Consider the following 144,179-nt stretch of genomic DNA (forward strand, 5'->3'; position numbering starts at 1 on the left):
AAATTTAAAATGCTTTTTTCTTTATATATATTTCTTTTTCGTGATAGGGTTTTTGGCGGTTTAAAGAGTGTTAAAGTTCGAGGCTCATTATTTTTTCTTGGATAATTCTTTTTCCGACTTCGTATTTGTTGACGGGTTTCTTTTCCGGCCAACATTTGATCTTTCAAACAATTAAGATATCATATCATATATAAACGCAAAACACTTATGACACACCGAGATTCTTTCAAACAATTGAAATACTTGTGTATACTTCTTTTTCTTCTGTCTTTCTTGATAGGGTCCACACGTTGCTAGATATGTTGTGTCCCCAAAATGTGGTTCGAGACGCATTATTCTTCCTTGGCTAATTCTTTTCCTGGCCTCGTATTGTTGTTGGGTTTCTTTTCTGGCCATCATTTGATCTTTAAAACAGTTAAGAGATCGTGTCAAATCTAATACAAAACATTTATGATACACCAATATCCTCTCAAGTAATTCCAGTATTATGTAAAATATAAAATAAGTGTTATACCGTGACTCTCCCAAACAATTGAAATGTCATGTAAAATTTAATGTAAAACAATCATGATACGCCAGGATTCTCACGAAAACTATTGAACATTGTGTAAAATCTGTTATAAAAGAAAATCATGATGTACCGGGTTTTCTCAAACAATTAAATATTATTTAAAATTTAATATCGTGATTCTCTCAAACAAGAATATCATGCCAAGTCTAATGTAAAACAAGCGTGATATATCGCAATAAAATAATATTTCGAAATAAAATTGTATTAATCCATATGAATAACGACTGTCTCAATTGAATACTGCTTAGGAAAAAAATTGTAACTCATGTAAGCAGTCATTCATTTAATGCTCTCAGTTGTACGTAAGCTTATCTACACTGTTCAGATTAAAAATGATGTAATTAACGCTTCCGAATCGAGCTTCGGCCGAATAGCGATAAGAATTTTACAGACTAAGCAAACGAATAATTGAAGATGAAGTTCAAAAATCTTAACCAAGTATTCATACGGTGCAATCTGCAAACGACAAATACCTCAATTATGTCAAAAATATTACCACCGCAACAACAAAAAAGGATGAAAAAATCACACAAGAAGATAATGGATTATTCAGAGCACTCCGCGAAGGTGAAAAAGCATGAAATGAAGAAGCAATTATGACATTAACCATGTACAGGAACGAAGCTGACCATGGAATAATGCGTCTCTCACAAAAATTATCTCAAAAAAAGAAGCCGTCAAGGCCCACGTCCCATCTCGCAGTCAATCTTTCCTAATTTTCATTATTCACTTTTAGTGGAAACCCTAGACAGTGGCGAAAGTTTTGGAGACAATTTTTTTACAAACAACCTCGGAAATTTAAAAGTTGAATTGCCTGTATTCGTGTTTATTGAGAAACGCGTTGCAGGTAGGAAGAGGTTATGTATGATATAGCGGCAGAAAACTATAAAGTTATAAAAAAATATTAAGAGATAAATATGGCGAGTGTTCGACTGTAATAAAACTGTTGTAGAACGAATTTCAATTTATCAAGAAAAATGAAAAAAGAATGGGTTGGAACAATAGAAACTATGGAATGAGTATTACACTAACTAGAACTTTAGGAGAAAGCCTGGACACTTCAGCATTGAAACTTCAATGGAGAATAAATTGTCACATTGGATACTAGATAAAGTCTAAGAAAATAATAGACATACCTTGGTGAGCTATATCTATTATTTCGAAGCTTAGAAGCTTCTCGTCAAACTCAGTCAACATGAATGAATAGGTTAGGAAACACCCACTTTTCATTTACATATGTTGTTAGTAAACCAACAATGCATAAGCCTGGATAAGACTACCGAAGCAATTTTGGAGAAGATTCAGCAACAATTCGTAGCGATGAAAAATCTCCTAAGATTAAAGAAAAAAAAAAAGCAAACAAGAAAAAAGGCCATGCATCTTTTGGACTTGAAATCATTGGGACAACCGATCCGACATCTATCCCATCAGGAATGCTCTCGAATGAATCGTCTCAGAGTACTGGAAAAATGTGTTTTGTTTCAGAGAAATGACACAAACCTTCAAACAATATAGCACATTTAAACAGAATTCAAGAGATTAAAGAAACTGAGCACATTAATGAATGAGAATATTCGACATCTATTTACAATTCAATTGTAACTCAAACGAACTCAGTGAGGGAAAGACAAGAAAAAAAAAAAAAAAAACTTCTCTTCCTTACTACATCGACAACGACAAGAAAAGGCCTTAGCAATAATTGATATAGGATGACAATTGTTTTTTATCTCTAAGGAATTATCGCACTGATTAAAATTAACTGAAAGAGCAAAAATTGAAACTATGTTTGATATACTAATTTATACCATGAAACAATTAAGGATTAATTACAACCAGGTATAATTGAAGTATATCCAAAGAATGAGATTTATAAACTATTTGCCACAACGCAAAGTACTGACTCAGAGTAAGACTAAAATCAAATTAAGGATTGTTTATGATGATGCTTTAGTGCATCTCAGAGGATTTAAGTGGTTAAGCGAAGTACTGTATTGAGGTCCAGTAATGCTATCAGATCTAGTAGAAGTACTAATACATTTTTGCATGATGAGAGTAGTGATAATACCTAATATCAAGAAGGGATTCTTGCAACAATTGGGACTATACTCTGAAAAAAGAAACTGCACTATCATGATGACTAAATGACACAAATGATGAAAATATTATCGTTTCAGAAAAGTTTCCTTTGGAGTGATATAGTCATCAGAATGCTATCTCAGAACTATCATCTGGAGTTATGACATTATGTAGATGACATCATATCTGCTAATGAAACAGAAAAACCCCGATATAAGTACAGAAAATGACGAGTATTTTTGAAGAAACTTCAACGTATTTCTTTCTAACGAGAATAATTTAATGAGAGTATACTTGCTTATGATCGAAACAAAACGAACAAAGAAATTTTCTCAGTCTCAAATGGATTCATGATATAAATATATCGTTCATATAACATTGAAACCATGGGTTGAAAATTATTATTTTGGGAGAGATTGCTGGTCTCGGAGAGCTTTATTGAATGTAAATGTAAATATGTAGAGTAACACAGGAATTACTTCTTTTTTCAACAGAAGCAACAATTTAATAAAATTTATAAGAAATCGGGTTCTCAGACACCAAATAATCTTGTCATAAAATAGGGTGTGAATCGAGGAGATTGTAGAACCAAATAAGAAGAAATGGTTTATGAAAAAGACAATGCTTGATCAATTTTTATTTTATTGAGGTAAAGATTACTGTTGATCAAAGTTGTTGAACAATATTAGAAAGTTTGAAGAGTGAATGCCAGATTGCTATCCAGAAAACCTAATAACTTATAACAAAACACATTATTTACAATGTTGCAAAAAAGATCAGCTAAACAAAGCGATGTTAACAACGTCAATAATCAGATCTGAGTACTGAGCTGATAAGCCGCAAAGGAGGTCAGCTAAACGAAGAACTGCTGACCATGTCAATTTTTAATATAATTTACAGTTAGTAAGGAAGCGACAAGCAATAAAAGAGGTCAACTAAATAAGGAACTGTTAATTATAAATAGTCTGATTGGACAAATTCCAACATATATATTTTGTTAACAAAACTGTCACAATGCAAATAAGCTTAGCTATATGAAAGATGAATATTGGCTAAACGATTTCTTATATGGAATTAAAATTTGTCTAACGAATGTTCAAAGATAATCCTTAGTTCTGTGAATTTAACACAGTTTTATTCTACATATTATAATTCGGTTCTTTGGATATTCCCAACAAAAGGAGACAAAAATCTTCAAGAGATGCATTAGTTTGAGTTCATAATTTTAGTTGGTAGAGCGACAGATTCTTCTTGCTGATTGATTTCCCAAATTGATTAGTTGAATTGTTGAATTTTCTTCATCGTCGACTTCCAGGATGTACAGTGTATTCACTGATGAGTTTAGGAGTCTTTCATGTGGTAATCCTATTGAGGCATTTCTTACTTCTCCGTCTCTTCCTTTTTTAATTTCCATATACATTGGGCAACTTCTGGTTCGCTGACTTATACAATTTCCTCTTTATGAAGTGTTCTTGTAAAAAAGAGTGTTCTGCTTTGGTTCGTTCTTGAAGGCTGGTTAAATTCTCATTTCTTACTTTTCCATCTCTTTTGGGTCTTGAAGGTGTTTGACCAATACTTGTTAAGCTTTTTTTTTATAATTTCTGGGGAGAAAATTCTTCCTGATCACTGTCGTTACCATGAAGGTTTCATAAGGTACGAATGAAGCATTATGCGAGATGAAACCAATTGGCCGTATGATTACGCAATCTTCAAAATTTACGGAAGTCAGTGGCCGGATATTTAATATACTTTCTATTTCTACTATTAGTATTGTTAATTCCCTTCTTCCCTTTCCCATAATAACTTCCTGCCAATGTCTCTACTCTTTTCATTGCCCACTTGATTATCCTAGTTATTCTCTTGTAATCCCTCTACTCCGTAGGGCTCTTAGTATGATATTCTTCTAGATCATTCTTTATTTGCCAGGAAGTTTGTTTATTGTGTATTTCGTTTCGTAATGGCCTAGAAAAATAGTTGCAATTGGCTAGCATTATCACTTAAAGCTAATTTAGGATAATCTCACCGGGCAATGAATCTGCTTAATATGTATTTTAGATATGTGTTTTAGAGAACTTTCAGAAGATAAACCTTCTACCGGCTCGAAATGCATTGCTCTTGTTGTGAAGCATGTGAAGAGAGTTACCCCATCTTTTAACTATGCCGATATCAGTTTTAATAAAAGGGAATCCATACAATCCAATCCAACGTATGTAAATGTTCGAGAGTGCACGATTCGAGCTTCTGAAAATTTAAGCATGACCGAGTTTTGTATTCTATCTTTTACAAAACATGCATTCTATCTTTTGGTATCTAGAATTCTGTTCTCAATTTTGAAAATGTATGAACAATTCCGTGTGCTGCCGTTGTGTGAAAAGTACAGATATGGGATTATGTCATGGAAAATAAGTAAATTATATGTAAACTGCCTTCATTCAATTCGGAATTTTCAATCGACTTTTGGATTTCCACTAGCAATTTTATTTATCGTTCTATGGATTCCATTTATTTATTTCTTCAGTTATTCATTCTGATTGCGTTTACCTACCTTCATTGCTAATTTGCAATCAGTGCAATCAATGTTGCAAGTTGATCGTTTATCGTTGATAAGATTGTAACTATGGTATTTGTCTTCGTGCTGTAATTTTATGAATTTAAGAGTTCATCATGCAATAGTCCTTATTTTAACACTGAATAACGCATCTGTAAGTTTAAAACTTTTTATAATTTCCTATGTGACCTTTGCTATTAGAGTCACTTTCTTCTTCACTTCAAAAATCACCATCGAAGTTATATTCCCATGTGACAAGTTGGTTTCCTCCTTTTCCAGCCATGATAGTCCGGTCCTTTTCACCATACTTCATAATTTCCAAATTTTGTTGGAGAAAATCCCCTTTTTTTTTGCAATATCAACTGAATTATACATGCTTGGAATGTAATGAAAAAAGAATTTTGCTTTTCTTATTTCTTCTCGATTTTCTGCAAAATTTGTTAGTGGTCGGAAACAGCGATCCAGTGTACTGCACACTTAAAATTAGATCATAAAGTTATCAACGCATTTTCAAGTTCCAACCGATTTATTACAAAATGAGCTGCTCATTCTCCAACAAATACTGCTAATAACTCCAATCGGGATATAGTGATATCTTTACTTGGTGTAATTCGGGATTTAGTGAGTTTCAAGGACATTTTAATTCTTTGAAATGCAGAATATATCACACTTGATGCGTTAAATGTATCTGTGATGACATGAACTTACATTTGCTTTGAAGTGTGTTTTACAAGTCGTCGTATTTGTTGGCCATTCATTTATTAGAGATTTCCACGTTCTTTATCCTCTTTACTTATAAATTAATTCCAAGCGTTATTTTTCTCCCATAAATTTTGAAAAAATTTAAATTGTATCATACTTAGACTGAGAACACTCAAACTCTTCAATCCCTTTGAATGTGATGACGCATCACAAACAATTTGAAGTTAGATTGTAGTTTTACCTGAAGTTATAATTTCATGATGAGGGAGATAATGACACTTACCTGATCCATTTCTGCACATACTCTTTCGGTGATGTTAGCATTGTAACTAATCGTAAAACTGATTTCACCGTACTTGAGAAGTAAGTGTGCTTTATTCTGAAGTAGTTTAATCAAGGAATTTAAGCAACCAAAACACAAACCAAAGTTATCATTTAACTTAATTCTTGATTCTTTCCATAACTGATCTCCCATTGGTTTTAGCGTAGCGATGTTTTCATTGAATCTTTCTAACACTTGTTCGTCATCATTTAACTTAGGCTATTCTTATATGTTCCTATGAACTCTAATTTCTAGAACCGGTCTATTTTGAAATATCAAAAAAAAATAGTTGTGTTCTGCTCCTCATTCTAAACTCCTCTTTCTATATATTTACGATACACCGAGATTGAAATTTCATATTAGAATTATTATAAAGCCTTCATGGTATCCCGGGATTAAATGTCATATAAAATGTAATGTAAAAAAAAAAAAAATCATGATGCACCGCGACTATCTTAAACAAAAAAAAAAAAAAATATGGGAAAATCAATATAAAACATGATGACATACAATCCTAATGCATCGTGACTATTTTATAGTGAATTTTACTATCATGACCATTTTATAATAAATTTTACAAGACATTTCAATTGTTTAAGAGAGTCGCGATTAAAAATATTATGTGAAACCTGATATAATACAATCATGATACATTGAGATTCTCACAAACTAATGTGATGTAAAATGTAATGCAAAAAAAGAAAGCATGGTATACTGCAATTTTTACAAACGGTTGAAATATTATGTGAAATCTAACGTATACCATGTACTATTTAATATGAAATATGTATATTCACTCGAACAATTGAAATGCCATATAAAATACCATATGAAATAAGCCATGATGTACCGGATTCTCTCAAACGATTGAAATGTGATGTAAAATCTACTAAAAAAAAAAAAAAAAAAAAAAAAAAAAAACATTATATAATATGATTTTAAACATTTTTCGCTGTACATGATTATGGCCACGATGTTTTACGAAAACATGTATTGCGATTGTTGTTGATTATTGAGCGAGATGTGAAGTGTATTGTGGAAAATGATTACGTTTACAACCAGTATGAAATTCTGGATCCGTATTTTATAATTTGTTTTTGTAAATTACCCAAAACCTGTTTAAAAGATTTTTAGGATAACATATACTCGCAATACCGCTGAGACCCTTCTGCTGTGATATCATTTCGATGCTATATTATATACCATCAATAATGCTTGATATTAAAATTGTTTATAGTAGCAAAAATTTTGACCCCAGAGATCAGTTATGAGTATTCCAGCGATTTGTTGTCGTTACTATATCGAAATAGTGCCTACTTAACTACGATTTCACTTATCTGGAGGCTATATTATTACCTTGTTTTACCACTTTATTACCTTGTTATTCTTAACTTGAAATATCTTTCGTTATCTTGACTCGATTACTTACTAGGAGTATACATTCCAATCATAAAAAATGAATTGTTTTTTAATTCAGTTTGAAAATTTGGTAGTGTTTCACGTTCCGTCTCACTAACAATTTGAAGCAACTGTTTAAGAATTACTTTGAATATTAACGGTCACCTATAATGACTTTAGGAATCCACATTCAAAACTTACTGCTAAATTTAGTCAATCCAGTCATCCTTTTAGCTTGTATTGTTTCATCTCATTGCTTTTTAGTATTAAAAAATTAAAAAAAAAAAAAAAAAAAAACAAAACAACCTCGATTACAAATTTTACGAAAGAAACAAAAGAAGAACAAAAGTTCATCGCCTCTTAAAATGGTTTAATTAATATTAATCGTTGTGTTTTTATCTTCCCGCAAAAACACAACATTTACTTCCTACTCCTTTTAACTACACTTAAAAGTGATGGTAATCTTCATAATGGAAATTTGCTGTGATCCAGTTTGAATTGAAAATCTTTATGAATAACGGTTACATAAAACATCACACTACCTTCTTGATGAGATCATTTCGTAACCCCTTCGATATCTGATTAATCAAATAACTTTACCGTCCTAACAGAATTGAGGCCAGAACTTTCAAAAATCATTGTAATTTCCAAGGGAAATTTGAAAGATTGTTCAGTGTCGCATACCGAATTGAACCATCCCAGCCTACCACTGATGTGACGGTAAGTAGTAACACAAGTGAAAGTTTTGGAAATTAAGTTATGAATAAAACACAAAAATAAAAGAAAATCACCGAAGGAGCACACCTGAGATTAAATGACAGAGCAATCGACAATTCAAAACCATTTAGCTCCAACTAAAACTACAAGTTGTCATGAATACAAGGGAGAATACAGTAGCAAAAAATGTCATTTCACGGATTTGCACTTATTTACATATCAAGCCAATGAGTGCTTGGGTAAACTGATATGTTACAAATATACAAAAAGCAAGTAAAAACATCTTCGAGATTTCCAAACGAAAAGTCTTAAAAAATTTTTTTTCTATCATTTTCAATATTTTAAACTCTAGCACTAGTTACCTTCTTTCAGCAAGCACATCTTAATTTAAATGCAACAAAATCAGAAGTGGATTTTTTTCCCTGTAAATTAAAATTGTTTAAAATATTTCATACTTTCTCTGCTTATCGCTTGATCTTTTAAAACTACGGACAGTTTCGATCATTCTCAACTACTACCACCTACTGATAGACAATTTGCAGTAACATAGAGGAAAACATAACTTACAAATACACGCACCATACGCACACGCACAGAACTTTCATCTAAATTACTCAGATGCAAATATGAGAGTGCATCACGGCATAATATCTACTTCTCCTCCTTGCTTTATAAATATATTACAACAAATTCCATATTTCCTTAAATTGAAAACAAGAAACTTAAACCTCAAATCATCACCCTCTACAATAATTTAGCATAGTTATTAACCTTATTGAGTGGTACGCATTGGACCGATTGGTTCCTATTTCCTACAGTTATTAACACTGCAGTAACAACTACATCGAAAGACTTGTAAAACTGTCCCAAATAAACCTAGAAAGGAGGAGGTAAGAAGAGGAAGGCAGAGAAAAATAACGGATCGGAGGACAAGGAGGATGGAGGTAGAAATAAGTGTTTATAAATCTGCGCTCTACTCAGTAACTAATATTACGATCAACACAACTCCAAGACGAAACATAACTCTAATAATTCCATAGAAAGTTAACTTCTATTATAAAAGCTTTAATGAAATCCTCATCTATTTAAAGCTTCCTGGAACTCTGCAGTTCCCATCCTTTGCTCAAAGATTCACAAAGTTATCTTTTGGAAAGAAGAATTGAACAAGCCTTTTTAAACTCTAAGAAAATATCAACAAGTATTCATCTCAATCCTTCTCCAAAGATCAGCATATTCATTGACAACCTGAAAACGAAAAACAAATAGGGAGAAAGACAGAGAGAGAGAGATCACTTACCACCTATCAACAAACAAGTTGTGGTAATAAAAAAAAAAACTTGAATGACTTACTGAACGTAGCCATACTATATCGTTCATACAGGTCTCCACTATGAACTCTGATGAAATATCCCTGTTTCCAGCACTAACTTTCTCTAGCTGTAAAAAACAATGATGAGCATATATGCAGGACATGAACTGCGCATAATCATCGACAAGCAGTGCTATTGTTTTATATTCTGACCTTATCTTCGCAGTTCTTTAACAGCATATACCGCATATGATGCAATTTGTGGTAAATTCTCGACAACTTCGCACAAGACCAACAAACCAAATATTCCTAAAGAAAGCTTAAAATACTATTAAAATTACAATATAAAGATAACGGTTATAAAGCAAACATCCAAGATCGATCGTGTTCCAGAGAATGATGAGAGAAGCTGTAATTAAACTCTTACCACCGCATGCAGTGGAGATCCAGACCCTGTATAACAGACTTCTTCAGCTTCCAGAGTATCATAATCGTAACCTTCATTACAAAACAACTGCACAACTTTCTCAACACCAGAAATGCCACAAGCCTAAAACAGCTATTTGAGACTGATTGAAGATTTATCTTAAAGAGTTTTTCCTAAATATAAAAAGTTTCGTAGCAATGTGCAAACTTTTTAAAGCGCATATTAATTTTAAATTCACAATGTTCTGAAGTTCTTAAACATAGATTTACTCTTAAAATTTTATTCAGTTGATCAGAATAATATGTAACATTGAAGATTCGCAAATGCAAAAAACTGCAGTATATACGGCTGACTTCTATAAAGCCAAAAGAAGTGGAAAAAAAAAATGAAGTAGGAATACCTGACAACTTAAGCCACTGCCCTCTGAATCGCATACCACACATGACGAATAAAAATGCAGCAAATCCAAGTATCGCTGAATCCATTTCACTCGTAGCTGTACTTTCTCTTTTCTTTCTTGGTTTAATTTATCGATACCATTTAAAGCACATAAATAATTCCAATCTGTAATTGGATATAGTGAAAGTAAAACAATAAATTGATATATTAACTGGTAATATTTGCTGCCAATAGCAACACCGTCTCCGGAAGAATTAATAGAAAAACCTCAAAATTAACAGAAAAACGAATTATGAAAATTCAAATTCAATTGGCATAAAACCAATCATGCTTCGGCGTAATTTTGATCTAAATCTCTTTCTTTTGCATTAACAGAATCTTAATACAACTCTAGTATCTCATCTACTGCTATCTATTCATTTATCACAAACAATAATGCATTTGTCAAGTGAGTTATGTTGAATAACACATATAAAAATCTCCTAACCGTTCTTTTGCCTTACTGTCTGGAGGAATGTCATATCAAGCGCATGATTAAGCATCGCTTTTACATATACAGACATTTGCTTTCGGATTGGATCATCTGTGAAGAGATCTTTCTGTTCTGATGCGATACTTGAGTTGGCTAAAATAATTCTTATAATTTATTGAAGAAATGGTATTTATGTTTAAAACTACTGAAATAAGCAACCACTTCCGCATTTAATTAATAATGAACAGAAAGGTAATATTAGAGAACGGGAAAAAATAATGTCAAACTATAAACAGCATAAATTTTTACCCATGAAAGTGAAAGTGACTGGCTCCGACTATGCATGTGTGAAGTTTTGCATACCTAATTTCAAGTAAATCAAAAGGTTTGGAGACAGACTTTGGTAGATAGGACACGGTAATATACGATGTGGTGTGACTACCAGGAAACATACAGAATAACAATATTATGAATATTAAATTGCTTAATAAGTGAAAAATTACCAGATGGTCGCTCTTCATATTCAATGCTTATTGCTGGAAACATATCTAATAACGGCATTTCTGGCTCGACTATGGACTCCGAACGACTGTGTTTGATGAAACGCACTCGCACAACAATATAACTGTCAGCGATTTGATCACACCAACCGGAATACTGGAACAAATTTCTCGGTTATACAGCATTATCAATCTTGAAAACAAATCTTTCAAAATTACAGGAAAGATTTTTTGCGAACTTTAAGGTAACACTAGTCATGCAACAATAAAAAAAAAAAAACAGTTGTCGTTTGAGCAAACAAAAAATTTTCAAAAGTTTGCAAACCGTAGAGCTGTTCCTGTAAGTTATTTTGCCATCAAGCCTGAAAGGCGGATACTTCTGTAGCAAGTTCTGATTATCAACTCTCCAGAGAGGACAGTCTTCTTTCAAGATATCAGCTTTGCAGACTACGAATGTCCCTTTCTGGAAAAAATGGGATTAACTAAATGAAATTTAATACAAATCTGTTTAACACTAAAACAAATTTGCGTCGGCAAAAACCACTAATATATAGGCCATCTTGAAGTACAATCAGATCAATTGACAATATGAAGCTCAAATTTAAATGATATAAATAACAATGTATGAAAAAAGACTGCCCACCGCTAAATGTCCATCTACTGGATGAAACTTCGATAAAACGCTGTGCTCTGAGGATTCCGGATGCGTATTGTGGTGTCCTTTATTATTCCCCAATGGCAAAGAAGAGTTTCGGTCACGGCAATACTCTGTAATAATGATACAATTATCAAAACACATTCAGGAATGATATTAAAAGCAATATGAAATATAACAAACCTGAATCTACACGACTTCCCTCTCTTTCATTCCAATGCATTATGAGGCGTCTTTTCTTACTAAAAACGGTCGCTTCTTTGTTTATACTCTCAGATGTGCTCCACTGCTCACTCTGCTTGTTCATAAGTTCTTCTTCGAAGCTTGAAAAACCAATATTATATAAAATGCAAACAACTGAAAGACAACCACTCCGAAAAATGAATCCCCATGAATGAATATTTCGACAATCATTATTTTGGCAATCTGTCTACGCGTAAAACATTCCTATGAGAGGCTAGTTTGTATGCTTTAAGTAAACGCCGTAATTAATTCATCATAAAACTCTTATCTATGTAAATAAACCACCAAAATATGTCAATAATAAAATACTTCAACTTACTCTGATGCATGCCTTTTCTTTTTTTTGTGGTGATGCTTATGTTTATGTTTTTTCTTCCTTTTGCCTTTTGAGTCAGGGCCTACCCATTCATAGTCACTGTCTCTTTTCTTTTTCTTCTTTTTCTTCTTCTTTGGTTTCTCATATTCTACCATATTCTCATCGAATGATCTTCGGGGCAATCTGATCAGTAACTTCGGAAGAGGTTGCTCCGACTGAGCACTAGAAAAAATTAATGAGTTCAAAGGTATAATAAATCATGCCACAAGTCAGTATGCAATATTATAACTAATTAAAATGCCTCCTAAAAGACAACATAGTGAAGGAGTGGAAAGAATAAACTGAAAAGAGAAAGGAAGGAAAATGAAGAAAAAACGAAAGCTTAGTCATTAGTATGGAAGAAGGCTATGATGTTGAAAGTAACAATAAAGAGATCCTTAGCTTCAAATGCTTTAAAAATAATAACAATTAAGAACAACACAGAATTATTTATATCTTGATTTGAGTTGAACTTTACTTCCTATTAAAATATATCTGAAAAAACGGACCCATTTTCGGCATCACAACCGGTTTTCGGTTCCATCTTAATCGTAATCACTGATGGTCCTATTTGTTGCTCATTTTTGGCAGTTTCTTTATCGCCAAGGGATTTCGTCTTTAAGAAACCAAATGATGAGCGATGTTGTTTACGGCGCAACAACAAGTCGACTATTGTTTGAGGTTCCGCTACTTTCTGACCTATAAAATCAAGAATGAAAAGCCTTGAAAATTTTTACCACAATTACCAAGAACAAGAAAAAAGCTTACTTGACGAATTTTCTGCGCGATGTTCATTGACAGCAGCAGGTGGCAATAAAGGAGTCGAAGGCACAGACGGTCTTTCTGATGCGGCTGAATGACGTTTTTTTGGTACAACGTGTCTCCATAAATCCTGAAATTCGCCGATGGGATATACAATCCTGAATAACGGAAATCCATCTCTCCTTCCGAAACTCGTACTGTACAGAATTATAATAATGAGAAACTATAAGATTTCAATAAACTATCTGTATAAATATTACCTGCTGATATTGTGGTTCATCGTTTCCAGTTTTTGTTTTAAGCTCTGGATGGGCACTGTTTATTCGTGCGAGTCTCTGTGCAACTTCTGCCTCTAGTCTTTGCTCTCGCAGCTGGGTCTCAGATACGGTTGCACCGGATGGTAATGGTTTACTTTCCTCCTCATCATCCTTGAAATTGTATGCGTCATCTGAAGCTACAATCATTGCTTGTAAAATATGAAAAGCCAATATTTGAGGGATGAAAGAATTCTCCCATATATGTAGCTTTCTTTAAGATTTTTGCAATCATCTGTTTCAAATCAAAACTGCAGTGAAGGTTTCCATGCCAAATTCCTAAAAGCTCTCTATGTAGGCTTCAGTTTCAGAGGCGCTTTGAAAACGGAGAAATGGCAATTAATTTGAAGTCTGAAACAAAAAATTCTACTTTACAATCCTGCGTTATTACCAAACATTGCTTCAAAAATAAGGTTCATAGATCACAACCAATTCCAAAGTGAGTAATAACCTTGAACTTAACAGTCTGATTGTAAGTCACAGTTTAGTATCTTGATGGTTGATTTATACTTAAAAGCAAAATAATTTTTTAATTTTGTCACTAAATTTAAACAGACTTCCATTGTATTGCTTTCGCTATAGAAAGGGGTGATTTTAAAATAACCTTATAAAATCATTCAACAAAAACTTGTTAAAACAAAATTATAAATAGGTTTACCGTGTTCCTCAGTCTTGTGCACAGGCTGCAAGAATGTTTTTGCTTTCTGCTTATATACTGGGACTTTGTTCGATTTGTTTTTCTTTTCCGTTGCTGGCATGAATAGGAAACGTGTTTTTTCTGAAGGAACATCGTTACGTGTGGATCGGGGACGGGTAGCGGCAGTATTAGTGGAAGTGTTGGATGAGGGAAAGAAGAAATTGCATAATGATGATGAAACACCGCCTGACGTGGATGCTGTGGGTGAATCTGGAGGCGTGAACTGCAAATAAAATACTGAGAAGATATGAAACAAAAGCACTAAACAATTTTAAAAAAATTTTTTCTGATGCTTACATCACAACAACTACCACAAACTTTTTAACTCATCAGAATTTTATATAATTGCAGAATTTCAAAATAACTTTGATTTGATACTAACAAAAAACCTTACTTGGACAGGGCTCAAACTGATTTTGTGGTCATCAGAAGTATCTGATTTCATCATCAATACTGGGTCAAGAATCTGAAGCGGCTTTAGAACCTTAGACATAGGTGTCGATATAGCGTCTTTTTTGGCAACAAGTGAAAGAAGTCTGTCCAACTCTTTATCTGCATCAGCTAATTCTTTTTCTCTTTTCAGTTTAATCTTTTCTCGAATTTTCGGTGTTACAAGTTGCGAGACACTGAAAAAAATTTTTCGAAATCTGAAATTAAATTCTATTTCAATAGCTGTCAAAAATAACTCACTTTCTGCAGACTTTTCTGATTGCGACTATATAAGAAGCCCACCCAACTCATTTTTTGAATCGATCAGCTTCTTTTTCTCGCCTTACTCTTATTTACATTCCCGCTACAGGCAGAATATACTGTCCGGCAAAAGTATAAATGATAGCGTCATACTTCATCTGCTTACATAATGTCAAATATTTTTAATATTCCAAATGCCATGATTTTCCGCTATGTGATTGTGGAATAGCTTATAGATCATCAAATATTAATTGACGAAAATCCTTAAAACTTACTTTACAGGCAGTTTAGTTGCACTAGAACCTGTGGATGGTTCATTTAGCAAAAGTCGATGCATCACAGTAGGATCCATTTCATCCAGAACGGAGTGCATGACATCTTTTTCAGCGACAGATGATCCGCTAAACAAGTCAATGTCAGCCAGATCTATACTGGACCATGGCAAGTCTTCCAAATTATTATTGTCTGCTCCGTTTTCATGAGGTGTGCCCTACAAAACATAAGTGCAGTACTCGAAAACTTGAGATACCTTGAAATTTTATCAATGAGAATGTATGAAAATGATGCGATAACTCTTAGCCTTTTCACTCAATTACTTACCGATGTTTGTTGAACTGTAGATGAAGAGTTTTGGCTAACTTCTGAAGTTCCAACTGGAGTGGCATTTCGTACGTTAGAAGATACAGTACGCAATTCTGTAGGACGATTTGCAACGTCTTGATCGAAAGGTTTTTGTTGTGCAGCTGAATTACGTGAACCGACCGACATGGCAGCGATCTGTAAAGTAAATAGCATAATGTACAAATTCTAATGCCCATTTAAATAATCAACAAGAAACTAAATCAGTATGCAAATTTTCTCGCCACTTTTAAACAATCAATAAAGCAAATACCTGCACAGGAGAATGAGCGTTGGATGAGTCGTTTCCGCGCGACATGACGTAATTGGAGCTACTTTGCTGTGAACACGGTCGTATGGTATTGACGGTTTCCGGCACTGGTGCTCTCCCTACAGAGCCCGGCAAATGATCAATTGAACCAACGCTTGAATGGTTGGGAACGGAAGATGGACCCATGGAAGACGTCGAACAAGGTCTCATTTCATTTGAGCAATGGCTTTGGATGGAACCTGGTTGTCTGTCAATTACAAGCATTGCACTGGCAGGAGAAGACTGTGTTGAACCCATAGCGGTATTCGGTTGTTGACTTCGTTGTTGCGGGGTTGAGGGTTGTGAGCTTAGGTTATGCACATTACTATTCTCCACTTTACAAGGAAAAACATCTGAAATAATAAGGTTTTTGTAAATATGTCTACCTACAGTAAAATACTGGAACTTTGGAATTTTAAATCAATTTATTTCACTCAGTTAAAAATTTGGTTCTAGATGTGGCCAAATTTTAAACTGAATTAACATGAAAAACAACCAAAATCTAAATCAAGCAATATCTAAAATACCTGCATTAACCGGCATAGCAGAAGATGAGATAAGAGCGCTGCTGGCTGCAATACTGTTCTGAACTGTGAGCTCAATTTCACCTGGATTGAGATTTGTTGCATCGCTGAAATATCCAAATTTTATATGCAGCAAATAAGAAACATTGTTTCATAGCAATTAGCACAGTCAATTTTCTTCTGATAAATGCACAAAATATCCACGAGCCGTTTCTAGATAACTCGAATATCCACTACAATTAGAATCTCACTGTAATCTTCATGTAGTTGTGGAAAAGAAAATTACTGCTGCTAAGTCCAAAAAAAAGCGTCAAAGATTGTAGCCTTGACATAAACCTTTATATGTATCATATACATCCTCATAAAAAGATAAAACTTGCTTTGTTTTTAAAGGTCCGGCGGAGAAAACTGTATACATTGGCAAAATGGCAGCAACTTTAGCCTAGAAAATCGTAGAATCTATCGAAAAAAAGTAAATATTTTTGAAGGGGATCAAAACTTCTTCAGAAATTTGTAAGAATGAATGTGTAAATTTCAACTTCATGATTCAAAATAAAAATTGAATTTCAAAAAGAAAATGATTCAACCAGGAGTGAAACATATTTAATGTCGTATCTAATAGTGAAACTGATGGAATGTGCAAAAATAAAGGAGGATAAAATGGCGCAAAACCTGTTCAAGCCAAGCAGTATTCGCATTTGGGGCAGCAGGCCAGCTAACTGCTGCAATATTATTCAATTCGGCTGCAAACTGACTACCCAGAGTTAACTGCGAACTGTTTGGTAATAAGCCAGCAGCACCTTGAGCTGCCGAAAATTCTTGGAGATGATGAAGTGTTGAAGCCAGCAACGGATTACTAACATTTCCAGCGGCTGGTGCTATACCTGGACAACAAGGGTGTAGAAAGTAATGGTTTACTTGCTTCAACAATTAATTAGATGTTCATTTTTCTATAAACAAATGAAAATCAACTTTACCATTCTGTAGTAGGTATCGATTCTTAAACAAAAAAAAAAACTAACGAGTTAGTAAGTTAAACGAAAAAAAAAAAAAAAAAAAAAAAAAAAAAAAAAAAAACGTTATTCGTGAATTTCTTAATCCTAATATTTCATTAATAATGTTTGTATACTTTATTCCTTCGAAATTAAAGAAGTAATAAGTGCTTGTTCTATTGCTTAAAAATGTATCGCATTGTATTTTCACGGTAAATAAGCTCGAGTAACAGCACTTACTTTTACACTTACTGATATATGCTATACTTAGAAGGATAGATACTAAACACTTAAGAAGGAAGAGACTGACAAACTAGAAGATATGATACTAGAAACGTCTATTCAAATCTAGGTCACAAGTAACCCACAAAAACGTATGATCGATCTATTTTATACGTAGAAAAAGTCACACCTGAAAAAGTGGATGCAAATGATGGATTGGTAAATCCAGGAGGTAAAAGCGGGTGAGAAGATGTATTCTGCTGTTCCATTCATGCACACCTCTTCAAACACCCGGAAAATAACCCCAACATATCCGGGAACACTTATACAACAATTAACAACACCCGTTTACGAAATTCTGAAACACGCAAGTTTTACTCATTCATATTTATCCACTTTCTTCCTTAGCCTTAGCATTTAAACACAATAATACAATAGGCTTTTTATAAGTTCAGTGAAATTTGAATGTTTCCCAGAATCATATTCACTTTATCTGTAATTCTTCCAGTTACAAAAGCTTGTACCAAATAAAGGAAATTCATTATAGAAAAAAAAAAAATGCAAAAACAACAGGAAACTAAAAAGTAAGTTTTTTGAAACTGTAGTTACTGATATATATTTTGTAACTGTTACAGCTACTGAATTTTGTGAGCTCATTATTATTAATGATCATTTCAAAAATTTGACAAAAATGACAATATGCCCAAATATATGCATTATAAGCTCATTTTTTTAAAGGAAAACACAAATTTACACAAATTTTACATCTCTACCTAAATTTAAGTTCCATCGTTAAAACCGATTTAAAAAGAAAAGCGAAGTCGATACAACAAAAAAGCTATGAATACGAGAGCTGAGAATTTCTTGGATGTGTGATTCTGCAAATTTTCCTGCAAAAAATCTCATTTATTCTAAAATCTAGGTAAAACATAGGCCATCAACAGGTAGAAAAGATTGTAAAAAACACAAAAAAAATGAGCGACAAATTCATGACCTTGTTAAGGATGCTATTATTTCAACTGACAGTTTTAGGTATCTTGAATGAAGTTGCTAAATAAATTTTTGAAATTGGACAGAAGACTGCTAATGAAAGGTGAGACATGTGACCCCTCAAAGGACAAAAGTGATGGAAATTGCAAAGAACAGAAATAAAAGTTGGAAAATTTTAAATACCCCAATAATTATTAAGTTATACTGGATGAAAGACATTCGAACAAAGGAAAAAGCTTTAAGCAATAAATATGATGTCAGTCTAGCAAAATCTAATGAGTACTAATGACCAATGAATAATTTAAGAATATACTCGAAAAAGGCTCGGAATTACTGGAAATCATTTAAACATACAATTATATTAATTAAATTAATTAAGACAACTATATCGATTATCTGATTAGTGTCCAATGAAAATCAAAATGAAGTTAATTCTTGCTGCCGCTTTTTTTCTACTTTTGCTAGCCATTCTGTGACTTTAAACAGATCAGAATCCTCTCTTAATTCTAAACTAATTAATATCATTATCTGAACAAATCTATAAAAATAAGAAAAAAAGGACGATGAAAATGCATCTATTTTTGTTCTGAAAAAATGTAAACTATTCATTAAACAATTTATTACTACGAACAGTAATACTAACATACAATAAACAAGCAAGATGATTTAACTGATAACAAAAGGCTAAAGAAAAAAAAAAAAAAAAAAAAAAAAACGAAAAACCTAAAATTTGTCAAAAAGCGAAAAGATAAACGAACAAATTATTGTTATTTACAGAGAAAACATATTCATATTCAAATATTTAACCAACAAATCCAATGTCTAATTTTTTTTTTGGTCAAATTATTGACTATTTCTATCCATACAACAATTTAATGATTAACGTCACAATGTTATTGTTCAAATAAATAAATCTCTCTTTCCCTCCCTCTCTCTTTCTCTCTCTCTCTCTCCACTCCCCGCTTGTCCCTCTTCTCTGCTTTTCCCCTGAATAAAATCCGAACATAAAAAAATAAAATAAAAAAAAAAAATATAAAGTCCCGAGAAAATGGGATATCCCCGACGGATCAGTAAGCATTCGCAGAATAACAAAGAACGTTCCCTCCCCCATCTTCCCACCATCTTCCTCTCCCAGCCGCAGCACGCAGGCCTCGTCGCTCGCGCTTCTTGCCCCTCCCTCCTCTCTAGCCCTCTCTATCAGTCATACTCTTTTATGGGTTTCTTTCGTTGCTTTTCCACGATTTATCTTTGTAAAATCAATATCTCGTATTGTCGTATACTAGTTTGTTTGAGACACAAATAGTGGTTGTATATTACTACTTAGAAGGTATACACGTACGTGTACATATATCTTTTAGAAAGTATAGGAATACATATATATATACGTAACAAATATATTGAGCTTTCATTGATATCATTTATTTCATGTGACCGTTGCATATTACTTTTGTATCACGTTAGGAACAATCATATGCGACCAGCATGCAAGCAAGTTATCAGCATTTGTTATCATATAGTCGTTAACTATGTTATCATTTAGTTATCATACAAATAAATTAACAGTTCAGTATTTTCTTTGCTCTTATTTGTCCCCCATATTAGATGATACATTTTCTTATTTGCTTATCAACAGAACACACGGACACACACGACACATACATACACATTTGCGCCTTTTCTGGTCATATAGGTATAATGCAATACTTTTCCAATTACTATGTTGGAAGTAATCATATGTACGTAAACTTTTTATGCGAGATGCTTAATGTCAATTATCAAATTATTCCATTTAATGATGTTATTGATAATTGGGATTATTTTATTAATCGTTTGTCTTCTTTTGAAGAACTATGATGTGGCCATTTGGCAGTGTGTAAATGAGCTGGAAATGGTGTCAAAAGTTGAGTGAAAGACAAGTATGAAACGACATAAAATAGACAAAAAATAAATGAAATGTACTTATTTTATATTTCTACATTCGTTGCATTTGCTGTCGTATAGTGACCGTGTACCGCGTAATATCACGAACAGATAAATCAATCACAGGTGAACACCATACTGCAAGTGCATGATGCAAACCTATTATTTGTAAAAAAAATTGAGTGCTTTCCGGCATTTAATTTCAAGGGGATGTGTTGCAAGTGACTACATTTTTATCATTTTGGATCAGAAATTGGACTTTGTAAATTTCATTTTTTCATTTTGGATAAAAGTTTTGTTGCTATGGAAATAATCATAATGTATATTTCGTAATTTCTCTAAAATTATCTGTATTTGGATCATATCCTGTGATGCGCTTTTCTCGACTTTTCCTTGTATATCAGTGCTGCTCTTATAAAAACATATGTATAGTACCATTTCAGATGGATTATATTTCAGGGTCGAGTTTCGCAGCCAAAAGGATTGAACAGCTGATTCTGTTTTATTGCCAAAGGTTTTTGAACAACTCGATGAAGGAAAAAAATTCGATTTTGAATTATTTTGAGAAAAAAAAACAGCATTTACTAATGGGCATTGATAAGGTAGAAATAGTTTCGGGACCTTTCCATGGTCAGGTTTGACAAAGTGAAATTTTCTAAAAATTGCCTACATCACTGTAACTTAAAATTGGTAAGGTTTGAAATTTCGGACTTACCTAACAAAGTGATAGTTTTCAAATTTCTCGGGAAATTTACTAATTTTTAGGTGATTTTTAATGTTTTTTACCTGTCTCCTTTAAAAGGGTACTTTTTCTTCCAAAAATTTCGAGATGTAATTTCATCAATTAGAAAGTTCTAGATGTTCCAGTTAGCACACATTAGTGGTATTGATGTCTAAGGTCAATAATGATATGCAGTGAAATAACTGATCAAATCAAAATGTGGGAGTAGCAACTGATGCAGATAATTTTTTTTTTTCGCCCAATTATTCTTGAAATGAAAAATTCTTAAAATAAAGCAGGCATTCAGTTAACCAAAATCTGCAAATAGATTAATATTTATGGAAATTCTGAAATTTCAGTATTTTTCATTATTAGTGTCAAAGGTTTCTGAAAAATAGTTACACATAAGCAGTTACTTGTTCTATTTATGATCGTTGTCTGCCGGCGATATTTGTACAAATTTCTGTGCTTCCATTTTATTACAAAAATTTTTAAACTGCTCCCTTAAAGAACTGAAGAATGTGTGAGAGTGGACTATTAATTTAATATTACATATGATAATACGCAATGGTAGACAATTTTACATGAACAACGCAATAATCTTAACTTGTTTTAGAATATGATTGCAATCTATGTAAAAGATCAGTAAAATTACATGAATTTATTATTAATATTATCATTTCATTTTGCATTCATAATTTTTGAACTTTTTTCATTCCTGAATTACGTTTGAAATGATAATTTGCAAATTTATGCAACTGAAAAAATATAAACGAGCACTACTACAGTGAGTGCAAGTCATTGAATGATTTAACAAATGAAAGGAAAAAAAAAAAGGAAAATAGAGGCAAACATGTACTTTTGCTAGATTTTTTTTTCTGGTTAAATAAAACGCTTTATTATAAATGATCCAATTTTATAAACGATATGTGCAATTTTTCAATTTTTCACCACCAAAACTGAGATCCTACCTAAACTTGATACTTTGAAACAATGTAACAGACTGTTAATATATGCTTTTGCTTCCAATATTTCATTTTGATTGAAATTGAAAAATAGTAACAAGCATTTCGTTTTCATTTATTACAAACAGCAAACTGTGATATATAAGTCATTTTTGTTCAGTGTCGTTAGCTTATAATGCGTAACAATTTTAAGATGGACAGGTGATGGTAATAAGCATACATAGTCAAATAAAATAGTACATTAATTGTTGTGTGTCAGTATGTCATGATTTTGACACAAATTTGAGATTAAATCACTTTTTTTTTTTTACTTTTTCATGTATTAAACCAATTTTTCTACCTATTCGTTTACTCGTTTAAATATTTTGCATTGTGAATTACACGCAACAACAACTTTGCATCTTGTTTGGAAATTCCGGAAATATTTAGTGCTCTGTTTCTAACAACAATTGCCATTAAATATCTTCATGTCATGAGGACATCTTTTACGTCACCAGAAATTTCCGAATATGCAGCGAGAGATATTCTGAATATTATAAAATATCGAAATTTTGTTCGTTATAAATACACGGGTGTAATGAGGAGATTAATAATTGAAATAAGAAAAGGTAATTGATAAATCAAGCTAACCATGATAAAGAACAACAGAAAAAAAAGAATGATGATAGTAATAAATCATATAAACATTCTACGGTCATTCAATTAGCATAGTTTTTTTGGGAATTATCTGTAAATTCAGAAAGTTTTAAAAACTTCTTTTGTAACGTTTTCAGGAATGCTCCTGATTTCGTCATAAATAATAAAAATTGATTTCCATTTAAAAAATGAATTTGCATATAAAAGGACAATATATTAAGGTAATTACTGATGCAGTGCTTTAAATGCACTTTAATAGTTTCTTCGTATAAAAAACAGGATGATCGTGGTAGTCAATATAGTAATAGTAATACTGGTGTTATCATTAGTAGTGCTAATAACAAATAGAAATAGTAATAATTGACGAGAATAATAAATGGATTGGTAATAATAGTAATTGATAATAATAACAATAATAATAATAATATTAATAATAACAATAATAATAATAAATAATAATAACAATAATAATAATAGCAATAATAATAATAATAACAATAATAATAATAATAATAATAATAATAACAATAATAATAATAATAATAATAATAATAATAATAAATAATACATATAAACAATAATTAATGGCAAATAATAATAGTAATGGTAACAGTCATAACAAAACAATTCTCCCTCCCTTTACCTTTTCAAAATTTAATGGATTACTTTAAGATATTTTGCTCATTTAAGTAGTAGTTGTTATTTCGGGATCGTTTCACACGAAAAGCACATGGCAACGCGTCCCACAAGAGCATACTTTCAATTACTTCGTCTTTTCAAAATTGCTTCTTATTCATTAAACGGATTCGTTTAGCTTTTATCAGTGCGTTATCATTCATTCTTTTGTAATATTTGTTATTCTTTCATCGTTCTTTTTTTTTTTGTTTTGATTTTTAAAAAATTTCATCCTACTTAGTTGGTGTTTTTTAACAACATAAGTTTTACTACCAATATTACTACTATTGCTGCTACTAATAATAATATTACTACAACAACAAGTATTCCTACCACTGCTAATTTTGTTGATAGTAGTGTTTCATTTCTGTATTAGTATCATCCATTTGTTTAATTAATAAGTCGGATTTTTTTTTTCTTAATGCTATTTATTGAGTAAGTTTTAGAGTAAGCAAAAAAGCATAACGTGATTAAAAAATTTTTATTATTTGTTGCTACGACAACAACATATTTTTCTCTCATTCTATAACACTTGATAAATTGTTATGTTCTTTTAAGACAAAAATAAGTCTCATTTATCATTTCCATGAAATAATTTTCATTTCTATATCATTTTATTTCTGTCCGTTAGTCATTTCATCACATATGCACTCATTTAAACTTTTAGTCACCCTTTCTTAACTAATGAGATATGAAAATAACAAATTTCTTCTTTTCTTTTTTTCCTTACTGCCATTTGTTGAGTAGGTTTTAGAAAATTTTTGGAATGATTTATCGTTAAATGGAAATCAATGCTTTTCTTTCCTTAATTCATTTCAAATCTTAGCCATCTGACTGATTATTTTTAGTGGAAAAAAAAAAGTGTATTATCCAATTTCAATATTCATTTATGCTATTTATCCTTTTCTATACTTTTGAAGTTATTGAATTATAAGATATTATGTATTTATCATTGTTATAAAAATTATTAAATATCATACATGGTTATTGTATAAATACAAAAAAAAAAAAAACACCTTAAAATATCAGCTTACAAATCCATATTTAATTTCCATTTCAATTTGAATTTTCTTTTCCTAGTTTAAATGAATGTTACTAAAATTGAACTAAACAATATGATAAGTGATAAGAATTACTTTCACCCAATCATAAATTAATTTAAATACATCTTCACTTTTATGCATCATCCATATTTTTGCTTATTTCAATTATCTATTTATGCTGTACTATTATTACAAATTAAAATTCTAATTATCTATTAATTTTCGAAAATTTACTTATAATTTCAATTTTTAATTTATTTCTAAAATAAAATATTCCATAACAATAACAATTTTTTTTACTGGTACTACTAAATTATGGATACATCTGCCAAATCATTATTGCAACATTTGCTCATTTTGTAATTTGAAAAAAAAAGTTTTTTTTTTTACTTTTGTAAAATGCAAACAGTATAAGAAATAAAAAATTAAAAAGAACAAATAAATGAACGATGAATTTTGTGATATGTGCAGTAATTTATTTTAAAAAAGATTAATTGCAATCTAATTCAATTGAAAATTTTTCTCTAAAAAAAAAAAAAAAAACTAATAAATCAAATTTCTCTATTATTAACAACGATAATAATATGTGTTAAGCAAATTGTGTATAAGCGATTCAAGCAGAATAATCCACTAATAACAACAATTATTATTTTTTTTTTGAAAAAATTCTGAAAATTCTTCATGTGTAGTACATTTGTAAAAATTATAAAAACTTGAAAGATTGAAAAAATTAAAGTTGCTTAAACATAAATTTCAAATTCTAAAACTAAATCCAATACTACTGCTTTATTCAAAGATCACTGATTAAATTTAATATGTCTAAGTTAAGAATATTGAAATTTTGATATTAAATATCTATCACTAGATGTGATTTCGTATTTCTCAGTTTTAACATGCAAGTTATAAATGTTATTTGCAAATTGGGCATGAAACAAAAAAAAAGAAATTTTTACTATAAATTAATAAATTTTACAATGTTGATATTGATATTTTTTATAACAATAATAATGCATTAATAAGTATAGAAATTCCAATTTTGATCAGCAAAAAAAAGAAGTAGGAGAAAGAATTCTTTATCAAAAAGTTTAACTGTTAAAGGTGGATTAAAATAAGTGAAGAATAAATGATTGTCATTTTTAGAAACTGATTCATTTTGTAAACTTATCCCTAATGCTAATATTGCAAAAAAATATTAATAACAATAAGCAAATTAAATTCGATCCAATGCTTGGAAAATATTTAATTTCACATCAATTTATTGCTTAGTTGTAAAGTTTTTTTTTTTTTTTTTATTCTTTATTAATTTGCCTTTTATATTAATTTATTTACTTTTATTATTATTATTTATGTCATATTTTAATCTATTAGAATGCAATACAATGTAATACAAACATTTAATCAGTCATAAATAGTGCAAAATAAGTTTATCTACAACTTTCTTTCAAATATATCATTCAAAAGCACTTGTAATGGTTAATCGAATATGAGTATTGATAATAATTAAAATTATTAAAAGGATTTCAGTAAATTGCTCGTTATATCTAAGCCTATTCAATTATAATTTCTTTTATTTTTTTTTTTTCCACTTTTTTCCATTTTTCTTTCCTTTCTATTGATATTATATGATTATGCAAAAAAAAAAAGAAGAGAAGCAAAAAATATGTACATATGCCATAGTTTTAATTTTCGTGACAATATTTTCAAGGGTTGAAATTTTATTAATATTATTCCAAAATTAAAAATAAAAATTTTAATTAATTAGATATGAACTCTTTCTCTTTTTTTTTTCGTTCTTTTCCTTTTTGAAACTTATATTTGCTTACTGAATTGATATGATTCAGTTTTAATCTCTTCTTCAAATCATAGCAAGCAAACTTTTCTTCATTTCATTTCATTTATCTTCTATTTAGTTACTATATACATTCTTCAAATGATAATAATTAAATTTTTTTTCTTTTTATCAATTATAATTTTTATCTGAACTAATCTTTTCCAATGAATATTTGTTTAAGTTTTGTCTCGAATAATCTTTTCTAATAGATATTTGTTCAATTATTTCTTCTCATATTCGCTTATTTGTTTGTCAGTTGGTTATTGGTGATAATATTTTTATCATATAATGCCAGCTGATTATCATATCCGCCTATCTCAATATTGTTCAATTTTAAACAATAATATTATTATATCACGTTTGTTTGTTCATATGATTTGATCACATTTCAAATGGCTCAAAATAAAAAACAAAAACGAAAAAAAAAATTTTTTATTTTTATTATTAAAGCTTTTGATAAATGTTTAAGTGCATTACTAAGATCGAAATGTATCAGATTACAGTATGATCGTAAAATTTGTGAAAATAATATCAGTGATGAGAAATAAAAAAAAGAAAATGAAAAAAAAAAAAAAAGATATATATAAAAAAAAACAATACATAAAAAGGTAAAATTATTATAACTTTTTTTTTTTTTTTTTAAACATCTACATTTTGTATTAATATTGTATTAAATCATTTTATATTATATTAATATTTCACACTTTTCAAACTTATATTTTGTATTATTTATTTTTTATTTCATTTTTTAAATATATTTTTATATTGTATGTTCTTATTTTATATTATATATTTGTGTTTTATGCTTTTCTATATTTTTATTTTAGATAATATATCTACATTTATATTTTATGTATTTATATTATGTATTTGTATTTTGATTATATTTTAAAATTATAAGTATATAATTTATATTATGCTTCATTTTTTCTTTCATATTTGCATTTTATATAGTCCATTTACATTTTATGTATTTATATTTGATCATAATTTTAAATTATATATTTACATTTCATATTATATATTTATGCTTCATATTTTTCTATATTTACATTTTATGTATATTTGATCATAATTTTAAATTATATATTTATATATTACATATTTATGCTTTATATTTTTTTAGTACTTCCTTTTCACATGGTATATTTATATATTTATATTTAATTATATTTTTAAATTATGTATTTGCATTTTATATTACATATTTATGTTTTATGTTTTCCAATATTTGCATTTTGTATAATACATCTATACTTATATTTTCTATATTTTTATCATACATTTATATTTGATTACAAATTTTAAATTATTTATATATATATGTATGTATATGTATATTTTGTATTATGTATTTATATTTTATATTGTATTTATATTTGATGTATTTCTATCTAATTCATATCAAATCTATCAGATAAACAAACACAAACATACAACACTCTTAGACACGATAGAGTGCGAAATGATTTTTGTTGATTGTTACACGCCTCCAGTAACTATTGTATGTTTTAAGCAAACGTTTATACTGATGGGAAAAGGATGGGTAGAAAGAAAGATACCCGAGAAAGTGGATGGGTAACATAGAACATTCACCGACACATGCATATAGAGGGAGACATACAGAAACACACACTGTCATCATTTTATGTTCAGTGTTTGTGCAAAGACATGAAGCAATAAGCTTATAAATCAATTTTAAGCTTAGAATTTGTCTATTTCATTCTCATATTTGTCAATTTGAATAGGAAGCAGAAAAAAAAAGGAAAAAAAAAAAGGAGAAAAGAATGGAAAGTTTATTAGTAATTGTTAAATTTTTATGTTAATGAATAAAATATTCATTTTAATTGCTAATTCTAATTGATTATCAGTAGTGATTAGAAAGAGAATATATTCGTTTACTTAATTAATTAATAATAATTTGAAAATAATTAGCATGATTAAATAAGTATTCTCTTCAATAGCAAATACATTTTACTCTCATCTCTCTCCTCTTCCTCTTAACTGATCTCTTTATTAATATGTTTTATTATAAAATAATAATTTTTATTAACTTTGCTAAGATAATTTTATAATAACTTCAGTTTAACTTTTATCAAATTACAATTAACTTATGTATTATGGGTAAAAAAAAAAAAAAAAATGAAACGACAAAGAATTCAAATAAAAATTTTCAAATTTTAATGACTTTGTTATATTGATGGAAAAAAAAAAAGGAAAAAAAAAAACCTGATTTCATTCTATCCCATTGTAATTTATCATCATTTTTCTTTTCCATTGTGAAATGATTTTTTTTTACCCTCAATTTACTTCATTATTTATGGATGTATGTATATTTATTTCATTTATTGCTAATCCTAATTCTACTTTCCCTTCAATTATGACTTTTCATTACACATCAAATTTTATATTTATTATTTCTTAATAATAAACAAAGTTAAAATTAAAAATTTTTAGCAATAAAATTACATTTATTTTCTTTTTTTTTTTTTTGTCACTTTTCTTCCTTACAATTATAGCATTATGTTGTATTTGTTATATGCGTTATTTTTGCTTCTTCATTTCATTTGTTCGCGTTTCTTTTGTACTCTATTTCATCTGCTTTACTTAACAACCGTTTTTTGTAGGTATAATATAATATACCGATAATGAAAGGTACAAGAATACTTATCAGTTACTTTTAAATTTTTGAATCCTTAATTTTTAACTGCTCAATTTTACCGGTGATTTTGTTTTTACGTTTGTTTTCCGTCCTTTATCGCTTCCTCTATTTCTCTTTTGCTTATTAGTTAACAGTTTTCATCTTCTTCGCTCGACATTCAACAAATTCATTGTTATCAAATAATTTGTCGTAGTGTCATGTTGTCCTGTCTTTGCTGTGACTGCGCATTAAAATAGTTCTGAATACTTTCATAGATTCTGTATTGTCTACTAAAATCTAAAATTGCTGCATTTTTATTGATTATTTAACTGGAATTTTTGCACATTTGCAAATATTTCAATTCGTTTTCGTTAAAGATAATGAATTTAGCAAGAATAATTAACAAGTTAAATAAATAATTAGTAAAAATTAGATAAATGTGCAAAAATCTTTTCCTCCAAATTTAATTTAAATAATTGTATAAATATCTGTTATTATTGCAAAAATGGGTAGTGAAAAGCAATGTTAATGTTATCATATTTGAATATACGGTTTGAAATAATATAAATATTAATAAAAAGCAGAAAAAATTTAATGAATTTTAAATAAATCTCTAAACGTCATTAAAAAAAAAAGAAATGACAGATCTTGAAAACCATTCATGCAGATTTTTTAATTACAAAACTTTTTACTATGTCCTTTTTTTCCGTTAATTTTCAATTTCATTCTTTTATATCCCTTAATTACATGAAATTTTTTTTCTTTTGCTCCTAGCTTTTAAATCTTGTGTAGTCCATTTCTAAGATTGATTACTACATATTTTTTCTTTGATCACTTATCAATTACTTATCAATAATTGAACTGCATGCGGTATTTAATTATAGATGTGAAGCATTTTAAAATAATTTAGCACTTTGCTGAGTTATAAATCTCAAATCTGTCTATGCAAAAGTAATTTAATTAAATTGACCATATTTGTTTATCATTTCGTATAAAAGTGTCAACAGTCTTTACTTCATGATTCTTTTTAATCTCCTATTTTGTTCATATTTTTCTTTTTTTTTTTTTGAAAAAAAAAATGATTTTTGTTTTTATATTTTATTTTAATTTCCCTTTCGTTTTACGAATTACTGTATTAATTGACTTTTTTTTTTCACTTTTGTTTTCCAGTGTGTTTAATCAAGAAGTGAAGTGATTGACACGTGGTTGGCGGGCGGGTTGGCAGACGACAAAATTGCTGTCAATTCGGTACCATCATATTATTAACTACGACAAACGGTAATGCTATACACTAGTTGCTTTATCATTAATTTATTGATTTTGTAAACAAAACTTTTTTTGACAAATTTCTAGCAAATTCTTTATTTTTTTTTTAATTCGAATTTAATGTAGTTAATTAATGAATTAATTAATTCACTATTTTACAGCAATTATCTATGGTAGTATTTGAAAGTTTTCTAAATTATTAAATTATTTATTCCACATTTCATTTTCCTATCCAATATATATAAATAATTCGTTTAAAATTTTCATTTTCCTTCTTTTTTTCGCATTTTAGAATGCAAGGAGCAACGTGGATATTGTTATTGTTGTTGTTGTTATTGTTGGAACCAGTGTTAGTGATAGCACTGATTATGATGAGCGACAATTCAGAGTATCTGTCGAAGAAACAGCCAAACATAACAGTAAAATCGTCCAGTGGATCGTTTTTAAACAGCTGGTTGATGTCTTTAACCAAATTATTCACATGCCGTAGTTCAGCAAATTCAGGAAGAAAACATGATCAAAGAGGAAGTAATCAATTTACGACACCTGTTACGGAACGTATTTTACGAGCAAATGATCGTGAATTTAATGAACAATTCAAATATGCTGTTAGAATTTACTCTATGTTTTTTCTTTTTTTTTTTAAAGGATTTATAAGAAATTTTTATTTTTACTTTTTTTTTTTCTCATTAAAAAATTTGTATTAAAAAAAAAAAAAAAAAAAAAAAAAAAAAACACACTGATAAATTTATCAGTGCGTTTTTTTTTTCTGATGTTGTTATATTTTTTTTTTCGTTCTGAGATTATTATATTTTTTAGAACTATACTGTTATTATGTATTTTCCGGATTTCTATATTTTCTTTTTTTTTTCTTATTTTTTCAGGATAATTATATTAGAACCTCAAAATACAATCTCATAACATTTGTTCCGCTTAATTTATTGGAACAGTTTCAACGTCTTGCCAATTTTTATTTTTTAATATTAATGATTTTGCAAGTATGTTAATTAACACTTTCAGTTATTTTTCTGTTTTTTTTTTTTATTTCTTTGCTTTTTTTTTTTTACTCCTAATTTTAGTTTTTGCTCATTACACTTAATTTATTAATTATTTTTTTTGGATAATATTATTACTTGATGCAAATCAAAAATGGTAATATACATTAATTAGTTTAATCTTAGCACTGCTAAAAATTTTCATTATAGCTTATACCATGGATTAGCTCAATAGCATGGTACTCAACTGCCATTCCATTATTTTTTGTGCTTATATTCAGTGGTGCCAAAGATGCCTATGATGATATTGTTAGCTATTCAATTTGCAATATATTCCTGATTTTTACTTTAGAAAGGAAAAAAAGAATAAAAAATCAATTATAAAAATAGTTTTTTTGTTATTAGTTATTAATTACTACTTTGTTATTTTTTATTATTATGATCGCTATTGCTATTAAATATTTGTTATTATTACTATTATTAACCATTATCATCATTATCATTGATCTTTTAGCAAAGACATCAAAGCGATAATCAAGTAAATAATCGTATTTCATATGTTGTTCGGAATGGGCAATTAATTGCAGAAAGATGGATGAATGTTAAAGTTGGTGATGTAATACGCATGGAAAATGATCAGTTTGTTGCGGTATATATAGTGTTTCTTTTTTCTTTCATCTTTTTTTTATTTTGATTAAAATAATAAATTAATGGCACTTATTTGTTCAAAAAATAATAAATTATTTGGAAATTAGATTTTTGATATGAATTAATAAAATGAATAAGATCATTTTAAGATAACAAAATTGGAACGATTCCAGTAAGATAAATGTATTTCAGGTTCGTTAGGAATTTTTTTATAAAGTAGATAGATAATAGATGTAATTGTTTCACTTCTTTAAAAAAAAAAAAGTGCAAATTATAAATGCTTCAAAATTTGTTCAGGCTGATTTACTTTTACTATCAACCTCTGAACCTCATGGCTTATGTTATATCGAGACATCAGAACTTGATGGTGAAACGAATTTAAAAGTTCGCCAAGCTTTACCAGAAACATCCATTATGGGAGATAAATTACTGCAAATAAGTGAATTTGAAGGTCAATTTTTTTGATTTTGATAGTTTTTAAAATATAATCTGCTAAGACAAATTTTCACATATTACTAGAATAACTTAACTATTTGGTTAAAATTAGAATAAATATATATATATTTCTTTTAAAATAACTTTTCGTTTCATGGCAATTTCTTTTTAAAATAATATTTGTTCTTTCAGGACAAATTCATTGTGAATTACCAAATAATAAATTGAATCAGTTTGAGGGAAGATTACATTATAATGGCAATATTTTACCACTTGACAATGGGAAAACTTTATTAAGAGGTTGTGTATTACGGAATACTCGCTGGTGCTATGGAGTGGTAATATTTGCAGGTTATTTTCATACAAAATTTGCCCTATTTAATAAATTAATAATAATTAATTTTGGAATGAGAAAAAATTGTAAATATTTTAATTACATGAATATAAGAATTTTATAATTTTTAGGAAAAGATACCAAATTAATGATGAATAGTGGGAAAACAAAATGTAAACGAACAAGTTTGGATCACTTCCTCAATATTTTAATTATGGGTGTAAGTTGATCTTAATAAGATAAATGAAATTATTTGAAGAAATGCATAATCTTTATAAATGCAACAAAATTGTTGCATTTATTTTAAAATAGGATTATTTATCAAATAATTATGTTTTAATCAATTTAGATCAACTATTTTTAGATAGTCGTATTTTTAATAGCAATGTGTCTCATTTGTACAACATTATGTGGAATTCGAGAATGGACTATTGAACGCCATTTTACTATTCATTTAAATTTGGATGGCTCAGTCATTCCAGATCATATGGAACAATCACCAGAACAAACATCCATTTTATCATTTCTCATGTTCTTCTCATATCTTATCTTGCTCAATACTGTTGTGCCTATTTCACTTTATGTAAGGTAAATTTTGCTATTTTTTTTTTTTTTTTTTTTAAATTTATTCTATTTTAGCTATTTTCATTATTCGATGAATTATCCAAAAATTAACAAATTGTAAAAAACAACAGTTTATATACAAAAATTATTGCATACTATTTCGCTTCATTATTTTATTGTTAGTGATTCATTGGATGATTTAATTTATTAACAATCACTATTTTATCTAATTTGATTAATTTATAATGTTTAATATTTAAAAAAAAAAAATTAACTAAATTTGAGAAGCTATCTAATCTTTTGATTTCAAAAATATTGCAGTGTTGAAATAATACGATTTGTTCATTCGATGTGGATTAATTTTGATACTGAAATGTATTACGAAAAGGTATTTTTATTTCTTCTTGTTGAAATGATAGTTTGTAGTTTTTGTTATTTATTAAATATCCAATTATAATTTCAAATTTTTAACATTTTAGTTTCTTTTTTTTTTTCTTTTTTTCAGGGTGATACTGCCGCACGTGCACGTACTACGACATTGAATGAAGAATTAGGTCAAGTTCAATATATATTTAGCGATAAAACAGGAACTCTTACACAAAATACAATGGTATTTAGGAAATGTTCAATTAATGGACATAGCTATGGCGATGTATATGATGCAAATGGTAAAATAATTGATGTAACAGAGGTTTGATTTATGAAATTTACTTTAATTATTTATTATTTATTTATTTGTTCATTTATTCAATTAACTAATTAATTAATCAATTTGGTTATTTAATTATCTATTTATTTACTTCTATTTAATTAAATAGTCTATTTATTTGTTTTATTCACTTGTTATTTATTTGCTTAATTAATTAATTAATTAATTCATTTAATAATCTATTTATTTTCATACATTTAATTAATTAATTAGTTTGTTACTCTTATTATCATTATTATTTTCGTTATTGTTACTATTGTTTTTTTATTAAGTGTTGACTATTAGTCTATTTTAAATTATTTAATAAGGAATCTGAGGTAAAATATTATCACTCATTTTTTTAAATGCACCAGCAAATTTAGATCCAACTTTTTTCCGTCATGTGATGACGAATTTGTATAAATTAAAAAAAAAAAAATCGTTTTTTGTAGAATATTAGAGTGTATTATCAGTAATATAATTATATATATATATATATGATATATGTTTGATTCAAACTTTTTTTTATAAAATTAAATTTTTTTTAAAACAGTTAAAACATTCGTTTGCATGAAGCATTTGCTATTTAAAGAAGACGCCGACGATTGATTTCTCGAAAAACCGTTGGTTTGAACCGAATTTCAAGTTTTATGACCAAAAATTAATGAAAGATACAACCAAAGGACTTCACGAAGTAATAAGTTTTCCTCTTTTTTTTTTTCTTACAATTAAAATTTTTCAAATTATGCGATTTTTTATAGTATGCTTCTTCATAAATTGCTTGGATTAATTTTCCATGAATTATTCTGCCATAATTAACATATTGTTAAGGTGGCAGAATTTTGGCGACTTTTGGCTCTTTGTCATACTTCTATGCCGGAACGGAAGAATGGTCGCTTAGAATATCAGGCACAAAGTCCGGATGAAGCTGCTCTTACATCTGCTGCACGAAATTTTGGATACGTTTTTAAATCTCGTACTGCTCAAACTATTACACTGGAAATAGCCGGTTCGGAAGAGGTCTTTTTCAAAATATTTACGAAATTATTTTCAAAAATTTGCCATATACTACTGCTATTACTACTACTACTAATTAGCATAATTAAAAGGATTTTTTTTTTTTTTTTTTTTTTTTTTTTTTAAGGTATATGATTTATTGGCAATTCTTGATTTCAATAATGTCAGGAAGCGAATGTCAGTAATTGTTCGTAATCCTTTGGGTGAATTAATACTTTATTGCAAAGGAGCAGATACAATTATACTTGACAGGTGTTTAATTCTTAATTATAATTAATTTTTTTATTTCTAATGATTTCAATACTACTAATTTATACTATTAATAATTGATATTAAGTACACTGATATACTGAATTGTTCAGCATTCAGGATATCACATGATACGGCACCGTTACTTAAAAGTGCAACAATTCAACATCTCGATAAATTTGCTGCTGATGGCTTTCGAACATTATGTTTAGCATATAAGAAAATTAGCACTGATGTTTTTAATAAATGGCATGTATGTTTTGTATTTGTATCAATTAATGTTGTTAATTATTTAGGAAATTTCGAAAAATAGTATAGGGATGTTTTTTTTTTTTTCTATAAATAATTATTGTTTTGATTTATATAAGACATTGTTATAATCGTTATTATTGTAGGAGCAGCAAAAAGAAGCAGCAGTTGCATTGACAAATCGTCAAGAACAATTAGATCGAATTTATGATGAACTAGAACAAGAGATGATACTTTTGGGAGCTACAGCAATTGAAGATAAGCTTCAGGATGGTGTTCCGGATACAATAGCGGAACTTGCTCGTGCTAACATCAAAATTTGGATTTTAACGGGTGATAAACAAGTGAGATAATTTTAATCATCATTTTTAAATTAATATTATGAATGCTGGAAAGAAACAAATATTTCTTGATGTATTTCAGGAAACAGCAATCAATATTGGTTATTCATGCAATTTGCTAACTGAAAATCTTCGAGAAGTATTCGTAATCGATGGTGAGACGGAACGTGAAGTTGAAGTTCAGTTGAAAGATGTACGAAGACGAATCGAACAAACGCTTGGCCCGGTAAATATTTCCATTTACACTAATAGTACAATTCCTTCTGTTGATCTTTCAACTTTTGTTTCTTCTTAATCATGAAAATAATGAAAGAATTACAGATGCATGCAATACCACATGAATTAAATTCCGAATAAAAATTTTCTGAGATTATTCTCAGAAATGATTACATTATAAATGAAATAGATAGTATGATCAAAATTATCTCATATGTACCAATTGATTGGTAGTAATGATTTTGCTATTCCATTGGAAGAGAGAGAAAGAAAAAGAAAAGATTCCGGAATAAAAATGGTTTTGTTAAATTTTGAAGCCGTCGACTATGAAAACAAGTGCTGTTATGAAATATATTCAACAAATAATAACCGAAGTGGAAAAGGCTGAAAAGAGTGAATGTAAACAGGATGAGCCCTTTTACAAAACCGATTCTTTGTACGTCAGGAATGATTATGACTGTTCGGTTTATCAAAATGCGCCATTGGAAGAAGTTCTGATAAATGTCAAAGAGGTGCGAGTAGGTAACAAAGCATATATATATATATATATATATATATATATATATATATATATATATATATATGGCAACTCACACATTGCTTTGTCAACCTATTTTGTCATTTATCAATTTCTGCGGATTTAAATCATTTTTAAGCTCACTAATCACTTTACTGATTAACCTGATTATATCTAGCTTTTCGATCATTATTTTTCTTTTTAACAGCTTTTGATTCTATAAAATTAGAAATTGTATTTCATGTCAATTATGCATGCATCCTGCATTTTATTAATTTTGTAATTGACACGGTTCCATCTTTCTCTTTTCCTTACATTCCTTTTCATTTTCTCACATTGATCCGTTTTTATTTCATAAATAATTTATACATATTCTCTTTTAATTATGATTATTAGTAAATCATTGATGCAATAATAATATGATATAATAGATGATTCTAATACAAATGAATAAGCGATTGAATTGTCAGTTTTCATTCACTAAATATAATTTAGCTTAGCAAAAATTTTGACAAAAGCTAGCTCTTAAATAAAGAAAAAAAAGAAAAAGAAATAATTATAAATGAACTCATTATTATAAAAGTTTCAGGAATTAATAACGCAATAAATTATTTTTATTAAAAATATGACTATATATGATTCGTTTTTTTTTTTTTCTTCATCGTTTCCTTAAATTTATGATATTCTTACCATTCATGTTAATTACTGATGGCTTAATTTCTCGCTGGAAAAATGAAAAATAAAGAAAGATGGAGAGAGAGAGAGAGAAGAAAAAAAGGGACGAATTTCAGGAATTCATATACCATTTTCTGTTATCACTTTTCTTTACTGATTTTCCATTTATAATGCCATGCTATTAACCACTAATTTTGCTGCTAAAATCATATTGAATTAAAATTACATTAAGTTCATCAAGTTATAAAAAATTTCAGGATGCCTTATTAGATGATGGTAAACTTACTTCGCAGTACATCAATGATGCTATCACAGCTAATGGTAATCTACAATCTGATGGCACCAAAAATTTAGCTTTCATTCATGGTAAATATTTCCATTAATTTTCGGTAATGTTTATGTTTACAATACATTTTACGTAATAACAATATACACTGATAATATAAGATTGCATAGGAAATGTAAAATGCGCAGTTATAACACATTTGAAACAGATGAAAAAAAATTTTTTTTTTTTGAATAATTTAGATTCATTTCTTTTTGAAATGAATATATGAATTGAGTTATTGTTGCAGAAAGTAATATGGAAATTCAAGATCATCTTAGTGCTAATGAATGGAAAAAATTAGAAGGTTATGCATTGATTGTTAATGGACCATCATTAACATATGCCTTGAAAAGAGAATTAGAAAGGACATTTCTGGATATTGGATGCTTGTGTCGTGTAAGTAGTTCTTAAATTCTTAAGTATTTCATTTCATTCATATTCATTTTATGTCATCTCAAGAAAGTCATGTTTATGTTTATGTTTATGTCATATCTCGTATATATTTATATGTTGAAGAAAGCAAATGTTTGTTAATTTAATAAAAAATAAAAGGTAAAATAAATAAAATAGGTTCTTTTTTTTTCTTTCTTTCTTTTAGGCAGTAGTTTGTTGTCGTGTAACACCGCTTCAAAAAGCAATGGTTGTTGATTTGGTGAAAAGGAACAAAAAAGCGATAACATTAGCTGTTGGTGATGGTGCAAATGATGTGTCAATGATTAAAACGGCACATATTGGAGTTGGAATTTCAGGTATTTTCAAAGCATAACTATAATTTGGTATTTCAAATTAGAATGACAGTATTAATTAATAAATCATATTAAAGTTCAATTTTTCTGTATTTATATAAGCAATTTAATCAAATAAAAAGATATAAAGTAAGGAAATAAATGATTGCTATTTATTGCTTACTTTTTTTTTCTTTTTTTGAGCTAAATTGTAGCATTTTCATGACTGTTTATTGTAAAATGAATTTTGATGAATGTTAATCGTTTTTTTTTTTTTTTTTTTTTTTTTTTTTTTCAATTGATTTATGCTTAAATGTTTAGGACAAGAAGGTATGCAAGCTGTATTAGCATCTGACTATAGCATCGGACAATTTCGTTATTTGAAAAGGCTTCTGCTTGTGCATGGTCGTTGGTCGTATTTTAGGATGACAAAATTCTTGCGATATTTTTTCTACAAAAATTTTGCTTTTACACTTACGCACTTTTGGTACTCTTTTTTTTGTGGATATTCTGCACAGGTAATGTTGAATTCAGTTTAAACTTAAATGATTTGTTTGTTGGAACTTAAATGCAAAATCTAAAGTTTGAACTTATTCATTAGGTTTTTTGAAGAAATTTAAATTATTTGTGGTTAAAGGATTACTATATTCTTATCTTTTATCTGAAGATAAAAGATTTGATAGTAAGAACGATAATATACAGTTCAATTTTATCTTATTCATTCTAACATACTTTTAGTAGTAGTTTAATTCAGATAAAAATTTATTCCAAATTTAGTATTTTAATTTCGAATTTGTTGTCCATCAAGAAATAATTTTTCTTCTCTTTTTCTGTATCATAATTTATATCAGTGCTATTGCATTACTATTATTATTATTATTTTGCAGTCCATTTACAGTCCAGTTTTGATTGCTTGCTATAATTTATTCTTTACATCATTACCTGTACTTGCAATGGGTATATTTGATCAAGATTTGGATGATGTATGTAGCATGAAATATGCTAAACTCTACATACCTGGTCAATATAATTTATTTTTTAATATGCGTATTTTTATATATTCTGTCCTTCATGGTATGATCAGGTATTTAATTTTTTTTTTTTTTCAAAAATTTCTGTGGCATGAATTTGTTTTAATTTTTTCACGATAATTTAGAGTAATGATTGTGAATATTAAAGTAAAATTTCCAAATGAACAAAAATGAATAAAAATTAAAAGTGTATGGGAAAAAAAAAGGAGGAATAAAGATCAAAAATTTCCCATTAACATTCAAAATCTTTTATATTTATCACACATATAGTTTATGTAATATTGTATGTTATTTCAGTCATTTTTTTGGTTCTATGTTCAAAGAAGATTTCTTATAATTTTTAACTTTCAACTTTTATATTTCATTCATTTATAAAAAATTTTCAAGTTTATTTTTGCAATTATTTAATAAGTACAAATTAATGATCAGTGTATTTTGAAGTTATTATACTAGGAAATATATTTGTTCTTAAAAAAAAAGAAAAAAATATTTTTTAAAAAATTTTTCAAGTTTTATACTTTTAATTTAAAAATAATTTTAAGTTCTTTGGTGATATTTTTTGTACCGTACGGAATATTGTACAACGGTGTGGATTCAGCAGGCCGAGATTTTAATGATTATTCATTATTAGCATTTACATGCTTCACATCATTGATAATTGTTGTCACGGGCCAAATAGCATTTGATACAAATTATTGGACAATTTTTAATCATATTGTTATTTGGGGTTCAGTGATATTCTATTTTTGTCTTAGTTATATTTTATATGAAGGTTTGTTATCTTTTGCTATATTTTAGATAATTCAAAAAAAAAAAAAAAAAAAGAAAGGAGGAAATTTCTTTAGTCTAATTTTTTTTTTGTCTTTTTTTTTTAGACATTAGAAGTAAAGACTTCTAAAAATAGTGCTTCTGCTTATTCGAATTTTATTTATTTATATCTTTAATTGAATTCCTAATTTTTTATTTTAATTCATTCAGATTTAAAACTAGCAAATTGCTAAATTATTTTTATCAGTAAGCTAATCATTTCAATATTTTATAGTGGTATTTTTTTTTTTTTAGCTTTACCTATAAAATTGGTTTCAAAATTTGAATCAGCTCAATCATATGGTGTCATGCAACGAGCCTTTATATCACTACAGTTTTGGCTTTCTCTTCTAATGGTATCTGTTATTTTACTCTTACCGGTACTTGTTAATCGATTTTTCTGGTTGGATACACATCCCACCTATGCTGATCGTCTTCGAATGCAGCAGAAACTTCTAACCTCTGAGGAAGACGAAAAGCCACCATCAATAACGACGTATGCTATCTCTTTTTCTCTTTTTGATTTATAAAAAATATAAAATATTAAAAAAAAAAAAAAAGTTTTTCTAAATTTTTATCAGAATCCAGTGATATATTCGTTTCTTAATTTCACTGCTAATAAATTTCATATGACCTTATTTGTCTATTATTTTTTTGCTTTTGTTTTTTTTTTTTTTTTTTTTTTTTTTTTTTTGAAGGACAACATCACATTCGACAACTGGTCGAGGTCGTCGAACTTCGTTACGTTCAGGATATGCATTTTCTCATCAGCAAGGTTTTGGTGATTTAATTATTAAAGGAGAATTGTTCAAACAAGTGGAACAACTTATAAATACCGGAAGGTTTGTTATGATTTAATTTATTTTTTAAACTAATATAAATTTGCACTAATTTACACTAATGAAATTTATACAAGTTCAGTTTATTTTTTTCTTTCCTTTAAATCTAAAATTCCAGTTCACCACAAAAGATTGTTTCACCTTTCCGACAATTAGCAGAGAAGGGAACAACTACTGTGCTCACACCAAAAACACTTTTGTCACAAAGAAATAACAAAGTTCGTATGTTCATTTAAAATTTTTGTTAAATTTCATTGCTTTTGTTTATTCTAAAATGTTGTCCAACAGTTCAGAACAATTAAGCAGGATTTTAACTGAACTGGAGAAAATTTTTCAAAATTCTAATCTAAATTAGAATTAATTAATGAAGAGAATGAAAGAACTAAATTCGAAAAAAAAAATGAAGCTTAAAAAAATTTGAACTTAAAAAAGAAAAAAAATTATGTTAATTGGATATTTTAGATAGCACCTCTAGAACAAGCTAAAAACGAGTCCAAATATATAAATCATATTGAATCTGGGCCAGAACAGTTGACTAAAATTTCTAAAGAGCAAAATGCATGCAGTACTAACAACAGCAGTGATGGAGGCATTGATATGATGAAGTCATCACAATTTTTGCACAAAATTATCGTTAACGATGATGAAGTTCCATTTAAGCATAGTGTAAGTAATGTTTATCCAATTACTTATATAATTTAGGTTACGTAAAATTTAAATGATATGAATTGCTAGTTATGTTTTATATTTTATGGATTCATTTATAAATATTACTTTAGGTAATGCTAATATTTCTACAATTTTAATGCTACTAATTCTAAGTGTAGAAATTTTTGAAAATTTTTAAGTAAATTATGGAATTGCAAATACAAAAAAAAAAAAAAAAAAAGGAAACAAGACTAACTGCTAATATGCTATTTTAACAGCAAAAACAGCAATAACAATCCCAAGTTAAAATTTTTCAGGATGATAAAACTTACAATAAAAAAATTTCACGAAAACAACAAAAACGATCAGCTAGTCTTATTTTGGGATCAATAAATCGAACTACATTAACTTCTCATCCATCCTACACTAATGTCAAACGTGACACGTTTCCGCAATCTTTCCAATCTGCAACATATCCTAATTCGCTCAATTCTGAATCAACTTTAAATTCGTTAAATGCTTGTGTTGATATTATAGGAACTAAATCAACCGCATACAAAACCTTAGACGAAACAAAACTATAAATTTTTCAAAGTCAATAAATTTTTTAAAAAAGTTGATTAGTCTATGTGCATCACTGGGTATTTTTGTCATCTAGTCTTTTTTTATCTCATGCTGTAATGTCCTGTAGATATTCCATTCTCTTCTTGCTCTTTGTTTTTATTTCTCATTCTGAGATCTGTGTGTTTTTGACATCTCTTAATCGAAATCTACCAATTTAACTCCTTCATTTTATGTTCCATCACACGTTCACCTTGAAAACAGTCATCTGTTTCGGGAAATCAAATTTATAGTTTCCAAGATGATGATGCACCTTGGAAAAGCTTAACTACTACTTTTTGTTGCTACCAATCTCAAGAACTGGTTTTTTTGATTTATTCATTAGGAAAGAATATTAAGTGATGTCATTCCTTCAATTTTGTTTCTTCTTGTAAGATTCATTGGAACTGTAACTTCTGCTCGTAAAAATCTGGTCTACAATAAATGTATAAAATTAAGAAAACACTTATATGCTATTAGAAACTAACATTCCCACCAAATAGTATGACCAAGAATTCAACAGAATGCCGTGCACATTTCAAGCGGTATACTTAAGTAATCTGTACGGATGGCTAAATGTCATCACTTTGTCTAGTGTGCTTCGAGAAGTAAAACAATACATTTTACTATCTAAAAATACATGAGATACAAAAATTGACACAATTGGTTCACAAGTGCTAACTAGTACAATAAGTTATATACGCGTAATTCCGTATGTGCTAAGATCACCGGGATCAATATCATCGTGAAACAGAAAGTTTTATACTCATACATGCATTATCTATGATAAGGTAAACAATATAACTAGTAAGAAAATATAATTTAAATTCATTAATCTTGGAATAACATTTGAAATAATGTACTGCATGATCTGGAAAATCTCGAAATACCTATCGATGAAACAGCACAAATAGGCAGTGTCTACTGACCTCGAAGAGAACACAAATAATTCCAAAGAAGTACTATATCAGTCTGTTTGAAACTGTTGATCCAAATATCCGTTTAACTGATATCGAATTTTAGCATCCATTAGAACAATCAGTTCATGGATGCGCAAATTCACGTGTGCCTGGAGATTAGCCGACCAAAAACAAAACTCACCCTTACTTCGCAAATTCTATGCTATTACAATATTTTTTTTTTCTAATTAATAATTTCTTATTTCAACATCTAATCATCTAAAACTGCCTGGAAATCACTGGACTCGAATATCTAAAATTTTAAAAATGTTGAAAATAACCAAGAAAATACTAATGAATTAATAAGTTGTACAGAAAGAGGATATTCATACAATCAAATAAATTGTATTACAACTACATGAGCGAAAACATATGAATACGAATAAGTGACATAGTTTGAACTTGGAAATTTCTGAATCAGAAAAACATAAATCGGAGAAATTTTAGAAACATTCATCAGTAGGAAGTATTTGATCTTATCCATGGAAACCGAAAAGCAAAAAAGTGCTGAAAGTGTACTGAAATTACATGATTTGAAGTACTAAATTTACACTTCATTTTTTATAACATTAGATGGCTGCACAGTCAAACTTCCGATTCTGACCAAAAATTTTGTGTTTATTAATAACTTAAGCAAGGAAAAATCATCTGCAGCCTGATTCCTTCCGCGGTGGTACGGGTGGCGGAGCGCATACAGTTATGCTAACTTCAATAGGCTCTGGAAGTGATACTGATGGTGCTGATTGCTGTGCTGATTGAACATTTACATTTGCAATATGGTCATTTGTTGAAGGATACATTTGCATATCATTTAATAAAGGTGATGATGCCGACCTGGGAGCCACATTCGGCAAATTAAGTTGACAGAGATCTATTTCACTGCGATCCACTGGAGAATTACATCTTAGTTTAGACATTCGATCACTCGATCCACCTTTCATTGACAAATCGTCCTCATCTGAACAATTTAACAATTTGAATGAGATTCCGTTAAAAATAGAGAACTCAGCTGACTTTATTCCAATATTTTATTTAACACAATTTTTAGTCGATTAACAAGTTAGGAACCAATTAACATAAGTTTGAAATTTAAAAATTACCATTAATCTCGAAATTATCCGCATTTCTTAGTTCAATACATTCCATGTTCATATCTTCGTTTACATTTCGCAACACATTATTCATTTCGGCATATTCCAGTTCAGCCCAATTCGGAGTTAACAACTGAACACTTAAGACAGAATTTCCTATCTTTACTCCATCCAAACTCAAGGCTGCCAAGGCTATATCAGAACTATTGAAAATTAACCACAGTATACCAGTCTCGATTCTAAAAGTAATTTGAATTACAAGTTCTAAAAACTTTTCAGTTTCATTATAAGAAACAAACTTATAAATTTATTTTATGACTGCAAGGTATTATTTAAATCGGAGTTAAGAAAAGTAGTAAAACGAGCTTGCTAATGGAAGGCGATATTCCGAGTTGATCAAGTTTTCCGATAACAGGAAGACGCAGTTCCACAGGGAAACTATCATGATTGCACATTGATACAAGCACGGTTCCATCCAGAGGACCCATTGAACTACAAAAATTATTTACACAGAATCCCAAACAGAAAAGTTACTAACAAATGTCAAAAGATAAACATTCTTTACAATTTCGTAGCTATAAATTTGTCTTTAGATGTTAAAAGATAAAGAAGTAACATAAAATAAATTCATTTAAAATCATTTAAGGAAGACATGAATATATTTAAAATCACTTAAGAACAACACATCAATTTTGAAATCGCGAAAGCACACCTGATCACGTCTCTGAAAACCAATTCAAACCGTGAAAGGTTGATTTTAAAGGTGTCGACACGAAATAAAGCACAAACCGGTCTATGATCCGAAGTCTTCAGTTCTATCCGATCATAACTAAAATAAGTTTTACTATTTTGACAAAATCAACACACGCTCTGGTGAGAAAAAAATCATAACAGAATATTTCAGCAAATTAAAAAAACTCAAAAAATGTAATACTTTAACAAATGCACAATCTTTTCTCCGTTTGTTTCGCTCCAAAGAATTCGATCTGTCCAGGCAGGAACACGACATTTTTCTGATGTGTCATAATCGTCAGTAAAGGTGTCGTATTTATAGGTTGGGGCAAAAGTTAACGGTCCCTCCTTGAAATCTTTGAAAATCTGTAAAAGTAATCCCAATCACAAATTATTAATTTATAAATACATTTATAAATAATGTCAAAATTTTAGAAATATTCAAAATCTGACTACAAACAAGCAATACTAAATACATACCTCGCCCAAGGCTTTTTGCTGAGAAAGCTGATCATAACGAGACAATTCCGTTATATTTCCAGATTTTATTGCTGCTTCAGCTTCATTACGTGACAACACTAATCGGTAATTGAAATCGCCTAGCCAGAATACAACAATATGTGACAAAATGCTACGACCCTAAAATTCCAACATAAAATAAGCATGCTCAGACATTGACTGCTAATATGAGATATCTCCGACTACCTTTTCTAACTTGAATCCATTATAAATCAAGATAAGGTGCTAGTAGTTTGTTCGGTTATAATTTCCAGGATGGCAAAAAGCTTATTTGTCAACGATTGAGCGATTTTTATTTAAGCTAAGCCGTCATTAAATCTGACAACACGTTAATATCTGCAACATATACAATAAATGCCTCGCCATATTTCTGCACCACTTAACTTTTGTCATTCTTCCATCCTGATATCCAAAATCACAAAAATACACTTTTACCAATGAAAAGCCAAAAAATTAACTACCTGAGAAAATTTAATTTTTCTAAGTGTGTTCATATAGTCCTCATTACGATCACGAATTTCATTTTGGCCAGCAGCGAAATGTGAACAGACAAAACAAAATGTCGTGGAATATATGGTTAAACTCATTGCCACCGAACCTTTATTCCCTGTTGCACCGCCCATACCTATGAAAAAAATAAAATTTGTAAAATTCATCGCTCAATTTGACAATTAAATGTAGAAACATGCATGTCACGTAAGTTTCTTTCTGGTCTACAAAACTGGCATTTCATATCAATTCCAAGTGAAACTTTAGCTTACATTAGTTTTTAAATCATTTACAAGGAATGAACGGAATATTGCAGCGAAAAAAGCGAAAAAACAAGCAAACCTGTTTTAACACTATTTATAGACATATCACGCACCGCAGTAGCAAGTGAAGGTTTGATAAATACAAAAATGCATACACCAACAAGTTGTTCACATCCTAACAATATATATTTGTTCCGTTTTGATAATGCTTCACGCAAACCAAGCGCCCATGCACGCTGATTTGTTGTACTAAAAAATAACTCGTACAATAAGAATCAACAACAGATTTTAAATGAATTATAAGTTAATGAAATGATGATTACATCAACACCATAATAATAGTTAACAACTAAATTACTAGATAGAACCAGAAATTAATCATCATAGCAAATATCATCTTTCTACATGGGTAACCTCTTGTGATAAGAAAAAAAAAAAAAGGAACAACTTGCCTAGCACTGACTATATTTGAAGCATTCAAATCTATGATTTCTTCCAAGCCAATAACATATATATCTGGCGTAGTAGAATTATCCCCGCTTAATCCTAAAGGTTAAATTACAAGTGATAGGTAAACTGGACAAAAAAAAAAAACAACTCAATACTGTAAAATTTAATAGTGAGAGTGAATAAATAAGTCCTTGTATTATCCCATCCATCCATCGATCCAGAATATCGATATAATCTCACAACTATATTCTTTCTAGAATAAAATTCAATGGCAGTGAGAATCTTTTATTCTTCAAAAATATTCATAAATTCATGTACCAGGAAAATGTTGTGGAAATAACCAATCTGCCAAATTTGTTTGATTACGAAAAGCAATATCAGAGAAATTTTTGCCACCATTTACGTTCCAAGTCCCTACCCAAATGGTCAATGGAACGTTTTCAACCATTTCCATCTTTCGCTCCACTAAATCTTTCACTACTGATGGACATTCTAAAATATATTAATTGCATATAAACAAACATTCTCAAATTACATGCTTTTTATACATACAAAATAGTAAACAAAAAACATGTTTTTTTTCTTTTCACTTCTTTTCAAGACTTACCTAATAGAATATCACGTGGCACAGTACGGATCAGTTCGCTATAAGAATTATCACAAATAAATGTTCCATGAAGAAGAAATTCGAATGCTTCTTGCTTCGATGCATCCAAAAAATTGTTTTGAATTGCTCTTACCAATGTTCTTTTTGCATCTTTCATCTATATACGGAATTTTTTGCATTTAATTTTTGCAACATTCACAAATTACCATAATTAAACAAATCATGTAACTTTTTTTTTTAAAAGAATAACGTCAATACTGAAAATCACTTACTTTACTTAACGTCAATACTGAAAATCACTTACTTTACTTTTCCCTTCCAATGCACCGGTTCCAGCATAAATCACACTACATGAATCACCATTGCGCTGCCATATATCTTTTAAATGTTCTTCAAAGCGCGAAAAATATTTTTTGTCAACTTCAAGACTTTCCAACTGCAGAACTAACACCTGAAATTTTTATTCCTGTTACAATCTCGATAGCAGTAAAGCTATGAAAAGTGAAAGAAGATTTCGAATTACCTGGAATCCTATAAGAGTCTGGATCGCATTAGTTCTATCCAAACAATCGAGGCAATTTACTCGAATGACACCATTTTGGTTACTAAATGTGAATTTATGGGATTAATTACAACAAAGGAATGAATAACTGTCTCATTCAACTTCATTTTCCAAAAAAATAATAGGAAAGCAGTAGACTTGCAGTTTGTTATTTTGACCAACAGATTAAAATACATAGCATCCGTATCACAACTGATAGGAAGAATCATAATTGCTCTACATGACAACATCTTTAGTTAATGAACCAATAGTCAAGAACGAAAATGAATTTTAGTTGTCTCCGACAAAATTTACGTTCGTAGTAAAACATTAATGAAACAGAAAGCCAAAAAAAGAACATAAAGAAGTTAACGAACATTAGTTAGTTTTACTAAACAAATAACAGAAATTAAAACAAACCATAAAACATTTCCGTCTCGCTGTCTGTAAAACATGCACTCTAGAATTTTTGGTTTCAGTTTATCCATTAATTTCATACAGTTCCTTTTTTCTTCATGATAATCAAAAGTAATGTAACCAGCAACACAATGTGAATTCTTATAATGCGCCTGAAAATATAGTAGTAGAAACAAAATATAAAAAGCAGTTTACAACATCATTTATTTTGGATTTCTTAATTTAGTAGTTAGATAAAGCATAGTGCTTTCATTCTATGAATTTTTATAATTTTTTACAACAATATATTTTTTGTAGTGCAGTGTAAGCTACGGAAAAAACAAAAATTACTAGTAACTATATATCACAATAAAACAAACTTCATATGCCTTTGACAATAACATTTCGCCTTCTTTTGAACCGAGAAGATTTACAGCAGTTACTTCACCATACTCTTCCTTCAGTGCACGAAAATGTCTGAAAAATGAATAATGGAAGTCTCGAAATTCTGAGATCTGAATCCAATAATTATCTATTATGTTTTCCTACATAACGAACCTGTTAAATGCGGGAGAAGAAGCTTCAAAAGCTCTTAGTTTTACTTTATGTGAACCAACATTAATACCCGGTTGTTCCCAAAACAGAGGAACAGATCCTCTTATTTGAACAAATGAGATCTCCTCGGTACCCAAAGTAATAATCTGTAAGAAAAAAGAAACCATAAAACTCTATACCAAAAACAAAAATTTCAGTTAATATGAAATAGCTATCCAACCAGAACACTCATAAATTTCAGAAATACCTGCTCAGTTTCAACAAAATTAGCCACGTGACCATCATCATCTACACCACGTACGTTGAAACGTGTTCCAACTCGTTCACAACTTAAACGAGAAATTAATGCGACAGTAGCTCTTTGCTGACCCACATATACTTGACATATGACGACCGCTCCACAAATTATCCGAAATAGCCATTCATTTGTATCAATCTTGTATCGTTTCAACGGGTAATGTAGATGTTTATTCCTGAATAGCTAATTCTCGTGATTGCAGAAATGATTATTATTTAAGTAACAAGTTATGATCTAAGACTAACCAAAAGAAACGGTTGTCACCGTCCGAAGAGTTTGAGCACTTATGAGATCTGACGGTTAAATCAATACACCGACTGGCGTCGTCCTGAGAAGCGTAATAAAAACTGCCCGATGAAAACAGACGCAAGACCTGTAATGAATTAAAGTCCAGATATAAAGAGAATACAAACTTTATACCGTAACTTTAGGACGGCCGAGAGCGGAGTAAAAAAGAAAATAACCTAATACTACCCGTCATTCTGAAAATTAAAACAATTTTTCGGATAGCAGTCATAGCTGCTTCAAAATTCAGATGATGATCTTTAAATCTTAATCTACCATAGCTGACTCTAAAAAACTGAAATGATTTCAACTGGCTGCAATTAAAACTAATTTTATAGCTTACATCATTTATACGTGGATCCGTTGGATATGATGTAGTAGGTCGTTTGAGTGATATCGCATTTACACCCCAAATTCGATAAATTTTACAGTTGCGCAATTCACCAACACTTTCATCTTCAGTAACTGCTAACAGGTGAGCATCATCTGAAGCTTTATCTTTGCTACAGAAGCTCATACTCATATGACACTACACTACTTAGATTTCAGTTGAAATGTTGAGTAAATTTCCGGAAACAGCCAAATCCAACACAGTTTTAAGATGAAGTAAGAAAGAACAGAAAAGGAACCTTGACCTGTTCGTAGCACACCCAGCAAACCTCTGGCATCCATAAGTTTCGTATAGTTCTTCCTTAATTCTGACACTGACTCAACATTTGCTAGAAACATCAGATTAGAATATGAATTTCGAAAAAGCTGAGAGCTTTTAAAGAATTACTGCTTTAAAAGCCTCTTACTCTTTTTGTATCCAAATCCAAGGATTTAGAAAAAAAAAAAAGAAAGATTGGGAAATAACAAATACCAAGAACCAGGAGAGTTCAATTTCAATTGTTTTCTATCAGGCTATTGTACTATTGCTTCTGTTAATAAAGGAATTATTATAATCCTCTGTTACCCCATATATTTACTCGCTGCGATCAACAATCTCCTCCAAAATAATAAATTAAATTATCAAATCTTTCACGACAAAGGAAGAGAGGATAACTCAACTTTTGGAAGTTTTAATAATTTACTGAGTTCACATATTTTTACAATTATCGACAAACCTACTGTTTGCTGAAATCAACTTTAATATAAAATTTTCAAAATATGGAAGGCCATACAGATTGTCGCAACCGCCGAAGATTGAAACAATAACATTTTTCTCGTCTTTTGAGATTCCACGGTGACGCTGTACGGTTCCGAAGCGACATCTCGATGAGCGATTCGTATTGCAAAACGATGTGACATCTTTAAATTATTTGAAGCAAAGAAGAAAAATAGATAACGAATTTCTATCCAATAAATAAATAAGAGTTGTGGTAGATAACAGCCAAATCGGATGCTTCAGGCATATATGCAATATAACCATTCCGAAACTGATACAGGAAAATCCTCACTTTGCTCTGACGAAGAGCAATTATTAAACTGTTATTTCTGAAAACATCCTTTACTTATTAGATTATACTAATTAGTTCACGATTCACAACTTCAAATTTCAATTCAATTTATTTATTCACCAGAAAAAAAAAAAAACTTATCCCTTTTTCGTTTTTTTCGATGCATATTTCAAATAAAAAAATTCCCAGTTTAAAGCAATTATACTAGAATATAAATAACAATTAGAGCATTAAAATTAATGAAAACATAGTCATATTTTCATTAATTTCTTTAATAATAATAAAATTTAAGATGATTAGCATTATTTCGTTAGCAATTGAAAAGATTCATATGAATACTATTATTTTATAATAATAACATTAATAATACATGTATATCAATAGAAAAAAGTACTACCATTTTTAGACGAATTGAGAAGTGATAAGATTAAGCGATATGATAAGGATGACAATGATGAAACTAACAATCACACATACACATAATTACAACGAATGATATTAATAATAAACAACGCAAAAGTCTCTTGGTGTAGGTTTGGAGGCATATTGCGAATGCGTTATTTTTTTTTCTAATTTTTCATTTTATAATACTTTAATTGACTTTAAGTAATGTTGGAAATTTAGAATGCTAATGAAAATAAGGAGAGAAAAATAATAATTTTACAACTAATTTTATTTTTTTACACCATGCAAAATGATTGTAATGATAATTTGGAATTTTATTTTATTTTTTTATAATTTTTAGTTTTAATGTTATAATTTTTTTCATATACATTAAATACATAAGGCATGTAACATATATTTTCAAAATTTTTCAATGTTTTGTAAGAAGAAACGAAGGCAACCATTTATTTTCAATGATTTCAAAAAATTTTCATCAACAATATATCTTTTTTTTTTTTTAATGTGTATGTCTGTGTCTGTCTCTGTGTATGTGTATGTGTGTGTATTTGTAATAACAAACAACAGGCGTAATTTTACTTTGTAATTTCAAATCTCATTTATTATTTTATTTAAAATACTTGTTCGTATTTCACGAATACGTATTTTAAAGAAGAGCAAAAAAAAAAAGCTACTTTAGGAGGTAACGAAACTTCAAAAAAAAGCTACTTTAAGTGGTAATAAAACATCAAAAAAAAGCAGCAAAATAATTCAAATAAAACTAAAGAAAAAGTTTTTACCACTAATTATTTTTAGTAAAGTAACGAATGACATAATATTGGTACTAAAATCATATTAATTTATCTAAAGAAAAATCTAAACTCATCTAAAAAAATCTAAACTCATTTGAGACTAACAGTATTTTAGTAATCAAAGGAAGAGGAAAATGAAGCATATTAAATGTGAAAAAAAAAAAAAAAAATTTTTTTTTTTTTTGAAATATGAGTTGGAATGAAAAAGGTTTAATTTTGATACTTATAGGCTTACTATATATGAGCCTAAGTCTAAATGTAAGCCTAAGCCATATATTTCCTTTCTTTTTTCCTTGTTTGTCCAATTTTACTATGCTTCTTTTTAAATTTCACATTTCTATTCTCTCTCCTTTTTGAATCTACTCTTACACACTATCGATTTATTTTTATTGGTAATTTGTTGTGTATCGACAAAAAAAAAAAGAAAGAAAAGAAAAGAAAAGAAAAAGATATTAAAATTGAAAAAAGAGGGGAAAAAATTATTGTTTCTTCATTTTATTCTCATACTTAATAATTTAATAATTCTAACATTATCACTTTTTTTATAAAAATAAAAAAGTAGGTGGAGAGAAAGAAAGAAAGAAGAAGAATAAAAGAATAAATAATTTCACAATTGATAATCATTTAATGAAAGAAGAACAAAGATAAATTCGAAATAATAAAAATGATTGAAATTTTTTTTTACATTTGAAATAACAGCTTTACTCTCTCTTTTTCTTTTTTCTCTTCTTTCCTTCTCTTTCTCTCTCTATCAATTTGTTTTGTGGCAAATAAATATCAAAGGTATAATGGTTCGTCGTAATAAACCCGGAAATGTTTATACATAAAAATATATGTAAATGGAATATTTTTTTTATCCATGACTAAATTGAATTGAAATTTTAATGCAAATTTATAATAGGTGATATTTTATAGGGAAAGAAGCGCAAAAATTCAATTATTCCATTGGAAATGATTCATTTATTTATTTGTATTATATTATGTGATGATATTCTATGCACATTTAGCTAAAATTATTGTTGTTTTTATCACTTATAATTTCATTTGTAATTTTTTCAACAAAAAAATTAAGATAAAAAGAAGACTAAAAAAGACACTCTTGCTTTGTTTTAATATAGACCGAATAATTCATATTAATCAATTAATTAATTAGTTTTACCTTGCTATAATTTAAATAACGTATTGGTTTTTTGTAATAAATTTTTTATAAATATAATGATGAGTAAAGCTTTAAATTTTTTTCTTTTTAATTTTAAAATAATAAAATGCGATCATTTCTTACACCAAGTAAAAATTATCCTTCTTCTATAATATCATTGATTTAATGGAAGAATGCATGCATAAATGTATAACATTTTTTGCAATAACTATGCATTAATTTTCCTTTTCATCATCATTCATTTATACCGAGAATTTAGAAATTCATGCAATTAGAAATGCTTGCAGTGCATGCGGTCATGCATTTCTAACTTACAATTTCGTACCTAGTATAGCTATAACAAATTGTGTGTGCATGTGTGTGTGTGTGTTGTTTGTTTGTATGTGTTGTGTTATGTTTGCGTATGTATATAGGAGCGCAATTATTTATGTCAGTCAAGAGTGTACGAGTGAAAATATATGCGCCATCATGTGATCAGTATAATCGTTGTGGCGTTATTGTCTAATGACGTTAGCGATTTTATCCGTTCATTTTGAACTTTGATTTAAAATTAATGGAAGATTTTGTTCAAAGATGTTAGATATGATGCTGTTTGATATCATTCCCCATCCTATGTTCTCTTCGTTTCTTCAATTTGTTATCGTCGAAATTTCATCTCATTTATCCGTTGTGTTATTTCATCCTTTAATCTTTAATCTTTTTATGTGTTAATTTTTAACTTAAATTTGAAGTTAATTTAAATTAATAATGTAGATATGAAATGTATTTTTGGATTTCTTATTTAAGAAAATTTTCGTGTTATATTTTATGGTATAATAAACGATTCTTTATTTGATCCTCTCAAATGATATTTATAATTGAAATATTGGAAACTTTTCATCTTCCAAATAGTTCCCAAAAATCATTCATAAAACGAACAAACGGAGAGGAATTGGATTATGTTGAATAAATAAAAAGATATTATATGGTTAAAAATTTTAGCTTACAAAATTTTAGCTCTTTTCCGAACAATTATGGATTATATCTTACTTACGGTTTGGAATATGGTAATCCTGATTGCATCAGTTATTATTTATACCGGATGTCGACGATCCTATTCCATCTATTTTTTTGAGGTTCAAAATTTTAATCCTTATCTTGCATTAAATATGTATGTTTTTAGAATTCTAGTAAGATTTTTAAATCGGATTTGAAAATTTTAATTTCTGATTTTAAAATTTATTTCAGCGTGATGCAAAAAGAATCATATTCCTGGAAGATGCAGGTGCAGTTGCTGTCCCAGTAGTATTGTCAGTTTTATTAATTATCTTACATTATAGTTTAAAACTGTCTGGTAAGAATGATATGGAAGAAAGAACGGAGCAAAAACTGCCTCAAGTAAGTTTTTCATTGATTCATTTTAAATGTACTGGTTTTCTTTTTTTCTTTTTTTTTTTTTTCAATCTTATTTTTATTCAAATTACCACTTAGGTATTGATTGTAAGCAACAGTGATTTCAGTCACGAACATCAAGTGTATCACGTCAGTTAACAAGAAAAATGCCTATAAAATTGGATAGTATTTCAGAATCAGTTGTTGCAGGCAGTAAATTTTTTCTCTCTTTTATGAAACATTAAGCATTAAAGTTATTTTTTTATTGTTGGATTCGATAAATTTTACAAAGTTTTAATTTTATTAACAGGAAAGTTGATAAAGAGTGTTTCTTCAATACTGAGATTTAACTTAATATAGTATGAATTTCGGTGTTTTTTATATTGAATTTATTGTTTACATTGAACTGAGTGTGATAATGATTACAGAAATTTGTTACATGATTCCCATTATTTTATTGCATGTAGTAACAGTGACTTTTTTTATTGATGGAAATGAGAAAGAGATGAAGACAAAACAAAGTGAAGATTTGCCGAAAAAGATGGAAAGTGTGGATGGTTCAAATTCAGAAGAATATTTGATTAGTGATGAAATTCTTTCAACCTCTTCACTTAAGAATATTTCGAAGCAGTTAATTCAAGGTTAGTGATTTTTTTACTTTATTTTTTATTTTGATTTTTTTTTCTTTTTTTTCTCTTAATTTTATTATTTTTCTTTTTACTTTCTGTTTTAAAGAAAGCAAAGAAGTAAGTGAAAATATTGCTGAAACAGAATCTACTGGTAGAATTGATCAAGAAAATCCATCTAATCGGACAGCATCATTGCAAAGGAAATCTTCTATCTTAAGCGATCATGAACTGGATGTTGAACGTAAGCGATCTCAAATATACAAAAAGATGGGCAAGGTTTGTTTGTGAAATTTATCGGATGAATTATTGAATGAAATTTTAAATGAAAAATTTTCAACGTTCTATCGACATTCTGTTCAGGTCACTTCCTTGCCAGCAATGAATGAGATGGTAACAGTTATGCATTTTTCATCAATTAACATATCAAAGCGATCCGTTTTGAACATATTTGGTCAGCTTATTTCTATCCATATACCAATCTGGTTCGGTGTTATTGCTGTACAAATCACAGTGGTTGAAATATTCGATAATAAATTCTGTGAGTTCTAGCACTGATTTAATATACATTTAAGAGTTTAATTCTCTAATCAATAAGTTTTACATTGAAGCAGAATGCGGTTATCCTTAATTCCATATTTTATTTCTATACCGTAAATAAGACATAATAAATAGGATGTAAATTGTCCTGTTGTTAAAGAGTATATGTCTTACTTTTGTTGTTTTTTTTTTTTTTAAATCTTTCTATCCTTGGTTTTGTTTGCATCTTCATTTCGAAGATATAAATGTAGGATAGATAAACTTGAATAGTTCTGCGGATTCAGAATAAAACCACATCTTCAAAATATTTTTAACTTTGCATTCGTAATGAATGCTATAATGTGGAATTCCGTTGAGTCTTAAAATTTTTTGATATTTCATGTTCCAAAATCTGGAGAAAAATGAATCTTGAAGAATTCTTATAAACTTAAGGGGCATTTTATCTTTTGTTTTTTGTTTTGAAGACTTTTGTCAAATTTTTTTTATACGGATTATATCAAAAAAAAAAAAGAAATGAAAGTGCAAAATTTTAAATTTTGTTTCAAGCGATTGTTGCTGAAAAGATTGAGCATTTAGTAAGATCCATCTTTTAATGAATGAATATAAGATTTATGATAACGAGTGAATGTATGATTTGTTTTTCATTCTGATAGCGATCTAATGTTGTATTTTTTCTTTAAATGTCAAATGTTGCCAAAATATTTCCTTTGTTACCAATAATCCTTCTTGTTTTTTTCCCTTTTTTTAACTTTAATTTTAAATTGGATTATAGTTTAAATTTGAAAATTTCTTGACACATTTTAGTTCAAATAAATAATTTACAGATCAGTTATTTTACTACCATCATCCTAGAATGAAGCAACTAGCAATGGTCATCGCTGTATTATTAGGACTTTTTCATGAGGTGAAGTGGACATGGGTTGTTAATGATATGTTGGGTATTGCAACATCTTATGTTATCATTGCACGTATTGAAGTAAGTTCAAATAATTTAAAAAAAGAAAAAAGAAGTTGTGTAAGATATGAAGTGATGTTTTTGTGAGATCTAGGTTTATGATATAAATATTTAATAAATGTGATACTGTTTGAAAAAGTTATACTTTAACATTTAGCATAATGTTATATTACAAAAACTTGATGATCTTTCAGAATTCTTGAAAATTGAATGAAATCTTATTTTCTTATGGTAATTCATAAAATTTTCATTAAATAACCTTTTTTTTTTTTTTTTTTCGATGCACAAATATCGACATTATTTTCAGACAGCAAGTTATTTCGCTGGTTTCTTGTTTCTCCTTGGAATGATTTTGTTTGATATATTTTGGTTCTACTGTTTCGATCTTTTCTGTTGGTTTTTTCTTGTAATCAAGGCTTGAAGTTGTTATTGTGCTTTAACATCGCTCAAATTTTCAGAACAAAACCTATGAGAAAATCTAATTTATGATTTGAAAATTTTGTTTTCTAATTCCAGCAGTGGTGACGAAACATTCTCGTTCACCGCTTATGTTAATCATTCCATTGGGGAAAAGTCAAAGACCGGCTAGCATTTCAGTTCTTGATATTATAGTTCCAGGTGAATTTTTAGCTTCTTTCTGAACTTTAAGGTTTTGATTGAGCTAATTTAAAACCAATTTTTACCTCTCAAATTCTTTTTTTTTTGGCTATTCCGAAATAGTTTCATGCAACTATTATGACTTCACACCATATATGTATGTTCAAATGTGTTGTTGATGAAATCTATAATAATAAATAGATGGTTGTAATTTATTCTTTAAACGAAATTGTAAGGATATCATATACTAAAGAAGTAACAAAGAGTGAATATTGTAACTGATTATGATTGCAATATTTTGCAGGGATTTTCCTAAATATTTTATTGAAATTTGCGGAAATGTACGATAGTGAAGTATTCGTCTTATCTTTTTACGCATGTATTTTTGGTCTCTTGATTACTGAATTGATAACATTATTGCAAAGAAAATCAACACCGGCAATAGTTCTTCCTGGAATTTTTGCTCTATCAGCTTCGATGCTTAGCGTTGAAAATCCATCTGATTTATGGCGATTTGGAATTAAACATTAAATACTTTCAACCATCGATCAGCAGAACATATCTTTTCTTTGATGTTCATACCCGTCTCGATTATTTGATACAAGACACGAAAATATACATACTTCTTAGAACTTTTACTGTTGCTTTTATCTGATTACTGCTTTTATATGTTCTGAGGAATAAGTTTTGCATTTATACGTTTGTACTGGTGCTTTATGACAATTAATAGTTACTATAGTGCATTAGGTTATTGATATATGTTGTATTTAATCCAAAGTATCCGTGTTTATATCAATTTTTTCTTCAGCCTTTGAAGTTGCTGAGTGGAAATCCTATGCAAATTCCTATGTATTGGATTTTTTTTCTTTTATTTATTTATTTTTTTATTTATTATTATTTTTTTTTGAAGCATTTTACTGGACATCCATTCATGTTTGGCACATGTGACCTCTTGAAAATGAGCTCTTAATTGGCAATTCCTTCAAAACACTAGAGTGACTTCACTGCACTATGGCATTTTAGAAATTAAAATTCAGAAGTACGTGCCTTCGACGATACTTTTGTATATTTTGCAGACTTGTAGCATGATTTTTGATAGTTTTTATCAAGTCTCAAATAATTTTGGATTACTGTTATGTAGGACGTATTACGAAAATTAAAATTTTTTTTTCATGCTTCTGCGAAATGCTTTATAAAAAATTCCTGGATATTTTTAACCATCACATAAGTTTTCACTATTGGGACATGTAATCTTGCTTACCGAGTCGGCAATACTTCTCAGTTGATCTAAAATTAATTTATATCCTGTCCAGTAACTATCCACTAAGTACGGGAGGTTGTTCATTTCGCAGTATTTTTTGACTTTCACTGATACTCGAGGTAAATTTGCACGGGATATTGTAGGAAACAAGTGGTGCTCAATCTGAAATATTTAAACATATAATATTTTTTATCAAATTTTGAGAAATATTTCTCGAAATGTAGGAATGTTTACCAGAATGCATGCTAAAATTCTTTGGTAATAATACTAACTATTTTAGGCAAACGTATATTAAAAAGAAAAGGAATTTACAGTTAAATGTCACCTGATAATTTATTATTTTAGGCAAAACATAGAAAAGAATTCACAGTCAAAAGTCACCTGGTAATTGAGGCCACCCCAAAACCAATCAACGATCGGAGATGGTAACATATTGCGAGTTGTCAGTATATGAAGGCACGGGAAATTATTCAATAAACGACTTTGATCTGAAATAGAAATAACTGAAAACATTTTATCTCTTGTGAATGATGATAGCATTAATTTGATAAAATGAGCAGTTAAATGATAACAACTAACCAATTATTATTTTCATTTATATCAATGACTTCGCACATATAATAATTACATTTCCATATTTAATTACAGATATTTCTTTATTCATTACATTTACTATATTATTTCAGTTTAAATAGACATAAATGATGTATTTTATAAACTTACAAGGAAATTTTGTAACAGAATTGTGACTGTAAGTAACAACATGAGCGATAAAAAATCCAGCGCCCAATTGGCTAATTGCAAAATATAAAATTCTTATTGATCCTGTAGGAAGAAGCCATAATTGAAGGAAAACCCATGACCAGTGTAATAAGATGCAAACCTGGATAATTACAAACAATTATTTAAATTTGAATAACTACAAAAAAAAAAAAATTGTTCGTGGTCAGAGGAACAAAGAATGGGTTAGTAGATTTACAAAATGAAAAAAAAATTTTTTTTCCTTTCATTTGGAATATGTTTGCATATGACTCATTACTTTGCTTCCTTTTTCCTTTAAAATAAATCTTTGGCTATTTCATTTAAAATGACCACCTGTTCAGCAGGAGCATTAATGACATGTTGCTTGTACTGATTGTATGGTGCACTAATGACAAACAGTATAGATTGTATTGTCCAGGAAAATCGTAGGAAAGGTAGCATAAATGTGAAATATAAATGTTGGTAAGGAATTACCTGAAATGAACAAAAACAAACTTTAGTAAATTATTAGTAGTAAAATGCAACAAAAAGAAAAGAAAGTCTGATTTGCAAAGATTAATACTAAAAACGAAAAAAAAGAGTGAACAGAATGATTTAAAAGAAAAAATGTATGAAATTTTATTTGTTTAACCTTTGAGATGATTTGTTCAAATAAACTTTTGTACTTTTTTAGATCATCTGGAACAAATGCTAACAAAGGAGCTAAATCAATATCACCATCCTGAAATTCAAAAAAAAAAAAAAAAAGATTCTTTTTACATTTATCAAAATATCATTAAGAAGATTTAAGCTATTTAAAAAAAAAAAAAAAAAAAAGGAACAAATTATGAATAAATAAACTAACTAACTTGTCCAACAATATTTGTTGCTGCATGATGAGTATTGTGCTTTTCTTTCCACCAATCACGCGAAAATCCTTGTACAATATTACCAAAAATTAAAGATAACAAATCATTATTTTGACGATTTTTGCTTGGCTGTTGATGACAAAAATCATGTGTTAACCAGCCAAATTGTTGCCAACAAAGTGCTAAAACTATTGCTGATGTCAAGTACCTAAAAACAAAAAAAAAAAAAAAAAAAGAAAATTTATCATTTCTTTCTTCCCTTTTTTCCTTTTCCTTTTCCTTTAGCTAATTTTTATTATGATTAGATATAAATGATCATCACTCGTACTGTTTTATTTTTAATAAGAAAATCAAAAATGATTGATATGATAGAAATTAAAGAAAAAGAAGAAAAACAAAAAAAAAAAAAAAAAAAAAAAAAAACAAAATTTAATCACCATGTAAAATATTGTAGAATAAAAGCAAATAATAATAAGCCAAATGCTTCCGCAGATTTATAGATGTAATAAGTTGAATTTACATCAAATAAACCTTCAGCTATAAGTTCTTCTCGTAAGGCAATAAAATTCTTCACTATTTGCTTTTCCTAAACAAAAAAAAAAAAAAAACAATTATATTAAGAATAATTTTTAACTTTTTTTTCGCCGAAAAAAAACCATTTTATTTTTAAGAAATTATGTGGTAATGAAAATTCTTCATTTTTTCATTTGCTAATTTTGATACCTTTGTTTCTGATAGATTATAGGATGATACATTTATTTCATCGATGCATTTATCATCTGAAATTATTATTGAAATTTAGAATCATACATGAGTTATATGTAAAATGTAATAAAAATTCTAACTCTTAGTATTATTAAAAAAAAATATCTAAATTTTACCATTTAGTAATGATTTTGCGTTAATTAATAACAATATAATAATAATTATTATTATTAACAATAATAATAATAAACAATTCTAACCATCGTTGGTATTAAACCTATTCATATTATCAATACAATTTCGTTTTTTAAGCAATTCCAACTGCTTATAAGCACTTTTGCTTCCTTCATGAAAAGCATGAAAAACTTGTGTTGCATCAGCATCCCTGAAATTTTGCAGAAAATTAAAAATTGACATATTTTAATATTATTTTTTCACCATTAATGTAATTTAATTAATAATATCAATGATTCAAAGTTTTTTTTCAAATCGAACTTCAATATTGTCGATATAAAAATCCATATAGTTTAATAAAAATGATGGATTTATTTGCTAGCAAAATGATGGGTATTAATTGATGACACTTTATTATGGATGAATAACCAATAAATAATTTGTATATAATTTTTCAAAATAAAATTAATTACTAACAAATTTATTTGAAAATAAACCTGTAATGAATGATAACACTTCCACCTGGATGTCTCTTTTGGAAATCCCTTGTTATTAATAGCCATTTTCCATCAATCTTTAACCGAAAGTCGGTACCATCTTCATCCATTATTTTCTATATAAGGAAATTTTTGAAAAAAAAAAAAAAAAAGAAAAAAAAGACGACTAATTATCAATAAATAACAATAAGTAATATAAGTAACATTTCAATAAATATTCAGAAATAACAGGAAAACAAAACAAAGTAGATTAACATTTAAATATTATAAGTGAAAATTCAAAGCACAAAATAGTTTCAGTTATCATTTAAATTATTCCAAAAATTATAACAGTGCTAGGAGAAAGTAATGAATGACATTTTAAATATAAAAATATGAGCAATGATATTTTCAAGCAAAAAAAGAAAAAAAAGAAAAGAATTGAAAAAAAAAATGCACTGATAATATTTCATTTTATCTTTTAAATACACTGATCAACGGATTTTTTTCCGTTTTTTATTTTTTTTATATTTGAATATTTGATTTTCCGCTAGTGCTGCTGAAATTTTTGAAAGCATTTGGAAAATAGCCAAAAAAAAAGAGATTTTTCAAATTTTGGGTTAAAAATTTTAAATGTTGTACGAAGGTGTTTCAATTCTTGGACTTTAATTTCATTCATTACTATAACTGTTATAATTTGGAAATGACATTTTAAATATAAAAATCAATAATTTGGAAAAAAAAAAGCTAAAAAAAAAAATTAGTACAAATTTTTTGAACTGAAATTTGGAGTGTCGCATATTAATATTTCAATTTTAAACATTATAATTTCATATTTACTAATCATTCCAAAATTTAGGAGTAAATTTAAATTAGAGAAATGCTTAAATTAGAAAAAACAAAACTATACGACATTAAATAATGCATAAAATATGTATGATAAATGGAAAATGATATTATAATGAAGATGCAAAAATAATGAATGTGATACAGAAAGAAAGAGATCAAAAAAAACGAAAGTGAAAAAAGAAAAAAAAGAAAAAGGTGAAATAAAAAAGAACGAAGTAGAAATTATTCATATAATTTATAAATAATATAATTAATTCTTCTAATGAAATTAATGAAAAATTTTTTAGAAATTTCACAATCATCAATTGAGAAATGTTTGATTGAAAAATTTTGATGAAATAAAATAGACGGAAAGTCAAAAGAAAGAGAATGAAGCACATTTCGACAAAAAAAGAGGAGGGATGATAGGGTAAAAGATGATATCAATGATGACAATGACGACGATAATGATAATAATAATAATAATGATAGTGATAGTAATGATGATGCTGATGATGATGATGATGATAGTGATGATTATGATGACGGTGATAATGATAGTAATGATGGTGATGACAGAGAATGCTGGTAGTATATGGAGGGCTGATTTTCAAAAATTGGTCTTCGAACTGTCTTGTAATTTCTATAGCAAAATTTTCTTCAATCGGTCAATTAATTGTTTTACATATCAATCAATATGGTCAGTATACTTTGTTGCTCCATTGTGAATAGTTTTCAAATTTTAAAATTTTTGTAAATTTTTATTGAAATGATTAATTATTTTTAATATTTTTTTTTATATTTTTTCTTTTCTTTTCTTTCTAATAAAAAAAAAGAAAAAAAAATTCTTAATTAAAATTTAAAAATTACAAAAATTCATGAAGCAAAAAAAGATTGAAAATGCAATTAGTTCGATGTGTAATTGCATTCATGATATTTAAACAAAAAAATTTCATAACAAATATTTGTTTCAGCAAAATGTTGTAATATCAATAAATATGTGTTGGTAAATTTTTGAAATGAGTATGGAAATTTTTGTAAACAGATTTATTTAACACACTAATACATCAAAAGTTGCATATAAAAAATTTATGATAACAAAATTATTTGTCAAAACATTTTTTATGATCACAATTTATTACCATAACATATGTCAATTTTTACATTACAAAAATTTATTTCTTCTTTATTTCCTTTCTTCTTTTTCTTTCTTTTTTTTTTTTTTTTTGTTTTGTATTTTTAATTTTTCATTTCTCATATGTTTTAATTTCGATAACAAATTTGTTGAGCTAATTTTGCAACAGCAGCCATTTGTTGAATTTCCATTAGCCATCCTTCAAAATATCCATTTACCATATAAGGTAAATTATTTTCCATGCAAAATTCTTTCACTAATGGCATTACCTAAAATTGAAAAAAAGAAATTTTTTTTTTTTTGTATAATTTGAATTATTTTTTAATACTTTTTACTAATATAGCACCTAATCAGCTATCCAATGAATCTTAAAATAAAACAAAAAAAAAAAAAAAAAAAAGAACGAACAGGAAAGAAAAAAGAGAAAAAAAAATTGGCTAACCATTTTTAAATTGTGTCTTGGCATAGATGGAAATAAATGATGTTCAATTTGATAATTTAATCCACCCCATAACCAATCAATTAAAATTCCTGGTCGCATATTTCTGGTGGTATAAAGTTGCAAACAGACGTAACTTTTTAAAATTTGATCATCATCTGTAAATATGCTATAATAAACTTTCAAGTCATTGATTGCTAAAATAGCATCACTTTATTTATTAATAATTTGCTTACTTCTAAATTTTGGTGTGGAATAATGATTGTAAGTAACAACGTGAGCCAAGAGAAATCCCGCAAATAATTGTGATATGAAAAAATAAATTAATCGTATTTGAAATGTTGGTAAGTAATAAAGTTGAGTGAAAACCATGCACCAATGTAGCAGCAGAGCTAAACGTTCAACTGTTGCCCTTTCTCTATGAATCTGCAATAACAATGATAATGATAACAATAGTAATAATAATAATAATAATAATAATAATAATAATAGTAATGTGTTGATATGGTATAATAATAATGATAATAATTTGCTTAAATCTTTTTTTTTTTTAAATTTTAATTCATATATTAACATTTTTAAATAAACAATAACTAACCTCAAAAGGACTATTTGGCATATTTGCAACAAAAATGATTGATTGCAAAAGCCATGAAATTCGTAAAAATGGGAAAGCAATCGTCCAATAAATGTGCTGATATGGTATAATTTTTAATATCCAACTTCCTTGCATTTGCTAAAAACAAATGAACAAATTACAAAGAAATAATTTGAGCATATCAATATGTAATTTTTCAGACTAAATTAAAAATGATGCTATTTTAGAGTGAATATTATAAAAATCAATTTTGAAATATTATGCAATATTGTAAAGTATACTTACTTGTAGATCTGATGGTACAATAGCCCAAAATGGTAATAAGTCAATGTCACCATCACGTCCAATAACATTTGTTGCTGCATGATGCATATTATGTTGCTCTTTCCAACCACCACTTGAGAAACCTTGTAGTAAATTTCCAACAATATATGATATTAAATCATTCCAATAATGACTCTACAAATTTTCATACAATTATAAGATTAATAAAATATATCGTCATGATATATTATAAATAATTTAAAGTTAGTTAAAAATTGCAGTTTTTTTCTTTTTTCATTTTGGGAATTTATGTATTTTTTATTTTTTAAACTTTATGACGAATTGAATGACTGAAATGATTGGACAAAATATGGATAACCCTGAAATGTTGATGATGGGCATATTCATGAATCAACCATCCTAACTGTTGCCAAGCAAGTCCCAAGATCAGTGCTGATAAAATGAATCGTTGTTGCAGTTGGAAAAATATTGCTAATGATAGCAAACCAATTGCTTCACATATTTTACGAACATAGAAAGCATTACTTGCTTCGAAAAATCCCAATTTTTGCATCTGAAGTTTGCAAAATTTCTGCAATAAAAACTAAAAAGTAACAATAATATAATAACACTAATAATTAATAATAACATAAATGCTAATATTATTAATTATACTAATACTAATTACTATTCTTAATGCTAGTATCACAACTATTATTATACTACTACTTGTAATAATAATAATAAAATAAGTAAACAATAATAATAACAACAACAAAAGTAATAATAATCATAAAAAAAAATACGAACTGATTTTCAAACTTTTTTAAGAATCACACGATTTTTCATGCACAGATAACCTTCAACGTAAATATATTTACTTTAAAAATGATAATTTAATAAACAAATAATTGCCTCTTTATTTCTAAATCCTTCAGTTAATTGTAATACCAAATACTAGTAACATTAAACTTTTACTTAATGCAAAATGTGAATGGAATAATTTTGAAATTGAAAGATAAAATGAAAAAGCAAAATGTTTGTCTTTTCAATAAAATTGTGAAAAATCAAGTAATGATTTATCATTTTAATTTCAATAAGTGTCATAAACAAAAATTAGTAACCTTGATTCTGAAACGATTAAAATTCTGATTAATCGTTTCGATACGTTGCTCATCCAAATTCCAATTGCCAACAACTTCATCACTTAACACTGATAATGTTTTCGACACTTCCTTTTTGAAAATTTTGAATTATCGATTAATTTGAAATGTTAAAAACTCCATGATGATAACAGTTTGTCGATGATCTACTACGATTATTTGTTTCGATCAGCAATAATCAATGATCGAAACTGATAAGCGATAAGAACTAATGATCATTGGACCTGTTCCTTTGTTGGTTCATAGTCGACATTATTTGCTGATATTTCCGTTATCATTTGATATGCCAATTTAGAACCAGAATGAAATATATGAAATGCTGTAGTTGCGTCAGTTTCACGATAAGCTGTCATTGCAATACCACCTGGATGCTTCGCCAATGTTTCTTGATCGATATACAACCATTTACCATTGATTTTGATATGGAATGGTTCTGTTATCACTTGACGTATTACCATATCTACAATTCCGGAAATGATTCCTGATTAACGTTGTACTTTAGATTGTACATTTGTACTTTCAAAACGTCTTATTTCAAGTTGATGAAATAGAATCCTGGAAAAGATTTCTTGATGAAACAGCCATCATAGGTGAAATGATAGTCTCTTTTCAACAAGCTTAGAAGGACTCTTATCATATCCAATGATAACATCACATCATCATTAATATTAGTTGCTATTATTATCATTACGACAACTGTCATTAGTCATTTCAAATAACAAAATATGTAAATCCAATGACAAATATGTGCAGCAATTTGATAATAAGACTGAACAAATTTAATGTATGAAATAGATAAATATTGTAGACGGATGTAAAAAACAATCAAATATGCAGGGATATGATCAAAGTTAGGAATGTTACAAATTATTTCAAATATAACTTTTTATTTTTCTGCTATAATTCAAAAAAAAAAAACAACATGAGGTTGAATGTAAACTTTAATGTAACAAATTTTTACAATCAAAAAAAAAAAGAAGAAGAAAGAAGACTGCATTATTTTAACTTATTATTGTTAAGGTAATGTGATATAATTGAAAGTAATTATAATTAGAATAATGCGATATATTTGATAGTGATAACAATGATAACTTCATCTACATTACCTACAATTATTGAAATTTGCTTCTTCTCTTTTTCTCTTCTTGCAATCTTTAAGCTCTTTTTTTTTTTTTTTTATTAAAATATTTATATAATTTTAATATATAAAATTGCCTCCAATTAATGATTAACAATTGAAATAAGTCTCCTTCATTAATTATTAATGCAATTAGAAAATACGGAGGGAAAAAAGAAAAAAAAAAAGAATGAGAAATTTGATAAGAATTGCATCCTTTAACAAAATCAAATGTGACAGTGGGATGATTCAGTGGTTCTAGAAACCTGTTACTCTTTGATGTAGTGAAATAAACAAAACGTTACACCCCTCTCTTCCTCTCCTATCGATTATTATTATTAAACTAAAATAAATTTAACAATGAAAAAAAAAATTCTTTTTTTAGTAAATAGTAGCATAATCGATACAAATGTACGAATAGCAATAATAATGATTATTAGTTTTGAATTAAAAAAAAAAAAATGTATTTATTTATGATATTACTATTTTATAATGATGAAAGTTATGTAAATTTTCAAAGTTATTAATTTTTATAATAATAGTAGTTGCTATTGTTGTTGTTGTTGTTATATATAGCAGTGTCGATAAAGGTGATGAAATTGTTAACATCATTAGTTTAAAATGAAAAATTTAATTTATTCATTTTTTTTTAAGGAAAATTTAATAAATATTTCAAAATTGAAATGATTACTTATAAAAAGAAATATTATACATTTTTTTTCTGATAATATTACTTTTTCTTGTCACCTTTTTTTTTTTTTTTTTTGTTTGTAAAAAATTAGCAAATATAGATTAAAACATCGTTAAGTGGTATATTTGCAAAATCGCGTTATGAATAAAACCTCATTTAATTTGAAACAATAACATCTAAGGACAAGAAGGAAATATAACTTTATTATTATCATTTTATTACATCTTTGATAGCATTAATACATTGAAAATGAGTAATTTCAATCTTTTGAGATAATGACAGTAATATGGATAAGATGATGAAGTAATGTGATGCAATTGTTAAAGTTATTAATTTAAAATCAAAAGTTTTTGAACAAATTTAATTTTTCTAAAAATTTCAGTAATTGAAATATTTCATATTGAGAAAAAATCTTTAACATCACCCATCACAATGAAATATGTCTTTCATAGTTTCACTTATCACTAAAATATACCAACTAGCATAACGTATCACATTGAAATATATCCTTCAACTTCATTTATCACATCGAAATATCCTCTTCAACACCACATATCACATTAAAAAATATTTCCTAAAAAATTTTTCGACAAATTTTGAGAATTATTGAATAAAAAAATTTGTTTTAAATTTTATAATTTAAAAAAAAAAAAAAAAAAAGGTGAAACATTATGTTCATGTTTATATATAGAACAAAAGAGGAAATTTTTTTATTGTTTTTTACATATCAAAATCACAAATTTATTCTGTAAATCTTACAACATTTTTATTATCTTCAAATTTTATTAAGTTAATGTTTTTTTTATCATAAAATACTTTTACCTTCATTAACAATATCAGTTTGCGGTGTATTAATTCTTTTTTTTTTTTCCTTTACTGTTCTATTGCGCTGGTTATTCGTCCGTTTCATCTTGATCAAATCATTAATTTTATAGTAATACTAAATTTTTTAAATTCAAAAAAAAAATAATTGAAAGATTGAAAGTTAAGAAATTTAATTTGTAGCAAATTAAAATTCATTTTTTAAAGGAGGTTAAAAATTTGTTTTATTGACCCAAAAACATATAAGTACTCATTATCATGCCACTTAGTACTTTCACTTTCCTCACTTGTTTTTTTCTTTCATTTTTTTTTTGCTGCACTATTAATACTTTTGTCCCTAAAATCCATAAATTTAAAAAACTATTATTCTTGACAATGTACTTCGTAAAGTGAAGAAGCCCTTTTCTCGTTTCGTTTGCTTAACATTTTAATAAATTACTGTTAAATAAATAGAGAAACTTTGATGTTTTAAATAAAGTTTCTATTATATGTTGTGATCAAAATTAAATTTAAGATGTTATCCATGACATATTGACTTAAACATTTCGAAAATTTTACAATTTCAATGATAGCAAAGTAATTTATTGTTTGGATATTAACAAACATTCGCAAATATCTATTGTTCATGAAAAAAAAAAAAAAAAAAAATCAATGTTTATTGTATTTTTTTTTTTTTTGTTATTTTTAGAAAATAAAGAAATTTATTTGCAAAATAAATGCAAAAATCTAACAATAAATGGATGAAGTTTATTGACTAAGTTTTGTTAATTTTCATTAAAATTTCTCGATTGACAGTATTTTTCTGACAAGATAGCATAATTATCAATTTATTTCGATGTTTATACCTTATGATATTTGCGAAAAAAGAAAAAAAAGCGGAAGGTTTTTAATTCTGAATAGGAAACTTGCATTTTTTTTTTTAAAAAATCATTATGAAAATGAAGTTTGTTCACTCTAAAAAAAAAAAAAAAAAATGGTTCAATAGATGTTGAAGTAAAATCAATATGAGCAAAAACTGATTGATATTTTTAAATTATTCAAAATTTTAAACATTTAAAAATTTCAACAACCATTTTGATTCAGTGGTTTTATGTACAATTTTTTTGGAAAATTGCTTCAAATAGAAGCAACAAAATAGGAGAAATGGAATTATTTGTCAAATTTTGACTGATTAGTTATGTCAACTTGTAAGAAAAGTTTGACAAACTTTTTCTTTTTTCTTTTCTTCTATGGAAATACTTGATGATATGTACTATCAAATCAAACGAATTTGATTTTATCATTTGCATCAAACTTTATTGTTGGTTAACTGTAATATGTCAAATTTTTAAAGTTTTAAATCAATTTTATTATTTATATTAATATTTTGTTTATATTACATAGTTTCTGTTCACATTGATTGATTACAAAAAAAGTAAATAACAGCAATTGAAGTATGATTGAACTTCAACTCAAATTTTTCAATAAATAAATATTATAAATTTAATTAGTAAATATTCATCGATGAAAATGTTTCAATTAAATTTCATGCAAAATACTGATAATTTGAATTGTTGCGTTAAAGAACAATTCTAATGAAATGCTAAGTTTGTTTGTTTGTTTTTATTGTGGCATAAACTGCTGATAATTGAACTATTGCAAATTTGAAATTAATAAATAAGCTTAAAAAAAAAAAAAAAACAGTAACAACTAAATGATATGAATCTAATTTTTTTTTTTTTTAAAAAAAAAGGCTGAAGCTAACTTTAATTAGTTCAATAATAATATCACCAAGATTCAGAACTTTTTTTTTTTTGGCATTTAAGAGTTTTTTCTGTTCTATAATTAAGCTATGCAGAATGTCATAATTACGAAGAACGACTGCTATTGATGTTTGATGAAGCACCAAATTACTGCTAATAGCTAATATATTTGAATGCATTTATAAATCATCAATGGTTAATTATAAATTTCTCTTTCATCAAATTTTTGAACATAGAATTTGTTACTTTTATTTTGTTTTGTTTTCGATTTTTGTTTTTTGTCTTCCTTTTTTTTTCTTATTTAAATGGCTCAACGCTTCGATGTTAACTGCCTAATTCATCATTTGAAAAAATAGATTTCATCTAAATTAATCCACTTTTTTCGTTCGAATAAATGCATAATTCATTTTCCAGATTTTCTCGATTGATGATAATCAGATGGTGCATTAAAATTTTTGTGATTAATTCATTGATTTCTCAAATTTTTTACCAATCAATTCCCATTATTATTGCTAATAATTTATTACCATTATCATTATTGCTAATATATTATTATTATTTTTTTTTTTTTACTATTGCTATCAAATTTTGATCTCACAAAAATTTTGCATTAATGTGAATGAATTAAAAATACTAAGAAATATTATGATTATTAAATGTAAAATTTATAATACCATTTATGCAATATTTCTGATAATAAACAAGAACAAATGAATTAATTTGTAATTATTTATGTATGAATGAAGCAAACAAGTTAATTGTTAAATATTTACAATTATTTTTCACGCATGAGATATTCAATAATTAATTGGCTTGCGCTTTTTTTTTTTTCTTTTCATTTCAAAAATGTATTGTCATTATTTATGTTTCACTTTTTTTTCTCGTTTTTTACCTCTCTTCTTCTCTCCCTCTCTCTCTCTCTCTCTCTCTGTTCGTTTTTCCTCTTTCCCTCTATTAAATTGTATAACATTTGCATGTTTAACAAGAACTATAGTGAGAAACTATTATTGCTTGCAATACGGTTTGATATTTTTGATGAAAGAATTTTAACATATTAATTTTTAACTTATTAATAGTACGAATATAAAATGCAATATGAATGAAAATATAACTTAAAAGAGAAAATAATCAAATTCATTTCATTTAAACATGACAGATCAAATTCATTTCATTTAAACATGACAAAAATTTTATCAAATTATTTTCGTAAATTTATTTCATCGACAAAAAAAAAAAAAAAAAAAAAAATTGCCAACATTTGATAAATTTACTTATTATTATCATTTGTTAATTTATTGCACAAAATACTTCAGTATATAAAATATATTTAAAAAAACACTGAGATAATTGAATTTATTATGTTATATATTACATATACATAAATACGCATTGTTTATTCTTAATTGAATAAGTTAATTTATTAATTTTAAAGTAGTTTAAAGTTAGTTCATTTCATCCTTTCAGTATTCAATAAAAATATATTATTATTAATATTTTTTTTTTAATACAACTGCTTGTATCAAATTTCATTTATTGAAAAGCTTATATTAGTGAAAATTTTTAATTGCATGGTAAAAAAAAAAAAGTGGAGCAAATTTTTCATACTTTTTGGTCCAAAAAAAAAAAAAAAAAATTACTCAATTTCATTTTTTCACATCGTAGAGAGAAAGAGAAAGAAAGAGAGAGAGAGAGAGAGGAAGAAAATAGGGGTTGAATAACTTTTTGTTTGAATACTTTTTTCTTCTTTATTTTGGATTAATTTTATTCCATTTTTTTTTCTCACAAAAATTATCATAGAATTTTATGTGTTGAAATGAAAAAGAATAATTTTAATGAATTAATTACAAACTAATATTGTAAAAAATTTACTTAATAAATTAATTTATAGTGGAAACAATTAATGTGACAAACACATAGTAACTATTCCATTTAATATATATTTATCCATCTCGTACACTACTATTTGACCGATGTACGTTTTCACGAAAATCCAAATAATAGTACATATATTTGTCTAACTTCATATGCATAGATTTTCTGAGAAAAAATAGAAAGAGAGAGAGAAAGGGAAAGAGAAAGAAAGAAAGAAAACCTTTACAATATTATCTGACTAAATTTCATCGATTTGAATTAATTCACTAACCAAACTAACTCAATGATTGGTTTTGGCTTTAGATAATCTGCTAATAAATTCATAATCTTTTATTCGAAATTTATTTAAAATTTTTGAAAATTTATTTCTATCTTTGATAGTGGCCATTTCACTCATGAATACATATCTATTCAAAACAAACTTAATGAAAAATGAATGATAACAATTAATCAGCAAAGAAACAGGAAGACTTAGAAGAGATGAGGAGTTCAAAATGATAATTCAGTCAAGATATAAGTTTAGGATTTATTATTTCTCCTTGTTTTGTTTTGTTTTTCTATATACTAAAAATAAACTTTGTTTTTGAATTTTCTGTTTTAGCAAAATTTCTTAGCACATGCTTCGAATCTTATTCGTCCACCAAATCAAATCTAATGATTGTATGTGTGAAATTCTTGATTCAATGGATAGAAGTTAAATTATAATAAATTTAATCTATTACATAAGCTTAAAATAGACAATCAGTACAGCCTTTTCATTTGGTTCGCTAAAAAGTTTTCAATTCAACAAATCGATGTGCATTTCTCTTGATTAAGAATTTTGTTTCTTTCAAATAGGAAAAAAAGGAAGGAAAAGCGCAACATTTTTCATCTTTTTTTCTCTTTTTTTTTTTTTTTTTTTTTGTTTTAATAAATTGAAATAAGCGAGAAATTTCCACATTTTAATTGACAAAAAAAAAAAAAAGATCCAAATAAAATTAGCACAGTTAAACGGGAAAGAGAAAATCATCACATCAAAAATTTGTGGATTACATCATTTAATTTAAGTAATACATTTAAAATTATATTGCTTCAGCAAAAAAAAAAAAAAAAAAACGAATTGTTTAACACCCATTGCATTAAAGTTTGTTTTATTCACATATATATATATAAATTCGTGTATATGAATTAAAATAGAAACATTTAGGTCACAAAATTATTGCGTAGTTCATATTTACTTATTTATTTACTAGCTTATTTATGTTATTTAATTGTTTGTTAAATTATTTATACGTCCATGCATTTTTAAATAACACATGTTGCAAATTTTTTTTTTACTTTGATAGCTATGATATTTGATTATATGTTGAAATTAAATGATGTAAAATTTAACTGAACATTCATATTTATGAATATACAAAAAAAGAAAAAAAAAAAAGAAAGAAAGGAAGAAAAAATAAAGGAAAAAAATAGCAGTAAAATTTTGCCATTTTTAAATAGTAGTAAAATAAATCCGTAAATGTATTAATAAAAATTTGTTGAAAATTTTTTGGATAAAATAGATGGGAGAATTTCATTTGTTTTAATAATTTTAGCTAAAATTTAAAATCTTAATCTTATAATATAACAAAATAACATGATTATATTCATGTTTATTTTATGTTTACTTTAGCTTCTCCTCCTTCTTCAATTCATCAATTTGGAAACGATTAGGTAACTGATAAGTTTTAGAATAAAACGAAAGAGAAGAAAGCACATTGAAAAGATATGTAGCGAACATACACACATACACATACACGTATATATAAACATAAGTATTATATAAACACTTATACGAACAGTTTGGTTAATTGACAATTTTCATTATGGTTGAAATGAAAATGTATATTTTTCCTTTTCCTTTCGCTTCCTTTTTTTATTTTTAATAATTTAAATGCTTTTATAAATGGACCATTTGGTAGGAAAGATATCAACAAATTTTTGTGTAAAAAAAAAAAAAAAAAAAAAGAAAGGAAGAAACTGAAGTTAGCATTTCGTATGCTTAAGTTTTCGTTTTTTTTTTTTTTGCTCCCACTTCCTTTCTTCATTTCCTTATGTTTTGTGAGAGAAGTGGGATATTCTTGATACATTCATTGTATGCATTTAATATAAGCTTTCTTAGCGATCCGAAAAATTCTCGATATCAAACTATTAATGTTAAGAAATAATCCTTTCTTTTCTTTTCTTTTTTTCTCCCTCTCTCTTTCTTTTCAAATCCATTCTTCTCTTTCAAAATTAAAACGAATAAATAAATTCAAGTTTTTACGTAATAAAAATTATATTTTAATTATTATTGTTATTATTATATAATGTGTGTAATAAAATAGGAAAAAGTAAATTAATTTCTTCTGATAAGCTGACATTCGTTGTTTTCTTATTTTGAAAAACATTTCAAATTTAATTATAGCAAAAAATAAATAATGAAAGATAAAAATAAAAACAGAAATGAAATGAAATATCTGTTATCAGTATAATGGAAATAATTTATGAATAATGTTTGAAAAATAAGAGAGAGAGAAAGAGAGAGGGATATCAAATAAATCCACATGAATGATAAGTTACAACGTAACTCATTTTATACCTCTCTTTCTTCTCTTACTCCTTCTATATCTTCTTCATCCTCTCTAAAAGCTGATCATCATTATTATCAGAGGGAGAAGGAGAAGAAAATGAAGAAATGGAGGAGGGCCAATATGAAAATCAAAGAAGTCTTACGGGAAGGGTTACAGGCAAGAAATATGAGAGAATAGGGATCATTTTCAATTATTTCATTTTTATGAAAAAGGTTGGAAGAATTTCGATTTAAACAGTTATTATTTCCTGGTACTTTTATCCGATGTCTTCAGCGTTTCGATTAGTGGTATCAAGATTATCGAATAATCAATTATTATTATTATCATATTTTCTGTCGCTTCTTTCAACAAGAAACCATTTAAGTACGATTATTAAATTTTCTGGATTATAATCTTATTATTATCATCTATTATCTACAACGCTTAATTTTACTACTTCTTATCAATTTTCACTTCCTGTTGGCATCGTAAAAGAAATAAACGAAGCAAAATTGAAAAGAAAAAAAAAAAAGGAAAAAAAAAGGGAAGGAAAGAAAATGCAACTGCTTGATAATGCTGTTGATCTTCGAGGATCTCAAGTGCTTAATGTGAAACGGTTTGTTTTGTCTCATTATTTCCTTTTCTTTTGCCGATATCATTTTAAATCATATTTCTTCTCATTTTTTATTTCATTCTTTATTCTAAAATATGCATATAATTGATAAATTTTCTTACCACACAAGATTTTCTGTCAATTATTTTAAATCACTGTTAGATTATGATATTATTGTAAAATGGATTAAAATGATTAAAATGACTGTGATCAACTTGCTGACTCATTTATATGATATATTATAGTTACAACCTGGATTAAATTAACATCCACTACAAGTTTCTTTATCATTATGCCTAGACGACAGAATGAAAAATAATGAAGATGACATTTTGGACAAAAAAAAAAGTATTTTAGCTAGTTAATAATCCTATTTTGCAGTTTGTTTATTTGCTTTTATTTCTTATTACATTTACGATGTTTCTAATTTTCTCTCAGTATAGTCACCTCTCGACCTCTTCTTCTATCAATTTCTCATTGTATCAGTGGTCATTCCAATTTAATCATTTTGTTCTTAAAATGTGGAATAGAATGAAAAGTTAAGATGATTGGAGGAAAGCGTAAATTTTGAAAAAATGTAATTTACACTCTTCATGTTGCATCAAGTAGAATTGACTGAAGTAGCTGAGGGAATTCTTATGATTACTAATTACTGAATTTGATTATGAAGAGAGGCCGTTTAAATAAGGCAAAGCAATATGATTACTTGAATTTGATTGATAACTTGTGCAAAAACACCGTTTTTACTATTTATTATTATTATTATTTTCATTATTATTATTACTATTATTATTATTATCATATTATTTATTTATTATTATTAAGATTATTATTAAATACTTCGAGATATTCCGTAGAAATCTCAAAGCCATATGTTGGAAATTTTCAATTCTTTTCTCTTCATTTTTTCAATAAAAGCAACCGAAAAACAGTGTTTATAAAGGTAAATTAAGCAAATATTTTTGTGTTATTCAATGAAAAGAAAAACTGGGATAAATGGAAAAGATTCGGGAAAAAAAAAAGGAATATTTCCTTTCTGTTTTTTTCTACTAAATTATTTCCTTTGCTGGAATATTTGCTTGATTACAATAATCAGTCACTCATTCATCATTATCTTTTGAATTTGCACTTCCCTTTTCTGTTTTCTTCAACCTTTTTTTTAAATTTCAATTTTTTCTATTTTTTATATTTCATCCTTGCATGCATAATTATATTGTCAACCAAAAAGTTAAACAAAAAGAAGAGAAAAAAAGAATAGGAGGAGGAGAAAATAGAAATTTAAATACCTATTGAGAAAGGTAGAAAAAATAATTTATTTTCGGTTACCGCTTTTACAGTAACAAAATTTCGATTGATTAAATTTATAGTATTTTAAAATTTAGGCTGAGTTTTTTTTTTTTTTTTTTACGCTAATCTTTTTTCTTCCTCTTCATTCAACAATGATGCAAAAGTGAAAAGTGAAATAATAAGGTTTGAAAGATTTAGGAGAGGAATTGGGTAGGAAAGAAGGGAGATAGAAGAAAAAAAAGGTGTGAGAGATAATGAAAAGGAAAAACAAAAATTTTCAAGATTTGAACATTTGCATTATACCAACACTAACTCATTTATTTTGAAATGATAGTTTATCATCAAAGATCGGAACAGCCTGTTGCTGACTTAAGCACTCCTCAGTGCTAATTAGCATCATATTTCATCGTATCTAAAGTTATTACACAGCAAAACTTATACATTAAAAGAAAAGTTGCACTGTTTTCATTTTTAAAACGATAAAATTTTTGAAATGATTCTTTTTTTCATAATTACATGGCAACTTCATGTTAGAATAATTAAAGTATTTGCTTTTTGCTTTTATTTTTTATCTTTCATTTTTTCTTTTTAATTCTCAACATATTTAGATAGTGCAAAAGATATTAAATATTTGGACGAAAATTTTATAACTGATTTCTGGAAAGTTTATTGCTTCTTTTTATACATAAATATATACAAATCTTTGCAATTGGAATATTTCATCGGTCTTTTTTTTTGGGAAATACTTCCTTTTTTCTTTCTCTTGAGAAAATTTTCGATAAAAAATTTTATTCCTTTTATGCATTTAAATTAAGATAATACTAATTAAAATTAAGACAATTTAACAAATTTAAACCACAAAAATTAAGGCAACTTAACAAATTTAAACCACTGAAATTGACGAAGTAGGCATTGAGTTGCAAAACTTTCATAATTAATTTTCAAATTTCATTTTTCTCAGGTATCATTCGATTGTATGGCAACGGCGATGTATGGCACTTGCAACTCTTCTTGCGTATGTTCGTCTTTTTCCCTCCTTATTTTTCAAAATTAAATCTTTAAAATAAAATATTTTTCAATTTTGTAATTGATTATTTTTAAAATGAATACATTATCTTAAACAGAATACAATGTGATCGCCGTTAAAGAATAATTAATCTTATGATAGTAATTATCACTATTTATTATTATTGTATTGTTATTATTATTATTATCATTATCAATCACTGTTATCAATAGCACTGCTGCACTTTTTATAAAGCAAAATTGAAGTTAAAGTTCAACTGAGTGGGAATAATAGCAATATTATTTTTCACTAAATTTTCTACTTTCTACTAAATATGTTGGATTTACAACTTTATTATGCGTTCTTTTTTTTTTTTTTTTTTGGACCATAGGCCGAATGTCGCTCATTGCTGTTAATTTTGTTATTATAAGAGGAATGATGAGGCTAATTGTAGCATTCCATAGCAATTTCTACTACTTTACATGTTCTAATAAATACTAGAAGAGGTTGGTGAAAGCAAAATATTAGAATACTTAAGATATTACAGCTTAACCGAGATTTTCTTTTTTTTTTTGATTTTGAATCTTATAAAAAAGAAAAAGAAGAGCGAAGAAGGATGAAAATTTGAAGCTATAAGCTAAATGATTTATTTAAGCTGCTAATAAAATGCTTAAATGATATTATTAATCAGAGATATGAGAACAAACTGAAGAAAATGATGATATTATATATAATATTGACAATTCATAATTTTTATTAATTTCTACAAAATAATGAAGAAAGGTATAAGCAAAAATGAACATTATTATAATTATATATAAAAAAAAAGAAGTAGCTAAATATATGATTTCAGCTAGCAATAATTATATTTGTAATTTCACTGCTCACACCAAATTGGACCATAATCGATTTTACAAATACAGACTTCGAAGAAATACATGTGCAGTTAGGTGTTTGGGGTGAATGGCGAACAAAAACAAATGGAACAAAACAAATTGGTATGTTAGCTGTTACAAATTTAACTTTTTTTTTTTTCAAATAATATATAATTGAAATTTTCTTAGGGTACTTTTAGGATGAAAAATTTGGATTTTCCAAAAACGACAACTTCATGTTCAATTTTTCACGAAAAAAAAAAGTGATGCTTGGTTAATTATTGAATTCAAACTTTCAGTGGAATGGATACCGCACTTTCCAAGGCCTCCGGAACATGTTCTTCGACTTGCAGATGCTGATCTCAAGCGTTCGTTTACTTTTTTTTTTTTTCTTTCCTTTTTTTTTTCATTTTGACAATTAATTTTATCAAAATAAAGAAATGAATAAAATGTATCGAAAGAGGAATTCAAGGTATCAAGTTAAATTATATCATAGGAGTAGAAAATACATCTTGGTTTAAGGTTTAGAAAATGGTAATTAAAAAAAAAAAACTGAGTTTAAGTCAAGTAATTGAAATTAAAAAAAAAATCAAAAGCTCACAGTAAGAAACTTACGAAAAAAAATTTTTTTTTTTTTTATCCTTTTAAGATAACTTTTATAAAGATCATGTGAAACTTATTGTGTTTAATCATTATGATATCAATATTGATAATTTTAAAATTTAGTTAAACGCAAGAATTAGAACGATGAAAGGAAAAAGTGATAGACATTTCTAACAAAAGAACAGAAAAAAAAAAAAAAGAAGAAATTATATGGATATTACAAAAGAAAGAAATATGAATCGAAATAACTGGTTGAAATAAAATCATTTGAATTTTTAGACTTCTATTTGGTGCAAATGGTATTTGGTATTATATCATTGTTACTAATGTTTTCAACTAATGCACTTGCAGTGTATACATTTTATCATCATCGTTATATATTTAAACGCTTGGTTGCATGTCTTTATGGTGTTATTGGTAAATTTTTGATTATTTTACATTTTTTTTTTTTTGATGTTTAATCAAAGCTTATGTATTTTTTTTTCTTTGTAACATTAGAAAAAAAAAAGAAAAAAAAAAGAAAGAAAGAAAGGGACTATCATATTTAAATTAAACATCTTGTTAATTTTTAGTTGAAAGAGTTACGTCATTAAAAGTGAGAAATTTAAATTAACTTTTAATACTATGATTAATTCAAATATTACATTTGAATTCATAATTATAAATTTCAGCAATGTGTATTGTTGTTACAATAGAAATATTAACAAACAGCATTAGTGAATGGAATCGTTCTGTTGCAGAACAAGCTAAGGTTTAAATACTCTTTTTTTTTTTGATGAAATTATAAATCATGAGTAATTCCTGCCGTATCTTTAATCATTATCAAAAATTTTTCTAGGATTTTTGTCTTATGTAAAAGGTTTTTCTAAATATTTTGGTTTTTGCTATTTGCTTCTTTTCTTCCCTGAGATATTTTTTTGTACAAAGATAATTTGATAAGAACATGAAAAATTGATAATAAAAATAATCAGTTATAAATAAGAAGTATTATTCCATGCAACTATATGGAATGCTAAAAATTATGATAAAATTTATGACATTTTATTTTCCAGAAAATCTATATTCCACAAATTTCTCTTCGAAAAGTACAAGACTGAAATTGATAGAGCAGTATCTTTTTTTTTGTGAAGAGATCAAATTTGATTGTTGAATTAACTAAGTTTTATTTAAAACTCGAAATTTCCATTCTCATAAATTATAATTATAAAATTAGCGAAATAACATGCAATATTCCAATGTTTATACCATGATTTGAAAATTTTCAAATTCAAATTAAAAATTATTTCTGCGATAATGACTGAAAAATGTTAGTTTTTTTTTTAGTTCAAATTATCCAATATTAGAAATGGATGTATATATTGTAATGCAATATAAAATTTTGCTTATCTATGACTTTAAAGAATCCACACACACACACACACACACACACACACACACACACACACACACACACACACACACACACACACACACACACACACACACACACACACACACACACACACACACACACACACACACACACACACACACACACACACACACACACACACACACACACACACATACAAACATACACATATACATACATACGCACACGAAAAAAAAAAGGTAAACAAGAATGAAAATATTTTCGAACAAAAATGTCATTTGGAAACTGCAGAAAAACTATGGAAATGAATGATATTGCAGAATATAGAATGGGATTATTCAGTGGGTCAGACAACAGGTTTACCCACATATTTAGCTTGGACATGTGTGCTTATATATCTTTTCGCTGCAATTGCATTTGCGCTCGGATCGCATAAGCATAAGGGCTCGCGAGCAGCAACTGCCGAATTCGAGATTGAAGATCGACCAGTTCACATTGGACGGTGATCCATTGATCTAAAGACATCAAATGTATCCACTTCTTTTATCCATTTCATAACTGTTATTTACAATGTTGCTTTTTTTTTTTTCATTTTTCCATTTTCTTTGACACTTTAAATATCAAAATGAAAAGATAAGTCCATCACAACTATAATTTTTATGTTTGTGCTATAATGATCAATAGATTGCTGCTACGTAAGCATTCTTTCGGAAACAACTTAGGTACCTGAATTTCATTAATAAACAAGATAACAAAATTTTACAATCGCTCAATCAGATCAAGAACTCCGTCGTCTATTTTATTTGATAACCTATTCAATTGGTATTTTTAACTTATTAGGTCTTTCAAGACAAATACAAAAATACAAAATTATTATATCACAAATGGATGATTTATTTGGTTAACACAATACATGTATGATAAACACATTGTCATCCTCCATACTCAACCAGAGAAAATTTGAAAATAACATAATCACAAGTATCATTGGGTATTATGAAAATAGAAAATAGGCAGTGAACAGTGCAAAGAAGTAGCTAATATTTTCATGAATACCATTTTCACTTCTGAATTCAGCTGGAAAAATTGAAATGAGAAACATCAAATCTATTACATTTAGAAAGCGAATCTCAGAGAAACTTCGTGGGACCATTCAGACATGTGACATACTGATCAAATAAACTAACAAATTTTACTGAAAGAATTAAATATAGCAAATATGAAGTTTTTTGACTCTAAAAATGCAAAGGAATTAATGCAGTTCAATTTAAAATTTGAACAAACTTTAATTACCCTTCAGGAGAATGGAATAAGTTCCAATGTGAACGTAATAATAATTTACAGATAATATGTATTAAAAAGGATATCAATCAACGGATAAAACATATTTCTCGATTAATGCAGTTTCGGACAATCTATTAAGCGTATACTCATTCAATCAAAGACGAAGATAAACAATGGATGGCAATTCATACAGTTTTTAGGTAAAGCTAATAATGGTAAGAATCTTATAAGCCTCCGTTTATAATTCCTAAACCGGAATGAACAATGAAATCAGAAAAGGAAAACAACAGCCCAGATCAAAAGCGCATGCAGCAAAAAGAAAACACTGAAATGACCAAATTCCAGACTAAATAATCGGAGAGAAAAAAGCTGAAAGACCAACTGTTAACAAGGCCAAATAATCGAGCAATAAGGGAAAAACAGATGAATATTATAATGACAAGTCTCTTTAAAGTATTTTACACCGAAGCGTTCAGCAATCGGATAAAACGGATGATAAATTTTTTTGTATTACTCGGCACAAGATCAAAATAATGCTAATATTTTGCTCGGAACATTTCACAACAGTATTATGATACACGATTTCATAATTTGATAAGAATTGTTCTTTGTACCAAAAACATGTATGCAAATGAGAAAAATCACTTACAATATGAAAAGATAAATAAAAGACAATGAAAACAAAGCAATTATAAACTATTATTTCACTTTCAGTGTTAATAAGTTAACAACGAAAGGAACTAGTCAATAAGCACAACACATAATTGGTTGTCATGTAAATTATAAAATATGAAAAAATTTAAAAGTGTTGTGCTCGGAACTTACTAGCAGAGTTATTCAACATATGTTGAATGTAGAAAAAAAAAAAAAAAAACTATAAAGCACAAAAATATTTGAGCAGATAGAAATCTGAAGAAGCAACATGAAAACATAATTTTCCTGAAAAAAAAATGGAACCAGTTTACAAAAGACATGAATTCCAATATGTAAAAATTACGGTATTTTATACGCAGATTAATTTTAACACCTTTATGCAAGATTTAGAGCATCCAGCCGACTAATTTGAAATCTAGCATATCTGACAGTAACAAATGGTTAATCGGTGCAAGATTTACACAATATTCAAGGAAATACAGTAAGAAAACATGGATTCGACACATTAACATGATATTATGAAGTGAATCCCAAGTAATGCCGGAATGACAAATCTGAAAGCAGTAACCTTTAATGACCTATGTTTGACCATTAATCACAGCAGTGTTCACATATTGTAATCCCTCATAATTCGACTTCCCGCCGGAAGTTACCACATTCACATATGATGACCCTTCTGTCGTTGTTGGTGCTAACACTTTCAACTGTGAAGTGCTATTCGGTATAGCATCCTGGAACTACACCCAAAAGTATTAAAATCGTCGAAAATTTGGTGTTAACAAACTCTTCGTCTTACCAAATCTGGAAATTTCCCTATTTGTCCATGCTATTCCTTCAATTTGAAGAAAAACAAACATTTCTAGTTTGATCAAGTTTTCCCTCATTATGTGTTGACATGTTATTGTTGCTTGCTATAGGAACATCGAAGATCAACTGCTTGTGTGTTACAGATGGACTATTGCCAGCTGAAGATGAATCATAACGAGGAGGTAATGGAGGTGCTCGTCGAGGTGGCACAGCTTCACTCCTCGGTGGCCATGACTGCCGCTAGAAACAATTTTTTTCAATAATTATCTTACATCTTTAGTTCGGAATAATTCTAAATTCTGAAAAATGTGTAGATGAAAACATTTAATAGTGAGTGTGAAAGAATCTATTCACAAAATTATGGAATCAAAACAAAAACACGAAAATGACTCACCACATTCTTAACAGTGCTTTTCTCAATAATCGTTTCATAACCAAGTTTTTTATTAGCTTCTATCGGATCAAATGAATCGATAATGATTCTCTCCGTACCTTTAATCTCACAGCGACAGAACGGACATGTACCACCACCATCTGATTCCTACAATAATCCAGAGGTGGTACATATATCCGGAATAAAAGCGTATGTTAGATAATAAATGCAGCAAATAAGTAAACAACAACAAATATCATTTAATAAAAAAAAATTAAAATCAATCTTTGAGGAGTAAATAAGATTTCATAATAATATAATACTAAGTGAAAACTGCAACTGTTTTTTCGATGTACCAAACTATTCGCACCATAATTAAAGAGACCATTACACTTGGACCTCACACTCTTGAAATAGGAAATAATAACCTGCCAGCTCTGCAAACAAGGTGTACAAAGCAAGTGGCCACATGGTTCCAACTTGACATTTTTATTATTTTCTGCACAAATTTTGCACATCTCAAATGTGGTACCCATCTCACAATAAATCTGATATTGCTCTGGAGTCACCTAAAAATCAAAAGTCTTGCTAGACAACTTTAACGCTAATCAGAATACACACAAATATAATATAGCCCAATTAGTAAAAATTAAAAAACTTGAATATGATCTCAAAACGACTTTGACGATACCTGCTTACCTTAACACGACCTTCCGGACTTGGCTGCAAGGCATGACTTAAGTCTGGGTTGGTTGGTCTTCCATCCGGGAAACGATAACTAAAAAGACATGTTGTAAAATCAAAGCAACCCAAACGACAAGGGATTTTAAGAAAAGTATGAAAATTTTGCTGAGAAATTTTATGCTAAACTTGATATGAATGAAAAGATTAAATATGAAGTTAAAGTAATGGTCTCCTACAATATCAATAGAACGAAAGAACCACTTACAATCCTTCTCGACTTCCATCAACCAAAGCTTGTATGAGTGACTTATTTTGTGGTATTGTTTGGTAAATTTTACCATCAGGAGCAACATAACCAACAGCCCACTGTCCAAGACGTGTACAGCTCAGGCGGAACACATAGCTAGAAAACAAACAATAAATACTCTAGTGAGTATAACAGTTCCAGCCAAAAACATCGGTTGATGGAATTTATAATACAAGAAATGAAGGAAAGAACCTTCCAGGCTTGTTACTATATTTCTGAAGCTTTTGTTTCACTTCATCATATGTCAGAAAGGCAACATATCCGGGATGAGTTACTGCAAGTAGCTGCCAATTGTGCAACAGCGTATTCCACGGTTGGAAGAGTCTGAAATTCAGTACATAACTCGGTCACTATAGTTATCCAGTATATAACTCGATCACTTTTTTTTTTTTTTTTTTCATCTATAGAATTTCATGAAAAAAAAAAAGAAAAACATATTACCACGTAGCAAATATTTTATCAAAAACTAAAAGGCATAATTTAAGCACATAATCACTATAGTTAGACTTCACATATGAATCAGTATAAATAGAAACAAAAAGAGATAAACCTTGTAAATACGTCGAATTCGAAATTCGAAATATGCTCATTAACGGTAAGGTCAATGGTAGTCTTCAAAGCAAGAGTTTCTAAACCGGTATTAAGTCTATGAACTTTGCTTAATGCAATTCGAAATTCGAACCATGGTACGGTAGTCCTGAAAAACGGAAGTTTTTGCATTTTTCAATTTTATATCAGATAATCCAATTCTCTGTGCTGAAACAACAATTTGACAAATAATATCACAAAAAATGGTTACTTGATGCCAAATGATTCCCTCCAAAATGCATCCGCTTCTTTTTTGGTGATACGAAAGTTTTCACCAATAAAATGTCCATCCGGAAATTCAGCTTTAAGCTCTGCTAGCATGTGCGAAAAGATCAGTGAAAGTTTGGTAAGATTACGTCGTGCTGCTGATCTTTCATCGTAAATCCTTTCACGATCTTCTTTGAATAATTTCATTGTCTGTAAGAAAAAATGACATTCACGCTAACGGGAAATGTAAAGCGAACAATTACAAGTATTCAAATTAATAAAAGCAAGTAACCCTAAAGTAAGTAGATTTCATTACAGAAAGTATAAAAGAGAAAACATTAATATGAGAACCTGCTTGCATTTTGACTGCACGTTCTCCAGGAATAATACTAAATATGTATTGTCTTTCAACACATTTGGGTTCTTGGATATGATGGTAGATAACTGATGATAAGTATCGGGGAGTATATCAAGTATAAAAGGTGGTGAATTTTTAAGATTTAGACGCGGCTGTTGACAGTGCTTGACAACAGTATCCATCAATTTAAACGTTTTTTCAACCAGCCGACGATCCTATAATTATAACTCAAAAAACCAAAAAAATTTAAAGAAATGTTCCAAAAACACAGTCTAATCTTATCAGGAGAAAAAAAAAAAACTGACGACACTGCAGAAAAAAGTCGAAATACCCTATTTTCTTTGTCTCTAGATTATTATCCTATTAAAAAATGATTATTATGAAGCTATCCTTTTTCCTCGAAAATTTTCACGGCAAAAATCACGTCGAGACAAGCCGAGGACGAAAAAAGAAAGATTTTTCACAATAAAAGAAAATGCATGAAATTGAATGAAGAAACCACAGACGAAAAATATCAACAGAGAGATGTGATGATACCTGAATTTGCATCATGTTGGAAGGTCCAGCCACCGTATCACTTCGTCCATTGTAACTGTGCAAAATAGAAACTGCGCCACCGCTAACAATTTCATGAATTTTATTCAATATGGAGGAAGCAAAACCGCTCACAGCCATTTGGTGAGCAAAATTAGGTTGACGAATATATTTTCCAGATTCCTATTTCTGAACAAATCATAATTGTTTTTTTGTCATTGTAACTTGACAGATAAACGCCACCATTAGCAATCAAATCTTTTGGAAGTGTTAGTCAAAAAATCGTATTCAGTAATTAATTAAAATTCGACTACTGAAATAAACATCTCAAAACGAAGAATTTTGAAATCCTGAAAAGTGGTTATTAAAAATTAAATCGCATAATGTTTCAATATATATCAATAAGAGTACTCTTTGCATTACGTAGCTCTCACTTTGAATAAAAGTTTTGCCAAAAGCTAAATACCGTAACCCCTTCCGGTAAAATCCAAGAATGATTGTTCCCTACCTTCCACTCTATCCCAGTAATAATCCTAACAAAACTTCCAACAATCATGTCAACATAGCCAACAACCATCGCTGACAACATTTAATGCAGCCCACAGCCACACACATTTTAATCCACATGATGTGTTGAGAGTTTAACTTATTGGTGTACACTTTTTTTTTTTTGTTCCGGATTTTGAACGGATAGACTGTGAAATGTATGTGGTGGTAGTGCAGCCGGAAATAAAGCAATAGAGCTTTCCGAAAGTAAGAGAAAGAAAGAGGGAAAGTATAGTAACAATTCTCTTTAGTATAAAGAGAAAGAAATATTTAAGCGAGAAGTGACAGAGAAAGTGGTTGTGAATAGCAAAAGACAATGGTATATGTAATAGATTGAGAAAGGTTTTTTTTTTAAAAAAAAAAAAGAAAAAAGAATGTGCAGTAATTGAGAGACGCATGTGGAAGCGAACAGAAAATGCCTTGTAAAATTTAGTTTGAGTGGTGATACGTGAATAATTACCTTCAATATGATAAGAAAATTTCAGTTGTTATAACAGATGCAATATATGTATCGTTTTCATAAATTCTTAGAAATATTTCACTTTTATTTTTGTTTTTGTTTTTGCCTTTTCTTTTATTATTATTGTTATTGCAGAAGTTGAGAGCGAAAATAGGTGGAGTTGTTGTTGTTTTTGGATAAACGGCAAAAAAATTTTAACAGAATCTCATCATATTTATTAAATTAGTTCATCAAATTTATCTGTTTTTATTTTCGAATATATTTGGTAAATCATTTGAATGTTTTGTCGTGGATCTCCAAATTTAATCAAATTCTCTTAATACTTACATTTTTTTTTTTTTTCGTAGGTGGGAGTTCTACGTGTGTTCCGATACCCAGAAAGCAATAGCTCTAAAATAGTGGTATAAATTGGTGTTAAAATGGACTGCTATTTATGTTTTTAAAAATTAAAAACATAAATTTTAAATATGTGGTGATTGAAATAGAAAATAGGATTACATTCAAGACTCTCAGTACTTTTTATTATTTTCACATCATTCTTTTTTTAATGGTATAGAGACTTGATGAGGGTTATTATCTACGCCAAAATCAGTGCCTTGATGATGGTAGGCAAGCCAACGAATGATTAGCTTTAGGGGAAGCTTTATTAAAATCATCATGTACAGATTTCTCTCCTCTTAATTGGTTTGAATTAGACTTGAATTGATGTATGGTTTTCCTGGAATTTGAGTTTAAATTTAAATGAATTTTGTTCCACGATATTTGGGATTTCGATACATAAGGAACCAGAACAAAAATGAACCTAATATAAATGAAAATTATAGATTTGCAGATTAGAATTATTTAGAATTTTGCAGTTTTTATTGCTTTCTTCACTTTTATTTTCCAAATTTCTTTTCTTATCCTCGTAATTTTCTGTCTCTGAAATTGTAGCTAACACATCGTGATTGAAGGAATATTTTGTTGAGACGAAAAAAAGGATAAAGAAAAAGTGAATGAAATCATTTGAACAACACAGGTGAAAGATAATTTTTGCTATCAAAATTGGCAGTACTGAGAAACGTTTAAATGAAATAATTCAGGGAAATTATCACATAGTATTATACGACTAGTAGTCAGTTGTGTGTTGAAATTTTTTTTTTAATTATTACAGATGTGGAGAAATTCGTAAAAAGACAGGATGAGAACTAGTGATTACGTTTATGATAGGGATTTGGAGCTGGCGCTGGAACTTAGTAGGTTAGATATTTTATGCAATTTTAGATTATATTACGACAAATATGTTGGTACTGTTAAGATATTGTGGTTATTATGGCGGTTTGGATTAATTAAATCACAGTTTTACAACGCAGTTGACTTTTTCTTCTTTTTTTTCTAACCAATTTATTTGATTAAAACTAAAAAGTGGGGTTTACGCACCTATGGAAATGTGATATATTATTTCAGGCAGTCATATAAAGAGGAATCACGCAAGCGAAGGGAAAATGCATATGCTCAGGATTTGATTTGTTGGGATGATGTTGAAAAAAATACTCAAGAAGTCAATGAGTGTAATTCTGACATTCGAAGTCGCTGTCTCACATATACCCATACATTTCCGTATTCTTTTCTTTTTTTTTTTTTTGAGCAAATTCAAAAAATTCAAGAGATCTGTTTAGCATTTCCTTTTTAACTTCTTTTTTAGTCCCTTTTTTTTTCTAAATCATTAGTTATTCAAGAAAATAATTAACATGGGATGGGAATCTCAGGTCTAAAGTTTATTTTTTAAGCCAGTTTTATGTTCTTTTTAGTTTTTGGGTTAAAATTTCATCGTATTTGTTATGATATTTAAGAATTGCTGTTCTAACTTTGTAGAAATCGACAATCACATTATGCGAACATTCCAACAACGTCAGGAAACACTGGTTTTTATCCACACATGAAACATGACAAACAAGACAATCTGCATTCCTTACAGCACAGTAAGTAGATCTGAAGTCATTTGTAATGATTTCAGTTTTATCTCTTTAAAAAAAGTAGACGTTAAGCAAAAACTCTCTTCTTTTATTTTATGTTATTATTACTGTCCATTTCAGACTTCATTGGGCTTTTTAATAGCGCCAATTTTTTTTTTTTTTTTTTTTTTTCAACTTAATGCAGTATATTTATTGGATCCTTATCCATATAATTCCAAAATTGTCAAAACCACATCAAATTTCTATGGAATTTAGCAGGACTGGAGTCGAGTACTCTCACACGTTACCTTCCTGATATGTTATCTGGCACGGAAGCGAATGATACTTCTGGAATCATTGAGCAGCGGGTTGATGCTCCTGATGCTACCTTGATAATGTTATCTCCATCGAGCAGTGCAGTTGTTGTTCCTTTCTGTTCCTCTGTTAAAAGTTTGCAAACAAACAGCGATTTGATTGATCTAAGCGATAAAGAAGTAATTTTTCCTTCTATTAATTAATTTAAATTATCACTGAAAGCTTTGGTGATAAAACTGGGCCGAAATGAGCAAATATATGTTATATTTTGTTTAATATATGTTATATTTTGTTTGTTTCTTTTTTTTCTTTTTTTTTTTCACAAAATTTGGTCCAGTTTCTCTATTTAAAACTATTCAGACCTTGCATTTCTTTGCAAGAGAAGACTGAATAGCTGGAAGCTCTATTTTATAAAAACTTTTATAAAAGTTTATAAGAAACTCATAACTAGATCCATGAATATTTTGGTGACCGATCAAACCTCTGTATACCAACGAAAAAAGGCCAATAACGCTAGTCATTTTTTTTTTCTTTTTTGCAAAAATTTGCTTTGTCTCGTCGCTTTTCTGTTAAACACTCGAAGGTATTATAACATATTATTGTAGGTTGGAAAGCCTATATTTAGTTCAAGCCCTAAAAATTCTTTTGGATTTAATCTTTTTTGAACTCTGAAAGGTGCTAATTGAAATGCCTTAATTTATTCTTTTCGTTTTCTTTCTTTTTGTAGGAGTAATTTATTGAGGTGAGAGATTGTTTTGCGCAACTTACTCCTTGGTTTTTCCTAAATCGAAAATTTTTCTTTGTTAATCCGTCTGTAATGTTGATTCTCTTCCTCACATGTTAGATTTTATATTTTGCAAATGTAACCAGTTTTTTAGTGATGGTTTTTGATAAAAATGTAGTATGAGCTGCTATCATTATCACTAAATAATACGATAACTAACTTTGCTTCTTGCTTAGGAATATTATGTGGAGTAAGAAATGTTTTATTTCTTGTGAAACCAGCAGTTTTCATAAATTTTTTTTTTCTTTTAAATATTTCGAAATCCTTTCTAGCCATGGGAAGAATTTGACCCGCTTTGTGCTACTCGCTTTACTGGCAGTCGTGAAGCCTCATCGACATCTAATCAAAATGAAAATACAAGAGTGCAGCAGAGTAAAGGCAATGATTCTTCGCTATTTGTATCTGCATTGGAACCGTCGGAGTCGATTCCATCATCTCGTTTGGCTATTAATGATAAAGGTTTTTTCTCATTTTTGTTGAGATTTTTTTCTACAAAAAAAAAATCTTTTTAGTTTTTCAAAGAAAGGTAATTTTCAATATAGGTAATGGCTTAGCTCCGTGTAAACCTCCGAGAGCACAGAGGAGTGGACGAAATGAATCTGTAGTTTCTACCGGACGACATCAAATTGATTTTGACGAAATACAGTTGCAAGAGAAACCTTCAGAAGTTGATCGTGAGGTTTGGATGTTAATATTCTATATGCTTTTTTCAGCATCAGCACCCCATAATTTTATTTTTAAATTCGAGATTGATACGTATTGTAAATTTTAGATTGCTTCTCTTCTTCGTCGTTCCCCTCAGCACTGTGATCCAATATCAAGGCGTTTCATATCACCTGTCGTGGATTACTTAATCACAAGTTTTAAAGTTACCAGTGTAAAAGTAATCGTTGAGAAAGACTACAGGTATTTCTACATTTGATTAATCTTTAAAATTAGTTTAAAATATGCGAGTATACATCATGTAGTTTTTTAATATCTCATTTTTCCTGAAAATTTTATTTCAGTTGGCCGACAATATTAAGTGCAGACGATAGAATGACGTTCACCTGTGAAACGACAAGTACAATCCAGTACATTTTGGCAAATGTGTTAAACACATTCCTTGATCCTTCACAAATCAGTATGCTGCAAGATCGTTTACCAGTCGATGAATATGGCCTGAAAGTGAGTAATTAAATTAATTGAATATTTAATTTATTTTTCATGAACTGATCGGTCTGATGCGATGTTAGAGCAGTTTAAGGTCGTCCTGTTTTAGATTTATGGGTTGGATGAATTTCTTCTTAGCAGTTCTCAACTTGGTGAGAATCCATTTGTTGGACAGGCACTTGCTTTTGGAAAAGATATACGACTTGAGGTAATGTTTTGTTTCGATTCTTTAATTTCCAAATCTAAATATTAGGTAATGTGGTTAATAATTATTATTTTTGTGTAGGTTGGGAAAATAGCAAGTGACAATCGATCCAAAAAAATATACCAGCTTGATGTACCAACTGTTGATGGCAGTCCAAGACGTTCTTCCCAACCCAGGTATTCATTCCTTTTTTGAGAGAGAGAGTTTCTCAACATCTTTCACTTAGATTTATATATACTAAAAATAGTATATTGTATCGTTATGTTTCTCTAAGGGGTTGGCTACTTTCGTTTGGTCATCACTAGTATGCAGTCTTAGTATAAAGAGGTGTTTATATTGCAAATTATCCTATTTTACTGTATTGTTATGCATATTGTATTGGTATACTAAAGGAGATACTGCATAGCATTGCAGATATGCTATTGTACTACATATCAGGCAATTTTTTTTTTTGCCAAAATCGTAGAAGAATTAGTTTAAGAAATATAATCTAACAAAACTCTATGACATCGATTACACTTCTTCGAATTTTCCTGTATTTTCCCGTAGTTTTGATAAGGTACAAGACGAATTTTAATTTTGAAAATTCTATAAAATATCGATAACTTTAATTCTCACATTTGTGAGTTTTCTAGTTCGAAGAAGCCTGATCCTGTAGTGCGAACAGTAACAAATGTTCGAGAAATTTTGGATGCACTAAAGAATTCGCTGCGTAGCTGTTCTGACACACATTTTGATAATAGTGGTAAATGTTATCTTGGTAGTGTTATTCATTTATTCCATATTATGGTTAAAATTATTCCTCAAAGTACTTTGGTATTGTTATTCATGCATTCCATGATTGAAATTATTTTGATTGATATTATTCCTCAAATTGCAGCGCTGAAGAATAAAGAAAGAGTAAGCCAGTCAGTGAAGCTTCTTTGTACTGTTCTTGGGCGCATTATAACAACTGATCTATCTACAGCTTTGCGTTTATTTCTTGCTGCAGAAACGGCGGTACGATTTCGCTTTATTTGCTTTACGTTTATCTTTCGACAATATATATCACACTGTAATAAGTTTTATTAAAAACATACAGTGACGTGACGTACAGAGAAACTACTTCTGTAGTAAAGGAGTTATCAATAGAATGGTACTATAAGTTAATGAAACTGCCTGCTCGATATTAATCATTGTATATTTATAATTAATTCATGTATAACAACTTCATCTCTGAATCCAGGCATATCATAGGTACAACTTTCAAACGCAGTAACAGAACTTCTTACTGTTGTGCATAACTTTCTTGGTATATATTGCAAATCTGTACGATGTGGATTCGATGTCCTCCCTTTAAAAGTATATTTTGCCGTTACCGTAGATTTTTTATTATGTCTATTAAAATTCTTGATTGTGTCTATTAAAACTACTGTAACGAAAACATCTGAACATGTTATAAGGAAAAAGCAGTATTTTAACAAGAAATTTATGATTTTAAATAGGTGAAGTACAGTGATAAAGGTATATCGTTTGACATCTTTTCTGAGATCGGTCTTGTCCTTCCTTTCATAAGAATCACCAATTCTGTTTTTTTTTTTATTTTTCCGGAAGTGCTAGCTTTATACTTCTTTCTTGGTTATAGACATTTTCGAATAGTGAGCGTGAACAGCGGGACATCCTAACGGTGGATGAGCAGCTATTAGTGCATGTTGATTCAGTCCACAATATACCACGAGAATGGTCACAGGAGTTCAGTTTATTCTCGGTTGCTGTCCATGTAATGCATGGAACAGCAGAAATATGTCGAGGTTTTAAAGAAAATCCTCGGCCTATCATCAATGATCATTTCTTCCCATACTGTCGAACTAATACTTGGGTTAGCGCTTTTTTCTATGATTTTTCCCATTATTGAGATATACTTCAATAATTTTATTCTAATGTCAAGGATCACATTATAGAACCAAGAAGAAAGTTAACATTAAAGGTGGCAGGTAAATTCAAGTTTCCAATCTGATTTTATTATTAAGTTTTAGGCATTACATATCCTTTCTTTACTATTCTATTCTGCAGAGAACATTGAATTTTCAGGCCTGTTTTCGCATCCCATTTTGTGTTTTACCTAGAGAAACGCGCATTTTTATCCTGCTTTATGGGACTTCACTTTCTGGTGATGTGAGTATGCTTTATTTATATGAACCTTATTTGCATAAGTGGGAATTTTTGTGATTTAGCATAAGTATAATTGTTTTCGGTGGTTCTTAATTATCAAATTTATTTTTCATTGAATATGCTTATAGCATGATCTGCAGGTTCATCCACCGAATGTGCCAACTGAAACGCAAACATTACTTGAAAAACAACTTGCTTGCGCTTCTTTCCCACTGTTCGATCACGAAGGGTCTGTTAATATCATGTTTCCATCGCTTCCTTTCAACTGCTTCATCATAAGTTGCAATGCTCTGACTTGGTTTTTTGAATTTACTAGGGCATTATTTTCAGACTGTAATTAAGGGTTTTTTGAGTAAAACATGGTCGAGCCTGTTTGACTATTTACTAATATCATTGAATTGATGATGCAGTGACAGACATGTCTTGAATTGTATCCCATGAATTATCTTTGAGCATATATCTTTATATATTTTTTTATATATATCTTTGATTAAATGTTTTAATAATGCTAAAATTATTACATCAATATCATAAAAAGCTCTTTTAGTTCCGTTAGAACTGATTATGTGTATAGCATAAAAATTATAATTTTCAATTCATGTTTTCATATCCAGCTTATTTAGCCTACTTCGACAAGGATCTCTTCTTTTGCCACTCTCTGCTATCAATGGAAAAGTGGTTTATCCATGGGGACCTCGACCATTGTTCGAAACGGAGGATGATCTCGTTGTACTTGTTACATTACCGCAATTACATTATGATGTTATCTTCCCATGTGTTAACTACGGCGAAAATAGGTGCTTATCTTTTGTATAGTTTTCTTAAATTTTTTTCAACCAAAATCAAAATTTTCAATTCGCAGCAGGGAAGGTTCTATTTTAGAGAATAGTTGTTTTTGACCGATGTCCTTCACTATGTATCTTGGGTAATTTAATGAGGAAACAAGAAATAAATAAATTCCGTTCAAATCAAAATCAGAAAGTGCGAAAGTTGTATTTTTTGCTGCACAGATAAGTCTCACTTTACATATCTGGTTTTTTTTTTCTTTTTGATAAAACAAATTTAGCTTTAAAATATTTGCAGTCTGAAACGCGATTTCAACTCTCTTGATTCGGATACACAGCAAAATTTACTGGATATTGTAGAAAGCGGAGTTACTCACAGGTTTGTGATAATTTATTTTTGCTTTTTCGTATGTATGCTTTAGTTAAGGGCGATCATGGATTACCCACATTGAACTATGTATTATGAGGATTAGGTGTCTTTTTTCGTAACAGGAACTATTCTGGAAGGCTGTCTTCCTTTTGTTCGTGTGCGGATATTTCATTTCCCTCCTGTATTCGCCAATTCATCTGTGCATCACCTCTGAATGTTTAAATAACTTAGATAATTTATTCTTGATCTTTTGATCATCAAATGTAGTTCCAAAAGAACAAGGGAGAGTTGTCTGTTAGTTGTATTTCAACTTTCAGTTTAACTGAGGATGAAAAGGAAGCGTTATGGGAAAAACGACATTATTTGACTCATATACCGGACGCATTACCTTTAGTGCTTGCTTCTGCCGTTGGTTGGGATTGGGCATCATTAACGAACATTTATCAGTTGCTAGATGACTGGATGCCGTTGAGTTCAGTGCAAGCGATCGAACTTCTTCTTCCACAGTAATTATTAATTAAATTTCAGTAATTATTAACTAACTAATTTTCGTAATCCAAACAAGTCTTAAAATTTCGAATGATTGGGTCGAAAATATGTTTGTCCAGAATTTGTTGATAAATTCCTTTTTCAGTTTTCCGGATCTCACTATTCGTTCGAAAGCTATATCATGGCTGAAAAATGCTTCGTCGGATTTTCTATTCAATTTCCTTCCCGAGTTGGTTGAGGTTGTTTTGTGTTTTTCACGTTTATTCATGTGTTTTAAGACACTGTTTGCTAGATTTAGAACTATCCAGCAGCTGGTATTTTTGGCCCGTGGGAACTTTTAATTTTTGAATTTTAATGGGCAGAGAGAAGGTATTCTAATATGAAATTCTGTATCAGCATATTATTCAAAACATCAGTGACTGTCAAAGTCTCCAGTTTACAAATACTGTTCCATCATAATGGATTAGTGATGGGTTTTCTCGACTGTGCGGTTTTCTGAGTCGTTATATTATTCAGTTATGTGTACGTTTATAGGCTTTGCGATTTGAGACATTTGAAGATTCTTCACTGGCTGTGTATTTATTAACGCTTTGTGCTGGCGATCGCCGTTTTGCTTTTGAACTTTACTGGTATCATTTTCGGCAAAATGTTTCCGATTGATATTAGCGCAACATCCTATGTTTTTTCGAAGAAATTACAAATTCCTTCAGATTTTATACAAGCCTTTGGAATTTTTCAGCAGTAAATTAGTGCCGATGTATTCCTGTATTTTTAGGCAGTTGCAACAGCGAATAGACCAATGTCAGGAAAGAAGTTACTCAAATCGTTGCAGTTTGCTTCAGCAACAAATTCTTAGGCTCTTAGATGATGAATTTGGTATTGATATAGAAAATCAGCATCGACTTTTACAAGCGTTAAATGTTGCTTCTTGTGAAATGAAAGAGGCCGGTGATGCTAGCAAAATGGTTCGTTATTTGAATTGCTTAAGCAAAGTTCAGCGGTGCAAACGGATTCTCTTCGTATTCCTTTTTTTCTTGTGCAGTGTTGCGTTAGTATTTCTTGTTATACGGTATTAAGACCTGTGAAATTCATGAGACTCGTACATAGCTTAAACTTTTAGCAATTAACTCTTCAACGGCATCTTGCTTTGTTAGATGCTCGAATTCTGGAAAACAATGTACGACTTCCTCTTTTACCATCGTTTTTATGTACTGGTATAAGTGTATCAGAATGCAGTTACTTCAATTCACTGACAAAGCCAATAAAAGTAACATTCAAAGGCTTGAAAAGTTCATTTGCGATTCTGTATAAGGTAGGCTTTCTTTTCTCATTTTTTTTCTACATATTACTACTGTATAGCAATTTCTTTATTGAATTGTGGTTTTAAGTTGTTGGTCTACTAATTATCGATATTTGTATGTTTTGTTCTAATGTTTTATGAGCTCCAACTTGCATGTTGCAGGTTGGCGATGATATGAGGCAAGATGCACTCGTCTTACAATTGGTGAAAGTGATGAATGACATATGGTTGAGTCAAGAGCTCGACCTCAGAATGGTCATTTTCCGCTGTATTTCATTTGGGAATAAAAGTGGTACGGTATTTTTGATTTTGTAAAATTACTTGGTATAGTAATTGCTCTTTTGAATTTTGTTCTAACTTTTATGGAATTTTTTTTTTTTTTTTTTTTTAGAAATCATATTTTAAAGGAATGGTCGAACTGGTTCCTGATTGCCGTACACTGTGCGAAATTCAAAGTGCTGTTGGTGCTACTGGTGTGTTTAAAGACGATCTGCTCAAAAAGTGGCTCGAAATGCATAATCCTTCAGAATTTCAATATAAAATAGTAATTTTTAATTCTTTGTTCGCTTCCAATCTGTACTGTTTATGAATATTGAAATATGTAGATTAATTTGGGTAGGTCTATAATTTTTAACGGGATAACTGAAGAATTGGTTAGTTAAATTTGATTGGTTTAAAATCATTATTGCTGGATTTTATTTCTTCAATGAAATAAATTGCAGGCACTAGAGAATTTTCATTTATCTTGCGCCGGTTGGTGTGTTGCCACGTATGTACTCGGTATTGGCGATCGGCATAATGATAACATATTGGTTACTAGGACGGGTCATGTTTTCCATATTGATTTTGGCAAATATATGGGTGATTGGCAAACGGCTGTTGGATTCCGAAGGTTAGTTTCATTTGCGAAACAGCTTTTCTCTCTTTGAATTATCATTGCTTTCAAAAAAAACAGAATTTGTTTGCAGAGATCGCACACCTTTTATTTTTACCAGTGATATGGCTTACGTCATCAACGAAGGTTCTCCTCAGTCAGCAACAAGTCGTTATCAGCACTTTGTTGATAATTGTTGTAAAGCTTTCAATTTACTACGAAAAAAATATTCGTTACTCGTAAATCTCATGAAAATGGTATGTGAATAATTGTTTCAAGAAGTTATTACTTCCTTTCCTCTCTTGTACAAAGTGTTATTTTCTGGACCAAACTGCAGACACTAGCGCTATCATGAACTGTAAGACATGAATATGTAGTCTGAGGGGCTTTATTTCTCTACTGTGTACTGCAATATATTATAGATTATTCTGACATCGAGTTTGTTTTTTTTTTTTTTTTTTTTTTTTTTACATTCGTGGTGAAAATAAGATATTTATCACTAAAAAAACAAGCTCACACCCGTCGAATTGATTTCATATTTGTCTGTTATAGATGTCTTGTTCGGGTATTGCTGGCATGAATTTAGAGGCTGTCAATTTTGTACAAAGCAACTTGCTCCTAAATTTAACTGATACCCAAGCAACTGTTCAGTTTACACGAATGATTGAAGAAAGTTTGAAAAGCAAATTTCCTCGGTAAAATTTGCTGTATTTGCAAAATAAAAAAATAAAAAAAAATTATCTGCCTAAAATTTTCGGAGATCAGGCGCCGCTCCAAAATGATTTTTTATGTAATATAATTATGAGTTTGTGAATCATTTAATTCTGTTTCAGATTAAATTTTCTTGCTCATACTTTGGTACAGATGAGGGGTACTCCATCAATGTTACGAGGAGGATACGATGACCCCAATAAACTTTCCTTCATTCAGCAGTTATATACGTAAGTTGTGAGAAAACGGCATTACCATATTAAACTTCTAGATTATTACCATTTTTTCCACAAGCATAAATCGTCTCAGTTGTTGGATTTGAGTTCGATTGTGGAATGCAATTATCCAAAATTTACCGGTGTTTGGAAGAACATAACTGCTGGGATATTTATTTCAGAATGAAAGATGACGGTCGTATCACTAGAGTCGATGTATTGGCGTTCGAGAAATGGCATATACCAGAAAAAGTTTATGTAAAGCTTAGAAAGTTTATGTAAAAGTTTAAAAGTTGAAAGTTTATGTAAAGTTTGGTGTTTATAAGGAGTTTCTTAACACAATTTCGAGTAAATGATTGGTGAAATATTACTCTGACACAAATGAAGGGTCGTTTTAATAGATGTACAAAGTCGAAGTAAACCGAGAGAACGAAGCAGTCTGCGGTATTGTGTATAGGTCATTTGTGGAATTCAATGAGCTCTATATCAAACTATGCAGGAGGTGAGTATAGTCAGAAGAGATAGCATTCAAATCAGCTAGTAATTAGAATTTTCTCTAAGCATGTGTGATTGATAATAGGCAGAAAGTTGTGATATTAGCACAAATGACTGTCTGTGTTGTCTGACTAAATGAACAAAATCAAAGAAGAAAGTTAGTTTCTTTCGAGATTGTTTTCATCGTTAAGATCATCCCTTATACGGGTTTCGGAAATTTTACGTGTTATATTTAGTGCTTTTTCTTATAGTATTGCCATGTTCCATGCTGATAAAATCGGAGAGTAAGGGATCTGATATATTACCACTTATTGTTTGATTAATTATTTATTATTACTTTCGTCATTCTTATTTCACTGTCAGATTTCCATTCGCACATCTGCCACCACTCTCGCAAGGGACGAATGTTGGTCGCTCAAATATACGCAAAGTTGCAGAAAGAAGACAAGCTGACCTGCAACAGTTCCTAAATGTGCTTTTTGAATATCATCCTGAGGTGGCAAGTGTAAGTAACTTTTATGTGTTTGTCAGTTATAGTAGGAAGTGATTAATCAGCAATTTCCGAACTGCATTCGTAGTGGCAAAAGAAAACATCTATACAGTTTCAATAACTACTTACTGTTATGATAGAGAGTTGGTTGAGAACTTATTCAGAGTGATTTGGTCTATACATTCTTCCATATCATTTTCCGTGATAGCGCACCTGACGAGTCGAATCAATTTTTGCAGCTCACAAAAGGTTGGATTTCTTCCCTATTTCGTTCACTGGAATAAAATGATGAAAATAATATGAATAATAAAAAATAATAAAATAATGAAAATAAAATATTTAATGAAAATAATTTTAAATTTTGATGCTGTGAGAGTATTTTAATTGCTTTTCAAAAGGAAAGCCATCCTATACATGTAAACTGCAGTAGATGAGGACGACATACCATCGAAAAAAGTAACTGGCCGTATCTTTTTGAGACTTACTTATGACCAACAGGATGGAAATTTGAATGTATTCGTTGGCCACGTTAGAGGATTAAAGATCATTAACGGTCAGGCACCAGATTCTTATGTCAAAACGTGAGTGATTTGCAATTATATTCCTGATCTGATTTACACATAGAAATGTTGCGTGTTTTAACGGAGGTTTTATTAGATTTGATTGTTGCAGATATCTACGTCCCGACCCGCAAAGAAGTTCAAAACGAAAAACGCATGTCGTTAAGAATACTCAAATGCCAACATTTAATGAGGAGGTTTGTAGTTATAGTTTATTATTAGATAGCTTAGCAATTAGAAGGATTAAAATTGGTTTAATGATTGGCATTTTTGATTATGATAGATTATATGTATTTTTTAAAATTATGATAGAGATTGACCATGCTTAGCAATTAAGTGTACATTAGAAAAATCATCAAATATCACAGTTGATCGATTTTTTTTTTTTTTTTTTTTTTTTTTTTTTAAAGATAATAACTGGATGTTTAAAGAAAATACTGAATGCCGAAGACTTTGAAATTTATAAATTTTTAGCTAAATTACCAATTATTGTCTGACACGAATTTGGTTAATCGGGCACTAGAAGTATCGGTCTGGAACTGTGGTTCTTTGGTTGGCGAAAATTCAGTGATTGGTTTCGTGCATATTCCACTGCGTAAACTATTGGATACTCCGACGGATCGTAAAGGGATTCAAGTTCTGGATGGTTGGTTCAATTTGAGAACAGGTTCGCGCTAAATATGCTTTTTTGAGGTGGATTTGTTGTTCACTTTTAAATTAAGAAAAAATGAGCCGATTAATAAATATGTACATAATTTTGAAGCATTTATTCCATTTTATGCTTTTGTGTCTTGTTCTTCCTCTGTCCTTTTCTCTTTTCGAAAGATTGGCAGTTTGCCGCGTATTTTTGACTATTTAAAACAATATTTCATTCATGTAAATTATTTCTACACTGTCTATGAATATCATTTGAATTTACTGGTTGTAGTATTTTGCTGTTTTTATAAAAAGCAGTAATTAAGCATTAGTTTATATTTCAAATTATGATATAACAAATAGAATAATACCAAGCTTTGTGGTGAAAGTAAGGTAATGTGAAGTGTAATAATCCTCAATTTAAATCACTTTAATGTTATTCAAACGTTAACTCAAAACTTTCTAGCTCTAAATTCAGAATAATTTTCTTCAATGTGAATATACAAAATTGTCACCACTATCGACTCGTTCTAATGTAGATTTTTTATCTGTTGACAGTAAAAATGGTTGCTTTTACTGTTCTAGAATTGGATGACATTGTAGGAATAATAAATTTACCGACCTTATCTATTTTATGCAGCACATTTACTTAAATTAATCTTCAGTATAATAATTTGCTTTTATTTTTCATCAACTGAAACTTTTGAGTTTCTTTATCTCCAGTTTTTTCCTTGATGATGGATGTGACATCATCGAATAGAGTCTTTCATCACATTTCAAATTCTCTTGGAAGGGATGTCAGGTGATAGTTTTTTGATATGTTTGCTGTATATATTATATGAGGGATAAAAATATTTTAGAATCATTCCAATCTATGTAATTAATTCATAACGATAATTTCCTATCGTTCTATGTATGTTATATACTTGTATTGTTGTAAATGTTGAGCGTTGACCCCTAAGCAACGATCTTTTTTCCGTTTTCATATCTTGATTGTCAAAATTTAGAGAGAATATAAAATGTGAAATTAGCTGGTAGTAACTACAATTGTATTTTGAAATACTGCACCTCTAAATTTAGACTTAGCATCGGTTTTTCATCATGTTCCATAAGCAGCATTTAGTATAATTCCGGATGTCAAGAGTGTTTTGATTCAACTTTTAAGGCATTTTTAATGATGAAACTGATTACTGGAGAGAAATGTGGGATATACAGACTTGCCATCTTGTAAAAATACAATTGCAATTTTGTTTAAAAAAAAAAATTTATTAGAAAGCACAAAAACTGAACATCAGGTTAGCAATAAAAAAAAAAGGAAAAAACAGGAATTAACTGACATATCACTTTTTCACTGAAATTACGTCCTGCCTTTCAAGGATAGGAACGTGAACTGTTATTCATTATATGCTCAATCGGCATGTTCTGCTCATTGGTTTGCTCATAACACGTCTCTGGAGGAGCCGTTCCATCTGGAATTCCAATAGGATTTCCGACGCCAGACCCATCATAATACTCACCGTATCCTAAAACTGTGGTTTTCGATGACAAAAAAATCAGCTTGAGAAATTATTACTTGCTTAAAATCGAACTGATAGATGAATGAATGATTGAATAACACAAAGATATATTTCAGATAAGGGAAAAACTTGATGAGAAGTTTACTTATTACTTTAAAATATATCAAGCTAAGAATGTGTTTTTATTCTTTTCACACATCTCCCCTAAACAGGGATTATCTTGAGAAAGATTAATTCACAAAGACAGGAACGATACATTCGTGAATGAAAATTGGAAGAAGTGAAACTAAGATGCAATCTAGGATGCTAAATCTGATGAAAAAGCAACGGAGCAGTGTGACTTTCTATGATTTAAATTCAACCTTGCATCTGAGCAAATGACACATTGTCCGCAACCATTTGAACGTTTCGCCATATTTGCGACATCATTTGTGCATTGTTTATTTGATGCATCTCAACTTTTTGATGAATTAAGTGAATCCCATTGGAAACCGAATTTAGTGTCTCCTTAATCGCTCGTATATCGTCAGAAATTCCGTTGCACCAACATGTTGAAGGTGGCGGATTATGCACTGGCATATCTGAAAGTTGACAATTTTATAAAATTTATTTTTTCATCAACTTATAGAATAATAGGAAATTCTTTGTACACATAGGGCGGTTCACACTGCCGATCACTACTGGATGTGTCATATTCGGACGACAACTATGAGCCATATACGGTTGTTGCACGTGAGGACGGTTCGGTTGATCGAAGACGACATTCGGTGGAGTATCCTCAACGTTGCTAACTAGCGGAACACCTAAACATTTACCAAAAAATGGCCATCAAGAAATGTACAAAGTTGCCATTCTTATCTATTATTATTATTATTATTATTATTATTATTATTATTATTACCTAGACTCTTAAATCATTTTCACACTTTGCAATACGTAAATAACCAGTTGCTATCTAATCATCACTAACGGTTAGTCTTGTACATTTTTCAACCTAATTCTTTCATTGTTCAATTAATTACACGTGTCTTGCATGTTTCAATTTGTCACACGTAATATTACATGTGCATATAAATAATAAAATTGAAAGTGAAAAGACAAACCAGTATTATTCGAGTTATTGTTGTTGATTCGGTTCTTTTTCGTTGCGTTAGAAGCACGTGGCTTGGGACGTACTATACGTGCATCATCTATAAAGAAGATATATGACATTTTAAAATTTCAGATGAAAGGTTTGGGATCATCTCCATTTCTTGTTTTTTTATGTGTACCATAGCTTATTTCAGTTAACAATATATAATAGATAAATGCTATATTTTTGTTAAAATATCAAAACTATTTTTGAAATAGTTGAAGCATTTCATTTTTATGAAAAGAAGTTAAATTAAATAATTTTTACCGTCCATAATGCGCACTACTTCACCATTGTCCACAGGAGCTGCGACATTTCCAGTCTGTTGTTTAGCTGACATTCCTAAAAATGCATTCGAATCATTTTCAAGTGATACAAAATACGGTACATAATAAATCCTTTTCTTTTCAAGCTAATAACTTCCTCCCATTTCACTGTAAAACAATCCGTAAGCATATATGAACAAAAATATAGGACCACCACCTATCCAACTTTCACTATTACCAAACAATAACACTTTCATCCCAATTATGAAATATAAATGTGAGTCGAAAAATTTGCATATTATAACGTCTTCCTTACTGTCTTCTATTGATGTTCTGAATTTGCTTCCTGGTTGGTTGCACAGTTAATGATTTAGAATTAATTTGCCAATAAGTGAGGAATATCACAGGGATGAAGAATATTGGTCGTTCAAAATCACGCATATTTGCTGGAAGAAGACAAGCTGACCTGCAACACTTCATAAATGTGCTTTTTGAATATCATTTTAAGGTGGCAAGTGTAAAAATTTTTATTTTATCTGTTTATCAGTTATAGTAGGTAAACAGCAGTTTTCGAATTTAATTCGTAGTAGCAGAGGAAAACAGTTTGAATTATGTATATAACTTCGGTAGACTTCTTATCGATGTGAAGGAGTGATTTAATCATTATTCCATATTATTTTTCACGAAAGTGTACCTGACAAGTAGAATGCATTTTTGTAATTGACGAAAGGTTGAATTTTTTTCCTCTTTTTGTTCACTGGGACAAAATAATGAAGATAATCTTGGTAAAAATAAAACTAATTTTATTAGTCTTTTTTACAAAAGGAACTTCACTCTATACATGTAAACTGCAATGGAGAAAAATTATTTATTATACAGATGATTTCTCCTTTATTAAGTGATCTGTTATCACTAACTAGCAAATGACTTATAAAGAATTTATTTGTAGTAACCACAAACTTACAGATGATTTGTTCAATGGTAATTAAGTAATCTATTATCACTAAGCGACAAATATCTGCAGCGTTCGGATTTGTGATGAGTTAGGCTGTTAATTTCAAGAAAATGAAATAATACGATTTTTACTGGAAATAGTTGTTTTTCACGATTTACCTTATGGTGATGGAACGATTTGCGCCACATTGGACTGCTTGATTTGGTAGTAAGACTGGGATTATCCGTGTCAGTTTAACTTACAGTGAAACAGCAGACTGTTAAGTTTTTGATTATTTAGTTCCTAATTTCCGCATTTTGTTTTGTGCTTTATTTACAAAATACATAAAAAGAAAGGAACGCAAATTTTATGATAAGAAAATTTGTGGATTTCATTTTGTTTTCAAGAATACACTTTTTTATTGGTTATCACTGTAGTACCTTCTTTGCGCTATTCCTCAGAATCAAGGGGTTCTCTCCCTCAACATTTCTCTCACAATGTTACTTTTAATGAGGACAGAAAATTCAGTTAAGAAAATTGGAGATTAAGAAGTGGTAAATGATATTTTAATCTACGTCTGGTAATAGTATATCAATTTTTGATACAATTATATTGATGAAGCATCTTGGCTCACTTATGAAGTAATGATCAAAGGTATTGGCAGGGAAGTATTTATTGTGCAGTTATACTTCATAAACTTCAGAGAAGGGTGCTTTCCTAGATAAGACTTACCAAAAAAGATTCCATTACCTTTCATCACCTTCCTAATCCATCCACCTGAGATGATTCATTATTGGAATTCTGCTTCAGTTGAAACATCACTGTTATTTGATGTTTACTTGACGTACTCCAGTTGGAAGCAATGCCACTCACTGAATGGTCTAATGACCTTTGTTTGCCCATTACTTTCGCTGGCCAGTAAAAATTTCTGACAAGAAAATTGACAAAAATGACAAGTAAATTTAATGAGAGCATACCTCTGCAAATTAATTTCCTGAAGCTGAATTACCTAAATGTTTGAATGACAGCCTTTTGGATTGGATTTCTGCTTTGATTGGAACATAATTCGTATGTCTTCGTGTGGTACTAACGACTGTTTCTGGAAATTGATTAGTTTCTTGAATATTTGCTACGTTCGAACATGAACAAATCCAAAATTCTTATTTTTTCTTGCCTTCAAAGCAACTTCCTGTTAGAATTCTTTTAAGAACCACCCTGATGCCAAAATGTTAAACGGTTTAAGGCAAATGAATTGGCTTGAAATTAAGGTTAAAAATATTTGAGTAACTAGTCAGAAATTGTCGAAAAACCCAATCTTCCCCTATTTACTACGACCAATTTTTACTATGATTAAATAAATTGCGGAAAATGCATCATGTTTTCCGGTTTCTAGTTAGATGACACACCAGTCGATTAGGAAGCACTATGAATTCTTTATTAAGACATTATCAGCTGCTAAGCCAAAAATGTTTTCAGCTGCAGAAAAAAAAAAGTTTTTTTATCTATTATACTGCAGCATCCGAGGTGCCAAAAACTTATGCAAACTTATGCAAAAAAAAAAAAAAAAAAACACCTGCCACTTGAAGGTTATGTGATGTGACAAGTAAACACAACTAATAAAGTAGAATAAAAAAGAAAGATTCAAAAATACAAGTAAATACAAAGTATCATATACAAGAGTAATTTGAATTGATAGTAAAACTACAGAGGTATAAACAAGTATAAATTACTGTTTGAGTGAATAAAGCCAAGAAAAAATATGCAATAAGTAAAATTACTATAAGACATGCATCAAGAAAAAATACAAATTACTGTTGTTTGAGTAAATGAAGTTAGAAAAATTGAAAATTGTATGCTAATGCATATAAAGTAAAACGAAAAGTTTGGGAAACACAAAAACTGAACATGAGAAATAGCAATCAAAAAAAGAAGAAAAAAACAGAAAATAATTGACACATCACTTTTTCACTGAAATTAATGCAGAATTAATGATGATTCGTTCGGCAGTAATTAAATCCTCTGTTACCCATCAAGAATTTATTTGTAGTAGTCACTAAATTGCTGATTATTTGTCCGATATTAATTAAATCATCAATTATGTTCGACTGTTTAAAACAATATTTCATTCATGTAAGTTATTTCTACACTACCTATAAATATCACTTTAGTTTACTTATTGTAATAGTTTGCTTTTCTTTATAAAAAGCAATAATTAAGCATTAGTTTATATTTCAAATTATGATATAACAAATAGAATAATACCAAGCTTTGTGGTGAAAGTAAGGTAATGTGAAGTGTAATAATCCTTAATTTAAATCACTTTAATGTTATTCAAGCGTTAACTCAAAACTTTCCAGCTCTAAATTCAGAATAATTTTCTTCAATGTGAATATACAAAATTGTCACCACTATCGACTCGTTCTAATGTAGATTTTTTATCTGTTGACAGTAAAAATGGTTGCTTTTACTGTTCTAGAATTGGATGACATTGTAGGAATAATAAATTTACCGACCTTATCTATTTTATGCAGCACATTTACTTAAATTAATCTTCAGTGTAATAATTTGCTTTTATTTTTCATCAACTGAAACTTTTGAGTTTCTTTATCTCCAGTTTTTTCCTTGATGATGGATGTGACATCATCGAATAGAGTCTTTCATCACATTTCAAATTCTCTTGGAAGGGATGTCAGGTGATAGTTTTTTGATATGTTTGCTGTATATATTATATGAGGGATAAAAATATTTTAGAATCATTCCAATCTATGTAATTAATTCATAACGATGATTTCCTATCGTTCTATATATGTTATATACTTTTATTGTTGTAAATGTTGAGCGTTGACCCCTAAGCAACGATCTTTTTTCCGTTTTCATATCTTGATTGTCAAAATTTAGAGAGAATATAAAATGTGAAATTAGCTGGTAGTAACTACAATTGTATTTTGAAATACTGCACCTCTAAATTTAGACTTAGCATTCGGTTTTTCATCATGTTCCATAAGCAGCATTTAGTATAATTCCGGATGTCAAGAGTGTTTTGATTCAACTTTTAAGGCATTTTTAATGATGAAACTGATTACTGGAGAGAAATGTGGGATATACAGACTTGCCATCTTGTAAAAATACAATTGCAATTTTGTTTAAAAAAAAAAATTTATTAGAAAGCACAAAAACTGAACATCAGGTTAGCAATAAAAAAAAAAGGAAAAAACAGGAATTAACTGACATATCACTTTTTCACTGAAATTACGTCCTGCCTTTCAAGGATAGGAACGTGAACTGTTATTCATTATATGCTCAATCGGCATGTTCTGCTCATTGGTTTGCTCATAACACGTCTCTGGAGGAGCCGTTCCATCTGGAATTCCAATAGGATTTCCGACGCCAGACCCATCATAATACTCACCGTATCCTAAAACTGTGGTTTTCGATGACAAAAAAATCAGCTTGAGAAATTATTACTTGCTTAAAATCGAACTGATAGATGAATGAATGATTGAATAACACAAAGATATATTTCAGATAAGGGAAAAACTTGATGAGAAGTTTACTTATTACTTTAAAATATATCAAGCTAAGAATGTTTTTTTATTCTTTTCACACATCTCCCCTAAACAGGGATTATCTTGAGAAAGATTAATTCACAAAGACAGGAACGATACATTCGTGAATGAAAATTGGAAGAAGTGAAACTAAGATGCAATCTAGGATGCTAAATCTGATGAAAAAGCAACGGAGCAGTGTGACTTTGAAAGTAAGCAAATCAAAGTGAAAATCATTGACGCTTCATCAGTTATGAATATTTGTTCATTCAATTAATTTTAAACCTAATTTCGTTCACTTTTTCTCTTTTATTTATTCAGAAGAAAGAAAAAGTCCTATGCTCAAAATTGAACCTTGAAACTGCACAAATGACATATTATTAACAGTGTCCGCAACCATTTCAACGGTTCGCAAAATTTGCGACATCATTTGTGCATTGTTCATTTGATCCATGTGAACTTTTTGAAGAATTAAGTGAATCCCATTGGAAACCGAATTTAGTGTCTCCTTAATCGCTCGTATATCGTCAGAAATTCCGTTGCACCAACATGTTGAAGGTGGCGGATTATGCACTGGCATATCTGAAAGTTGACAATTTTATAAAATTTATTTTTTCATCAACTTATAGAATAATAGGAAATTCTTTGTACACATAGGGCGGTTCACACTGCCGATCACTACTGGATGTGTCATATTCGGACGACAGCTATAAGCCATATACGGTTGTTGCACGTGAGGACGGTTCGGTTGATCGAAGACGACATTCGGTGGAGCATCCTCAACGTTGCTAATTGGCAGAGCAGCTAAATATTTACCAAAAAATGGCCATCAAGAAATGTGCAAAGTTGCCATTCTTATCTATTATTATTATTATTATTATTATTATTATTATTATTATTATTATTATTATTATTACCTAGACTCTTAAATCATTTTCACACTTTGCAATACGTAAATAACCAGTTGCTATCTAATCATCACTAACGGTTAGTCTTGTACATTTTTCAACCTAATTCTTTCATTGTTCAATTAATTACACGTGTCTTGCATGTTTCAATTTGTCACACGTAATATTACATGTGCATATAAATAATAAAATTGAAAGTGAAAAGACAAACCAGTATTATTCGAGTTATTGTTGTGGATTCGGTTCTTTTTCATTGCGTTAGAAGCATGTTGTGGTTCCGAACATGCATCATCTATAAAGATGACACTTTAAATTTTCAGATAAAGGATTTTTTTTCAGAATCCTTTTCTCTAACCATCTCCATTTTTTGTTTCTTCGTGTGTACAAAAGCTTATCTCAGATAACAGTATATAATGGACAAATGTTATATTTTTGTTAAAATGTCAAAACTATTTTTGAAATTGAAGCATTTATTTCATTTTCAGTTGACATGAAAAGAAGTTAAATTAAATAATTTTTACCGTCCATAATGCGCACTAATTCACCATTGTCCACAGGAGCTGCGACATTTCCAGTCTGTTGTTTAGCTGACATTCCTAAAAATGCATTCGAATCATTTTCAAGTGATACAAAATACGGTACATAATAAATCCTTTTCTTTTCAAGCTAATAACTTCCTCCCATTTCACTGTAAAACAATCCGTAAGCATATATGAACAAAAATATAGGACCACCACCTATCCAACTTTCACTATTACCAAACAATAACACTTTCATCCCAGTTATGAAGTATAAATGTGAGTCGAAAAATTTGCATATGATAACGTTTTCTTTACTGCCTTCTCAAAATTTTAGGGCTAACGGTCGAACTACTGGTATTCTGAGTTTGTTTTTCATCCTTCTTTGCGAGCCGACAATTTCATCTGATTATCGTTCTCTCCGTTGCACTTTTCAGAAATTGATAAGAAGCTTGTTGGAAATCGAAGAAAAAAAGAATATGCAGATTGCATAATTTCGAAATCTTTGATTCCATATGGAATGGAACGTGCGTGGGTGAACAGTTAATGACAGGAAATGCTCAGGTAACTATATATTGCAGCACTAATTGAAATAGTATCAAAATAACCCGCAAGGAATGCTTCAGTTTTAATTTCGATCAATTTGGAATATATTCGCAGAGAAGAATGAATAATACGAATAAAAATTATGATTTAATGCGGTAAAGTTTATTGTTAATCTGTAAAACGAAAAAAATTATCAAAATTAAAACATCTTCACGCATAAAAAAAAAGAAAAAAATTCTGAAATTTATCATTTTGTCCATATTTTTTTTTTCATCGGATTTCCATTACTAGATAAAAAAAAAAGTAATGAAATAAAAGGATAAAAATAACCATGTACTAACCTTTCCCGCTATTAGAATTTTTACTTGGAAGAATAGCAACAAGAATTGAATGGAATTAAAAAACAGAGAAGGTTCTAAAATAAGCTGTACCACTTGTTTTGCTGCAATAGGAACTGGATGGAATTGAAAAAAAAAAGAGAACGTTCCAGAAGCAAACCGTCCCACTTAATCACAAAAGAAGAAAATGACGAGTGATAATATGCAGCTTACAGATTTCACACTTCTGTCTGCTTCATCTTATCCGTTGACATACGTACACACACATGCGCATACATACATACGCCTACACACATACACATGCAAGCGTAACAGACTGACGCCTACACACATACACATGCATACAGACGCATACCATTGAGATGAAATAATTTTGTGTGCATTCAAAAATTTGCATATTTTGTTGATGATACGTTTTCAGATAGCAAAATCTTATATTTTTGATATATTTATGTTACAAATCTTACTTTTCATCAACTTTTTAATTCTTCATTTATTTCATTATTACCTCTTTCCTATGCAGACAGTTGTATCAATTAAATAATTTCAATTTGATATATCTGATATAATCGAAGTTAGTATGAAATAATATCATATAAAATTCGAATCTATGATACTATTCTCTTGAAAATTGTTAAAATTTCATTTATATCCAAAAATTATACAGAAGAGACTATTTCAGGAAATTTATCACTGATTAAAGTTGTTTAAATAAATAAACAAATTAAATGAATAAATATGTAACAAGTAAATAAACAATTAATTATTTAATTATCTACATTTATTTATATAGCATACTTTGAAATTCTGCATATATATTTGTTTAATTAATGATTTGTTTATTTATTTTATATTATTTACTTATTTATTTATAAAAATGTTTTCAAACTCCATATGTTTATGCTTGTTTAATTATGTATTTATTTAGATAACGTATTTATTTACTTGTTTGTTTATATAAGTACCTTAAAGCTTTATATATGTATGTATATAATTTATTTATTTATGCAACACACTTTGAAACTTTGCATATATATACAGAGAGGGAGAGAGAGAGAGAGAGAGAGAGAGAGAGAGAAAGTGAAAGAGGAAGAAAGAAAGTTACAATTAGAGTTTCAAAGTATCTTATCAAAATTAATAGCGTTAATTGTCAACTATTTATAGATAACGAAATAAGCGAATAATCTGAAATGTTTGTCAACTTTTCTGTAGGTGATTTGCTGAACTTGTTTTCATCGATATTAGATTATTTAACTTAAGCTGAAGCTTATGCTGAGTTTGCATTCATACTGAAGGTTTTTTTCTGATATCTTTTTGAGAATGGTTCTGAAATAAGCTGAAACTTCTGAAAAAAAAAAAAAAAAACACTTAGAAATGGCTTAATTAAAATTTTGTTGACAAGAATGCTACGAGAAAAGACGATGGCATATCACACAGTTTTAGAAGAAAAAAAAAATCGTTTATTGGATTTTTGATGCTGAAAAATATATCCAATGTCAAGGATCTAAAAAATTTCAAGGATTAGGAAAATTCAAAAAGAATCAAAATACAAAAATTTTTCTATTGTTACTAAGTTGCAAGTAAGAACATCTACCGGTAAACACAACAAACCAGAAGATTAACACACTCTACTAGATTACAAAATGTTATAAAATTGACAACGAATACTTAAATTACACACCAATTTATTTGTTCTAAAAATGATTTAGGTTTTTCAGTATCAAAAATGACATTTCAATTTATTTCATTTCGATGTTTAAAAAGCTTTTATAAGCAACAAAAAAAAGCAGCAAGAAATTTTAAAATATTTTAAGAAGATAAAAAGAAAACAGAATTCCTATGAATTGTATAAAATTTCGTTCCAATGTGACAAATTAAACAATAATATTCATTGTAAAATCTTAATTTTTGTTTTCGTCAGACCAATTTTTCATTGGAATTTTAACTAGAAATTTTAAGAATTCGAAATTTTATATAGCGATTTATTTGTTTTTCCTTGTTTTTTAAATTAATTAATTGAAAAAAGTTGCAAAAATTCTTATCACTTCAGTATTGCATTGAACTAACTACTTAATTAATAAAGCAAAATCTTTTAATTTCAACAACTTTAATCATTGCGGATAAGCGGAAGGTATTAGCAAACTGAAAATTAATTTCTAACAATATCTTTTATATTTTCATTGATTTATAAATAGTCGTTTCTCTTCAACAGATAATAAGTGGTAGTAATTTTCTTTTCTTTTCTTTTCGAATGATTTTATAATCTTTATACTTATTGACGATCAAATTTTTTTTTTTCTAATTTTCAATTAAATCTAAAAATTACTTTGTTTCACACAATACTGAAATGATAATAAATAAAGTGGAATTGGAATTTTTTCTTATCTGTCAAATTTTACAAAAAGTATACTGTTAATCCATGTGACTACTACTAAAAAAAAAGCAAAGGCGAAGTTACATTGATAAGACATTTTCAAATTAACTATTTGCAAAGTGTTAAAACATGATTATAATTTATAATTTATAAGCCGTTTCGTATTAACTATTTCCAAAGTACAAGAATATAATTACAATTAACAAACTATGTTACTATCCGCAAATTGCTGATTAAAATTATAAAATTTTAAAATTTGGACATTTAATGATTGAACAGGTGTTTCATATTTTCTGATTTAAAATGACAAAAAGCGGAAATTAAATAATCTTATTTAAAAATGATATGCTTCCGTTACAGAACTTTTTTTTTTTTATGTAAAATAGTCTATCAAAATGTAATTAATAGTAAATTATAGAAATAAAACAAATTAAAGATTAAAAAAAATATATATGTAGATTAATAGAATACATGGAAAAAGTGGAAAAAGACTGAAATGGAATAAATAATATTTGTTTGAGATATGTGAGAAAACAAATTACATTGCATTAATTATAAGTTAATCGATTTATTGCAGCAATTATTTATATAAATATATTGATTAGTTGTGATCCGCTGATCACTTTATTTCATTTATACACTTACCATTTGTTAAATAACATTTAAAAAATCTTGAATTTTCAATTTAAATGAACATTTAATATTCTGTAATTGACAGAATTTAAAATAGCTAAAATTGTTTGTTGCTGAAAAAAGATTACTTTTCTTCAAAATTCTGATCTATATGATGTTTCAAAATATAGATCCATTAATTTGAAATAATTTATCCATCTCATAGGCGAATAAATTTGTTGTCTTTTTTTTTTTTTTTTTTTTTTACCTGCTTTTTTTTACTTTTTTATTTTTGTTAAGTGATAATATTTATGTGAATAATTAATAACGGCAAAATGATATACAATCTGAAAAAGTTTTTTTTTTTAAATCAGTTGCAAAAAGAAAAAAAAAATAAAAATAGAGTCTTTTAAGTTGTACAACATATGGTCAAAACATTTTCTTTTTTGATAGTTTATTTCTTTTTCAGTTTCATTTAAATTACTTTCATTTAAAAAATTGTCCTTTTTCCTTTTTCTTTTTCTTTTACTTTCTTTTCTTTTTCCTTTTTGTATTCTATTTCTAGGATTAGCCATAAGAGTTATTTTGTTAAACTTAAAATTAACAATTCTTCTTATTCTTACTTTACATTTTGCTAATTGATCGGAACGAAAATTATATTTAATTCCAAAAAAAAAAAAAAAAAAAAGGAGTTTTTGTTTAATTTATCAAAATACAGTAATTCACTGAAAGTAAAAAAATAAAATTCATATATTTTATAGATTATTTATGAATTTTGAGGTTTCACAATAATGTTAATGTTGACAATTATTAATTTTCTAAATTATTCTGCAAATAAATTTCAATTTGATTTTAAATGATACTAATAAAGCTTTTTTTAAAATTTTTTTTCAATTATATTCCATCGAATGTTTTCCAATTTTTTCTATGCCATTAATGGAACACACAAATTACTTCACCAAGATATCATCCTTGAAAAATTCATTTTATGTGTTGTGTCTTCTGTGCTCCTTTTCTGAGAACTAAAATCGAACCATATGTTTGTGATTGAATGCATTTGAGAAGGATGATCAAATTCAATCATTTACATCAATTCGATTCTTAATCGGAAATGAGACGGAACGGTAACAAAATAATGAACTAAGTAAACACAGGTATGTGAAATATCCCAATTTGTTGTTAAGTCGCTCAGTGTCATGTTTATTTTGAAATAAATGAATTGTTGATTAAAATATTGAAATAAAAAGTGAAATTTTTCTTTTTTTAATTTCAAGTTAAAAAAAAGAATAATTGCATGAATATAACATTCGAATTATTTGTTTAAAATTTTTGTTGTTTAATTTTTAGTGAAACTAAAAAGCTAATTTGTGAATATGATAAATTATTAGCTATTCTATTCATTTGATGAAACTTATTCATTTCATATCCATTTCATCGATAAAGTCAAGTTATTTTGCAGATAACTTTTTTTTTTTTTTATTGTTATTAATCATTGTAAGCAAATTTTATTTCATTAATTATATTATACAATATATTAATTTACAAGGCAGTTTATTGCAATATGTAATGATCAAAATTATTCGTTCAAAAAGAAAAAAAAAAAAGAAAAAACGATGATTTATATAATTAAATCATCATTTATTATCATTTTTAATGTGTGCAAAATTTTTTTCTTTGCTTATTGATGGTTGATTTTTCTTTTTCGCTTTTCTTCTAAAATAGTTAAAATTTCAAACTAACAAAGTATGTGATTCTTGTTTGAACAATTTTGTTTGTCTTTTTTAAACATTTGTAGAGTTTTTGCTTTTTTAAATGTAAAAGTTAATGGATTTAATCGTGAATAAAAATGTCAAATTTTTGCTGTATTCCAACTATTTCATTTTTTTCTTTTTTTAATACTGCAAGCATTCTATTTGTCCTTCTTTTTTCTCTATTTGAAATTCATCAATGATGTTAAAATAAGTTTTACTTAAAAATTTTAAAGAAATAATTTCAATCCAACAGTTTTTTTTTATTTATAATAAAGCTTCCATTATTTACTTTGATTTTTACTTTTCAACTATGCATATTGTTTAATTGCAATTTTGTTGGTGATATTAAATATTACCGCCGTTAGTATGACGACAATATTTCAGTTAGCTATGATATTATTGCCTAGATCATTTATATTAATTACACTTTTGCTTCGTGATATGAAGCAAAACATTATAGTTGAATTTTATGTAATACGCAATAATGCCAAAAAAAAAAAAAAAAAAATGAAATTTAAAATCTATTCAAGCAATGCTTAAAATCTATTAAATTGAAATAAAGTACATCTTTTTTTCATCATCACATTTTACCCTTCTTCAATACTTCGCTTTATTGCTAATATCTTCCAAAATATTTCCCGATATTTCTTGATAATTATTTTCTTTCCTTTTCCTCCTTTGGAATTGTCCAAATTTCTAGTTTCCGACACTCTTTCGACACTCTTTTTTTTCTCCATCCTTTCTTACAATTCAAACTGTCATTTTTCTTTTTTCTAATTGTTCACTTAAGTTACTTTAAATATTAGTAATCAATTTTCACCAGTGGTTGCTGTTTTTTTTTTTTCCCCAATTCCTTTGCACAACTAAATGAATATTCCTATATGCTGCTAATAAAATTGAATTAAATCGTTTTAAGCTATGTCACTTCAATAATTTCAATAATATGCAGTTTTAGTCAAGATGATGACTTTGTTTATTAGTTTTCTTGTATGACTTTAAGTGTGCTTAAAATATGATGTAAAATTTGGATCATTTCCGGTTTACATTTGAAATTGATGACTTAATTTGTTTAAAAATTAAAATCAACTCGCGAAATGTATAATTAAAACTAAAAAATATTTCTCAAAAATTTTACCTGAAATTTAGCAATATTTAGCATTAAACTTTACTTGTGAAGTTCAAATATTTTCAGTGGAAAACGATGAATAATTTTAACTATTTGGAAAAGAAAACCATTTAGCATGAGCTAATCATTATCGTGAAAATGCAATGTAAAGTAATTGAAATCGGATATTAGAAATAAAATTATATGGTAATTCGCTCCAAAAAAAAAAAAAATAAAATTCGATTTTCTAAAAATCCATTAAGCAAGATGTTGAATTATACTCCACAACAAATATTGATATATGTCCTTTTCCCTCAATATTATATCAAACCTTTACTGCTTTTAGTTGTAGTACAAAGTTTGTCATAATTCATGCATTCTTAATCTTCTTTCCTCTTTTTTTTTTTTTTTTTTTTTTCACACTAAAGTATTTTGAAGTTTATGATAATTTACTAAATGTAATCCAATTTTTGACTTTGCCAAAAAAATGCAAAAAAAAAAAATAATTTAATTTATATTATAACACTAAATTAATTAGACATATGCATGACATTGCTGGAAATTTAATTTATCATCAGTTTATTAGGTTTAATTTTACGTTAATTTACACAGTCCTTACGATATACTAAACAATGTTTCAAATATGCATTCATAATGTTTAGATATTTTATTTGTTTGGAAATTCTAACAATAAAAAAGTGACAGAGAGAGAGAGAGGGAAAAAAAGTGATGTAAATCATTTTTCATACAAATTTTAATGCAGTGGATCTAATGTTAAAATAGATAAAATAAAAAAACAAACAAAAAAAGAAGTGATAACGAGAATGAAACGATCAGAAAGTGTTTGCTTGTTGAAAATATAATAATTTTATTTCATTGTCGATTACTAATATTACTGACAAAATTCTACCTTTTTTTTGATTTTTAATATTTCCTGCATTAATCAAAATTATTTATGATGAATCAATTTTGAGGTGAAAAAAAATTTAATTACTTTAATTATCAATTGCACTTGTAAAAGATGAAAAAAACATTTTTTTTTTTTTTTTATCAAACTGCTTTTTTGCTAAAAACCTTATTTTTTTTAAAAAATAATACAAAGTGAAACTTTTTTATGTCAAACATATCACTTTTTTTTTTATCATTTTCAACTAATAACAAATATAAATAATAACATCAGATGAAAGTTTAAATTTGTAAACCAATATATAATACCTATCTATTAAATGATAGTTGATATTCAGTTATTTAATAAGCTAACTCATCATTATCAATCATCTTTTAAAAAAGTAATAATAATGACTAAAGCTTATGGAAGAAATTGAGGTGTTTTTGAAATCTTATCGTAATTAATTTTAATCATGAAAATTTCAAAATTTTTCAGCCAGAAAAATACGTTTTTTTTTTTTTTTTTTTTACTTCGGTTATTTTAATTTTTTTCTGTAAATATATGCCTGCTGCTTCTGCTACTGCTCTTTTCAATTTCCGACATATCATCAACTTATACAATCAAGAAAATGATGCATTTCCAAAACAAGCAACTTTTCAGAAATGTTATGATTGGTTTTTTTTTTTTTTTTTCGATTTCTTTACTCCTTTTATTATTTAATGAAAACATACCCAAAAGATGCTTATAGTTACAATATAGCATTTTCTAAATCGATTGAATTCCTGAAACTCTTTATCAAATAATAGATGAACTTTTTATCAATAATATCATTCGAATATTACCGTTCAAAAATCTCGAACTATTGTAGATTTGAAAAAATAGTAGATTTTGATAATTATATTTCCTGCTTTTAATTGTAATTGGTTTAAATGATATGGTTAGATGATTATATAATTTCTATATAATTTATCGATTTGTTTTAAAATGATTTGCAAATGTTCAAATTAAAAATAAAACCATTGAAAATGAAATCAAAAGTGAAAATGATTCATTTCATTTCATTTGATTTCTCATCATACCTTCTATAGATAATGAAATTTATTGATTTTAGGTTGGGATTGATTGTGGCAAAGTGGAGAAAATGGATTTGTAATTATTTAACTTTTTCTTCTCTTTTCAATTTTCCTTATAGTGTTTCATTTTAATTCATTTAAATTAAAAATTTGTCAAAAAACCAAATATTGATAAGGTTTCTTTATAAAACAAATAAATATAAACAAATAAACAAATAAGTAAAAATAAATAATAAATATATATATATATATATTTTTTTTGATGGAATTTCAATCAGTGATATTCTTAAGAGACAGGTTAAAAAAAATAAATTTAGACAGATTACATATTTAGGTAACATTCTTTAACAGGCCAATGTTACGCATCATTAGTTGGTAACTCACGGTTAATTATCCTTGACATACAGTAAAACTTTGATTTATGCCGAACTTCAATTTCTAGGATAAGAAATGAAAAAGAGAATGAATCACTGATAATTAAGGTTTAAAAAAAAAAGAAAAAAAAAACTCTCAATAATTTATGTAAACATTTCAATAATGTGTAAAATATTATTGAGTTGATAACGATTTATGTTGATGATATTATAGTTTGATTTGACAAAGCTACGAACCATATGTTTCATTTTTCATCTTTCATCTCTAGCTTATATCTACCAGATTTTTTAAAGATTTTATGATAAATTAGATTCCATGATAAATTATATTTCAATTTAAACTTTGTGATAAATTGTATTTTTTTAAATGATCAATTACAATCAGAAAATTTTAAGATTTAATAATACAATAGGAAAAATATTGCTAAGGATTGTTAATTTTGTCAATTCATTTTCTGTATAAATATCATACTTTGTTAGAATTAATGAAATTATTTGTAATTAATAAAAATATCATTTTTTATGCCTTGTTTAAAAATTACTTGTGCATCGTGTTTTTAAATAAGTCTCTTATTTTTTCTCGTCTTCTACTACAAGAATGATTTTACGATCAATTTAAAATTGTTATATTGTAACTGAAAATTAACTACAAATATGCAATTTAAAAACTTCCTAATACGCTAAGTAAACGATTAAATTTGAAAACAAATGAAGAAAAAGTTTAGCTGTGGAAGAGATGATGTAAAGCATAAATGATTAAGCATCTTCTTATTTCTCTCTCTCTCTCTCTCTCTTTCTCTCCCTTTCTTTGGAAGAAAGAAAGAAAAATTTTGTGCAATAAAATTTTTTTAAAGAAATGATTGGAAAAAAAAAAGAAGGTAAATGATGGGTAAAGATAAATAATGAGGTAAATATTTGCATTTTTTTTTCTATCTATAACAAGTTCCAGTTTTTATTAAACATTTAAATAAAAATATGTATGTGCTACTTTTGAAGCAATCTTTTCTAATTACTTAATTAAACAAAACTAATGTTTATTGCTTAATCACTAGCTTTAGAGCATGTAGGAAATCTATTTACCGCTAATTACTTTTGCGTATTAATTTTATTACATTCATATTTCTTCGATTTGATGTTATGTTTATTATTTTGATGAAATGAAATTTTTTAATTTCAATTACTACTGCTATTGCTTCAATTCCTCATATCTTAGTTATTTGGATTTCTTTTTTTCCAGTTTTCGCTATCTTGATTAGATTTTGTTAAAAGTAGTTCCAGTTGTACTAGTAATAATAACAGTAGTAATAGTAATAGTTATAGTAATACTATCATTTATTATTGCATAACGAATATATGCTATTTTTATTGAAATTTTGTAAAAAAAAAAATCTATATATAAAAGAAATTTCGCATTTCTAGATGATTCTAATAATGATTTACCTCATTTTATTACAGTATCTCAAATATTTTAAAAGTTTCCAAAAAAAAAAGGAAAATATTTTTATAGAAGTGCACAATTGGTCCTATTATCATATAATTTTCACTAATAATTTAATTTCTATTAATATAGGATGGCAATATTTGATGAAAAATGATAAAAACTGTTAATCTATAAAGATTGTTTGCTAACATTTCATCGCTTCCCGAATTAAATGTTTCATTGCTTATTAAAACAAATTTGAGTAATAATATATTCTTTTTTATTTATACTGTTTAAAATAGCTTTAACAGAGAACAAAAAACTAAATTTTCTTGCTGTATATTAATTATGCTTTAAAATTAATTAAAAGCTTAGCGAATAAATTTAATGAATGAATCAACCATGATCCGTTTAAAAGAAAAGCATTAAATAGCATGAAAATTATTTTCACAAGAAAATACAAATGAAAATATGTAATAATTCATGCAAGATTTTTATCAATAAAACTTTTTCAAAAATTTTAAAACAACAAATCTCTACTAATTTTTTGTTGAACTTTAAAAAAACATTTGTCACACTTGATTGTTTTATCATTTTCTGGTTGTAATAAAACTATGTTGTAATTTAATATCATATTGAAAGTATTTTATTTCACTCCAGCAACTTTAAGTGCTTATTTTGTTTTTATATTTTACTTCATACATTTTAAGTTTATTTATTGATCGTCGTCAGTATATTATATATTTTCTTTGACAACACATTCTCATTTCTAGCTGTTAGGTGCCTTTTCGATCCATTTAGTAGCTTACTTAATATATTGAAAGTATACGATTTTACTTTGACAAAATTTGTGTTATTTTTTTTTTTTTTACTTCTTTTTTTTTTTTTTTTTTGTTAGTTTAGTTATTCGAGGTTCAACAATTTTAGCTTTTCCTCTTTACCTTCCGTTTTCATTTAATTATATTGTGTCATTTAATTTTGTCGATTTATTTTGGTTCTCTGCAATGAATTTGCACCAATCTGAGCAAAAGTTTATAAGAGTAACAAATTTTCATTTGCAAAAAGAAAAAAAAAAAAATGAAATAAATAAAAAAAAAAGTAAAGCTGCTTAGAAATATAATGGAAAGAAAAGAGAAACAGATCTATATGACACCTTTGATATTTTACACCTTCCGGAAATTTTAAACTGAAATTCATACAATATTTTTATTTTTATATTTTGTCACTTAATCATAATTTCTGTATAAATTTCACCTTTTTCTTTTCTCTCTCGCTCTCTCTTTATTTTCCTTCTTCCTTTTAAAAAATACTACATAGATTTTATTTCATTTCCAGAATCATAGAAAAAAAGACGAAAACAAAACAGTTTCAAAATCTTTTGTTGTTTAAGTGTTTGATGTTTATCATTTAGAAACTTTTGAAATTGTGCTAAGTTTATAAGCAAACTAATGTAGAAGTATTGTTTTTGCAGAAAAATCGATATGATGAAAGTAGTAATACCAGCTAATAGTTAAATTATTCAATAATTCATTTAAAAAAAAAAAAAAAAGAAAAAACTGAAAACTCTTAATAAATTATATGAAGAAAAATTTAATATTTGAAGTGTTTACCAATGTGATGGAATGCGAGGACACCTTAATAACCTCGGATAACCGAGAACGTTCATCACGATTTTTCAAAGCGCCACGAATTGGTTCACGTCGAATCCGTAATAGATTAGTACAGAAAGGTGGCATATGCAATATATCACTTGTTAATGTACCCAAACAACGGCGGAAATATTTCAGGTTTTTTTTTTTTTTTTATTACTTTTCTTTTTCTTCTTTCACTTTTCCTTCTGTCCCTACATCAATCTTCTTTGAGTGTATGACAAACAAAAAGGTTGAGACAAAAAATCTTCCAATGATGAACTACAAAATGAGATTTAAGTAAGGAAGCTTAATTGTTTTTTTTCGAATTATCCACATTTTAGCTTTAAATTGAATATACCATTATAATAAAATATGTTCTTGAAAAAATTCCAGGATTTTATTATCAAAAAAAAAAAAAATTACTGGCATCAGCTAGTAATTTTTTTTTTAGCTGATGCTAAAAAAAAGAAAAAAAAAATACTAGCTGATCAAGCAAAAGTTAGCTTAAGTTGATAGACACTTGACTAAGTGTAGTAGATAATAAAAAGGGTAGAGTTACTTAAAAACGAATAAATCCAAATAGAAATGATTCAAAAATATAATATTAAAAAAAAAACGGTAGATGGTACTAAAGACTGTATTTCTTTTTTTTTTGAATTCTTTCAATTTATGACAACATTTACTCAAATGAATATATATCTTTAAAAAAAAAAAAAAATTAATTACGAATTTCAACTCATTTATTATTTTTTATTGAATTAAATCTTCACAAATTTTTCAAGTGATATCTTTACGACAGTAATCGAAATTAGATGGCGTTGGACACTGTTATTCTTTGCAACATCATTCATCGCCTCATGGACCTTTTTCTTTTCTGTTTACTATTTCTTTACAACAATTCATGGTGATTTCGAGCATATAAACGATCCAAATTGGATTCCATGTATTATGAATGCTAATAGTAAAACAAATATCTTTTTATTTTCATTTACAACTCAAACAACAATTGGTTATGGTTTTAGGTTACCTTTTTTTTTTTTTTTTTTCATTCATATAAATTAATTTCCACTTAACAAATGTAAAAATTTTATGAATTCAAAAAAAGAAAGAAATATGAAATGTGCAAAGTGATTAGAAAAGTTTTTCATTTTAAATTTATTAGTTAACTTAACTCTACATCATTTTTTATTTCATTCCAATATAATTTCTTATAAAGAGATTTTGAAAAAAAAAAAGAATTTTTAAATTTAATTAGCTTCAAAATTTGCAACATTTTAGATATCCAACAACTGAGTGCCCATTAATTATTATAACAATGTGCCTTCAATTTATGGTTGGTGTTATGTGTCATACATTGATGACTGGTGTAATATTTGCTAAATTAGCAAGGCCTATCAAACGAGCTGCAACAATTATTTTCAGGTTATATTTCTAATCACAATATGATCTTAATTTGATTTTTGAAAACAAGGAAAAAAAAAATCGAAAAGTACAAAATATTGAAAAAAAAAAAAAAAGAAGTAGCAATTTTTTCACTTTGCTTGATAAAAATGGTTTAAAGGCCAAAAAAAAAAATTAAGTTTTTAAATTCAATGATAGAAACATAGAGTTGACAAAGCTGGAGAAAAATTGTTTCAAACTATTTCATTCTTCCTCTCGATATAATGCAACAATTGCCTGATCTCATTTTATTTATTTTGTTGTGTTGATCAAAAACCACTGAATTTTTATTTCTCCTCCTTTTTTTTTTTTACCTTTCTCTTCCAATTTTATTCATATTTTGGAAGAATGAAAAGAGAAAGAGATAGTGAAGAAAAAACAAGGAAGAAAGAATAAGGTAGCATTTAACTGCAAAAGTGTATTGCTTTTTTATTCATTTAAAATTCCCATTATTTAATTAGCAATGAGAATTTTTTAATTAGAAATAAATAATCTTTCGCATCTATTGTCCAGAATGATCTAAACTATTATTTCACTTATTTATTTGCATTAATTTATTAATACATTTCGGAATAGTTATGTTTTATCTTAAATTATTTGGTATTTTTCAACTTGTTAAAAATTTTTCTTATCAATGGCTGACTTTATTAATCAGTACGGAAGCAATCTAATTAATATTACTTTACGACAAGGCATTTTACCAAGTTAGTAATAACTTTATTGAAATAAAAATAAGAATGAAAATAAAAAGAAAATAGGTTCATGAACATTTGGAAATAATTTCTGTATGCAACACAATTTGAGTAACATTTGTTCCAGTAAAAATGCAGTAATCTGTATGCGAGATGGTAAATTGTGCCTACTTTTTCGGGTTGGTGATATGAGAAAAAGCTCATTAGCCGAAGCTCATGTTCGTTTACAGGTCAGTTTCTTAAAAAATCCAAATCAAATTTTTATCGGAAAAATAGGATGAATTCTATTGAGGCAATTTTAAAGAGTACCATTTTTTTTTTTTTTTTTTCTAAAAAAAGATAGTTAAAATTGACGCTAAAATGTCTTTTTTTTTTTTTTATATTTCTGTCTTTTAAAACTACTTTCTGACAAATTTCTGCATGTGGAAAATTTTCTTCTGTTTTTATTTTCCTTGTTTGTCTAAATTTACAACATATTTTATGCACATGAGGGATACATTAACTGATAAGTGAATTACTGCTTGCAAATTTCGCAAATGTTGTAGAAGTTTGTTGCAAAATTCAGAAACGTAAGATTTTTGAACATTCTCCATTAAATTATATCAAGTATTTTTGACAAGCTGAGTAACAGTTTCGGCGCCTGAAGAATAATTTTTTTAGATGATCAAGAAATGTATAACATATGAGGGAGAGCTGTTACCTTTCCATCAATTTGATATGGATGTTGGCTATGATACGGGCTTGGATCGTGTATTTGTCATTTGGCCAATAACAGTTTGTCATGAGATTGATGAGAATAGCCCGCTGTATGAAGTTAGCAAAGAAAGTTTACGTACTGCTCGATTTGAAATTATTGCTATTCTCGAAGGTGTTGTCGAATCGGTTGGTTCAACAACGCAAGCACGAACATCTTATTTACCTAATGAAATTTTATGGGGTAAACGGTAAGTTAAAAACGTTTTCATATGAATAAAGCAATGAATAATTTCTGTTGTTTGAAAGAAAAATGAAAAGTACTTATTTTGTTTTTATTACTTCATTAATTTGTTTTATTCATCTGTCTAACTTATTCATCTCCGCATGTCATTTTGTCTCTAATTACTTGCTAAAGTTAACTCTCATTATTTGCTGAAGTATCAAATTCGCTTATTTTTATTCACGATATTGTTAACAATTTAGAAATTCATATGCTTAGAAAAAAACTATGTAATAAGTATTGCTGATTTACTCTTTATCGATTCTTGCAAGGATGCAAACACCACTATATCAAATAAGCATAGTATTTTCCTACCTTCCCGGATGACCTAAGGTAATTACAAGAAAGCTCAAACCGCCGTTCTCCGAAGAGAACAGCACAACCAAAAAATAAAGGAACGGCCGGGCTGCAGTTTACCGACACCCTTGCTTTGTATTTAGGACATTAGCATGTGGCCTGCAGTTACATACATTCGACCAAACAAACACGAACAGAACAAACATTCCAAACAGACAGTCCAAACATCAACCATTCATACTCTGCTGCCACCCCAGGGATGAACACTTTCGATCCGGTAATCTTCTAGCAATGATGCCAGCTGTAAGCAAGTTGTTGTTATGCTCAGTAAGATTATGGGTGATATTATATGTCAGACAATCAAACAGATTGTATTGACTCATACAGTAAACAATCGCAATTCTTGAAGTTTCCTAAAAACTATTTGAATGACTAAAATTTCGTATTTGAGAAATTAACATCTGTCGTATTTTTCATCGATATGAGTCATATTTTTTGAAATTACAAAATCAAAAAAATTTAGCTCATTTTTTTTTCAGATTTTAAGATATCAGTGCAACTTTTAAGCAATATTTTTCCAGTTTTCCTCATTATCATAATTTTGCTTACAAATATTTAAATTTCAATATTTAAATGACAATATCAGAAATTAGAAATGTGAAAAGATTCAGATTAAAATTATAAATTGTGAATCATTCCCTTAGAAATTAATTTTACAGTTTTGAAAAGCTTGTAACATATCAACGTGATAATGGTGAATACAGGATTGATTTTGAAAAATTTCACAATGTTTATGATGTTGATACTCCACCGTGCTCAGCAAAAGAACTTGACAAGATGAGGGCAAGTAATTCTTTAATAATTGTTCAAATTAGATAAGGAGAATAAAGAATTTCTCATGACAGATTACCTGAAGTGAAAGCATTATAAGCATTGAGAATAAATAGATCGAGACTAGTATATTGAGAAAACCGAATGATAATATATAGTAGGTAATAGCCATCTTTATGGGTTTTTAATTAAAACCTGTGCAGAAATGCAAGAAATAATTTAAAAATAAAACTTTCCAAAAGCCTTAATTTGGAAATGTATTCTAATTGGAATATTTCAGGATCTTGGTTTAAAACCAGAGAATGCTTATCAAATAGCGCCTGATTTGAATGATAATTCGGCTGGAAGTTCACCGATTATTGCAATTCATCCGAAAGGTTCCAGTCCACGTCTATCCGTTTTATTGAGTAAAGGTGATAATGGCACCTTGCGTCATCCGGATAAAGTTGAAACGGATGATGAGGATAATGATCAGACAATTCATGTAAGTTTGGCATAATTTTGTTTTCAAAAAATATTCTCAATCCTTCAAAATAATTACATCTATTGTTTCAAAATTTTTAGCCGTGTAAACACGCAAATAAATGTTTTATTATTTCATCTGTTGGAAATTGTAAAAACACTTTGACAATTAATATATATCAAAACAAAGAAAAAAAAAGTGCTATTCCAGGTAGATGTTGGCTTACAACATAAGCGATCACTATTGACGCACGCTCAAAGTCCGGATATTTTAGCACGCCATAAACAATCAATAAGACGAGGTCCTGATCTTTTTTAAAAAAAATTATTTGCTATCATCTTTCATATGTTGCATTTTAATATACGGTATCCTTCCGTACATTCCTGCATTCTCTTTTAATATTACCACAGTGTATGATGAGAATAAACTACATTTTTTTTTTGTTTTATTCATTTAATGTTAATATTGTGTTTTACTTGAAATAAATAAATTTATATTTTAACATATATCATCAACAAAATGGGAGAGACGAGACGTAAAATCATTAAGGATTTATAATTATTCATTCGATACTTCTACTTTTCCTCAATAACCTAATACTTTGAACCAAATTATTCAGTGATTCACACTTAATGTGTAAAGTATTTGAAATGCTAGTAAGTACAATACAATAGCACTGTATTTTTCCAAAATGATTACAATTACTCATTAATCAACTTTTACTAAACCCAAACAGCGGGTAATTTATCCATAGTTAAGCAGTCAAAGCTCTCGAAAATATGTCCATTCATATATTATTATTATTATGCAATCACTGCCATTATTATTTTCAACTAAGTGATCGCAATGTTTTCAACTCATTAAGACCATTCTGATCGAAATCAGTAATAACAACTTCTGTCGATTTCAAAACCTAGTTGTTTTCTTGTTATTCGATCAAAATTATGCTTTCTGCACTCCGAATACTTTTAGATTGATTAGTGGATGATTAAAATTTGAATTATTGATGAAGTGGAAATGGACAAAACTGATTTCAAAATATGATAAATTTGATGGTTTAAAGTAAACACAGAATTTTTCAACGTGATTCTATCCATAAATATAGAACTTTTTTTTAATCTTTTTACTTATTGGAATATTGGAATAACGTGAAAATTTCGATGTATTTTCTCAAATGGTCTGCTTATTCTTTATACGGACAAATCAACACAAGTATGATATGATTAATCGAAATGAGCAATAGTGATATAATCATCTTTCTGATACTGATAGCATCATTCCGATATGGAAACGGAATCATTTTCAGCTTCATTGAATAGCGGATTAGAAGACAGCAATAATAGTGTTTCATGTTTGTCGGTTATCTCAGAAGATGATTCTTCTTCTTTAACAGCTAATGGAATTCGGACTGAAGTTTGTGAAGGGATCCTTTCCAATGCAAAAACTGAATGTTGAGAATGTTGTCTACCTAATCCAATACCTGTTACCGATATAAAGACTGCTCCTGAAATGTTTCATTTTAGGTGTAAAATTGTCTAAATAATAATTTTTAAATTAATGAAAATACATCAATTTTTGGACCAAAAAAAAGAAAGGTGTAATGGATCAAATCTTCCATCAAATTTTTTTCCTTTTTATTTCTTCCATTCATAATATTAAAAATACTTAATAACTTAATCACAATGTTATGAAATTTAATTAAAATCTAACCCAAACTATTTCGTGTTTTACGTAACGTAATATTTTCCGTCGAATTGTGCGTGATAGTTTTACTTTGACTATTCAGTTGTTGTTTCAATTCATCCTTTAAATGATGCTTCCTCTGTTTGGTTCTTTTTGATAGTACTGAGAAACAGACCACCAAATGATAATAGAAGAAGCATAGAGTAAAACGAACCTACAGATATTTAATTAAAAATTTTTGTAACTTATTTTAGCAAATAAAATTCCTAGCAATTATCATATTTAAACATATTTAAAATTCAAATTATAAATGAAAGAAGAAAAAACAAGGAAACATTAATGTCATTATATGAAAGTATGTTTGCAAAAAAAAAAAAAATTAATTCTAAAGTAAATAAAAAAAATTATTATTATAAAAAATGAAAAATTAATTCACCTCTCTTAAAATAATTTTATCATTAATTAAATAGATAGGAAAGCGTAAACTAGCAGCTAATATGGTAAGTAATGAAGAAACATCGGTTGCAATCGAATAAAATTCTTCCAATTGTAACAATGATGCATCATCCAAATATTCCCATGCAGCAATGAAAACATCAATAATATTTGAGCATAGATAACAGGTGACAACCATTATCAGTGATCTGGTGGCTGTTTTGACACGATTACGAAGTTTACATGATGCTACCCTCAAATTTATTCATCATTGTATAATAACATTCCTTTTTCTTTTAAATTTGTCTATCTTTTTTCGTATTAATTTTAAATTTTATCAATATTTTTTTTTTCGGCAAAAATAATTTTAATTTTGGAATATAAATTTTTTAGATTATTTCATTTAATCATATTTAATATTATGTATTTGAATAAAAAACGTTTTAAATTAAAAAAAAAAAAGGGTAATAAAAAGAAAAATTTTTGCCAGAAATTACCATTTTTTGAAATTTATTACTGCTTTTTTTTGATTTCAATTTCATACTCTTTTCTTCAAATACATAGCACAAAAAAAAAAGAAAAAAAAAACTATTAAAAGCAAACATGAGTTTCATTATACTAAAAAAATATATTAGTGCTAAAATATCTAAGCATATAAGCAAATAAATTGTTAGTTTTCCCATTTGAAAAACAAAACAAAAAAAGAAAATAATAATAGTAAATTTTGCTGTATGATGGTTGAAATTGTTTATGTTTGCAACCTGTTTTAATCAATAAACGAATCAAAATTTAATCTAAAAAATTTGTATTCCAAGTTATAACGAAAGTCAAAGGCTGTTGATTAGCATAAGAAAGAATGCAATTATCTGGCATAAGAAACGAGAGATGAACTATTAGTTGGAAAAATTTGTGGATTTTATTTTCCCAATTACTGGATGAAATCAATTCTGAATTTAAATTTTGAAGAAGAAAAAGATTTAAAATAGTTTTATTTGTCTCTCATTTGTCATTTCTATAGTATTGTTAGTAAGGCATTTAGTAACAAATTATTTCGTTCAGCTACAAAAAAAAAAAAAAGATAATAATAAAAAAGTAAAATAAAATTTGCAAATATTTTTCAGAAATTTTTGAAATTAAAAGTAGGAACAATTTACATTACAGAAAGAAAACTGATTTTTTTTTTTTTTTTTTTTTGTTGTTTTGAATAAAGCACAAATTGAAGTATTTATTTCTCAGCTCTTTTTTTTAATTCGAATTACTTTAAAATATGTGTAATTTATTTAAAACATTTCATTTATTTCATGAAATATATGCATTCATATGTGTTGAATCAGCATTAGCAAAAATTCGAATAATTTTGTTTGCATCTAATCATCATTACATTTTTACATGGAACGTAATCCATTTTAAAAATTTATTCCAAGCAAAAAAAAAAAAAAAAAAAAAACTAATAAGGAAATGTAATGCATTTTTTAATTATGAAATTATTTCTATTAAAATTGAATAATATGGATTCAATATAATTTAAGCAATGTATGGATAACGAATAATTTTTGCAATACTTAACATCATAAAATATTTATAATACTTTAAATATTTCAAATATAAAAATATTTTTAATAAATTTTGATTGGTTACTAAGTAATACTTAACTGATTGGTCAAAAAAAAGATAACTAAATAAGTAAACTTACGAAACCCCAAATATGCAATATAATATAAGCATTTTAATTGTATTTTCACGATTATTCTTTCGTAAATTAACTACAATAGCTGCATTGCAATATAATAGAACAAAAAATGGCAGAAATACGGTAGCAATACGTCTAGTCCAAAAGCGCCATATTCCATCATAATAAACATTACGCGCAAGTTCACTAATTTTTACACCCATACTTGCAAATCCTTCGCATTCTTCCAAATGATAAATCTGAGTTCCATTATTGTGCGGAAATTTTTTGAATTGGAAATTATATATCATTGAAAAAAAGAAGATAATAATTTAATAAAGCATATTATATATATATAGTAATTAAAAATTTTTTTCCTTTTTTTTTTTTTTTTTTTTGGAAGAGATGAAAGTTTTCATAAATTTAATTCTTTAGATACAAATATATATGATATGATATATTTCATTGATATAAAAAGGTATGATATGATAGTAAAATATATGAAATCATTTTTTAGTATGTTACATAAAGTGATCATGTTTCATAAAACAATTATTGATATTATAAGAATAATTTACTAGAAATTAGAAGTGCAATTATAAAAATGATTTAAAAATATATTTAACAAAAATCTTCCCATAAATATAGTTTAATAACTTGCCTGTATTTCGAAATAAATGGTACCACGAAATAAAACACCAAAAAGAAATGATATAATGATAATTTTTCCACGATGACGACAGAAAAATCGGAATATCATTATTGTCCTAAAAAATAAAAAATAAAAGAATTCTTTTTTAATTTTTAGGTTATATTTTTTTTTTAATTGATTTTTATGCCTTTTTTTTTTTTTTTACTAAAACAAATTTTTCTTTTTTTTTTTTATACTTAACTTCTGCTAGTGCCATTTTGTAGGTATCGTTCAAATGCAGCAGCCATAATAAGAAATGATACAGTGCATATTGCAATATGAGAAATAGCAAATGCCACCCTTAAATAATTATGCCAAAGACGAAATAGCGGGAAATAATGGAAATACTCTGCATATATCTAAATTAAAATTTAATTTAGTTTTCCTTTTCTTTTCTTTTCTGACTTAAATATTAATTAATTCAAGATTTAAATTTCAATAGCATAATAAATTAAGTGTAAAGAAAGGAGGAAAAAATAGACAATTACCTTATTTCTTTTGCAAATTTTTTCGTTTTTTTCCTTTTATAGCAAAATTAATAGAACCGAAAAAAAGAAAAGAAGCATCTCTTCACAATTTATTATTATTATTATTATTTTTTTATTCTTCTCTTAATAATTTAAATGATTTCTTCCTTTTTTTTCTACGTAAACGAAAAAAAAAAAGGAATTACCTGTATTGACATAATTTCGATATATGAAAAACAAATAAATATATCACAAGCACTGAGACATGTAAGATATAATAAATTCTTATTTCGTAATGCTTTTGAGCTTATAAATGTATAAAATACCAAAACATTCTCAAGAAAACCAATTATTGCTATTATTGTACCAATAACGCCTACCAGTATCATTTTAAAACTCTTAAATAGAAAATTATTTAATTGCATTAATATTAATGTGCAATAAAAACTGCATCATTTCTTTGTTTAATTTGCAAAAATCAAAATTTATTATTTGAATTACTTTCAGTGTTCTTTTTTTTTTCATTTTAATTGAACAATTATTATTAGTAATGAAATGAAGCAACAAACTAGGAAAAGCGGTGGATGTTCTTCACATTCCGGTTCATCATTTGACAATGTTGAGTTCTCCATTTAAACAATGATGTGTAATTTTTGATTTTGTTTATAAGTGAAATTATTAGAACCTAATATAATAATTAGATTATTTTGATACGGAAATAAAATGGAATAATTTAAAATGCTCAGTTTTCAACAAATCAAAATGGAAAAAATTATGAACTTTTAATTTTACTACTATTTTATCATTTTTTTTTTTTTCTGAAAAATTTAACTAACAGAAAATTTTTTTTCTGCATTTTTATGTTATAAAAATTGTAATGCACAAATATTTAAATAGCATTTATTATTATGAATAAGTGGAAGTGAATATTTGTATTACATTTCTTAGCATATAATTATTATTTAACTTTGTTGTAATTTATAGCATATCCTCTCTCACTCCTTTTTTTTTTCTTTGTATCTTTCTCTCTTTATTCAGAAAGCAAGATTGTCATTACATATAAATTTCCAACCAATGATTAAAAAATATTGGAATGTAATAATCATATATCAGATGTGATAAGGAAAGAACAGAACGAAGATATGAAAAGAGCTTTGAAGTGATAAATTGTATTGAAAATTTATTGATTATAAAATACAATATTATATTTTTATATTTTATTTAATGTAATTTTTAAGAAAAAAAAATATTTATATATTTATAGGTATCTTCTCTTACACTCTTAAATATTTCATTTTTATTTCACAAAATAAAAATATATTATATCGGAAAAAAAACTTTTCCTTGTTTATTATTTTAAATGGATATTTATTATTACTCGAGATAAATTTGTTACTCTAGTGAAGAGAATGCGGAAACAAATTAAAAAAAAAAAAAGGGGGTGAAAGATTACATTCTTCTTTTTTTAAATATATATATTCATTTATTTATTTATCATGATTCAATTAAAAATAAAACGAAAAAATATCGTGCCAACATAATTATTTGGCGAATTAATTTTATTGAATTTTTTTAAACAAAGAAATATGAAATGGAAAAGAAAATAACACGTTCGTGACTAAAAAATTGTAACCAAAATCCATGAAAAATAATTTTATTATTAAAAATGACTAATTTAAGAAACGAAAATAGTTTTCTCATCTAATTTACAAAATACTATTTTATCTATTATCATCATTTTGAAATATAATTAAATAACTAATATGAGTTTTTATTTACATTATACGGTGAAAAAAAAAAAAAAAATTAATGCGTGCAGATTTGTTTACTTAATAAATGAAATATTTTCTAATCTAAGTTCCATCTTCAAATATCCAAAATTGTTGGCGTCATTTTTTTCCTTTATATGCATTTATTATTTTTGTATTGTTTCCAAATTCGAATTAAGAATTTCGATACATCGAAATAACAGAAATTGAAATTTGTTTGGTTAACTGGAATTTATTTAAATTATTTGAAAGAATCACAATTTTTAGCAAATATTTTCTTAAAGTACGATAGTTTAAATATCACTAAATTGTCACTATAACATGCCTTACTGTTTCTAATATTTTGCTAATAGCTAATATTCATATCATTACCGTTTATTCTTTCACTTAAAATCTGTCAACTTAAATAAAAAAAAAAAAAAAGTAGAATGCTTGCTTTTACATCATATTGCTTCGAAAATTCTATTTCGTTATTATAGGATTAAGTGCATTTATTTCAAACAATCATCAATGAATAGAATGAAAAGTGAATTTTGATAAATAGTAACCTATTTAATCAAAGGAAAAAGCAAAAAAAAAAAAAAAAAAAAAAAAGGGAAAAAAGCAAAAAAAAATTATAGAAAACGATCAAATAAAATTCATTTTGTATTTATAATGCTATTTGTAAAAATATATTTTTAAAATATATTTAAAATAGTACAAAAGCTGACATGATAAAGTGCCATTGAAAAATAAAATAACATATACGTATGTTTTATAAAAATGTTAAATAATTTAATTCAAGAAAATTTCCTATTTTTTTTATAAAAAAGAAAAAAAATTTTAGCAGTGGCAAAGAGTAAAAATCAATGAGAAAATTATACTGTTTTTCCTTTCTTTTTTTTTTTCTGAGTTAAAAATTTTAAAGTGATATAACGCAGAATGTCCGAATAAATTCCTGAATCTAATTATCACATCTATGGGGTGAACGCAATAGCACATAATATAACTCATTTTATGATAAGATCAAATATTTATTTCATTTGCTAATTCCTGAAACCTTTCAATCATTTTAACATAATCCAAAAAAAATTCCTCTTGTGCAGAAATTTTCAATTTTTACTCTCATTGTATCACCTAGAAAAGTTATGCAATATAATTTTAAAACTTTGTTTAAATATATTATTAATAAATGTCTTGCTTATGCTATAAATAATAGTTAATGTAACCATAGAATAATACTACTTCAAGACAAATTCTTTCTTTTAAATATTTCCAAAACTAATTACTAAAAATACGGAAGAAGTAATTGGAGGCAATAAATGAGAGAAGTAAAATGATTTAAATAATATGGTAATAATGAAACAAATTTAACTGGCTGATATAAAACTAAAAAATTGATAATAATAGTTGAAATTTAATTGATGTATAGGAAAGATTGCATATTAGAATGGATTTAAATTGTATAACATTAAAAATAATTGTTGGAAATAGTAATCAAATGCAGCATTGAAATAAATGCATTAAGAAAAAATATGATGAATTAATTTAATGGACAACTCAAGCCGATTAATAAGAATTAATTGATAAATGATTATTTAATTATGTAATTAAATAAGATAAAAGAAAGAAAGGGAAATTACTGGATTTTCATTTTTTTTCTTGTAGTTAAATTTTTTTCCAAAATTTTATTCTTTGAGGAATTGCAAAAGATTGAAATAATGGTAAATATAAAAAAAAAAAAAAAAATTAGGGAAATATTCGAAAATAATAAACCGCGAAAAGATTGTAATTAAAGTTCTAGAAAGCAATAAGAAACAGAAAATATTTGAAGCGATGGAAAAAAGAATAAAGAAGAGGCAAGCAAATATAGCATAATGCGAACAGAACTAAATCTTTTGAGTAATTAATGAGGGTTTTAAAAAAATTCGCAATGATATTATTAAAAGATATATATCATAGAGTAGAAGAGATTATGAAGCAGTTAAGGAAAAAGATAAAATTATTTATCTAATTATTATAAATGACTTCAAATACAGTGGAAAATTCAATCATTAGCAAGCAAAGTGAATTTGGAATTAAAAAATATGCAATAGTGTCAATATTAGAGGGCAAAGGGTAATAGAGCTTTGCTAAGATCGACATAAATGAACGTATTAAAGGAATAATTGTCACAAATATTTGATCATTTTTCAGATTGCTGAAATCAGCAAAAGAAATGAGCCCTATAGTTGAAATAGAAAAAATAATGACAATATGGCCCAAACAATCAATTAATAAACATGCAATCATAATAAATCGATATTGTGAAGGATAAGAAAACTGTGACTGCAAATAGTGCATGCACTGCTTGCATCCTTGCACTGATAGCGATAAATGGTGATAGGACCTGTTTACAAGTAATTGAATTTGGTTTGGATTCGTAAAGAAGCTTTTTAATTAAGCATCTAATTAGCTGCATGATAAATCGGTAGCTGCATCAACAGCAATTATAAAAAGACAAAAGAATATTGGTGTCAACTTATATAACCATGGAAAAGTGAAGAGAAGGTTTATCATTTGTGTCACCAAGTTGATCACCACCTCACTGACTTTATCAAAATCACACGAATTAATTAAGTAATCAAATTGTTGCTAAAATAGAATTATCGTCAGAAATAAATATTCGGTACCATTTATACAAAAATGAAGACAATACAGAATATAACAGCTGATATGATATTTGTATGATAAGATGAACACATCAATGAGCAAAGTGCAAAAGTATTAACATTCAAAAATTTCTAAATTGAAAAAGTCACAAGAAAGGACGATTGCATGAGTTAGTTATTGCAGCATTAAAGAAACAATTAGTGGCTTAGATCAAGATTAAAAGTTTCCCCTCTTTGCCCTTTTTATCTCATCTCATCCAGTAACTTCTTTTCTTCTTCTTTTTTTAAAAAAAAAGAAGAAAAGAAATTTTTTTCGTCTGATTTTTGATATTTTAGTCTAACATTTCAATAGCGGTGAAATTCTCCTAAACTGCGATCTAAAATATTTGTTTAGATCGTTGAAATGGTTGGTTAGTTAATTCGCATGATAGTAGTTTCTTGAGATAATAATTAAACTGATCACGTACAAAAAAAAAAAAAAAGGAAAAAAAAAACTATTTTCTCTCTTACTTCATTCCATCATAATCGAAAAATTCAGAAAAAAAGCAGAAATGAAGTATTTTATTTTTCAATATATATTTTCATAAAATCCTATGAAAGCAATTTTTCTCTCAATCTTTTTATTAAATATTATAAATATTTTATAATTCTCATGCCATATTTTGATTGTTGTGTGAAATTATGACCAAACATTCAAAGCTAAAATTTATAATCTTACAAAAACAGTGGAATATTGATGTTTCAAATATCAGTAAGAATCAATGCTGAAAGTAACTCTAAAAGTAACTTTGATCATTCATTTTTTGTTTGAATTTTAAAACTTTAAAGAAGAAAATTTGATTTGATACAAAATTGTCATCAAAAATTATTATGGTTCATGCTAATATGATATGGCTGAAAAACTAATTTTTTGATTTCTTTTCTTTAATAAAAAATTTCTCGATGAGTTAAAAAGTAATTCTCAGTGAAATTTTAAATGTATTTTAACAGATCTGCATACAAATATAAAACACGATTAGGTTGAGCATTACTTTCATTCCTTCAATATTTAAAAATTAAAATGTGTAAATTAATCAAAGAATTAATTTCGATATGTATCGCAGGAAAAAATAAATAATTAAACTTAATATTATAAGAGACGGGGAAGCGAGAAAAGTAGAAAAAAGGAGGAGCAGGGCAAAAAAAAAAGATAGAAATGGTTCGAAAAAAAAAAAAAAAAAGGTAGAGCGAATAAAACACGCCAACTTCTCGAAAATAGCAATCTAGTCATTACTTCGAGAATCCAATCATCATGGCTTGGATAAATAAATAAAAAAAATTATGTTGATATAATATTATCTAAGGAAGCGTAAAACAATATCTATTGCTAGAGCTTCTAATGGACATTAACTTCCTTTAAAAGATAACAGAGTTATTACTTTCATTAATGTTATTATTGATATATGTTATTCTTGATATTAATATTAAGTATTATTATCACTATTACTGCTATTAATATTATTATTATTAGTAGTAGTAGTGCTGGTATTAGTATTCATTTTGTATTTATTTGTTTACATAATTAATAATTTATTCTTTTGCATTACCAATTAATAAATCAATCTTAAAATATTGAAATGCACCGCCAAATAAGCAAATACGAAAAAAATGTCATCTATCATTTCAACCAATAACATTTTAATCCTGTATTTTTATTATTAGTGAAATAATTTTAAACAATTTTTAATCCAATATAATTAATTACACTCGAACAAATAAAACAATAAAAACCAGCTGAGCAAAATTTTATTTTTTATTTTTTTTTTTTTTTTTACACAAGCATATGAAATATTTTTGCATTAATGATGCTTTATTTTTTATTATCAGCTTATAATAACCGAAAATATAAGCAAAAATTTTCTATAATTGTCAATGAAAGTAAACAAACAAGTAAATAATTTCATTTTCAAAAAAGAAAATTATCATTTATTTTAGGATGAAGAAATATTTGGAAGAGCAAAAAAAAAAAAAAAGAAAGCAATGGTATATTTTTGTGATCCGTAATTGTGGTCGACATACAAAATTATCATATTTTGTCAACTATTTACGCTATTAATTAATTGTCTCTGACATAAGTTATAATTGTTCATGTTGTTTTCATTTTTTTTGTTTTACTCTAGATTTTTTTGAAGTAATTATCAAAAATTGATATGCCATTGAAAAGTAATTAGTATTTACAATTAATTGAAAGTTTAGCCTTTTTTTTTTAAGAAAAATGAATGTATAAAATTTTTGTATAAATTAATGTTTATGTATATATATATGTAATTTCTAATAATAATAATATTAGCGTCTTTGAAGGGATTAGATTTATTTCTTTCATAAATTATAAATAAACTTCAATTTTAGTTTTCAAACTGAAGTGTTCCTAATTGATAGCATATACCCTAAATATCTGTAATGGATACTCGCTTTTTAAACGACGAGATTTATTTCATATCAAAAAATTTCAACAAAAATGAAACCGTTTTAATGTTCTTTTATATATCTTGCAGATATATAAAAGTATAGTGATAGTATTGTGGGATAAAAAAAAAACCCTCATTTTTTTTTTTAAACTATTAGAATAAGAGCTGAATTTTTGACGAAGAATTAAGTTATAATGGAAAAACAAAATTTGCAAATATTTCACTTTTATCGAGATTTTCCACACTAACTAACTGTTTGAAAATAATTGAATTAATAAGTAATTTTATGCTGCAATTTTGAAATTTTTAATTCTTCCTTGAAGTTTTAAAAGCATTAACTGTTAAAAGACAACAATCATTTTTTTTTTTTTTTCATATTTTGCGGAATGTATGCTATCACAGAAATATAAGTGCATTATCGAGCCGATTAATTAAGCGATACCTTATTATGCTTCGATTTGAAATATATGAAAAAAAAAAAAACTATTAATACATATACACACACATGCATGCACACAAATGACATACGCATGCATTTACCATACACTTGCATGCATTTATATATAATTTGCATAACAAATATTTTTGCTTTCTCTTTTTTTTCTGTATATTTGAATACTTATCAAAATTTGGATCATTTATGTTAATAGTAATTTATAATAATGAAGAACTGATGGACTGACTGGTCATTTTGTGGGTCATTTTATGACAAATGGAGAAGAAATGGATGAGAAACCACTTTTTTTAATTAAAGGTTTTTTTTTTTTTTTTTTTTATTAACAAATAATTATAAATATTAAAAAGAATTGTATTTTTGACTGATCGATTGGAAATTGTAATATGTAAATAAATTATTGTAATTTTATGAAAATGAAGGAGGAAAAAAATAACCATAAACAACCAATATGGCCATTTTTATATTTGTTATTTGAGTCTGAATTGAATTAATGTGAAATATGATGAATTTGTTTGATTATAAAACTTTTTTCTGTGCTTATAAAACTGCATCCATTTCATATGGTTAACTTAAATGTTATTGAATTTAATTCTTAAAAATTTGAAATTTTTAGGAATTAATTTAAAAATCAATGTTTTCTTTTTTGCTTTATAATATGGATATGGATATATAATATTTTAGCCCGAATTTCTTTCATTTTATTTGATTCATTTATTTTTTTTATTTTTTTTTTTTATTGCTATTTATATAATAATTTTTTTTAAGCTTCGAAAAAAGAGAGCAAATTTGCAATGATTTTTTATTGGCTAAATTTGAAAGCAACTAGCAGTACTAAAGCATTCATATAGCTCAAACAAGAATCGTTAATGATGAAAGAACGCTGAAAATTAAAAAAGTAACGATTACTCATTGGAATTTGACAATGAGTAAAATAAGCAAAATAGCTAAAAATTTATGGGTTAGCTAAATTATAATCGTTTGACATTTGAAACAAATTGGAAAAAGTGAAAAATTTTAATGAATGATTGTCTCATGTATAATTTAATAAATTATCATTTTTAACTGTCATACTTGCATGAATTTCATGCAATGAACAATTTCTGGATCGGAAACAATGAAATCATTTCAATGAGTTCGCGGAAAATGGAACTCAAAAACAGTTCTCAAATTTAAATTTGTATAAAAAAAAAAAAAAAAAAAAAAGATGAAGGCCATAATTATTTAATTCATTCATGATCCTATTGCAATAGTTTTTTAATTCTGATGTACAATTCAATGCCATTAGGAAATATTGATTAATTAGAACGCAACTTTTACGACAAACAACATTTGCCCAATATAAATTTGATGCTTCAAAAATTAAATGGATTTTCATCACACCTATTTTAGAACCAGCAAAATAGAAGAAAAAAAAAATTCATTAAATTCCGTATTTAGCAATTTAGAGAACTTAATTTTTTTTCCTTGCTGACAATTTTGCTGATTGCTATTGCTGCATGACTGATTGAAGTTAAGATATTTTACATGAAATTATGATAATTTCAAATTCATAGCTCAAAATTGCAAATATTTTTGTCCTAGTTTTATGTATTTTATAAGCACACTAATTTATTAATTTTTATGTTCCGCATATTATAAATTCAATGGAAAAAGAAAAAAATGAAAGAAAACTAAGCAATTGTCTTTTTCTTAAATAATATTCGTTTTTTTTACTTTTCCGTAATCATAATAATACTAATTATTATTGTTATTATTATTATTATTTTAAATAAGTTTTATTAAAGTATCAAAAAATAAAGAAATAAGAGCAAAATAAACGAAAAAATTATGTAATATTTGTAAATAAGTGCAAGTTATCATCATATTCAGTATCAATTTGATTATAAATCCAACTGAAATTCAAATTGATTTAACATTAATATTGCAGCAGCAATCTTTTACTTTTCGCTTTTTCGTTCTTCTTTTTTTCTACTTTATTATTTTTTGCACCAATTAGTCAATTAATTCAAGATGATAATGATAAATAAAAGCTAACATTATTTTGTGCTGGAAAAAATTTCGGAAAAGAAAAAAGCACATTTTTACTTATTTATTAACATAGAAAAAAAAAACGATTTTTCTTAGATAATTAAGCAACACTAATATGCAATAATATTTACATATATACGAGGAAACACAGGAAAAGAACGAAACTTATTACCAATTCATTTCATCGTACTTTCAGTTTGTAACAAATTATATGATTTCATCGGTCAAACAGACATTTGTTGAAAATGTTACATTTATTAAACCATTAATTTCTCTTTGCTTTTACAATAAAAGACTGATATGATATGATATTGTTGTATCGGATCATAGTACATTCAGCAGCTTTGCAGTAAAATTCCATTGTATCATGGTGCAGTATAATCAAAGATTTTAACAAACTCGGTAGAAAAATGAAATAATTTGATCACAATTTGATCAGCCCCATACGGGTAAAAATATCACTGAAAATAACCAATAAATTTGCATCATTATAAATTGGAATCGGTTTTTCGAATGATTTGTTATTCTCAAATTCATATTTAAAAATCGAAGAAAAAAAAATGAAACGAAAAATTTTATTTAATTAATTTCTTTCTTTCGTAATGATTAAGGATAATGAAAGTTACACTCAGAGGATTCAAATAAGTTAATTAGTCGTAAATTAGATAAATTAATGTAAAATTTACATTTTTTTGACGATAATCAGTGGTTTTTTTTTTCGTTTTTTAAATAAAAGAAAGCCATTTTAAATTGAAAGAATAAAAACGACTCATATTTGAAATTAAAATAATGAGATGGGTAAAATAATTACAAAATATTAGCATTGGTTAATTAAATAAATTATAGATGCTTGAATTCATGAAGGAATCAAATGAATTCATTAAATTATAACAATCGTTGCTGATCTTCATTTGGTAGTTTAGGACCAAGACAGATTGATAGCATTTCTCGTTTAATATCTCGCGGGAATATGTACTATATATTTATCTGCAAATTTAAATAAGTGCTTCATTTTCATCCAATATTTTCTATGGTAATGGAAAAATACCATTAGCTTTTTATTTGATAAATCATTTTTATGACTCACAGTTAGGATCACTTTCAAAATTTCATCTGTTTATGAATTTGAAATGATTCTGAGAATCTTGAAATCTAAATTTTATGCTTTAATTTATGAAAGAATGATAATATATGTCATTGGTATAATGCTTATGATTATTTCATGATTTATTGCTTGACAGATTTCCTCGCCCAATAACTAGAGAACGTATTTCAATGCAGGAAAAAGACAATAAATTTGAGGAAATCGAATGATTGTGTCGGAAGAAAATAAAATGAAGAAAATTGAATGAAGTCGAATGAATTACAAATATCGGATAGGTTTTCAAAAATTTTATGTTTTTTACAATTAAATGATAATAGGAATGAAATGCTAATAACTTCTACCTTCGATACTAATTGATAATAAAAGCAGTATATATATACAAATGTGATTGGAAACTGAAAATGCATATTTTTGTCAGCTTTCAATTAATTTAATTCAAATATTAATATTTCCAATTAATTTGGTGCCTTGAAAAGATGCGCAATTGGCATATACATTTATTAAAGCTTAAAATTTTTCTCATAATTAAATAAACCTAAAAAGATAATTAAACACTCTAATGCTAATTCTTTTATATTTCGATGAATTGTTGTTATGCCTGAAATATCAAAAGTTAAGAATAGAAAAGAATTTATAACTTCTATTTTTATGTTTTTAATTTTTTTTATGAAAATTTAATCAGATAAAATTTTTAAATTTTTTATGAAAATTTTTTAATTAAAGTCAGATAAAAATATATTTTATTAATTATGCTATCTATTGTAGAAGTTTTTAGAGGAGAGGCATTGTCAAGTAATTAACAAAATCGAAATTAATTAAACAATAAGCATAATACTTGTCATATGTATGAAATACATAAGGTCTATCATTTTCTGTTTCCTACCAATTTGTTTATTACCTTTTACTCGTAAAAAAATTTATTCATTTTTTATAGTTATCAGAATTTAAATGATCTGATTTTATTTATTTTATATTCGATCTTTCATTGCCAAATGTTTGTATCAAAATTTGTATCAATTTATGAAAAAATGTGCGTTTTATAACAAACAATAGTAAATTTTAAATTAAAAAAAAAAAAGAAAAAACAATATATATATTGCTATATTTTGTTATTCAAGTTGATTAATGAAAAATTATCCATTATTCAACGTTTATTAAAGAATTTAATAATTCGCTTCATATGAATTTAATATTAATTAATAAGGATATGGCAAAGAAAAAAAAATTCGTTTCAAAATTATTTAAATCTTTCTTTCTTCTAAATTTTTTCTAATAGAAAGAAAACACTATAAATGATATTTTTGATATGCTTGATCAGAAAGGTGCAATCATCATTGCTTTCAAAAAATTAAGCATTATTATCATAATTTAATCCCTGAATTGAGAATTCAGTTAAAACTGTAGATATTGTCAGACATCGAAAGAAATTCTCAGGTGCAAAATTATTTTTATAATACTGGTAAATGAAGCTTTCTCAAATTTTGAATGATTTCAAAATGGAAAATTATTGCTTCGATCAAAATGATATACAAATAATTTGTTGACATGAACATCTCAACACCTTAACATATTAGTAGTTGTTTTTTCTCCAAATTATCATTTTTTCTTTTATCTTGAATACCGGAATAAAGTAAAGTAAACCTTAATATTAAGCAAATAGCATTTGTCTTAAGTATTATTAAATTTTTTTTTTTGAAAGATTCTTTTTTTTAAGCGCCTTTGTTGGATTCAATTTTATGATTTTCTCAGTGCCTAATACTTTCTATTTCATTATTCACACGATGTATTCGCAATACGGAAGAACTTTTCATTTGCATGAAGAAAAATTTTTTTCCTAATACAAAATTAAAATTCATTAAAATTTTTAAGAAATAAACTTTTATTGTTAGAATATTGCAAATTGTAAAAATTTATAATTTAACAAACTATCTTCAATTATAGAATAATTTATTCTGCTATTTTGATAAAGTTCCCTCTTTCCATTACTAGTCACTCGTCATCGCAGTAAATTCATCATTTAAATGTTGTCTTCTACATTATCTAATCAATTATGAGAATAGCATTAGTAATAGTAATTTAAATCGAATTATTGGTCTTTTAAAGATCGATAAAAACCTTACATTTTGCTAAAAGCAGCACAGCATCGAAAAAACGATAGTGAGTTAATTAATTAATTAATTTATTACACTGATG

The 144,179-nt window shown here is 27.8% G+C and overlaps 14 protein-coding genes and 1 non-coding gene across 21 annotated transcripts; 6 read left to right on the top strand and 9 right to left on the bottom strand.

Annotated features, from left to right (window-relative positions):
• Positions 1-4,314: 4,314 nt before the first annotated feature.
• Bm17899 (Uncharacterized protein) lies at positions 4,315-6,221 on the bottom strand (the record flags this gene model as incomplete). Its single annotated transcript, XM_043073287.1, has 3 exons — positions 4,315-4,354; positions 4,736-4,888; positions 6,181-6,221. The coding sequence occupies 3 exons, from the start codon at positions 6,219-6,221 to the stop codon at positions 4,315-4,317; spliced, it is 234 nt and encodes a 77-aa protein (XP_042929221.1).
• Positions 6,222-9,525: 3,304 nt separating this feature from the next.
• Bma-eor-2 (Uncharacterized protein) lies at positions 9,526-18,092 on the bottom strand (the record flags this gene model as incomplete). 3 transcript variants are annotated; one of them, XM_043073288.1, is made up of 23 exons in its annotated part: positions 9,526-9,579; positions 9,685-9,771; positions 9,857-9,952; positions 10,071-10,193; positions 10,471-10,634; positions 10,957-11,094; positions 11,445-11,598; positions 11,767-11,904; positions 12,085-12,209; positions 12,280-12,419; positions 12,659-12,877; positions 13,204-13,393; positions 13,463-13,586; positions 13,717-13,904; positions 14,429-14,690; positions 14,862-15,093; positions 15,433-15,647; positions 15,758-15,934; positions 16,050-16,438; positions 16,613-16,716; positions 17,026-17,051; positions 17,282-17,493; positions 18,014-18,092. In XM_043073288.1, the coding sequence occupies 23 exons, from the start codon at positions 18,090-18,092 to the stop codon at positions 9,526-9,528; spliced, it is 3,636 nt and encodes a 1,211-aa protein (XP_042929222.1). The 3 variants fall into 3 exon arrangements, with proteins under 3 accessions (XP_042929222.1, XP_042929223.1, XP_042929224.1); XM_043073289.1 differs by lacking the exons at positions 17,282-17,493; positions 18,014-18,092 and having other exon boundaries at positions 16,990-17,027; XM_043073290.1 differs by lacking the exons at positions 17,026-17,051; positions 17,282-17,493; positions 18,014-18,092 and having other exon boundaries at positions 16,613-16,628.
• Positions 18,093-30,804: 12,712 nt separating this feature from the next.
• On the top strand, positions 30,805-42,401 carry Bma-tat-2 (conserved hypothetical protein,hypothetical protein; the record flags this gene model as incomplete). 2 transcript variants are annotated; one of them, XM_043073291.1, is made up of 28 exons in its annotated part: positions 30,805-31,119; positions 31,396-31,509; positions 31,717-31,815; positions 32,021-32,155; positions 32,452-32,605; positions 32,782-32,940; positions 33,055-33,143; positions 33,288-33,511; positions 33,809-33,875; positions 33,993-34,178; positions 34,768-34,869; positions 35,007-35,195; positions 35,320-35,444; positions 35,562-35,694; positions 35,837-36,034; positions 36,114-36,257; positions 36,565-36,759; positions 37,697-37,805; positions 38,015-38,163; positions 38,366-38,516; positions 38,814-39,010; positions 39,380-39,576; positions 40,066-40,295; positions 40,586-40,826; positions 41,029-41,172; positions 41,288-41,387; positions 41,632-41,835; positions 42,135-42,401. In XM_043073291.1, the coding sequence occupies 28 exons, from the start codon at positions 30,805-30,807 to the stop codon at positions 42,399-42,401; spliced, it is 4,617 nt and encodes a 1,538-aa protein (XP_042929225.1). The 2 variants fall into 2 exon arrangements, with proteins under 2 accessions (XP_042929225.1, XP_042929226.1); XM_043073292.1 differs by lacking the exon at positions 36,565-36,759.
• A 1,619-nt stretch (positions 42,402-44,020) lies between these two features.
• On the bottom strand, positions 44,021-50,892 carry Bma-unc-26 (Endonuclease/Exonuclease/phosphatase family protein; the record flags this gene model as incomplete). The annotated part of the gene is made up of 21 exons (XM_043073293.1): positions 44,021-44,334; positions 44,477-44,706; positions 44,834-44,959; positions 45,180-45,296; positions 45,402-45,565; positions 45,680-45,838; positions 46,180-46,343; positions 46,550-46,719; positions 46,923-47,016; positions 47,239-47,412; positions 47,528-47,684; positions 47,832-47,978; positions 48,051-48,132; positions 48,489-48,637; positions 48,845-48,941; positions 49,023-49,165; positions 49,267-49,492; positions 49,563-49,690; positions 49,946-50,088; positions 50,232-50,321; positions 50,766-50,892. 21 exons carry the CDS (start codon positions 50,890-50,892, stop codon positions 44,021-44,023), a joined length of 3,201 nt encoding a protein of 1,066 aa, XP_042929227.1.
• A 3,514-nt stretch (positions 50,893-54,406) lies between these two features.
• Bma-imp-3 (signal peptide peptidase family protein) lies at positions 54,407-58,013 on the top strand (the record flags this gene model as incomplete). The annotated part of the gene is made up of 10 exons (XM_001891904.2): positions 54,407-54,508; positions 54,621-54,770; positions 54,893-54,977; positions 55,232-55,405; positions 55,500-55,669; positions 55,754-55,931; positions 56,755-56,906; positions 57,193-57,277; positions 57,402-57,503; positions 57,787-58,013. 10 exons carry the CDS (start codon positions 54,407-54,409, stop codon positions 58,011-58,013), a joined length of 1,425 nt encoding a protein of 474 aa, XP_001891939.2.
• A 682-nt stretch (positions 58,014-58,695) lies between these two features.
• Bma-fat-3 (Delta5 fatty acid desaturase, putative) lies at positions 58,696-61,839 on the bottom strand (the record flags this gene model as incomplete). Its single annotated transcript, XM_043073294.1, has 10 exons — positions 58,696-58,905; positions 59,125-59,231; positions 59,467-59,626; positions 59,839-59,979; positions 60,137-60,226; positions 60,354-60,561; positions 60,791-60,939; positions 61,077-61,132; positions 61,319-61,443; positions 61,730-61,839. 10 exons carry the CDS (start codon positions 61,837-61,839, stop codon positions 58,696-58,698), a joined length of 1,356 nt encoding a protein of 451 aa, XP_042929228.1.
• A 1,118-nt stretch (positions 61,840-62,957) lies between these two features.
• On the top strand, positions 62,958-63,007 carry Bm16741. The gene has a single exon (XR_006228078.1). It is a non-coding gene; the product is annotated as a small nucleolar RNA Bm16741 (small nucleolar RNA).
• Positions 63,008-63,799: 792 nt separating this feature from the next.
• Positions 63,800-66,593, bottom strand: Bma-fat-4 (Uncharacterized protein; the record flags this gene model as incomplete). The annotated part of the gene is made up of 8 exons (XM_043073295.1): positions 63,800-63,940; positions 64,114-64,268; positions 64,347-64,536; positions 64,709-64,846; positions 64,994-65,167; positions 65,352-65,546; positions 66,097-66,207; positions 66,360-66,593. 8 exons carry the CDS (start codon positions 66,591-66,593, stop codon positions 63,800-63,802), a joined length of 1,338 nt encoding a protein of 445 aa, XP_042929229.1.
• Positions 66,594-75,506: 8,913 nt separating this feature from the next.
• Bm2791 (Uncharacterized protein) lies at positions 75,507-81,211 on the top strand (the record flags this gene model as incomplete). Its single annotated transcript, XM_043073296.1, has 7 exons — positions 75,507-75,565; positions 77,811-77,868; positions 78,709-78,853; positions 79,030-79,098; positions 79,613-79,750; positions 80,005-80,084; positions 81,026-81,211. 7 exons carry the CDS (start codon positions 75,507-75,509, stop codon positions 81,209-81,211), a joined length of 735 nt encoding a protein of 244 aa, XP_042929230.1.
• A 2,010-nt stretch (positions 81,212-83,221) lies between these two features.
• Positions 83,222-86,642, bottom strand: Bma-sli-1 (signal transduction protein CBL-B, putative; the record flags this gene model as incomplete). The annotated part of the gene is made up of 11 exons (XM_043073297.1): positions 83,222-83,380; positions 83,499-83,690; positions 83,845-83,991; positions 84,252-84,392; positions 84,523-84,601; positions 84,773-84,910; positions 85,007-85,138; positions 85,365-85,511; positions 85,614-85,819; positions 85,961-86,182; positions 86,505-86,642. 11 exons carry the CDS (start codon positions 86,640-86,642, stop codon positions 83,222-83,224), a joined length of 1,701 nt encoding a protein of 566 aa, XP_042929231.1.
• A 2,045-nt stretch (positions 86,643-88,687) lies between these two features.
• On the top strand, positions 88,688-101,015 carry Bma-piki-1 (Phosphatidylinositol 3- and 4-kinase family protein; the record flags this gene model as incomplete). Of its 2 annotated transcripts, none has more annotated exons than XM_043073299.1 (36): positions 88,688-88,746; positions 88,954-89,106; positions 89,362-89,468; positions 89,718-89,935; positions 90,813-90,999; positions 91,083-91,219; positions 91,313-91,446; positions 91,548-91,707; positions 91,802-91,900; positions 91,979-92,073; positions 92,533-92,642; positions 92,778-92,896; positions 93,134-93,238; positions 93,522-93,755; positions 93,968-94,051; positions 94,189-94,277; positions 94,672-94,845; positions 95,132-95,212; positions 95,521-95,709; positions 95,838-95,931; positions 96,227-96,321; positions 96,468-96,657; positions 96,813-97,004; positions 97,155-97,284; positions 97,400-97,536; positions 97,715-97,884; positions 97,961-98,123; positions 98,419-98,561; positions 98,700-98,807; positions 98,975-99,050; positions 99,194-99,294; positions 99,651-99,792; positions 99,942-100,026; positions 100,205-100,358; positions 100,450-100,534; positions 100,812-101,015. In XM_043073299.1, 36 exons carry the CDS (start codon positions 88,688-88,690, stop codon positions 101,013-101,015), a joined length of 4,803 nt encoding a protein of 1,600 aa, XP_042929233.1. The 2 variants fall into 2 exon arrangements, with proteins under 2 accessions (XP_042929233.1, XP_042929232.1); XM_043073298.1 differs by having other exon boundaries at positions 89,721-89,935.
• A 1,329-nt stretch (positions 101,016-102,344) lies between these two features.
• Bm8546 (Uncharacterized protein) lies at positions 102,345-103,962 on the bottom strand (the record flags this gene model as incomplete). Its single annotated transcript, XM_043073300.1, has 5 exons — positions 102,345-102,496; positions 102,853-103,071; positions 103,141-103,293; positions 103,594-103,680; positions 103,890-103,962. 5 exons carry the CDS (start codon positions 103,960-103,962, stop codon positions 102,345-102,347), a joined length of 684 nt encoding a protein of 227 aa, XP_042929234.1.
• A 4,123-nt stretch (positions 103,963-108,085) lies between these two features.
• Positions 108,086-109,869, bottom strand: Bm8545 (Uncharacterized protein; the record flags this gene model as incomplete). 2 transcript variants are annotated; one of them, XM_043073301.1, is made up of 5 exons in its annotated part: positions 108,086-108,237; positions 108,722-108,949; positions 109,019-109,171; positions 109,487-109,567; positions 109,797-109,869. In XM_043073301.1, 5 exons carry the CDS (start codon positions 109,867-109,869, stop codon positions 108,086-108,088), a joined length of 687 nt encoding a protein of 228 aa, XP_042929235.1. The 2 variants fall into 2 exon arrangements, with proteins under 2 accessions (XP_042929235.1, XP_042929236.1); XM_043073302.1 differs by lacking the exon at positions 109,019-109,171.
• An 11,984-nt stretch (positions 109,870-121,853) lies between these two features.
• On the top strand, positions 121,854-126,923 carry Bma-irk-2 (Uncharacterized protein; the record flags this gene model as incomplete). Of its 2 annotated transcripts, none has more annotated exons than XM_043073303.1 (8): positions 121,854-122,062; positions 122,689-122,928; positions 123,185-123,328; positions 124,166-124,268; positions 124,699-124,982; positions 126,031-126,154; positions 126,423-126,626; positions 126,816-126,923. In XM_043073303.1, 8 exons carry the CDS (start codon positions 121,854-121,856, stop codon positions 126,921-126,923), a joined length of 1,416 nt encoding a protein of 471 aa, XP_042929237.1. The 2 variants fall into 2 exon arrangements, with proteins under 2 accessions (XP_042929237.1, XP_042929238.1); XM_043073304.1 differs by having other exon boundaries at positions 121,893-122,062.
• Positions 126,924-127,879: 956 nt separating this feature from the next.
• On the bottom strand, positions 127,880-130,616 carry Bm8100 (Uncharacterized protein; the record flags this gene model as incomplete). Its single annotated transcript, XM_043073305.1, has 4 exons — positions 127,880-128,109; positions 128,316-128,502; positions 128,725-128,977; positions 130,417-130,616. 4 exons carry the CDS (start codon positions 130,614-130,616, stop codon positions 127,880-127,882), a joined length of 870 nt encoding a protein of 289 aa, XP_042929239.1.
• Positions 130,617-144,179: the final 13,563 nt, after the last annotated feature.

Source organism: Brugia malayi, assembly GCF_000002995.4.
Source record: "Brugia malayi strain FR3 genome assembly, contig: Bm_v4_ChrX_scaffold_001, whole genome shotgun sequence".
In the NCBI taxonomy this organism is placed as follows: Eukaryota; Metazoa; Nematoda; class Chromadorea; order Rhabditida; family Onchocercidae; genus Brugia; species Brugia malayi.